A 144,179-nucleotide genomic window follows, 5' to 3' on the forward strand; every position below is an offset into this window, starting at 1 on the left:
ATTCCGTGCCCGTTTCACAGGGCTTCATGGAGCTGAGTGAGAAAATTTTAATTAAAATAAAAAGTAACCACATGGTCGTCCACGGGCCCTGGGCATGGACGGAGTTCTTCAACCTGGACACCACTAGTCCAAGACTAGATCGCGCTTGTGTCGTTAGTCTGAGCTAGACGGTAAGGCTGCCTGTAAGACGGGAAGGCTGGGTGTGGGCTCGGATGGTTGGCGCTCATGTGCTGACACGTCCGAGTGGCATGTTATAGCGGGGGCATCACAATCCAGGCATTGATATTGTCTTGGGGAGATGGAACGCTGTTAGCATTAAGTTACCGTAACTCATGCTTACGTTTGTGATTCTCTGTTCGTGGCTCCATTACATAACTATCTTTCATTGTTTTTCTTTGAAGAAGAGGGGCTGCTGGTATCACACAAAGATGGCATCAATTAAACGTAATATAATAAAGATTAACCAACTATTATTAAAACGCAAGGCTTCTTCAATACAGCACAGCTTCTGCCATAGTGCATGGTTTTAAGGGGAGTACAAGTGAGTCACGCTTGCAGCGCGCGCGAGAAGCCGTCCCGCGGCAATCGATGCCGTCCTAGACGGCGCTGCGAGCGCGAGACCCTATATGGGCGCGCTGGCTCGCCTTCGGGCTTGGCTTCGGTCCCGGCGACTTGTAAACTAGACCCGGGCGCTTCGCCCACCGCTCAAGGAAGTCCTCGAGCCGGCGTCGCGCGATCAGATTAGCTTCGATTCCGAGCCGTTCTCGGCTGCGTGCCCGAAACAAGCCGAAGAACACATTGCATCAGATTGGGGAGACTCCTCGATCGCAGCACCCGTCTTCACTTGAAAGACAGTTTCATTATCGATCCCTAAAAACTAGCCGGTGGATCCGAGCTCTGACTGTGAACATGGGCAACCGTGTTCGGAGAGAGAAGCGACCCGGTATTTTTCTTTAAGTTTCAGCGTTCTCGAAAGAGCCCCGAAGCGTTTTTATCTCGTTCGCTTTTCTATTAGGAGGTCGCGCCTGCGAAATGAGCGCCACAGTGTTACATTACGGAGCGAGTTTTTAGCCGAGAGCCGTTTTCGATCGCATTGAGAAGAAAGCGACGATTTATATATACGGTAATTCCATACGGCAATTCTGCTCTGTCTCTCCGGACCAGGATAGATTGCACCATGTGTCCCGAATTTCTGTTGTGCAAGGTGGCCGAAAAATATTCATGCAATGCGTCATGCTGATGTGATCATACCCGATTATTTACAGCGCGCACAAACACACACCTAAAAGAGATTTTTATTTGTATTTGTATATTTCAGTCGAGTTCAATTCGAGTCCCGCGCTCTGATGATGAAAGGTTTTCACACCATTGCGTAGGAGCCGCCTGCGTCAACCTAAGCGTTGATATTCACTACCTCAATGAAGTTTACCATACCATATCGTATCATACCATACCATAATGTTTGTTAGGGACGCGGTTAGCAAACTTCGCATGCTGCATTGCACAGCGCGCAGAGCAGCATGCATGGGTGACCGAGCCCATCCTATATACGAAACAAAAGCAACGAATTGCCCACACATCGCCCGTGGGACGCAAGAGGAACAAAGGTTAGAAACGGGAGGGGGGAGAAGCGAGGACGCTTGATTAGCATATAACTGCTAAATGATAACAAACTCTTCCAATCATGTCGGTAGTCGGTTGCTATAACTTAGCACACGGGCACACCAAACCTTCCTTCCTCGCTTTCCCCCTCCCCCAAAGCGCCTGACTAATGACTGCAGCCGGGGGAGCGTTCGCTAATTGCTAATGAGCTAAGCCTAACGGGTGCTCATTTGCATCGGCGGGACATTAACGACGTCGAGGCGGGCATCCCGTACCAGGGCGCGCGCGCTAATGCGTCGGCAGCGATGCGAAGTGCGCCTGTCGTATAAGCGAATGTGCGGAGTATAAGCGCACCTCTCGGAGACGCTCCCGGTGCGACGATTAGCCGGCTCGTTACAAGGCCCGCCGCCTGCCGGGCAGTGATCGCGTGGACGGCAGCGATCACTGCGGACCGCCCGTTGCCGAGCGATTCAATGTCCGATGAAGTTAAGCTGTCCATATGGGCACACATTCCATGTATAATATCGGTATATGCGTATGACTGGCTTAAAGAAAGAGAGAGAATACCAAAGAAAACGCAGGAAGGTTAACCAAGTGTAAGCCGGTTTGCTACCCCACAAAAGGGGAAAGGAAACTGATTTAAAAATAGCGTTAAGCCAATCTGCTCGATTCTGTCGGAAGCCTCCCCTTTGCACCATTTCTCTTGCCGAGTATGCTTTCTTTTTCGTTACGTACTGTCGGCTTCAACGTACTGTCGGCGTTTTGGGATCGATAGCTTTGGCAAAATTTTTAATTGTTTTTAGGAATTCGTGGCTGTCAAACGGCACAGTACGGGTTGTTGGGCAGTTTTAGAAGAGGCTGTAAATACAAGGTCATGGTCGCCTCCTGAACAAGTAAAAATAATCACCTTTTCTTGTGAGACTGACATTCCGTATTTCTTGTGTGTCCTTGTGTGTTTGTGCATCCACATAAAACGACAACGATAGCACCACACGTTTCTACACGTACTTAAAGATGCTCTGCCACAAACGTTATGTGTATTATGGTATCATGTGATAATGCTTATTCATTATTTATATATATATATATATATATATATATATATATATATATATATATATATATATATATATATATATATATATATATATATATATATATATATATATATATATATATATAGATATATATATATATATATATATATATATACCAGACTCTTTGAACGTCATTCACGCTGGACCCGAGGTATTGCATGCAAGAAAGAGACGACGAAACTTTCACAGAAGCGTCTTCAGTTAACGTTTTCAGCTGGTGGACCAGCCTTAATCTATATATATATATATATATATATATATATATATATATATATATATATATATATATATATATATAGTATGTGTGTGTGTGTGTTATGTGATAGACACAAACCGTTATGCTTGAGGTGGAATAGTGTTGTTGTATCTATAGGCATAATGCAAAACTTGGCAAAAATGGGAGAGCTACCATTTGATGAAGCGTAATAATACGCTCAACGTAAATCCACGTAAATCATGGAATCGGCCAAGAAAAACTAACGTGTATAGGCTCCGGGCGCAGGAGAGCCGAGTGGACTAGGAAACAAATGAAATAAAGTGAAAAAATAATAAACAAAAAACACATAAAGTGGAATAAATGGACATAAGCACTGCACGTAACTCGAGGCCAAAGTAATCGCTGGTCATTTACAGTAAACACTGGATTCTAAGAGCAAGCAAGCATGTGAGAGGGAGGCAGAAAGTTAGGTGGCTGAATGATATTAAGAATTTTTTGGGTAGAACGTGGCTGCAAGAGAAAGATGGGGGTCATTTTTCTTACCTGCTACTCGGCGTTCGGTAAGGGAAGGAGGTGGCAAAGAAAGCAGTGAAGCGCAGGATTGGGTTGATTAGCGAAACATGGGAGAGGCCTTACCTCTGCAGTGGGCGTGGTCAGGCTCATGATGACGATGATTATGACCGTGTTGACGATCATAACAATCTCTAAATTTAGGAGATCGAAATGCCAGCCTTTAACTATGTGCACTTCAAAAGTTCGACGAAACCTCGTCAGTTGCGCAACTTTGTGGAGCAACTTTGTGCTCCGGGTTAAATATATACTTTGTGGTCCTGGTTACATATATCCAGAGAACCAGTATGTCCCGTTTCCTGGCTATATCTAGGGTTCTAAGTGGGATTTGCATGAAGTATATAGTGGTCATTCTTACCCTGATATGTCTCTCGTGTTTTGGCTATGACTTGGGTTGTAAGCTCAAGTACTTCTTCATGTGTACTTAAATCATGAGTATTATAAAGAGTGCTTGCAGGTCAAAATAATTTTCGAGTGAACCCTACCGGCGTGGTGCATAATAATGCCGTGGTATTGTCACGTAAAACGCCAAGTTAGTATATTAATTATTATTTAAATTAAAAGCACATCTGGATAGCATAGCTGAAATACGCAGAATAGGGAAGCTCATGCAAAGCGCATCGGTTTTGTTTTTACTAACAATGGGAATAGAGATTCAATTATATATAGGAGGGGGAAATGAACAATCAGCAGCTAACAAAAACATGATGACACACTTTAAAAAAACTTAAAATAGCTCGGTAATGTTCGCTTTGCTTTCAGCAGTTGACACTTTAATAAAACGTTCCCACGCACACATTTCTATAGAAATGTGTGCTTGTGAACATTTCCATAGAAACCCACTGTATATGTACTGACACATCATTCCGTACATCACAACGCCTGGCTGTATATCACGAGTGCTTATCCAATCCGGTGTCCGACAAGAAGTCTTTCAGGAAGATTTTCGCCTTCTCCTTAAGATGGTGGTCTATAGTTGTTTACAAGCGTTCGCGAAATCCGGTCGACTTCTGGAAACAACGCATGTGACGGCATGTAGGTTAATCAGAAATAATTCCGGCTAGCTCTCATGCATGAACTGAGTATATATAGACGGAGGATAGCGGAAGGAGTGAAAGTAACAATGACAAACACAAACAACTTAGCCGCGTTCGCTGAAGTGGGTATTCAGAAGATATTAAATTACCTCGTCTAACAACAAAATTAATCAGTGAAAACGAAGAGCAGTCAATGGGCATGCAGTTTTCGACAATTTCTCCATGAAGTAAGCAGGTACAGTATGCAACTGATGACAGGCGGCACAAAAAAGTTGCTGTATAGAGAATCTTACTTCGAATTTATATTGAACGTAAATTTTGAGTCGTGCTTATCGAGTTTCGGTGCTGGTGTCATAACAATTTCATGAGTGTGGTTATAGGAAGCAAGCAGGTGTACCATCTCCAGAACCATTCAATCAGTGGACATTGCTACTTGCGGTGACACTTGGTTGGCGCGGGGTGACGATTCCTAAGATTGTGGTGTCGACGATTATGGAATAATTCAACCGAGAGCACATGCGCTTAATTGTTCACAATGTCGTGGAAATAGAACAAATGCGTTTTCTCGGCTGACAAGTGGGACGTGTATGTAAGGAGGAACTTAGACATTTAGCGTAGGTGGAATGGGTGGAATAACGGGGTGATGTCCTGAATATGTGTTAAGCATGCAGTGCTGGTGCTCGCCGAATTTTCGAAAAATTTGTTTTCGCGAGGAACACTTTTCTTATACCTCTGTTGATATTCCCCGCGGTATACAGTGCTCCTCGATTATTTGACCGCACAAATTTATTGTATATTTCTTATTCTATCTTGTTTTGCCTGCCTAAAGTGTCTCACTATAATGTGCTCCAAATTCGAAGACCGGCACTCTCTTTTTGCCACTTTCGTTTGCAATGTCATATGACCGCATTAGTTGAGTTAAATTTTTTTTATTTGTGTGTGTTTGTTTTAACAGAACAGACTGTCGGGCTAGTTGGCTGGCTATCCATGAAGACTGGAAGAAGGAGCGATATAACAGACGAGTACAAACGGAATATCGAGCGCAGGGCAGACGCTTGTCTTCGCTGTGCTCCTCTTTGTGTGTTAGTCAGTTTTAGAGCTCATTCTTTCAGTATGTTAGTGCCACGATCACAAAGTCGGCTGGATTATTACGCCTGTACTTCAAAACGTTGGCAGAATGTGCACGTTGGTGAAAGGTTGAATACTAAGCAACCCTTCTTTCCATTTCGCGTTCACGTGAACAATAAAAAAGAGCCTTGTATCTTGGCCATATTCCAATATATCAGAAACTTATATATCGAGTACTGTCTACTCGAAGCTTCATATGTTTGATGCTTATCAGGAACTTCGAATATTTCCACACTTCTATGCAGAATGCATCCCGAACCAAGGCCATCGCGTATACATGCTCCAGCAGCCCTCCAGGTGACGTCATTATCTATCCCACCCCGCAAGGAAAAACGACCTGATGACGTCACCTTCTTTTAATTGGCTTCCTTCCTTTTTTTTTGCCTTTTTATCACCGCGGACGATAACAGCATATATCTCTCTTCCCCTCCCGTCCCTTTCCTAATCGCGTCAGAAGGCTCGGAGATCTGTGTGTTCAAGAGTGCCAACCGCAACAATCAGTCGACGAGACCTGGTGGTAGTGATTAGAATGAAGAGGAAAAAGGCACCTAATTTCTGTCTGCCTTCAGGCGACACGGCGCAGTGCCTTACAGGGGGTGGGGGGAAGGAGGGATAAAAAGAATAGAAGGAAAGTAGAAGCAGAAGAAGACAGCCAACGAGAGGAAAAAGAAGGAGATAGGAAAGTGGGGATCCGGTCGAAGCAGTCCAAGGGCGGGGTGCCACAATGCGAGAGCTACACGGCGTCAGGAGACCGCGGAGGGCGAACCAGTCGGCGGGAGCTACGCTGAAGTCGGAGATCGCGAGGGCACAACCGTCCAGCTTGAAATCCTGCGAGCGAATCCTCGGCGCGCTGATGGTCGTTTGTTGCGCGTTGTCCCCTCCTCTCTCTCTTCTCCACTTGTTCGTTTTTTTTTTTCGTGTCCCTCTCCCCGCTATCCATCTCTCTCCTCCACAGCAGCCGTAACCGTTAATCGCCGCCATCTTGGAAACGAGGCGGGTATTGTCGTTCCGCCGCGACCGAAGACCTGTAGCTCCACCCTCCAGTGGAACCCCGCCCACATTAGGGTGACGTCACGCCGACGCCCCGCCTTACACTTTTTGTGCTCTGCTCCGGTGGAGAACGGATTCCGGTCGATGACGCCACGCAGGGCTGCTCGGCGTGCTCCGCTATCGCCTTCGCACCCACAAAAAAAAAAAAGAAAATAAAAACATACTTTGCACAAAACGATTTCACTCGCATTGCTCTTTGGAGCAGTCGACTCGCGGTGGCGGTCCTGAAGCCCTGGCTCGGCCTGGCGGAAAGCTCGCCGCCAAAGCAGCGCTTTTCTCCATCGTCATCATCACCGCCATTCCGACGTCGTTTTCCGGGGCTATTTATGTTGACGCGATGCAGCAACAAACAAAACGGATTCGCCGTAGCCGAGGTAAAGAGAAAGGAGGGGGGGGGGGGGTGCGACTTAAGTGCGATACATTTACCGTCTTCCCATCGGACTCCTCTCGTCTTTACCCTTCTCCTCCCAACCCTCGTGTCATCTTACGCTTATTGTTTCGGCGTGTCCGCTGTTTCGTAGAGGAGCGCGCTTTTAATGACGTTGACAGCAGTCGAAATGAATACACCCGCTTTCCCCCTCTCACTCGGAACTGGCTGAGTAGCGTTCTCTCTCCCATCTTGGCCATTTATCCGTGACTTACTTTCCTTAGATCCCGTTGATTTATGGGCGGCGGATGAGAAAGGGAAAGCCAACCGCTGGGAGAGATGGCAACGTCAACTAGAAGCGCTTGAAATCTTGTTGATCGCCTGCCGGGGTGCGTATACAATCTATCAGCATCTAAAAGGCCACAACGAGTAACAGTGGGAGGCTTTTTATCAGCGAAGATAGCTCAAATTGGCGTCTTTTTCCCGAGAATCGATTTTTTTTTTTTCGATTGCCATGGTTTTCACCTCTAATGCACGCAATGCGTTCGTCTTTCTTTTTTTATTTCACGTCTTATATGAGAGGTAAATGATCAATCCGACATGTCACCAAGCGGTACAAGACGGTATGAACAAAATAACGCAAGAGACGGAATGGGGACGTTCCTCCGTGATTTAATTTTCTAAGCCCTTCAGCGTAGCGAGAAGAGCAATGCAATCGTATTTTTGCAGTAGTATAGTAATATGTTGTTCACTTAACAAGTTTTCTGCGACCATGACCTGCCTTCAGCGTGAGGAATTTTAGGCTCATACAGCCAGTTACCATACCAAATGCTCACATCTTTTGTCTCATGTATTGGCGCCCTTTGGTCATCACATGACCCTTGCGCCCTTTGGTAATACATCATCATCATCATCAAGTTTTGAGCGATTGGTTTGTTACTGCGTTACATATATTAGTACTCTGCCATGTTTAACTAGTTCGCAGCTTTATTCTGAGTAACAAGAGAGTAACTTGGGCGTAATATGTTACCCAATTTTTCAGTTGCAATCAAGTCGGAACAGGACGCACATTACTAATCTGTATATTAGGCTCCCTCAAAGGGGGCATAATTACAATAATTCCTTCCCCTTACCTATTACCTAGCGAGATGTGAGACGGCTCTCCGTTCGGACTCTGCTGGAAACCATTAATGTTTCAGGCAGGTTTGGGTGGCTATAGTCACCCCCCCCCCCCCACTTTTTTTTTTCACGTTCCTTTCTACTACAAGACCAGCTGTGTCAACTTATTACCCCAGTACATGCAAAAAAAAAACATTGCTACAAGGAAATGAGTCACTCAATTGTTGGCTACTTGGCTCTCGTAAAAGGGTACTTTTCCTAAGCAAAGGAGGGCTTCGGCTCACCCCGCTACGGAAGCCAAGACCCGAGCAACAAAATGGCATTAACGTACGGCATTCAGACGTTGTCTGTAAAGTTGGCATGTGGCAGGATGTACAGGACAAACAGGGCAATGCTTTAATGACCGAGCAAGACAGTGTGCATACAACGTCAAGATTGGGAGATGATTTAGACTCCAACCAAAAGTTTTGAAGAAACCCGACGTTTCAAAACCGACTTGGTTCCTTCCTCAGGGGTGACTGCGGAGACTGGAGTTAGGCCTGTCCAGTACGTACTTCTTCTACAAAGAAACTATTTTCAGGCCGAACAGTGGAACCGCGATGGGAGCTTCCATCTCCGTCACGATGGCAAACCTGACCATGGAGTATATATAGAAGAGAAAACACTCAGCTCCTTATCGCCACGACCCAAGCTTTTTCTGCGTTATATGGGCGATTGCTTTTGCGGCATGAAGACGTCTGAAGTTGAAAACTTCGGACAACATCTAAATATCGTGCACCCAGTCATACAATTCACGGCCGAGTGTGAAAGCGGCCACTGCCTGCCCTTTCTCGACGTCCAGGTGGTAAGCAAGCGCAACGGCCTGGAGTTCTCCGTTCATAGGAAGCCAACGCACACTGGCCGCCACCTTCAATTCGATTCTTCCCCCCCAGTCTGCCACAAGGGCTCGGTTGTGACCACGCTACTCGAGGGAGCTAAGAACTTATGCTCCAATGACACGGAACGAAAGAAAGAAGAGGCCCTGGTAATTGCGGACCTCAGAAAAAAAAAACGGATACCCAAAAAACTTCATTCGAGCCGCCACCCACTGCGCAGGGCAACAGAGGATACGAAAACCCCAATCAACCTTGATTGGCAGCCCCCCGAAACGCGTGCCGATTCCATACGTTCAGAGAACCAGCGAGACGTTGGCATGGATCTTCAAGAAGGAAGGGGTTCGCATCGCGCACGTGCCTTCGTGTACGCTGGGCCGCCTCCTCCCCCGCCCGAAAGGCCGGCCGACAATGGACAGGAGCCCCGGTGTCGTTTACGAAATTCCATGCGCCGGGTGCCCCCTCTTCGCATATCGGCGAGACGAAAAACCTACCGGAACGAGTGAGACGTTGGATCACCGGATGAATTTCGAAGCGACGGCCATCCTTGAAAGCGAGCCGAACTGGAGGAGAAGGTTATTACTCGAGTCGTGGCACATACAGAGGGCAGCACATAACATCAACCGCTCTCTCGGAACCCTTCCCCCAGTGTATACACACGGACTGCGCTCCACGGCAAAACGAGAGAGAGGGGGGAGTCATTATCCGCCCCGCGAGTGCTTCGAAGACGCCGCTGCTACGTAGTCTCCGCAGTCACCCCAGAGGAAGGAACCAAGTCGGTTTCGAAACATTGGGTTTCTTCAAAACTTTTGGTTAGAGTCTAAAGCATCTCCCAGTTTCGTGCCCAACCAGACAGACTTTTGTCGAATGTTTACATTCAAGTCAACGTCAAGATTGGTTATGCTAGCCACATATACTGCGAAGATTGTAAGCGCAGTCTTCTTTTCCACGAAACACGTTCTTTGAAAAAAGCGAGAACGAAGAATGAAAAGATATTATGTAAGCATTTTTTTATCAGGAATGCCACTGATCGATGCATAAGTACGTCATCCATTCATCACATCACCTTCCCGAGAAAGAGTATTAATTTCTGAGTTACCAATGTCATGCATAGTCACACGTGCTGTCGCACATGCGCACTTATATTGCACTCCGTATAAAAGCGGCTGCAGCATTTTCAATAAACTCTGCTGAAAGTCAGCGCTCTTTCCTGACCATGTTGTTTCTTCCGCACTGTACCGACTTTAACTATACAAGCGAGCAAGCAAACGAACTTTATTCACTAAGAGCACTGACAGCTGTTGATGACAGGGCCCATTTCATTCGCAACATCGAGGCTGTACCACGTCCCCAAGGATGCTTTGAAGGGGCACATGAAAAAAAAAATTGAACCTCCAAGTCATCGAAGATACAGAAGTGAACAGACATACTTCAGCGTAGCATGCAGAAAGCCTCCTAACCCGTTCCCGAAGACGCCGGCATGGATGTAATGGACAGCGAGCTCCTGCACATGTGGGAGGCAAGATGCAGCTTGCAAGAGCGTTGTACCGGTCAAAAGCACAACCGGCGTCTCAGAAAGAGAATCGTCGCACTCCACAGAGACATGGAGGAACACGAAAACAGCTGGTTGTGCCAAGAGCAGTAGAAAGGCAAGCGAGTTTTAATAGAGCGACTATTCAGAATGTCCAAAACTCGATGCTTCCTCGTTGCAGAGGGCACAAAAACAACACAACGGCAAAATCTGCAGCACATGCTACACAGCTATACCTAGGCACAGATGCAGAGCTCCAGGACGAGCTACGCCAGACCTACCCGGGCGATGCCACTAAGACCCCATTCCCATATAGTACCAAGAGAAGGATAACATGGGCCTCGACGCATGCATAACAAGCAGAAATTCGATACCAAATCGGACAACTGAATCCCAAGTCCGCCCCGAGCCCCGCTGGTGTAATGAATAAAACACTTTGCAATTCGGTTGACGAATCCGTCACTGATCTCACAGAGTACATAAAAGAATGTTGGGGGAAAAGAAGCCATGCCCCCCCCCCCCCCCCCCCCCAATGGAAAACCACCAAAATTGTATTCATACCCAAAGCGGGTAAAAGACCACTCATGTGAAATCTCAGGCCTATCTCACTGACGTCGTGCATAAGAAGCTCATGAAAAAAAGTAGTTTCAGCGTGTCTTGTTAGACATATGGAAGACAACAAGCTCTACCCTCACACGATGCTAGGCTTTCGACCACGACTTCAGCCGCAGGACGCTATGTTGCAGCTAAAGCATCAAATCATAGACGCCGAAACGCACTCTTGATACAAAAGCCATTTCGGGTATGGACTTGCAGAAGGCATTCGATAAAGTCCTCCACAAGGTCATAGTGCACGCGCAACTTGCAACACCTGCACGTCATGCACGTCAGCCGACGAGTGTACAATTATATCAAAGATTTCCTTCCTAACCATAAAGCCATAATCGAGACCGGCGAAGCGCAATCCGAAAAAAAATTGGACTTGTCAACAAGGGAATGCCACAAGGTTCCGTGCCTTCCCTCTTCCTATATTCAATGTGGCGATGCTTGGTCTGCACTCGGAGCTGGAACGCGTCGAAGGACTTCAGCACAGTCTTTATGCGGATGACATCACCCTCTGATTTACGGGCTCACATCGAAGAAATTTTACAGCAATCGGTAAATATGGTTGAGCGACACGTGGATTCCGAGGGCCTAAATTTTTTTCCTAAAAAATTGGAGGTCGTATACTATAGACATTTTCACTCAAGGTTCTCTGGACGCTGCCATAGTCCTCTCTGGGCTGTTTTAGTGCACATGACCCCCCTCCCCCAAATTGACTGCCGAGGCTGTGACGTCGCCTTTTGTACTCTCATGCAACATCCCAGAAAGAAGGAAATCCTCCTCTCCGTAAAAAAGGTCTATATAGACCTAGAGGCAGAGGGCGCATGTACAGTCTAAAACGGCCGAACATAGCAATCTTAGCAGGGGTTACCCAATTCCTCAAGTCCAACAAATCGGAATCCTGGGCCTCCGCATATCCGAAAACGGACATAATGGGGAAGCAATAAACATACTGAATTGCAACACCTAGCAGACCATTAGACTGATCCGAAGAATAGCCAACAAGAATTACAGAATAAAAGAACACAACTCAATTGGTGCAGTTCGTACAAGCCTTCATCGTCAGCTGCATATACAGTGTGTGATCCCATAACTCGAGTTATAATCAGCGAAAAAATTAAAGATAAAATGCATAACCAAAAAGGTATATAAGCGAGCACTCGGCGTACCAATCACCACATCTATAACGAAAAGTTTGACGCACTAGGTATGCATAACAAGTTAGACGAACTTATTGAGGCTCATATGATTGCAAAATATAAACGACTCTCACAAAGCGTCTCAGGAATAACCATCATGCACAAACTGGACATCACGTACGCCGGCCAAAGTGGGGATCAACACGATATCCCAAAAGAAATCAGAGGACGCATCATAATACCACCGCTACCCAGACACATGCACCCCGAGTATCACCGGGAGTGGAGGAATGTTTGGGCGAAAAAACTAGACAAGAAGTTTCAAAACGATGTGATCTATGTGGATGTGGCGGAGTATCCGGATGGTCAACACATGACATTTGCGGTTTCAAATCTAGTGGGCCACCTGCTCGCCAGCAGTTTCATTAAACCAGTAAGGTCTGATATTTATTTATTTATTTATTTATTTATTTATTTATAACTACTGCAATCCCTGATAGGGATTTTAGCAGGTGGGTTACAGTGCATAAAAAGGATACATGGTTTACAACAACTGTACAATTCAACACAGATGAAATGGCTCTTCTTCTCGGGTATAAAAAGTTGTTACAAAAACAGAGGATTGGTATACAATGCTAATTAAGGTGGGACTCAAACAAACTTAGAGAAGGCTGTAGAACTTGTGAATTCTGAAGTTTATTTCAATCGGAAATAGTTCTGGGAAAGAAGGAATACTTATAACAGTTAGTACGTGTGCGATGGGGGGTGACTGTTAGTTGGTGTCTTTGTCTGGTCGCGTACCCAGCTGAAAATGAAATCACATTTGAAAAATCTATTTTATAATGCGCCTTGATTATTTGATAGAAACACTTCAGTCGCGATAAAAGATTCCTGTGTGCTAACGACGGTAAGTCGGCTCGTCGTAGAAGTTCGGTAACTGAAGTGCGCCCAAGTTTGTTAAATATGTAGCACGCAGCCTTCTTTTCGCTGACGAAGTGGCCATAGCGTTGGCGCTTGCATCTATGGACAGCAGCCAGTGTTGCAATCGGTGACTCTTAATACCGCAGCTCTTAATTTTGATCACGATAAGGACTCAAAAGAGTTAAAAAAATTCTGACCAACTTTCATAAAGAGAGAGCGACGTGTATGTCTCATGGACGCCCACTCAGCATTACCCTCCACTACATTCCTCATTAAATGAACAGCAGGCGACAGCATAATGCTTATTACAAACAAGCACCTTCTAAAACCCAATTGCTTACATTCATTGCTATCCTGATCTTTACTCCGACAAATGTAAGCTCTGCAATCAGCTTGAGGACCTTGCAATCAGCGTGCAGACCTCGCACATTATCTGGGCTTGTTCTAACCTCGTGAATGGGCCAAACACCAAATATTTCATCGCTTAGCGGCGGGAGACCACGCCGCTTAGCTCAAACATCCAGGACCAGCTGCAAGTGATCAGGCAAGCTGAGGATGCCGCTAGGGCCCAAGGACTCTTAGCTGACATCTAGGGGAGCGGATATAATTCTGAAAATTGCCACTCCTATTAAAGTCAAGCCTATTAATGTCTCTATTTCGATTAAAGTCATTAAAGTCTATTAAAGTCAAGCTCTCTCCAAGTCAAGCCGTTCACAAACACGTCTTGAAATAGAGCTTCAATTAGATTTTGTGACACCGAAATCCTGAATATAACATGCGATAGGAAATCCGAAATTAATCGCCTCACAAAGCCCGGCTGACTAAGTTTAAAGCTGTGAAATGCTCATAGAGCTCTGGTTCAAAACGGCAAAAAAAAAAAAAAACAGGCGAATAAGATGCGTCAGAACATATCGAGCCTCCAATCATTGAACAATATAATGAAGTGCAAGCGTACAAGACTGGGCGTGCTTGATCGTGTAGCAGGTTTGGAGAAACGCACCGCCGGGTTATGTCTGGCTTCATTGCGTCTAGAGTGCAAGGAGTGGGCTCATCATGACTGCGTGAAGGCTCACGGAGTGAATGCTGCAGGTGCTTCTACAGCGAAATTTGATTGAGTCAATTTTTTTCACTCTCTTGTTTTGCCCCGTACTGGTGCCGAAATGAGACAGCCAGTGCATTTCTATTTCTCTTCAAACCACTCCTTTGAGCTGTGGCAACATGGTCACATTTATAATACAGCGTACCTCGTACCCAAAGTAATGTTTTGGCACTGACATTCAATGGCAAGGAGAGCAATAAAAATACTATTGAATATTTATTTTAATTTTGTCGCATTTCACCCCACCCTAACCTAAAGCACAATCCGTTGGTCTACGTAGCACTATATAGGTAGGGCTACCACCATCGTGAGCACAAGCACTGCATTTATGCTTACTGGTTATCGCGTTGGTAATACTCATGTTGCTCCTGGCATCGTAGCGATACTAAACAACTGGTTATTTTTTTTAAATAATGTGAGAGTTACACATGTGTTTGCGTGTAATATTCGTACAGATGTTCAGCGTTATTTTGTAACGTTCACAATGTAGCCTTCACAAAATTCCCCATCCGCTCACCGATAAACAATTGCAGGCTAAGGCGCTGGAGTAAAGAATGGGACAAATCTGTTGACGGATTCTAAAAACTTTGCAACTGTCTTTTCGTCATGCAATAGGCTCTTTTATTGAAATCATTAGACCATTATGTAACGAGGTTCATTGATGAGGGTTCTGTCTTTGTCTTCCTTTCTTCAATATACTTAGTAAATTGTTGCACAAAGAAAGCAGTTTATTCCGGGTTCTTTTCTGAAGGAAATGGAAAGGGGGGGGGGGGGTGATTGCTGAAGGCCTTAACCGTTTTATAGGAAACACCACCCTTCACAATTTATTTTCGCTGAAACACCCACTTCCATCCGAAATATAGAGAACGCCCAGACTCATGCTCCTCCACACCCCCCAACTAGCTACGAGCCTGCCTCAAGCAATAATGTTTCACTTTCCATTCATTATGAGTAAATCTAGTCGCGCATACGTTTTCACGCCGTGCCATCACCAGATTTCGGAGGTTAGCACGCCGTCGCATCTCTTTCCGTCACGGCGTTCTGCCACACCGCATCACGCAATGACACCACTGCAAAGTAGAGAAAGGATTAGCTGAACCAGCCATCTGTCGACCACACAATTACCATGCTCCACGGCTCCATCCTGCACGTAATACGCGGGGCTCCAGAAAGCGGCAGCGGTACGGCGATGCGAGTTCAATTGGGAGAGCCCGTCGCGCCAAATCCTCCCAACAACATCAGCAGTCGCAGCGCCGGCCGCAATCGAATCGCCCGACAGAGCTGCGCCCGAGCGGGCAGCGGGAGAGCGAGAGAGGCTGGTGGAGATGGGAAAGCGCCGCACAAAAAATACTGAAGAAAAGAAAAGAGGGAGCGCGCAATTTCCCTTTCGCCTCTGTGCCCGGACCCCGCCTTCGGAAACGCCAGCGCCGCTCTCCAACAGCGCCATCCGCAACGCATTAGGCCTAGCGGTTAGGCCTAGCGCCGCCCCCTTCCGCCGATACACGCGCAGCAGCCCCGGCTTCTGCCGCGACCGGCGCTATCGCGGAATCGGCCCTTCTCCTCCCGAAGCTCGCTGCCTTTCCCCCATCCTCCGGCGCGGCAACGGACGAAACGCCGGGACAAGACCGGCGTCGAAATCTCGCAGCGCGCTAGTGAGCGTAGCTCCTGCCCCGTATCCAGTAGATGTCGTGTAACCCTACGGTAGATGGAGATTGAGGGATACACACGTTAAATTTAACAGAAGGCAGAAGATATCTTCCACAGTGTGTATTGAAACGCCACCTACGTGGCCCGTCTAGCGACGGGGCGTGTGCTCTGTGTTGAAGAGACCGACGAACCTGTGTGTATTGTAGAAAAACACGCTTTGCAACTGTGTTTCGGAGTGATTAGACCAAAAAACGGCAGCAGCATGGCGGACACGACCGTGGCTGCTGCAGCGGCCGCGGCGTCAACTGCCAAGTCCTTCTGCATTGAAGCCCTGCTCGCGCGGGACTCCGGTCGAGCGACTCCTGCGTCCAAGTCGCCCGGCAGCTGTTCCGAAGGCGACGCCGCCAGCCCGCCGCCGTCCAGCATTCCGGTCTCGGTGGCCGCCGTGGTCGCGTCTCAGGCTGCCGGAAGGCTCCTTGGGGCCATTCCGGGCTACCATCCCGTGCTCCAGGCCGGACACCCGTTGTACGGACTTCAGGCGGCCGGCGGTGGTCTGCCTGCCGGTGCGCTGCCCGGACTGTTGCCCGGAAGTGCGTTTCACCCGACGCTGACCGAGCATGGCATCAAGTCGCATGTGTCGTTAGACTGGTTGGCCAGGACTGCGGGCTTTTACCAGCGACCGGGTGATGTCATGTCAGGTTAGTTTGGGTGCTTCTTCCAATATCGAGAGAAAGACCTGTGGGTCCTCTTTGAAGTCGCCTTTCTTCAAATCGACCAGAGTGATGTAACACTATTTTGAAGCCTAGAAGCATTTTTTTTTTCATCGCGAAACACACTGGAAGTAAGGACAGGCACACAATAACATAGAGACGAGCGCTGACTTCCAGCAGTTTATTTGAGCATCCAAGACATTTATACACCTACACCTTCAAAAGATCACTGTAAAACATATCAGGCAAACAAACCTAGCTGAATTACTTTAAAAACTGGTTTAATATCATAAACCAACTAGCACCCAGAATCCTGTGAAGTACTTGTTTATATTGATTTATTGATTTATTTAGGAGTACCTTACATGCCCCTGGAGGCATTGTGTAAGGACGGTAATACATAAAAACATTTTGAACGGGTATAGTGTACAAGAAGATCAACACTTTAAGAGAACACAAATGGGAAGGCATTATGCAATGTGATTGCGTTATGCTTCCTGTTCAACAAAGAGGCAAAAAATACACACTTTCAACATGGCAGCTCATTTACACAATAAGTATTGAGTGTATTCGACAGCAGTTGTAAGCTTAAATCGCGCATAAGTAACAATAAAAGATCTGAAAAAACAAGAGTATAGTTGTGGAATGAAACAATATTTTAACAAATGTGAGTTTAGTAGACTCTTAGTTTTCTTGCTTATTCCCGGAAGCAATAGTGTTAGGAAGGTCGCTCTAAAGGCGAATGGCCTTTGGAAGAGCGGAATAGTTAAATGAGTTCGTTGTTCTGTAAATGCGCATGACGTTAAACTGATTATGTAAACGTTGTGACCTATATGGGGTAGTTTGAAGCTGTAAAAATGGTGATGGTGCGTTAGATATGTAACGAATATAACGAATACTTTCGCCGTAATTTAGCCAAGTGATATTTAGTGGGTGCATAGCTCGAGAAATGCGGGCAAGTTCACAAACATATACTCTCCTATAGAAGACGAAGTTATACGGCAAGCCTACCAAAACACTGAATATACGTTTCATGGCTGAAACGCGCAAGGAGATCATCAACTCTTGTAGGACGTCCAGCTCTACATAAAAACATGCACCTAACGCACTATAGTGTATATTTAGGGTGACTCGCTTTTTTTGTTCGTTTTTTTCCGGTACCTTGTTATGTGCCTTAGCGCAGACAAATCAGTATATGTTTAGTCCCATAGTATAGAAACTACACAAAATTCCCTTCAGGTGCGATGCGCAACTTGTTCTTAGTCGCTACGTGTTCTTCCTTTTGACTGTGTATATTTCGTGCGAATCAACTTGCTTGACAACGTACCGTAACAAGTTGTTACGCTGTGTAAGCTATGATTTGTGAATTGTACCAAGCAACGCTCACCAAATACTACAGATTCACATTGAAATCTACAATAGTAAGCAACACCTTGGCGCCATGGCATCCTGAAAAACAAATGCCTGCAGTCGTATTTCGCGCTTCATGTTGGACACACAAAATTAAATGAATCACAGCAGTCATGTTCTAACTATACATGCAACACATACTTCACTATATTACGTGGCCATGCTACGAAAATATAAAATATTTCGCTTCGATAGTCATCCTCAAGCCTATAATCTCGGTACATAACTTTGTGCAGGTTTGGTAAAGTATGCTCTTCGATATCCTAAATGTAAATTATCCTTTATTTAAAACAGGTGTCCATCTATGCCAAAAGGCAGGCCATTGGCTTCACCGTGTGCTTGCTGAATCATTTTCTTTCTATAGTTCAAAGAATCAAGACGCCAGGCATTCACTGGGGTAGGGACAAAAAAGAGCACGATATGTGGCACCAAAGTTATGAGCTGAAAAAAGTACGGAAATAGCTGATAAACCTGACATTTCACCCAACTTTATCTAGCCTATATTTTATCTCATTAAAGTGTGTATACGATTAATCGTAGTCAACGCAGAAACTCTACACTCATTTTGTAACACACACTGACAAGACTCTACTGTGGCGTTAGCAATTTGCAGTTGAATATTTGTTAAAACGTGGGTTCACGTTACTGCTGAAGACACTAATCTATCAAGAAGGCAATAAAAAAACGACAAAAATTTCATGTCACTAAGACGAAAGCTTATCACATTAAAAAAAAACACTTTCTTTGCAGGCGTGAAACGCGCTCAGTTCATATTTATACTACGAGGCGCAAATTCTCATTTTGAATTATCCGAACAGTACCTGCCCGTATATTTCGTATTGTAAATTGGTTTCATAGACACTACATTGCGTTTAATGCTACCAAATGTGACAAAAAACAAAACAAAAACATGGCGGCCACTGCGGAAGCCTCAATCAGTGCTTTATATAAGTTCATATAAGGCAGTTTATTATCGCAATTGACAATGAAGATGTGTCTGTATGGTATATAGGATTTTCCGTTCCCGAACGCTCTGTCAATGACGGCATCGATTCACTAAAAAAATCCTCTATAGTTTGACTGTTTCGCTTTTGGCTGTGTACATGGCGCTGACACGTGATGCTATGCTTTAATATTTAGGCTCGCCGTATATTTTCTATAAGCATTTCATATATTCTGTATGCAAATGGATAAGTGAAGAAATCTGGAATTAGAGAAGCATTTAAAAGCCTCATTGCACCGGAGAAATTTCCACACAAGAACTTTCCACTAACATCTCCACAATGGCATTAATTTGTATCGTTGTCGTAACACGCATCTCATGAATGAAAATTCGGCGGATCTCACGTAGCTGGGAATCGGCATTACGCGAAGCATGTGGAGGGAAGATGACCGTGTTGCATTTTTTTTATTGAGTGACACGTCATGAACTGGTGCTAAATGAATGTACAAATGTTGCACGCACGGACATCTGTTGAAGAGTTGCAGATGTTTATTATAGCGAGTTGTCTGCACTTGCACAATGATGCCAACTGGAACATGAGTATTAGTAACACCAGAAGCTGATATAAAGCGCTGATGCTCGCGAGGATGCTTGCACTGGACACTGCTACATAAATCAACTTCAGCGCATGGCAACTAACCACAATTGACGTTAACCCAACTTGGCGGCTGTACCAAATGAGCACATATGCAATGTTTATAAAATTGGGTAGGTAGCACTGCAACCACTATTGACGTTTCACGAAGATTAGCGTCTATTTGAAAAGTAGTTCCGAGACCTGGCGTAGCTTTGTGGTAGAATGCTTGATTGCCACGCAGAATGCTTGGGTTCGATACCAGCTAGGACCCTGACATTTATTCTTTGCATTTGTCGGGTCGACGCTATAGCGATGCCGGGTATTTCTTAACGCTCGCACGTTAAAATTGCCCATGTGTGTTCTCGCCATTCCTGGGTGGATACTGAGTGTCAATCACCTGTGGCACATACCCGCATACCAGCGCCACATTCCCGCCCGTGGGTATGTGCCACTGTCTGGCGGGAAGTGTTTGACGACGTACGCGAAAGGATCCTGACATTATTCATGTCTTGACCAGCGTGTCATATTCGTCAAGCCGTCTTAACCGCCCATGCTAATTTTGGTTCACGCCAAGTTAACCATGACCCTGAGAGCACCTAAACGTAAGCGGATAGATAGATAGATAGATAGATAGATAGATAGATAGATAGATAGATAGATAGATAGATAGATAGATAGATAGATAGATAGATAGATAGATAGATAGATAGATAGATAGATAGATAGATAGATAGATAGATAGATAGATAGATAGATAGATAGATAGATAGATAGATAGATAGATAGATAGATACGCTCAATGTCGCCGAAGTTCGCTAAGAAACGCTTCGCATTCAATAGTATCGACAACATTTGCGAATAGCCTGTACATTTTGATGCGGCACTTGACAGCGTGAATGGTGGAGTAATACAGGCTAACACTCTAAATCGGCTATATTGTCTGCACATATAGGAGTGCAAAGTGCTTGCGAGTATCTTTTTGGCCATTCATAAATACAGCACAACTTATTCATTATTCAGCCTCTCTGAAGTGGTAGTTTTTCTCTCTGTATGCCAAGGTGAGTAAATGAAACAACTTTATTAGGTCCGCAACAAACTGCCATGGCGGAAAAAACATTTGTAGTGGGGTGGGGGGGGGGGGGCACACGGGGTTTTGGTGCCACCCCCTACCTACTCCTCTAATTCTGTCTTTTTTATTGCCACGTAGATCGACTTTTCAGGAGCGCAGTACGCAAGTAACATAATTACTGGTGCTTAATTAGACATTACCTTCGTATAGCCATAAGAACGAGTGCAATATTTGTGAATTGGTGACTTGCTTATTAATGTTATTATTGATTACGTTTACGTAGCCTTCACATGCTGAACTATCAGTTTAGCAGCGGCTCGTTTACGCAAGTCCCGTTCCTAATTTGCGTTGATAGGAAGTTTCAAGTTATTAGAAAGAAGCGTTGGAATGGGGCGATAAATATATTACTGCTAATTATTCGTGCTGTTAGTAAAGCCTGCAAGGTGCAACAACGTATACCCTCTTAGATATAGTTTTCGCATTCAGCTACAAAATTTGGATAGTAAACAATGTTCCAGCACTTTGTAGCGTGGAGGTATCTGTGAACTCATAAACACAAACAGGACAGCTGATAATTTTGTGATAAGAACAATGTCGCATTTATAATCAAGATCAGTGATTCTTACCAACGTATATGACATCTCAAACAGAGAGGCATCTTATTTTAGAGCTACGTTTAGCCGCAGAAACTCTTCTTATTTTATTTTCCAATTGCCCGTGTAAAATACACTAGATAGACAGCCACTTGCTGCAACTTCATTTCCCCCCATTTTTGTTGCCTATTTCTAATCGTGAATAGTTGATAAGGATCAGGCAATCAGGCAATTGCGCACTGTATCTATTGAATTTGTGAGCGAAAATGTTGATCGCACTTTCTTTGATACAATTTTGATTCGGAATATCAAATTGCTCACTGAAATGACTATCGATGAGTGAGTCGCAGAAATTCATATAAGCATCTCATTTGAGGTACGTTATCTTTCCAAAACCAAGCATGCATGCTTTGTAAGGTACTTCTGTGGCAACCTGTCTACCAGATCAATGCGGTCTTCTAAATTAGATATTGCGTCAAGAAACGATGCTGTGATACGTTCGCACAAATAAAACTCCCTAAGCAGATGTATATTAGGAGCAGTGCTCTCTTAAGATTTTCGTTGCGCCGGTATAGTGCGAACAGGAATTATCATCATCATGACACGATGCGCGTTTGCTTCGTCTTTTTCGACTCCTGCTGTGCTCCAACAACGCGTGCGCCAAATTGTCCAACGTATAGAGGACAAAAAGTGTGATGGGCGAAATGTCACTAGAAATCGGGTAAAATCACGTAGCTAGTTCACACAACGCGTGTAAAATGTTGGTATAAGAAAAAAACGAAAGAGCAGATAACATCGCAAACACGGCAGCAAAAAGACCCATCAAAAACCTAGAAATATCTTCTACTAACTGTATAGCAGCATTTCGACGATCACACAACACACAATGGCAACGAAAGTGGCATAAAAACAAACTCTTTGTTATCAAACCAGTTATTGGAGAATGGAAGTCTTGCAGACACTGCAGGAACGTCTCATAGAAGTCGTTCTGCGCAGACTTCGAATCGGGCATACACACCTGACCCATAGTTACCCTCTGCGTAAGAGGCAACAACCAGCTCGGCAGTTATGGAGAATCCTGACAATAAACCATTTTCTGATCTCTGGTACAGAACAATAGATAAGGAATAAAAATGGTTTTTTTCAGCCCCTGTATATATTCACAAGTTTATTTTCCTCTTATACAGCAGTATCTGTTTCTGCATGGGGTTAAGCAGCTGAATGATAGAACAAAAAAGAAAGCGTGGCGGACACCGGCGCTGGGGGAAGGAACTTGGGCATCCCAAGGTCTCTTCGGTTGGGCTTGTCCAATGAGGGACGTCCCTGATGATTGGTCCGGACGTCCTTTTCGCTCAGCCAGCTGCTTCTCTATCCGTTTTCTTGAGAAGCTAAAAAAAAACTAAAAAATGAAAATCGAACGTAGACAGATGATGCATGCAAAAAAAAAGGGGGAAAAATAAAAATAAAGGAAAATAATCACAGGAACACGGCTTTCGTTCCGGAGTAGGCTGTCACGCACTTTGTTTGCTGGCATTCAATGCACATAACTTGCATCGTTTGCCCCAGTTGAGGCCTTTTACTGGCCTGGAGGATAATTGCTGCGGCGTTGTACTGTGGTGACACACAAAAAAAGAATTACGCAAAAATGCACATTTTAAAATGAGAAAAAAAGGCAATACGGAGATAATTACATGCCATAAAAACATTTCTAGACTCAATACTAAATAAGTACTGAACTCACTAATCGAATGAATGAACAAGTGAAGGCGTGATGTCGATGGCCGATGGTGACTGAATATGGAAACTTTGACGCAGGCAAGAAAGGGGGGCGGCAAGATACATCCAGTCAAAAGACTTTTTTTGAAAAGCAGTTCAGGCAGATCAAAGTCCGACTAATGTTCTTGCACCTAACAAGGCTAAATCCTTCTCTTTAAGGCCGATTTCCTTTGCCGCCCTTTTCGTGCTTGGACATATGAGACCCCGAGCCCCAAAAGCCAGGCCTAAAACCAAAACCTCACTCTGAGGCTTTCGCTCGTGGAGAACGGAGATAAGGGTGGTGTCCTTGTTTTGTTTCTATGTACACATCGCCTCCAAGGTCTCTGTCCTGGCATCCCAAGTGACCGCCACATCCAAAATGAATGTTTTGTCCTTGATCTCAACCACGATGTCAGGACGGAGCCTGACACCGTCATTGGTCACAAGGAGGCGGTCGGTTGAGATGCCAGCGTCAGGATGAAGTGAATGAATCTTTTTAGTAATGGCTTTGCAAATGATGTTATGCCGTGAGCAACGCACGTGGCTTGTGGATGACTTCACATCCCTGGAGAATGTGAAAAGTTGTTTCTAATGCCTTGTGGCATCGTCGGCAAAACCGGGCCGAATCATCCTTACTGTGCCGATTGGAGAGCGTCCTGGTCGGGAAGAGGTTGGTGCGCAGCCGCAAGCCCTTGCTGCGATCATCGTCGCTCATAAATATGGCATCATGCTAGAGCCACCTGTTCCCGACTGCGTGGTCTTCGAAAGCGAAAAGGCTTTTGTTAGAGTAATTTTGTTTAACATTCTCCAGATACGTTAAACGGGCCTCCTTTAGTGCCTTGTTGAGCGAAGACGCCTGTACTATTCCCGTAGGGACTCCCATCTTCTCCTCGAGTTCCCGTCAAAAACCATTCAAGGCACCCTCTAAAACAGCATCCACAATAGGTGACCTAGGCGCTGAAGTCGAGCGTAGCAATTCACTTGGACCTCGGCTGAAACGCGAGAAAGTTCCAAAACGCCTAGGCCACCTGCTTGATAAGGGGCATGAACCATGATATCTGAAAATCATAATGGAAGATGAAGTAACTTTTTAACACTTTGCCAGATACTCTTATCCAATGCAGAAGTTACAGGAAGAACTGTCAGGGAAGCAGAGGCAGCGTAGAGCAATTTGGGGACCATTACGGTGGAGATGTAACTGAGTTTTCAGAAATGGTTCAATTGGGCCGAAATAACTAGGTCTAATTGTGCTTGAATGAAATCCATCGAAGCCTTTGGAGGTTTGTTAATGCAAAGATCAAGACACAAATACCAAAAAGGTTCATTGCGGCTCTTTGGCGAGACCACGGTGTCTACCACGCGAAGCGGGGGCACAACATAGTCAAACTACTCTAGCCGGTGGGCGTCATACATCCCGCCGAAGTACTGTGTTTTGCGGGAATTCAATTGTAATCCAATCTTACTAAAATTACGCTGGGCTACCTCGAAGTTCCGGGACAGCTCCTCTGGAGTGGATGCGATCAGGATGAGATCATCAGCATAGGCCAGGGCCGATACAGTCGTTCCTTGAAGTTGATAAGCGTAGGCCGACGTGTTTAGGGTGCTCATGAGGGGATACTAAGTCAAGTTAAACAGTAATGGGAACAGTGGGTCATCACGTTTGATTCCACGCTGCATGTACCCCCGAACACCATCGGTACGGCCACGGTAGCTGTAAATCGTTGACTGGCAGTTACATAAATCTGATATTGATTAAATACAGTAGTCATGTGCCCTACCCTCTCTAAGAGAGGTGAGAAGGGCAACATGACTGACGCTATCAAAGGCTTTCCGCAAGTCAAATGAAGCATAAAAACACCGTTTTATCCCGCTTTTTATATGATAAAACCCTAAAATGGAACTGAGAAATCTCATCAGATTCCTAAAAGCTGTAAATATACTAAAATGCTTCGAGACTCTCTGGCAAAAATTTTTAGAACTTTTTTCTAGTATATTTTATGTATACATGTAAAACACCTTGGGTTCAGTGCAATATGTATTCACGGTTGCTTTTACGCCACAAAACCCGACACAACCAAGCAACATAATGTAACTCGTCACTAAAATTACATAACGTTATGCAACATCTGGTGATGTGACTAACGATCTCTTAATTTTAGCCATGAGACGGAAATAGCGCAACATCGCGTAATAGCTAGTCACGTCACGTGTTCTAGCCAAAACCACGTAACTTGTCGCGTGACTAAAAACGCTCACGTTACAGGTAGTTACGTTACGTGTCTATATAGGCAAGTGTAGCCGTACTTGTGCTGCTAGCCATATACTTGGCCTCTCTAGCAAATGCTTCGCATTATTATATAGCAAAGCTTGGCCGTCTTATCTACCCATACCAGTTCTGGTCTGCACCAAATTATGGAGGTGATCCCGTGTATGATTTTAGTAGTTTCCCGGAAACACATCGGTTTATTGGAATATATTTTTCTTGTATTTCCAAATTATGTTCGTAATAGTTTCTCGGAAACATGTCGGTCTATCGTCCGGCACGCTAAGATATATTTGATGGTGCCAGGTTTAGATCCTGCCGGTGGAAAATATTTTATCGTCCATGTTCCTTTCGTTTAATTTACATTACAATTATTCCAGATAACCGTTCCCTATACTTGGCAACGTTGTCTGTTAGTTGTGAGAAAACTTGCTACTATTGTTTTATCTGTCCAACTTGAATAATTTTTCAGAAATACGTCATTTAGAAATTAGCTATAGTCTGAGCCTTAACTTCTCTTTACGAAGCAAGGGTTATCAGTTTTCTTTTTTCCGAGGAAAAAAAACTCTGCAGATACAACTTTTAAGAATCTATTTCATGCGAAGCAGTCGGCTAGTGATTGTCCATGTGGGATTTTTTCTGGCTTTGAACGAAGTGCTACAGAATGAATCGACCTGTTTTTCTAAGTGCGGTAGCTGCGTGCGCATTGTGGGCTTACTGGGAATGCCCACTACACTGGCATTTAAATGGTAACTTATGAGCTGACTTGACGTCAGCACTCGCGTTAGATCACATGAAAGCACAGCATTCATGTTATCGAAATGGTCACTTTACGGAGCGATGATGTGAATTTCAAATTGAACTTTCGTTAGCGCTTTCCTCCGTCGAGCAACGCTTGAATATAGCTTGCTCAATTATATCAATACAAATGGAATAATAATGAGACTGCTATAAAACTGGAACCAAAGTTACATTCCCAATAGACTTGACCCGGATGTGATGCGTGTTTTATATGGAAGTGCATACGTAATGTTTATTCCTTTGTTTCAAAATTAGATAGCCAGCATTGCAACCACAACATGACGTTGAACTGACATTAAGCCAGCATAGGGGTCTTTTTCTTTCTTGTAAAGTAGTTCTAAGACCTAGCGTGGCTCTTTGATAAAATATCACTGCCACGCAGAATACTTGTGTTAGAGAAGTACTGGGACACCAATCTTCATTCTTTGAGCCCCACCGCGGTGGTCTAGTGGCTAAAGTATACTTGGCTGCTGACCCGCAGGTCGCGGGATCTAATCCCGGCTGCGGCCGCTGCATTTCCAATGGAGGCAGAAATCCCCGTCTTTTAATAATTTAGAATCGTGGCATAGCCACTTATTGGCGAGAGTCTGATCCTGGTGCGTTAATAGGTCCCTGTTTGTGTAATGCCCCTTCAAAGGCGCCCACCACTTGTGTGTTCCTCTTTGAAGCGCGGCGTTTACGTCGGCGGCAGCCGTAATACCCGCCAGAACCTCAAAAAGAGTAGATATGCGAAGGAAGTTCTTGTTTAAAACAGTTTCAAATAGATTGTCTACAAAAGGACTGCCTAAACGGGGTAGCCTAGCAAGACTCTTGAGGTGAAGTGCCTGTGAGACTCTCTGAAGTTGGAGAACACCCAGCCCCCCAGATTTAGCCGGTAACCAAATGTGCAGGTTGCGAAACCCCCCTGGCAGGCGTAAAGACTGTTTAACCCACTTTCATAGGATTCCATCAAGCCTAGTGGACTGGGAAGAAACATCGAGTGTTGGAGGAAGCATATAGGAATATGGGCACTACCAGTTGCCTAAGACAGTTTACTTTCTGGAAAGGTTTTAAGGAAGCTTTGGAGAGTAAGTCCAAGAGTCGAAAAGCCTTTTCAGAATCGACCCTTGGATTCTTATTGACATAAAGATTGATGCCCAGGTATCTGATTGGTTCATCTCTATCCTTAGGAGACAGGAGGTGACCAGCTATATTCAGAGGAGGAATGGCGTAAATGAAGCCTTTGTTTTGATGGCAAGGCCGCCATCCAAAATATTGTGACTTAGAGAGATTGATTTGAAGGTGAACATTGTTAAGAAAGGAAACGGTTTGATCAACTAGGAGTTGGAGGCCTTCGAGTGTGTCGGACATAAGTAGCATGTCATCGGCAAAAGCCATTGCCGCTAAGGACACTTCTCCCAGAGGAACCCCAACACCTAAGTCGTTAAGCTGAAAGAGCAGGGGATCGAGAATACAGTTGAACAAGAAAGAAGACAGAGGATCTCCTTGTTTAATACCTCGTCTGAGGGGGACCCGGATATGATCGGTTTCACCATTGATTGAATAAGTTGTAGTACAGTTAACATACAGCTGCTTAATGAGGTTTGGGTGCACGTTAAAGAACCCGAGATGGTGGAAATTCGCGGAGCACTCCACTACGGCGTCTGTGGTAATCATATGGTGGTTTTGGGACGTTAAACCCCGCATATCAGTCTAATCTTTATTCTTTGAATTAATCTGCTCAACGTTGTCAATTCGGTTTTTATTAACTATCTCGCATTTAAATTTATTACCATTGCATGTTCTCTAAGTTCCTGAGTCGACAGATATAAACTGTAAATCACCCGTGGCTTATAACCGCATGCCACGTCCTGTGCTTCACGGGAATGTGCCACACGTGTCTGGAGGAAAGGTTTTCACTATATACGTATGCGACAAAATTTTTACGCTATTCACGTCTTGGCCAGACAGCCAGATTCATCGAACCGTCTTACCCACCCGTACCGGTTTCGATATACACCCAGTTAAGGAGGTGATCAGGTTAATTTTGCTTACATGCTCCACTTACTTTCCTCATATTTATTGAACTCCCGGAAACACATGGGTCTACTGGAATAACATACAGAACGTTGCATTAGTGATATCGTCTATAAATGCTTTTTTTTCATTGGCAGGGCTGTCATCTAAGGTTTGCCCTTTGTATTGCTTCCACATACGTAGACACAATGTTTATAGCAAAGAAAAATGAAGGTCCCAAATGTTCACTAAAATGTGACCAACGTCGCCGAAATTTCATCTTGAGCTTGCCCCAATTGAAGTTGCCGAGCGACAAGCATTGGTGCTCGGCACGATGATATTGTGGGAACATTGTGTGTGAGCCTTTTCACTAATAACATCAACACTCGCTCTCTTCTCCTTTATTACTTCTGTGGTTCGTGAGGTTGAGCCAAGCACACACACGCACACTCTGCTGGGGAATGCTGTTGCCGCTTTCTAGAAGGCTCTTGTCGAAACATTTCCTCCAGCGACGTTTCCTGCTCAAAGATTTTATCATTAAGATAGCACTTTTGTGGACACTCTCGACAAATTTTGGCCGTCGCCGTCATATCCCAGATATGTACATGTACATATATATGTATATGTCATATATGTAGAAGAGAAAAAAAATAACACAGGGTACACTTGACGTCAGACAAAACCACCTGCCATGAGACAGAGGGGTCATTCCACGTGTCGTAGTTTTAAAAATGAAAAAAAAAAAACGTGGAATATCCACGGGGGAATTATGATGAGTGGGTGCCACTCCAGAGGTACGTCTTCCATGAATTTCGCCCAATAGATCATCAAAGACATGACAAACACTGTATAAATTTATGCTATATCCACGAAGTGGATGATGATGATGCTTGCTCTGTCCACCCGTCTATCTCACTCACACTAGCGCTCCTTGCTGAGTTAGTCATAGAACCAGGTGGTCACGTACCAAGATATGCAAGAGATGTGCTGACCCACGGCTTTAGAAGCTTCGCCTCTAAAATCAAACAGCATCGGCTTCGGTGTTGTGCCAATTTGCAGCGAGTTCCTCAAATACAAACATTCAACAACTACGACAGTTCTTAGTTTACACGCTCATTATCGAGCGTCATTCTTTTGTGCTGCAGCACCGTGCTGAAAGTATCGAACTGCTTGTCGTTTCTTGCTATCGCATTCATTGCTTCATACCTTATAGTGCCTTCAACAAGTTCCTCATAGAAGAGCTGGATATACGATGCAGCAATACACATGCAACATTGTCTGCTCTCGACAGCAAATGAAGGACGCGTCAGTAAAAAATTCGGCAGATACGAACTTGAGAATCGACGTTATGCGTAGAAAAGGTGGCCGTGTTGCAATTTTTTTATTTAGTGACATGTCATGAAAAGACGCTAAATGTATGTACAAATTTTCCACGTACAGACTTATTTTGAAGAGTTACAGATGTTTTTATAACCGGTTGTATGCACTTGCGCAACGACGCCAACAGGGACATGCGTATTAGCAACACCAGAGGCTGACATGAAGCGCTGATGCTCGCGAGGATGCTTGCCCTAGACACTGCTACACAAATCAACTTCAGCGCATGGTAACTAACCCCAACTGACGTTAGCCCGACGTGAAGGCTGTATCAAGGGAGTACATATGTAATATTTATAAAATTGGGTATAGCCAGCACTGCAACCACTATTGATATTTCTCAAAGATTAGCGTCAATTTCAAAATTAGTTCCGAGACCTGGCGTAGCCCTGTGGTAGAATGCTTGATTGCCACGCAGAATGCTTGGGTTCGATTCCTGCTGGGACCCTGACATTTATTCTTTGCATTCGTCGGGTCGACGCTATAGCGATGCCGGGTATTTCCTGAACGCTCGCACGTTAAAATTGCCCATGTATGTTCTCGTCGTTCCTGGGTGGATACTAAGTGTCGATCACCTGTGGCACATATCCGCATACCAGCGGCACATACCCGCCCGTGGGTATGTGCCACTGTCTGGTGGAAAGCGTTTGACGACGTTCGCGACGGGAGTGTGACATTATGAATGTCTTGACCAGCGCGTCATTATCGTCAAACAATCTTACCTTCCCATGCTAATTTTGGTTCACGCCAAGTTAACCATGACCATGAGTCGCCGAAGTTCGCTATGAATTGCTTCGCATTTAGAACAATCAAGACGGCTGTATACCTTATAGTGGTGCGTAAACTGATGAGTAAGTGTAAAGGTGGACTGTCGTTTCTTTTCATTGATGATATATAAGGACATGTTAGCGCACAAGTGCCGGCCATTCTTTACCCCTTGAGTGCATGCGAACACATTTCTTAAACAGAAAACAGAACACCCGAACACACAGAACAGCACAAACGCAAAGACAAGTAAATGCTCTAAAGTTAATGAATAATGTCTCATGATGTCCCTAGTTAACATCGTCATGGTTTCTCTTCCATTTTCATTTTCTTTTCTGCATTTATCGTTCTTTTTCCCGCTCTCTCTGTTTTCTCTCCATTTCTATAGAATTCTATTTTTTATCCTATTTATATTTTTATCTTTTTCTTATCTTTATCTCTTCTATATTTTTATCTTTTTGTTATCTTTTTCTTATCTTTACCTATTCTATATTTTTATCTTTTTGTTATCTTTTTCTTATCTTTACCTCTTCTATATTTTTATCTTTTTGTTATCTTTTTCTTATCTTTACCTCTTCTATATTTTTATCTTTTTGTTATCTTTTTCTTATCTTTACCTCTTCTATATTTTTATCTTTTTGTTATCTTTTTCTTATCTTTACCTCTTCTATATTTTTATCTTTTTGTTATCTTTTTGTTATCTTTTTGTTATCTTTTTGTTATCTTTTTGTTATCTTTTTGTTATCTTTTTGTTATCTTTTTCTTTGTTATCTTTATCTTTTTATCTTTATCTTTTTAATCTTTTTGTTATCTTTTTGTTATCTTTTTGTTATCTTTTTGTTATCTTTTTGTTATCTTTTTTGTTATCTTTTTTTGTTATCTTTTTTTGTTATCTTTTTTTGTTATCTTTTTTTGTTATCTTTTTGTTATCTTTTTTTGTTATCTGCTTTATCTTCATTAACCGCGCTCTGTTCTTTTTTCAAGTTTTAAACGTGGTTTGTGCTGCCACGTTTCTCTGGCCACAGAAGGGATCTATTCACTTAATATCCTTATCAAGGCGCCCGAGGAAGAAGACTTCTGTTTGGCGCGAGAGCACGAACATTATGACGTACACTTGGCAATGCTGTATGTGGTTCTGTCAGCGTTATACTGAACGGCGACGACAGCATACGACAGGCCGCCCCCCTCCTCCTAAAGTGTCCTGCACTTAAAACTTATTCAATCAGGCAATCATATCCATGAGATGAATTGTATTCGGTAGGCTCGTAAATTTATTAACCGCCTTCTGACTTATTTGCTGTCTGTATTACAGAAATACATAGCCACATCCACAGTAACATCCGCATTTCTGTTATAGCATAAACATTTTTACTATAAATAGACTTTTATTAAACTGAAGCCACGTTTTTTTGAATGTCATAAGCAAGTCAGCATGACTAGTGGTACTCGTGTTGGTGCCCTTGTACCTCGGTTCGATTTCATATTTTCTATTTTGCCCCGTTTCTCTGTGCAATGAACAACTCTCATCTCCGGGTATATGTGGTGCTCAATTTGGTGACCACGAAATTGCCATTTTTTTTTTTTTGCTTTAGGGGTTCGGGTTAAATGCAACGTTTGTCTAGCTGGCCTCGCTCTTTTGATGTGTTCTTTGATGTGTTCCGCCTGTACACGGTGACCGGGTTAGCTGTCATCGTTCAACTATTGAGCCGGTAAGAATGTTCGACAGGCCCTCGCGCACCCTCTGCGCCAATTCGTAATCGCGGTTTTGAATATCTCGTAATTATTTTCTTTGTCCGACCAATTCATCCTTAGCAGTTAAGTGAGACTCTCAATTCGCTGGAAAATATACAACGAAATCCGACTGCTTATATACGGAATGATATCGACTTAGACGAACGTACATTAACTATTCTTATTTAATTAAATAGCTGATTATCGGCTGAAGGTAGAATGTCCTTGTAGAATTTGTCTAGAATTATAGGTGCGTAAGGTTTTCTTTATGCTCAAAGCGGGTACATTTCGTCACGTTGAGGCAGGGCGTGAGATTCCTGCCTATAGATGTCATTCTAGCGTATTTATTTATTTATTTATTTATTTATTTATTTATTTATTTATTTATTTATTTATTTATTTATTTATTTATTTATTTATTTATTTATTTATTTATTTATTAGTATACCTCAAAGGCCCCAGTCGGGGTATTACATGAGAGATGGGCATAATTAGCAACATATTAACGATTCAAGCACGGTCTTGAATACATGTGGGTCGGAGTGGTGCATGGCGAAGGCAGGCAAGTTGTTTCAGTCCCGGGCGGTTGCAACAAAAAAGGAGTGAAGGTGGGCAGTAGTTTGTGCTGGCGGTGGATAAACGGCTCGGGGATGGTTTGTACGGCTGGATAATCGATGAGCAGGCAAGACGGCTGGAACGTTGAAAGGAGCGTGATAAAATTTATGAAAAAGACAAAGCCGAGATATATGACGACGTGATTCTAGGTTGTTGAGGTGGCCACGAGTTTTAAGTTCGGAAACGCTGGAATGATAAGAGTACACGGAGTAGATGAACCGGGCTGCGCGATTTTGTACAGATTCGAGAAGGTTAGATAGATTAGATTGATGAGGGTCCCAAACCGAGCATGCGCACTCCAATTTAGGGCGAACAAATGTGGTGTAAGCTAACAACTTCACTGATGAGGGAGCAAGTTTTAAATTCCTACGAAGAAAACCCAGCGCACGATTAGCGGAGGATGCTACGTTGTTAACGTGAGCATCCTAGCGTATTATAGATATTGACACACCTCGATGGGCGCATGAAGAGGAAGAGGTGGAAGCGGTCTGGCTCACGAGCAGCTCGGTCGCCGGTTTTCTGGCTCTGAGCTGTACCGATCTCAACCATTTTCCTGTAAATAAACGCGTTCCTTCGTCACAGTTGTGGTGGAGGTGCTGGGTAAGCCAGCTACTGTCAAGCGAGACCGGAGAGCAGCCGTCTACTAACGACGGAACCGCAAGAGCACGAGCTTCGCCGCAGCCGTCGACTAGCGGGCTTGCCACCACTACCTCAAGATATGAACTTGGACGGAGACATCCAGCAGCCGGTCGCGAGGGCGCCGTCTTTCCACTACCGAGAGCCACGCACATTTACAGGAAAACCTGGCGATGACGTTGAAGAATGGCTCAGCCACTATCAACGGGTGAGCCGAGCCAATGGCTGGAATGCGGCCAGCCAGTTGTCCCACGTGGGTCTATTTCTCGATGGCAGTGCTTTAGTGTGGTTCGAGAATCATGAAGACACCTTGACAACATGGGACCAGTTTATGGAGGAGATCAAGAAGTGCTTTGGCGACCCTGCGACGAAGAAGAAACGTGCAGAGCAAATGTTGTCGCAGAGAGCTCAAGCTTGTGGTGAGACATGCAGAACCTACATTGAGGAGGTACTGAAACTGTGCAAATGTGTGGACACCAACATGACGGAAGAGGACAAGGTGGGCCACATTCTCAAAGGAATTGCGGAAGACGTCTACCACTTCCTTATCGGCAAGGAGAGTCTTGAGTCTGTGGCCGATGTGATTGGGCACTGCCGAACGTTTGAGGCCCTGAAGACTCGCCGCATCACTACGAAGTTCGGACGCCTTGCCAATGTTACGACCGTCGCCACTGTCGATGTGTGCCAAGACTCCGTGCCTACCGACCTTTCGTCAACGATTCGCCTCATTGTACGTGAGGAACTTCGTCGTCACCTTTACGCGCCCTTGAACGCCCGAGAACCACCGTGCGATACACCGTCCACAAGTATCAATGCTACGAGTTTCGAGGAGCGCAGCTATTCCAACCGCGGCCCTCAGCTAAGGGCTCCACCACCGGCGTCTTCTTATGTAGAGCCGCCTTATGCTCCCCACAGTCGTTACGGCTACAACAGCCATCCACCTCCTTTTGCGTCTCAGTGGGAACAGAGCGCCGCGTACCCTCAACATCCAGCGACGTTCCCTATGCCCCGTGAACGGCCCGTCTGCTACCAGTGCGGTGTTCGTGGACATATCGCCCGATTTTGCCCAATGCGACGTAATCCACGTTCGACATTCCCTCAGAGATCCGCGACGTTTGCACAACGAAGCCAACGGCCTGACTACACCTACTGGCCCCCCAACCCAACTGACGAGCGGCACGCCTACCAGCCGATCAACCGGAGTGATTCGCCCGGATCTGTGCGCAGCTTAACGCCGCCCACCACCCGTCCACCTCGGTCACCATCTCCACGGCGCCGGTCACGAATGTCGTCTCCGCCACCGGGAAACTAGCCAGCGCGGCCGACGGAGGTGAGGTCGCTGGACGTACCGATTTTCATCAAAGAATGCCTCCACCAGTTTCTATGCTTCAGAATAAGGTTCAGGTACTTGTTGACGACGTTCCCACGATGGCATTGATAGACACTGGCGCAAGTGTTTCCGTGATGAGTTTAGTTTTTAAGCAACGACTAGGCCGTAAGGTTATGTTTCACTGGGACAAACCTGCCACATTTCGGGCAGTGAGCGGCGCATTCTTGCGTCCTGTCGGCGTCTGCACTGCGTCTGTTAGTGTTGCCGGTAAAACGTTCAAGGCGGAATTCACAGTACTGGCTCAATCAACGCATGACGTTATACTTGGCATAGACTTTTTGCGAGAGTGTCGTGCGACCGTGGATTGTGGAGCAGGTGAGGTTCTGTTGTCTACTCTCGCCCAGCAGCCTGATTGTGAGAAAGGTAACCTCACTGTAGCTAAAGATGTACTTCTGCCAGCGTGGTCCACGGCCAGCGTACAAGTGACCACTTCGGAAACCAACTCGAGTTTGAATTCACGTGACATAGTGATTGAGCCGTTGCCTGTAGCTTGTCTCAAGAAAAACATCTTTGTACCACGATGCATTGTATCTCTCGCAGACGAGACGGCTCAATTATGGGTGATAAACAGCTCACCCGAGTCGGTTGTACTACCGGCTGGTATGCGCCTTGCCCTGTTCGAAAAGCAGAGCAGCACCTGCATTGGAGCTTTAAGCGATCTTGAAAGGGCGGGTCCGGAAACTTCTGGTATGGAAGCTGAATTTTCAAAAATGGTTAGCAAGTCCATTTCCTCACAGAAGCGCAAAGACCTGGTTGCACTGCTGGCGAGACATGCTAAAGTATTTGATTTTGCACGGAAGGTGCCTAGGGCTCAGATACCGACCACGCGCGCTCGTCACAAGATCGATACTGGCTCTGCTCATCCTCTCCGACAAAAGCCCTATCGCGTGTCCGTGTCCGAACGCAAAGTTATTGCTGAACAAGTTGGCGAGATGCTAGCCACTGGTGTAATTCAAGAATCGTCAAGTCCGTGGGCTGCGCCTGTTATTTTGGTAAAGAAAAAAGACGGGTCCTGGAGGTTCTGTGTTGATTATCGGCGTCTCAATTCTATAACCAAGAAGGACGTGTACCCCCTCCCCCGCATTGATGACGTAATTGACTGCCTTCATTCAGCTTCCTACTTTTCTTCGGTAGACTTGCGATCCGGGTATTGGCAGATTCCCATGGATCCAGTTGATAAAGAGAAGACGGCTTTTGTAACGCCAGACGGTCTATTTGAATTTAATGTTATGCCGTTCGGCTTGTGTAATGCTCCGGCAACATTTGAACGCTATATGGATACCGTCTTGAGAGGCCTTAAATGGGAAATTTGTTTATGTTACCTGGACGATGTGGTTATTTTTGGACGAACTTTTGAAGAACATAATCATCGCCTTGACGTTGTTCTAACATGTTTGGAGAAAGCCGCCTTGACACTGAACTCAAAAAAATGTCGTTTCGGTGAACGGCAAACACTGGTTTTAGGACACCTTGTGGACAAAGCTGGTGTTAGACCGGACCCGCAGAAAGTGGACGCCGTCAGCAAGTTTAAGCAGCCACAGTCTATCCGCGAGCTACGAAGCTTTCTGGGCCTATGCTCTTATTTTCGCCGCTTTGTACCTAATTTTGCTGAAAAGGCCCAGCCACTGACTGACTTGCTGCGCAAGGACGTCCCTTTCCACTGGACACCAAATTGTGAGTCAGCGTTTAAGCAACTAAAGTTCGCTCTCACTTCCGGGCCAATACTATGCCACTTCGATCCCTCTGCTTCCACGGAAATCCACACCGATGCCAGTGGAGTTGGTCTCGGCGCGGTGCTTATTCAACGACACAACAATGCTGAACACGTCGTCGCCTATGCAAGCCGGTCCCTGAGCAAGGCAGAGCGTAATTATACGGTTACCGAATTGGAGTGCCTCGCCGTCGTTTTCGCCGTACACAAGTTTCGCCCCTACATCTACGGTCGTCGTTTCTCAGTTATCACAGATCATCACTCTCTTTGCTGGTTGGTGAGCCTACGTGATCCATCTGGTCGACTTGCGCGATGGGCCATACGGTTACAAGAATTTGACTTCACGGTCCGCTACAAGAGCGGTAATCGCCACGCAGACGCTGACTGCCTGTCACGGCTTCCTCTACCAACGACCGAGTGTGAAGCTGATAATTTTGACGATTTTATCACAGCTATTGACTCTCATTTTCCTGACATCGCGGCTTTCCGGACAGCACAGCACGAGGATCATTGCTTAGATCACCTGTTTGCCTCCGCGAATGACCCGGCCAGTTCAAGCTCTTTTGTAGTCCATGACGCCGTCCTTTACAAGAAGAATTATTCTGGCCAAGGCGCCCGTCTGCTTCTGGTAGTTCCACGCACTCTACGTCCCCAAATTCTTCGGTTCTGCCATGACAACGCAACCAGTGGGCACATGGGCTTCGCCAGAACGTTTCATCGCATCCAGCAAAGGTTTTACTGGCCCAAGATGCGACGCGACACAGAAAAATACGTAGCGGGTTGCGAACAATGTCAACGTCACAAGCGTCCCACGACTACATCACCCGGACTTCTCCATCCCGTACCACCTCCTAGCTCTCCCTTCGAGATTGTTGGTGTCGACCTTCTAGGTCCGTTTCCGCGTTCAGCCAGTGCCAATCGATGGGTCATCGTGTGCGTCGACCACCTGACGCGCTACGCAGAAACTGCGGCTATACCTACTGCAACAGCCTTTCACGTGTCGCAGTTTATGCTTCGGCATATCATTCTCCGTCATGGCCCTCCACGAGTCGTCATTAGCGACCGGGGACGTCAGTTCGTCGCTGACGTCGTTGAAGAGATCCTACGCCTGTCTGCCAGCCAATTCCGCCACGCAACCCCGTATCACCCCCAGACGAATGGCCTCGTAGAGCGGACCAACAGGACGCTAACGAACATGTTGTCAATTTATGTTGATGCCAAGCACAAAAACTGGGACGAAGTACTGCCCTATATCACATACGCCTACAACACCGCGAAACACGAGACAACAGGGTACGCGCCCTTTTTCCTGCTCTACGCCCGCTCCCCCCGCAGTTGCCTCGACACCATTCTGCCTTTTACGTTAGATGTGGAAACATCGGTTGCCGAGTCACTATGCCGCGCTGAAGAAGCCCGTCGCGTCGCACGCCTTCGAACCATTGCATCTCAACAGCGCTCCAAGACCCGGTACGACGCCCACCATCACTCCGTTGCCTACACAAAGGGTGACCTGGTGTGGTTGTGGACACCTGTCCGCAAACGTGGTTTATGCCAAAAGTTTCTGGCCCACTACTCCGGACCATTTGTAGTCATTGACCGTCTCAGTGACGTCACATACGTCATCTCCGGCGTCACAAGCAATGGTCGGCGCTCTAGCAAGACACAGCTGACACACGTCGCGCGCCTCAAGCCATATCACCACCAACCTTCCTATTGACTCGCCCAGTGGGCATCGTCTGCGAACGGGGGAAATGACACACCTCGATGGGCGCATGAAGAGGAAGAGGTGGAAGCGGTCTGGCTCACGAGCAGCTCGGTCGCCGGTTTTCTGGCTCTGAGCTGTACCGATCTCAACCATTTCCTGTAAATAAACGCGTTCCTTCGTCACAATATCATTCTAGCCTAATCGAACAGCCGAGAATCGCTCATGGGTGTTTCCTGCCCAGTTAGGTCCGCACGGAAATGTGCATGTCACGAGTGTTTCAGGTTGTTTACTGCGTAAATCAAACGTATTTAGAACACCTCGAGTGTCCATCTCAATTATCCCAGTGATGGCGCTAGGCTATAAAGCAAGAGCCCGCAGCAGATAGCGAATTCGGGTGAGGCCAAATGGCGTCGAGCTAAGTGACATATAAGCACTTCGGCAACGAAAACTTCCTTGCTTCCATACGGGGAGTGTTTATAAATCTCGCAGCGTAGACACGAGGTTCTGCTTTATACGTAAGGTCAAAAGCAAAGGTGCGTCTCCATTAGAGCATCTGCTATCAACTTCCAACATCCGCTCATCAAAGTGATAAGCGCCGTAAGTGCCTGCAAAGTGTCACCTAAGGAGAACAGGAGATTGACCTGGAAGGGGGCGAAAATAATCGGCTATAAGAGCGGGTATCAAGTGCATTCTTCTCTTGCCAGTGCTAAATGTCGCCTACTGTGGTCGATAGCGTAATCGCATTGGGGAAAATACAGCGACGAAGTGAATGATTCTCGGAGAGTACAGGAAACGGAGAGGTGTAAACACGCCATCTGGCCGAGATTCGTGGGCACGGTGTAGGCAATGAAAGCCGGCCTCTTACTCATATACAAGAGTGTTGTGGTTTCTTGATTCCAAATCCTCGCGGTTAATTGTAGATGCTTCGTGTTCCTGCATTGCTTTAATTGTTTGTTGCGCCAGTTAAGCGGACATTTTGAGACAATGTACATCGTTGCAGGAAAATAATTTAAATACTTCAAAATCCGAAGCGCTTCTTAGCGAACATCTGTGACTTTGACCGTATCTGTCTACCTATCTAGCCACCTACAACATTTAGCTCTCCCGGCCGCTTTGACAATCGAACCTATACCAAAAATGGTATGGCGTAGCACAACTGGCACAGCTGTCTAAAAGTTGCGTTAATGTGAATTTACCTCACTCGAGTGTACTGCCAAGATAAGAGTATATATATTGTTGCGATAATGACCTTAAATGCTGGGTCCTTCCGGGTAAAACTGCCCAATATTTATTTGTTCAACCTCGAACTGGTAGTCATTTGCGTTTTGTACGTAATTTCATTTATATCTACATTGATTTCTTTTCTACGTAACACAATGTACGGCAAGTGTAATTCAAGCAGCAAAGCCAAAAGTAAAATCACCGTTCACCTGTTTCGTTTTACAAAGCTATCGAAACAAACTAACTCGCACACAAATTGAGTGGTACACAAAGCAAACGTTTACAAGCGCCCACACAGGATTCTGATGAACTAGTTTGCCCGAATCGGAATAGTACCAGTTTGACGAAATAGTATGATTACCCGTAACGCTTGTACTAGTATCGTACCATACATACAATAGATTGTTCTGCCACATCTACAAGCACATACAAAGGTGTACGTAATGTTCTCAGTTAAGTTGCACCGCTGTGCCCCCCCCCCCCCCCTTTTCCATTGGTCAAGCCCTAAAGCAAACTTGCTTGTCAATATATTCATACATTACAATGAAGCGATAACGTGAAGAGGCCCGTGCTGCCCCCTCTTTGCACATGCTTACGCATGTGCGTTAGATTGGGTACGCCAACCTTCCCACGTTCACGCATGCATGCATGTGCTGTATTTTTTTTTTTTTCAGACCTCAGAGTGATGTCCTTAAGCACTCGTTCTCTAATAAATAGTCGCAAGGGTGTTACCTCTGGTCGTAAAGCGACCGTTCTCGGTCACTCACTTCATGCTTGATTTTTCAATTGTTGCCGCCAGTGTTCCTCTTCGTTAACGACATCTGCGTTGTACTGTGCATTATTGATTCGTCGGGGCAATATTGTAGCACTGAGCGATGGCAGCTTGAAAATTTTAGCAGTGAGCGAAAGACAGTTTGCAGATGTCAGCAGGATCGAAGGCTGTCTGCAAATTGTAGCACCAACTGCAAATTTTTCATTGAGCCAAGGAAAATTTAACCTCCTATCAAATACAGCTTGCAAGTTTTACAGTGAGCAAAGAGCTTAAAAATTTTAACAGTGAGCAAAGAGCTTAAAAATTTTAACAGTGAAGAAGAAGAGCTTCAAAATTATAACAGTGAGCAAAGACATCATGTCAATTATAGCAGTGTTCGCGGACAGCATGCCAATATTATCAGGAAGCAAACAGTTTCCAAATTTGAGTAGTAACTGCAAATATTTGCAATGAACCAAGACAGCCTGGAAACTTTTACAGTGAGCAATGACATCTTGCAAGTTTTAGCAGTGAGGGAATACAACTTGCACATTTCAGCAGTGGGTGAATACAGATTGCGAATTTAAGCAGTGAGTGAATACAGCTTGCAAATTTTAGCAGTGAGTGAATACAACTTGCAAATTTCAGCAGTGAGTGAATACAGCTTGCAAATTTCAGCAGTGAGTGAATACAGCTTGCAAATTTCAGCAGTGAGTGAATACAGCTTACAAATTTCAGCAGTGAGTGAATACAGCTTGCAAGTTTCATCAGTGAGTGAATACAGCTTGCAAATTTCATCAGTGAGTGAATACAGCTTGCGAATTTCATCAGTGAGTGAATACAGCTTGCACATTTCGGCAGTGAGTCAGGAAGTGACCATCTGAGACTGATCGATCTCAGTGTGCTAGAACACCTGTCGCCGCCCCGGCTTGCAAATTGCAGCAGTGAGTGAATACAGCTTGCAAATTTCATCACTGAGTGAATACAGCTTGCACATTTCAGCAGTGAGCCAGTGAGTGACCATTTGCGACTGATCAATCTCAGTGTCCTAGAACACCTGTCGCCGCCTGGTCGTGCGACTTGGACGGTCGCCGGTGAGAATGATCCCTAAGAGATTGTGCGTGTCGCTCCAAGCGCGGTTGTCAGATGTAATTCACTCTTCAGCAGGTCGGCTACCTCGAGCGCTGTTGATACCTGTGCGTACTCTGCCACGACCTCTCACAACGCCACTGAAAAAACACTCGGCTCTCTCTTATCGCTGCAATTACCGTACTCTTCACCGCACCGATCGGCTCTATTGTTTTTGCGCGTACGTACTTCCCGTAGACAAATGAGTTCACACCTTTGCCAAAAACGAGTCCGGCTGACATCGCACATACGCAGATAGGACGTAAGTGTCGGCTTGCATAAAACTCAATGGCGGATCGTGTATTGGTCAAAAGCATCGTTTGGTATCCGGGAACACAACTATAGATTTTAACTGGGCCGTAAATTCTATCTTTTTACTCGCCTTAGCGCGAGGAATTTTAAAGCCCTTATACAGCCGCTAATCACAATCATTGTCCACATCTCTTGTCCCATGAACTGGTGCTCTTTGGCCATCAAATGTCTCATGCGCCACAAAGCACCAAACTTCATCATCAAATCATTGAAGAGAAGCTGTATATGACTAGATTAAAGAGCACCACATTCATGGACAAACTACCCGTGGAACAACAATTTCAGGCCAACTGACTAACTCAACTAATCCAACGTTGCTGCGTCAAAAAAATTGACGTAGAAAATGGTATTATTTTGTGAAATATGATTTGGCTGAGAAGGCAGGAGGACATAGTAATTTTTCTTCAAAGACAAGACTTCCTGCTTGCATTTCAGGCCGTTGCAATGAAACAGTGGTTACAGGGCTCGGCTGCTTACCTTAAAGACGCACGTTCGATCCTCACCATGGTGGTCACATTTCGATGGTGTGCGACCACCGTAGCCGGGATCGAAAGTGACGGAAAGGATGGACAGGAAAATGTGACAGGAAGGATGGACGAAAACGTTTCAACGCAGACGTGGTTAATTTCGCTCCGTTAGAAATTGCTCGACACCAACGAAAATTTCGACCGTATCCAGATAGGAAGCTTCTCGAAAGCGCATGGAGACCTGAGGACTTCGGTGAGGACATTCCTTCGTCCTGTCCTGCTGATACTGCGTGACTAGTCGACTTTGAATCTACAAGGCTGTCGTTTAGGCCTAGTGTGGGCCAGCGGCCATACTCGCCTGAAGAAGACGTGCTGGTGGCAGATGTGTGCGTTTCATCTAAGCCATCTACTGAACTATCGCGTATGACTACTTCTGTGCCAACTATGCAGCAGAAACGTGCAGCTGAACTGACAGTTCGACGATTCATGGAGCAACGACCAAGGAATGTGAACTTCGTGATGAGAGTACGAACCAACAAGAGGTCGTGCTGGCGGACAGTGGGGACACCATGGACTTGCAGTCTTCTGACTGTCCCGTGATTCCAGCAAAGCGAGGTCCCCCTGTCATTGTGCATCAAGAAGATGCCATCGCATCGGGGGATTCACTGAAAAAGGTGATGCATCCACGCTCTCCGCTTCTCAGTCTTACCACATGCCCGCCCGTTCCCATAACTTCAGTGCCCACCAAACATGTTCAAAGGGTCATTGACCATACCCTTGAAACAAATGGATACAAAGGGTTTTCAGCATACAGATCGACCAACACGATTAATGTGCACTTGGCATCTCTCAACGATGTGCAGAAGGTATGCTCTTTAACACCTATACTGCTGTCAGATGATCGAGAGCTGCCTGTGCAGTGCTACTTTGCATCAGGCCCTAGTGTACAAAAGTGTGTTTTCTATGACATTGACCCTGAATACTCTCCTGAGATAATGTCATGAATTGTACTCCCCGATGCACAGGGTTCTTGCGGCCAGAATCATGGGCAAACGTCGCACTTGCTTAGTAACGATGCAGGGCCCCTAATGTATTTCGGACAAAGTTTACTACTATGGGTATTTGTTGCGCCCCAAACCCTACCTTCCTCGGGCAATTTTCTGTTACCGTTGCTTTCAACGGCGACACATGCCGGAATTTCGCCCACAGCGTACTATTGAGCCAGAAAGGCTCACACCTTAGGGCCAATCACTATATCGGTGTGGCTTATGTAAATCCAATAAGCACGACATGACAAGCATAAACTGGCCAACTAAATAGAAGGTCACAGCAAGAATACGAAAAACTGCACCAAACAACAATATAAGAACTAACATATATATAAGAACTAACAATCGCTTCGAAGTTCTTACTGAAGAACCGGAGGTACCCATGGCAGAAGACACACAAGGCTCTGAGACGCAACTGTACTCTTCTGTGGTTAACCAAGGCAGACAGACCCAGACAATGAAACCAAAGTTAGCTGAACCACTGCTGGAATCGAATGATAGCCATGATGATATTGACGCTCGGATAGAAGCGCTGGCCAAAGAAATTGAGAGGCCACGCAAACGCAAGGAATTCGTCATTCTGAGGCGCCATAAAACAGGACCTACACGCAACAAATCGCTTAGTGCGCATTTTCCAGTTACGCCTGCAGCCCACACGACACGACGGGTCAACCAACCTGTTTGGACAGCAGTTTTGGATCAGCTTGCTCAACTAATGGCACTCATACAGGATTGCTTGCATCATGGCTAACTCTTCGCAGCAGCTGCCATGTGACGGAATTCTTCAATGGAACTGTCGAGGCTTAAGCTCCAAGCTGGGATAAATTAAAACCAAGCTTGAATACAACAAGCTACGTGTACGGGCACTACTTATTCAAGAGCAGTTCCTCCCCCCTCACCTTACTAGGACGGATGAAATTGTGCTTAGGAGGCTTCGGGCAGGGGTGGCCCTTACAGCGGCCGTTATATTGTCATGTAACTGGTCACATTTGCGAGTTGGTGATACGCGTCCCTATTGTCCCACTCCAGCGATGCAAGCAGGTACATACCACCTTTTATGGACAAGTGAAGCGTTGCAGCCAGAACGCTCCCGTCACCTCCTTCAAGCCGACCTTCGCTACGGCGACACAGACAGTTACAACCACTGGATACATGAAAACAGATTGCACAAGACACTGCTTCACTTCATACACAACACCGGCCTAACAGCACACATTAAAAAAAATATTATGCCTTAAAGGCAAGTCTTTGTCGCCATAAAAAAAAAAGATGACAGGCGTGTGTACTGTGTCATGCCAGTGCACGTTAACGCACCCCAGGTGGTAAGAATTTGTGTAGCTTTCCCCTACTACATGCCTAGTCAGCATGTCATGGTTTTGCCACTACCAAACTACACATATTGTTAACTATATATAAATTTAAATAAAATAATTAAACGAGAATATCGTGCCCGGCACACAAACACTCAATTGGTTTGCTTTTGTATTGGCGTTCATCTGCGAAAACATGACACCTAAATACCTGCCTAAATTACACTGAGGTCGATTTACGGGGCAAAGAGTGGAAATGGTGGGGAGGTGGGAGTGTTTGAGTGTCTGGGGGGGGGGGGGTGACAGACGGCGGTGATATGAAGAGAGTGACCGTTGCGTACAGCGTGGGAAGCTCTCCTCCGGCACCTGAATGAGACTTCATAGTCGCGCCCACCTTATCGCCGTAATAGGCGCCCGGAACACGCGCATTATCGCCTTTTCCGGCATGCTCTCTCTCTCCAGTTTTCCCGGCCGCGCAGAATGAAACCAGCTGCGCTCTTGAAACCCGTGCACGGGCGGCGCACTTGCATTGCCGCCACCGGCGCGGGATCGACACATTAGAGAGTTTTAGTACTGCGGAATGGTGCTACGTACGCATCACGCAAGCGCCTTGCGTTGCGTTGCGTCCTTTGCCACTAATCGGCTTTTAGTACGCCGTAGTACCCACGTACGTAACGAGCGTGAAGCGTGTTGCGTCATCTGGTATATCAAAATAGAAGCACGTGTTGTTGACAGCCAATGTGAGCCAATCCAAGTGTTATAGCCAGATTATGGCCATATTTTAAGCCACAGAGCCGGTCGGTGCTTGCCTTCGATGCCGCCATTTTGCAAAACGAACTCTCGCGCTGTCGCGAACTTGTTCGAGAGCGGCGCGATCACCTCGTACGTACGCACGCACGCATCTCATGCGTGCGTACGTAGCGGCTGCGTACGTAATGCGATACGTGCGCGTTGCGGTCTGCGCATGCGCACTACGCAGAACGTGGCGTCCTTACGTACGCAACGCCGCCACGTACGCAGCGTACGCAGTACTAAAACTCTCTATTATACGCGGTCATCGTCACGGCATGCACCCCCTCTTCTCGGGAGCCCGTTTATCGCGAGCGGAGGCTTATCCGGCGACGGCCACTCGGCGCCGCCCGTCGTGCACAAAGTCGCGGACGTGCCGTTAAGCACGGCTGCGACCTCTTGGGCTAAATAATACACCTGATGGCTCGCCATCGAGCCCCCCTTCCCCCCCTGCCCAATGTCCGCATCGCCCGGTGGGAATAGCGTAGCCATGAAGGCTAGTGGAGCACGGTGAATGGGTGGTTTAAATTGTTTGCCCCCGAAATCTTTCAAGTTTGCATGTGTGCAAATTCGCGCGCGCGCGTCATCTCGTCGTCTTGTGTGCTGCAATTTTGTTCGTCCTGTTTTAACTAAGCGCATTTTGAAGATGAATGAGCACGACTTTACCACCTTATAGATCTCGACTTATGGTGCCAATCTTATAGCTCACCTTATAGCTCTCTAATGTGTACATGTACACATACAAACTCACGCACGATAATGCGTACAAAGGCTGCTGAACACCACGCACCTAAAGATTTCTGGCTACACCCTGCCGAGAGAGGTGGAAACTCACAGGCGCTTTATCTTCTATCTAGCAAATATCTGCATGCTTGATGCAGTGTACTGGAGTCGCTAACAAGTGCAAAGACTTGTTTCCTATAGTGGTAAATTGAAGCGCAAATAGACACAATGTACTAAGAAACGAATGACAGACGGGCGCTAGCTTGGAACTAGATCCTCTTGTATTCTGTTCTGTCCTCTTGTCTGTTTGGTCCCTGTGTCGTGCTGCACTGCAGTTCACGGTGTTTTACCTTCATGTACGAACTGCAACGTTATCCAAACATCAGGTTTATTTTGTTTGCTTCAGTAAATAAATAATAGCGTACAGACTAGGGTTTTATCCTCCAAAACTGTTAGCCTACACCCTGTCCACATTTCATAGTGAATTATGTGCTGTTTTCGCGTATACACAAAACAAATAAAAGACATATGTCTCAACTTGGCCGGAAGCTTTAGAGGGTCGCGTACCTACACATGGTTGTATCGCAAGCTGAAACGTGAGCACATGATAGACGCTTTCGATTACCCATTGCAGTTTGTGTGTGTGTGTGTGTGTGTGTGTGTGTGTGTGTGTGTGTGTGTGTGTGTGTGTGTGTGTGTGTGTGTGTGTGTGTGTGTGTGTGTGTGTGTGTGTGTGTGTGTGTGTGTGTGTGTGTGTGTGTGTGTGTGTGTGTGTGTGTGTGTGTGTGTTGCCTGTGCCTCCCCTGTAGGTAGATTAATGCCCTACGAACAATCCCATATTAGACATTTATCGCAAGGCTAGATTCGCCTTCAGACAACAACATTCTGATGCAAACATGATGCAAGCTTGCGGCATTTAGGCAACTGAGAGTGTGATACTGATAATGATTGACAATGGCACCGATTAAAAACGCTTGTGTGTCAAAGGCAACAGGTCACCATGTTCAGATCAAGCGAGCTGGAGTCACGGACGGCGACGGAATATTTCAACAGCAGTTCTCTTGACGCAATGTGTTGTGCAAAAAAGAAACGTGTAACATCGGCGGTTATCTCTGCGAAGGCGCGCACTTGAAAAGCAACAAGATTCAGGCAAGTGGATGTCGAGCGGATTTCTCAATTCTGTAGCAGCAGAAAACATAGCGTTCAACTCGGCCAAATCGCCGAAAATAACCGAGCAAAATGTTCTATTCTAATTGGTGGGGTGCAACATCTCAAAATTACTAAATATGATTATTGTGATTATGAGAGGCGCCGTACCGGACAGCTTCGAAAATTTTGACCACCTTCGTTTTTTGGCGTGCACCTAAATCTAAGCGCACGGACCTCAAGCATTTTCACCTCCATCGAAAGTGCGGCCGTTGCGACCGAGGGAATTCTTATGGGCCTGAAGAATATGAATATACTCCCGGTATACTTATGGATACGGTTGAGAAGCACGTAGTGTTGGCTTAGTTGAATTCGTCTTAACGGTGGTGCGCGAAAAACGGTGGTGGTGCGCTGTGACTATTTTTTTTTCTTTTTGTGCCATCGTTCTTTCGCGCACCACAATTAAGATTCAAATAGTTATTGTACAGCGAAGATCATAATCTGTTCTTTGTATCGTTTTGCGTCGAGAGAAAATGAACCGGCCCATTCTGCCTTTGTCTTCTTTTTAGGGACCTTCGCTCTCAGAACGCGTGCGCTGATTTCTTTATTTATTTATTTATTTTTGCTTGGGATCATACAGTTCTTATGCGTGTGTCTTGGGATCCAACGACTCTTTGTACTGGGATCCAACAGCTCTTTTGTGAGTGTCTTGAAATCCAAACAACTATGGCTCTGGATCCAAAACAACTCTGGCTCGGGACCCAAACAACTCTGACTTGGGACCCAAACAACTCTGCCTCTGGACGCAAACAACACTGGCTCTGGACGCAAACAACTCTGGCTCTGAATGCAAACAACTCTTCTTCGGGTTTCAAAGAACTCTGGCGATATGGCTTGGGTTTCAAACAACTCTGGCTCGGGATTCAAACAACTCAGGCTCGGAATTCAAACGACTCTGGCTCCGGACTCAAACAACTCTGGCTCCGTACTCAAACAACTCTGGCTCCGGACTCAAACAACTCTGGCTCTGGACTCAAACAACTCTGGCTCCGGACTCAAACAACTCTGGCTCCGGACTCAAATAACTCTGGCTCTGGATCCAAACATCTCTGGCTCGGGATCCAAACATCTCTGGCTCGGGATCCAAACATATCTGGCTCGGGATCTAAACATCTCTGGTTCGGGATCCAAACAACTCTTGCTCCGGACTCAAACAACTCTGGCTCCGGGATCCAAGCAACTCTGGCTCCGGGATCCAAACAACTCTGGCTCCGGGATCCAAACCACTCTGGCTCGGTATCCAATAAACTCTGGCTCGGGATCCAAACAACTCTGGCTCGGGATCCGAACAACTCTGGCTCGGGATCCAAACAACTCTGGCTCGGGATCCAAACAACTCTTTTGCGTGGGAGAACGAGTACAGAGAGGGAGAAAGGAAGAAAGGAAGAGATGGAAACAAATAGAAATATAGGAATACTAGAACATTTTCATCAGGCGGAATTTGAGCTCGCGTACCGACAATCTGAATGCGAGCGTCGTAACCACTCGGCTGTCCAGGTACGCTAGCAAGGAAGTGGGAAAAGAGAATGAAGGGGAGGAAGATATGTTTCAGGGTGAGTAATGACAAAGGGACTATAGAAGAGAATAAGGCATAGCGTGGAAAGAAAAAAGAGGCATAGAGAGAGAAAGTGAAAGAGTGGAAGGGTGAGTTATATCGACAAAAAAGAGAGAATTCAAAATAAAGAGGCAGTGAGAAATACATAGATGGTGTGAGAAATAAATGCAATGACAGATAAAGAAAAAATAAAAAAATAAAAAATAAGAAAAATAAAAAAATAAGAAAAATAAGAAAAATAAAAAAAGAGATGAAGAAAGTGAAAGTTAAAGGAACGAAGACCATCCACGCTGAACTTCCTGCAGTCTCGACACCACAAGTGCAAAGCTGCCTTCTGGGTTTCACACACTTTTGCAAAAACTAGCGCCGAAAGTTCACTACAGGCACACGCTAGAACCACTATAGCTCAGACTTATTATCTATTTTTTCACTCCTATGTAATCTTGCTACTCATACACAATTAATCAAATCAATCAAATAAATTCATAATTGTCCAGCAACCTAAAATTTCACATTGATATGGAAGGCATCATTTAATGAAGACCATATGTCGCGTTGAACACATTCGTTGGCAGTTAATATACATGTATTTCTCGCGCACACACGCCCACGCACACACACACACTCACATGCAAAAACGGGAGTGTGGTGTTGTCCGCGAGTCACCACATATTCAGCTATATTTAGTAAGAGTAATCGATAGCGTTATTTGTATACAAGTGTTAATGATTGGGCGATTTAGTTTATCGTATACCTGAACTTGTATAGCACATTACTGAAAAAGAACAAACATAACTGATCAAGCCAATAGGAGAGGACAGAACGTTTCCACTGGCTCTGTCCTCTTGTGTCGGCCTGCTCGACCATTTCTTTTTTACCGTAATGCGCTATACCAGTTCAGGTGCTCATTGTATACCCTTCTTTTTATCCTGTAATAACCTTTTTCTTCTGTTTTCACAACTACAAGAAGAACTCTTGTTTTTCTTTGTAGTTGCACAATAATGCGGATGTTTTAGCATGCTAATTTGTATGAAATCACGCTGATATACACACCAAATAATCTAAATCGTGCTTCTGAGACATAATTATATAAAACGCATCACGAACACGGGGGAAAATAAAAACCGACGGCAGGTGTCGGTGTCAGCGCTGCGTTTTATTCATTATACATGAAAACTAGCTCAACTTGAAGTCATTCTGTTTCCCCGGTATACATCGTTTTCTCAGTACAAATCTGCTTTTCTTACTAAAGAGATTATAATGGTTCCTCGGTTTAGTCGCTTCGTATCTTATGAAAGCCTGTGGCTTGGAGTGGCCTTTACGAGCGCATACTTTTATCTCATTGGAATGGCCAGCTCTTCTACATGCACTTACTTCAGCTGCGAAGAAACCATCGCGCACCTTCTGTGTGAGTGCACCCATTTCAACGCACCAAGACAAGAACTGACTGCTGCTCTGGATAGACTGGATGATCGGCCTTTGTCGGAACAAAGGATTCTGCAGTCTTTGGCCGAGCCCATTCTCATCCCAGAAGCCTTTGAAAGCTGTGCTACGCTTTTTGCGGACAATTGGCCTCAGAGACATACTTTAATGTCCTATTCTCTTTAATGTTGCCTTTCCCCTGCCACTATTTTCTTTTATTTCCTCTCTGTCTCTCTTCGCAACATTTCTTTTTAACATCTTTTATTCCCCTCACCCCTTTTGCCCAGCACAGGGTAGCCAGGCGGTCTACGAACTGGCTAACCTCCCTGTCTTTCCGCTTCAACTTTCTTCCTCCTCTTCCTTATGCATGAAGATATCTACGAAGCTGGTTGTTCGGGTGGCGATAATCGTTTGTCCTCCGGACGCTCGATGTCTGTCCCGCGGTGTGACGTATCGGTCGTGCGTCCGTGCTCGTTCGCATGGAGCCGTAGCGACCACTTAGCGCTTGTAATTGCTCAGGACGGCCAAGCACAGAGATTGCATCGTCTCTCGGAACAGTTTTTCGAGTGTATACACTCTACGCTGGCCACAGTTGTCGACAAGGTGCCAAAGATAGCACTGCTGCTTCGCGGCGTGTTTGCAGATAGTGCCCTTTTCTCCATCCCATGACCTCGGCGAGGAATTCGTACCGCATACGCTCTTTGTGGGCACGTTGCGGCAGTCCTTGTGCCGTTTATAAAACTTCTTTCATGGTGGGGAGGGAACACTTCCGATCATTACAGCCTATAGAAAACGTCAGTGCTGTATGATAATGAGAAATAGGCTGCTTTAACTACGATACGAGCACAAGGCAAGAAAAGCAGAAATGATGGCAGCTTTGCACTAGGGGTATAAATCTTGAGAATGAGTTAATCAGGGTGGCTTTCCTTGTTTCGATTTATTTTTTTCTCTCCTTCTATCTGTTTGGTATATGTTTATGCACCAGTTCTTTTCTACTTTTGTCTTTCCGTTTTTTTTCATGAATTTATTTCTTTCTCTTTCTCACTCTTTTTATCTTTATTCACTTTTCTCCTTTTTTTTCTCTCGAAACTTCTCTGGCTCTCTCTGCTTCTTTTTATTTCGCTCGTTTCTTTTTCTACATCTTTTTCATGTGTGTTTCTCTTTTTGTAGTTTTTACATCTTGATTCCAGTTATTTTATTCTAGTTTCTCTCTTTTTATATCTCTTTCTCGTGTTTCACGTGATCTACTTCGACCAATAGAGGAGGAAGAGGAGGAGGAGGAGGAAAGATTAAGCGGAAGGACAGTGAGGTTAGCAAATTCTTAGACCGGCTTGCTACCCTTTGCTGGGGAAAGGGGTGCGGGAAATAAAAGATGACAGAAAAACTTAAACAGAGAGAGAGAGAGAGAATACAAAAAATAGTGATAGAGGAAAGGCAACATCACAGAGAGTGAGACACTAAAGTCTATCTCTGAGGCCAGTCGTCCGCAAAAAGCGTAGCAAAGCTTTCAAAGCCTTCTGGACTGAGGATGGGCTTGGCCAATGACCCAGAATCCTTTTTCCGACAAAGGCAAGTCATCTAGTCTATCCAGAGCTGCAGTAAGTTCTTGTCTTGGCGCGTTCAAATGAGTGCGCTCACATAGAAGGTGCGCGATGGTTTTTTCGCAGCTGCAGTAAGCGCATGTAGAAGAGCTGGCCATTTCAATAAGATAGAAGTATGCGTTCGTGAAGGCCACTCCAAGCCACAGGCGGTATAGAAGTGTATCTTCAGCTCGAGATATTTCTGAGGGAATACAAAGCTGCAGATCTGGATCCAAGTTATGCAGGCGCGCATTTGTGAATTCTGTCGAGTTCCACTGTACCAGTGTGAGATCACGTGCAAGTGAACGAAGTCTTGTAGCTGCGTCGGTTATTGAGAACGGGACGGCTGTGTATTGGGTACTATCGTGTGCAGATCTAGCGGCCTTATCTGCACGCTCATTGCCATATATACCGCAATAACCTGGTATCCACTGATAGACTATGCTGTGTTGTTTCTCGATTGCTTGTTGACGAAGAAGCGTTATTTCAGCTACTAACTGTTCATTAGGTCCATGGCTAAATGATGACATGAAACATTGAAGAGCTGCCTTCGAGTCCGAGAAGGTATACCAAGTTCCCGAAGGTTCTTCAACTCTAAACTCCAAAGCTGCACGTATAGTGGCGAGTTCTGCAGCTGTCGACGACGTCAAATGCGATGTCATGAATTTGTGATGTCCCTCGCGGGAATAACCACCGCCCCTGCTGAGCTTACTGAAGACGCAGAACCAACCGTGTAAATGTGAAGGCGTCCATTGTGCTTCTCTCGCAGGAAGAGTAATGTGGCCTGTTTCAGGGCTAGATGCGACGACTTTTTCTTATTTTGGATGCCAGGAATGGTACGTGCTTTGAGTGGGTGTAGGCACCGCAATGTTAACGGCGGCCGTGCTGCATGCGTCGAGTGCCATGGAAGAACTGCAATGCTGATCTACAGTTGCGCTGAATGCTGAGTGGGGCCTAGAAGTTCGAAGTGAGGCGAGGTGATGTGAAGGAACCCGAGCAAAATGTCTTAGGTGCGTTCTCAGAGCGTCTACGTGAATGTACGTGTCGACTGGATAATCACGCGCAACGATGACTGTCGCTGCTGTACATGCACATCTCGGTAGACCAAGGCATATTCGCAGTGCTTAGGCTTGGATCAACTGGAGGACGCGCAAATTTGTTCTTCGGATCCCGCGAAGCACGGGTAAGCTGTAGCGCATATAAAGGAGGAACAGAACAGTGTAGAGTGGAAGCATTGCTCGTACCAATGCATCCCACGTTTTTCCATCAAGAAACCTGAGCACGTGGGTGATCATAGTGAGTTTCGTTTTTATGTGGTCTATGTGAGGGCTCCAGGAGAGGTCGCGATCAACTATGACTCCGAGAAATCGGTGGGTCTTCATGTAGTTGATCGTCTGTCCATTGATTTTAATAACATTAACCCATAGCCTTAAGCAAGAATGCAATAAGCGAGCACTTCTCTGATAACAGCTCTAGTCCCCTTTCTTCATGTTACTTCGTCGCTAGTGTAGCCGCTCTCTTAAGCCGGGCACGTAAATGAAGGCGTGTTACGCCTGACGCCCAGATGCAGATGTCATCTGCATATATTGATAGATGGACTGACTCTGTAAGTGCGTGCACCAGTCCGAGGAGCGCTAGATTGAAAATGTAGGGCTAAGAACACCACCTTGAGGCGCACCACGACGGATGCAGTGATGCGTTGTTGAGTCATTCTCCATCTGTACAAAAAAAACGTTCTGCCCTTCAAATAGCTGTTGATCTATTGGTAAATCCAACCCCTTAATCCAACATTTTCCATGACATCCAGAATGTCTTCATTGCATGCGCCTTTCACGTCCAAGGACAACACCACAGATAAACGTTTCAGTCTTTTCTGGTGCTGCACAGACGAGACTGGGTCAATAACGTTATGAATTGTGGACTGCCCACGCCGAAAGCCCGTCATAGCATCAGGGCACCTGATGGTATGACGGGGGCACCATCAGGGCACCTGATGGTTCCTGGAGCACCATGTGGTGCTCCAGGTACCACTTTAAGCGAATCAAAATCATCCTCTTCATCACTTTCCCGAAACAGCTGGTAAACACGATGGAGCGATAAGAGGTCAAATCCCGACGAGATTTACCTGGTTTAAGCACAGGGACGAGGCGGCTGGATTTCCAGGAAAGATGGACAATCCGCTGCTCCAAGAGTCGTTGTACACTGATAGAAGGGTCCATCGAGCTGCTTCACTGAGGTTGCGAAAAGCTATATACGTGATCCCATACGGACCAGGCGATGAAGATCGTTTGCATGCCGTGAAGGCCGCTTGAAGTTCTTTTAGAGAAAGAAAGGTGTTCATTCTTGTATCTCTGGAGACTGGTTTGTTTTCTAAGTGACGCGTGGTGCACGCGGACGCCTGACCGGCAACTTTCATGCAGAAATCTTCTGCTACTCCAATTTCGGTGCAGCCTTGGTGGAGACACTCACACTTGAAGGGGGCGATGTTGATGCGGCGATGTTCGTATGCCACGAATAATTCTCCATGTCTGTGTCACAGGTTAGCACCTGCTGCACTCAATGCTGAGGCTTGCCCAATGCCCGGTGCATACCCACCTGTGCTTTCCTGCAAACACCTAAGTTTTTTACAGGGCACTTGCACAGTTTCGCTGTTAAAATGAAAGGCTGAAACAAAAGCCTGTAATTTACACAACATTGAGTAGAGCTCGGGCTCTCGCGAAACTCACTCTGATACTCTTAGCAGATTGTGTTGTTCTTCACCCCAGCCGCCTCCCAACGTGGCCCGTTCTGCACCTCACGCGTGTCACGCTATGTTCGGAATCGGTGCACATTTGACGAAGCGATGACGTCATGAGGTGTCGTTATAGATGACGTCATCATAGCGTCACACAGTGAAGTCATGTGAAAACATCTTGGAACTGTTCGCGCTCTCAACATCAGACGCCAGATTTTTCTCGTCATGAGATGCGTCACAGATTATTATAGCAGATGAAGCTCTGTTCAGAACCAATGATCAGGACATGCATGGTGATTGGTTGAAGAGGAAACTAGATAACCAGCTCAATCATCAAGAGATATCTAAATACGCGTGACGTTCCAATGACAGCGGCATTCGATCCGTCGTCTAACGCAGGGCTTTAGCATTGGCGCAGTCGACAGAATCACTCTGCAAGAAAAGTCTCAATGCCATCTGACAGCTGCGAAAATGGAAAATAAATAGAATGCTTCAAAGCGCAAAAATATGAGGGTTATACCAACTCTATAATATTGGCGCGAAAAGGGTCTCAAATGTCGTCGACTGAAATATTCCGTTTTTGACGGTCGCACATATCATGCCAGTACAGCTACGTAGGAATGGCCGTTCCGGACCTTGTGTTGCCGTATTCCAGTAGATTTAAATTCGCCTCTCTCGAAAAAGAATGACCTTCCATTCATTCTTTTCTATCCCTCGGAAAAGAATGACCTTCCATTGCTGTCCCTTGTGCCATAGACTACATATGACATCATCACATTGCCAATGATCAACGAAGGTGAGCGGAGAAAATAATAAAAATGAGGCAGTGTTAATGGTAATGCAGTAAACAAGTACAGCCCCGCCGCAGTGGTCCACTGGCTAAGGTACTAGGCAGCTGTGGCGGCTGCATTTCCGATGGAGGCGGATATGTTGTAGACCCGTGTGCTCAGATTTGGGTGCATGCACGTTAAAGAACCCCAGGTGGTCCAAATTTCTGGAGCCCTTCACTACGGCGTCTCTCATAATCATAGCGTGGTTTTGGGACGTTAAACCTCACAAATGAATCAATAAGTAAACAAGTAAAGTCACATGATCCGAGTATAGTTTTACAAGTGTCTTAACATCACCCTCACTGGTGTAGTGATGTTAATGTAGTGTTGGTCATGTCTTGTACGTGATTGTGCTTGTTGGAACATTCCTTACCCTTCTACAGAATAAGAAGTACTTAATGACAAGGTGCATTTTGAAGCAAAGCGTGTATTCACGCAGAATATTCTCATAAGGTCTACCGCTTTACCCAGGTAAATTTTTCGACCGATGACTAGATGACGCCTCGCTTCTAAACATTCATGCATTGTGCTATGTCAGTGTTGTGGGGTCAAGCTTATATAATGTGGGAGGGGGGGGGAGACTCCGTATTTTTCATTTCTCCCTTGTCATACTAAGTGACGATACTTAGTAACGATACCTAGTATTACTTAGTAATAATAGTAACGACATTATTTGAGGTTTCACCTTAAAAAGTCGCGATATGATTATCAGGCACACCTTAATAGTGTGCTCCAGAATTATGGACCATCTTGTGTTCTTAATGCTCAATTAGATCGCGCATTGCACGCTCGCCTTGCATTTAGCGTCCATTTAAAGGCGACTGCCATGACCGAGGTCGAACCCGCGACCTTCAGGTCAGCAGCTTAGCACCATCACCACACTATAGCACCGCGGCAGACGAACACTTGTGCCCACTTCTTTGTACATTCGATACAATCAGCTGATAAAAAAAGATGGCTTTCTCCTTCAAGTCGCCTTAAGAGAATTCCACGTATAAAAACAGTAGCGCACAATAAAAGAACATGCTCAGTGATCATAGCTCACTTGAGCACACTATGCGAGAATAGCCGTTCGCAAAGTGAAATGCGGCGCCGATCTTCAGCTGCAGTAATCGTGTGTCGTCTTCACGTTTTCTCGCTTCACGATTTCGAGTCTTCAGGGAATCACTCTTTTTTGTTTGCGTTATCTTCAAGCTTTCGAGTTGCGTAACAACGATTCTTCGATCAGTATTCGAAATGTCGAACGTTCTAATTTACTCCGTAAGGAGCCCCATCTATGAGCTCGTGTAAGCTGAGAATGTTTGAGGCTGTGAGTGGGCGAGAAAGGAAACGCCGATGTGGAGAAAGGAACAAGGCTGACATAAAAGGGAGGAGAAAATTCCTCGACGCCGGGAGAATAAGCTTGCGAACAGCGACCCGCCCTGAAAGTGATCGGCCAACGGGAGGAAATTACCTCACACATCGGCAGGATAAAAACCTCCGAAGACCGAAAAGCGCACGAAAGCGAGCGAACGATGGACCCGTGTCCCTGAGGCGCCCGCCTTGCTCGCTCCATACATCTATCTATCTCTTCAACGAGCGCCAAAGAGGGGTGGAAAACAAAACAAAAGCCCCGTTGCCACCACCAGGAAAGTCGTTCATCCATTTCGCACTTTGTGCGCGCTTTGTTCCACACTCCCGGGCTCGTCGCTCGCGTCTGCGATCACGTTTTCTCTATCCAGGGAGCTAGAAAGGGGAAGAGTGCAAGGTGCGGAGGGGAAACGGGGAAAACGAGTTTTGGGGACGAAACGCGGGACACGGGGAAAAGCCGTGGAAGTAGGAGGAGGAGACGACGAAAGACTGGCGTTTCAACCTCCTCCCGTGAAGAAGGGAGGTAGCGGGAAAAGCGTCTCGTCTTGACGCCAAACGCGCTACACTGGCGTCAATACATGGATCGTACAGGATCGATGGGAGGTTTCCATCCCTTTTTTCTGTTTTGTTCACCGATGGAAAAACGTTATTTTCCCTTTTCCTCTTCTTTCCTCCTCGAGATACCCTCGGTCTTTGCCTGCCTGCTCTTGCGCGTCTTCTGAACTTCCTCGCCTCCGATGTCTCTTCCATGCTCCCGGTTTCCCTCGTCAACTTTTCCCCGCGCCTCTCCCCTCTCTGTACTCCCGTCGCCATGGAAACACCGCTCTTCCCAAGATGGTGACCGATCCCTCGTCGTTCGGTCGCTACCGCCCTTTCGCTGCTGCCGTTTCCCTCTTTCTCTCTAGTTTCCGGCGACTGCTATACCCTAGATTAACTCGGGAAGAGAAGGAACTGAAACGGCGAATCGCTAAGGGACGAAAGAATCAACTAATAGAGAAACTGCATTAGGGTCATGAAGGCGAGGCAGGCTGCATCAGCAAACGCTGGAAAACCTATCCGGAATGACTTTTTTCTGCATCGCCTTTTCCCATTCGAAGAAAGCGAGAGTGAAAGAAAGGGCACGGAAAGGGAACACAAAACGTGACTTTGGAAATCGGGAAAGATCGGGAAACGCGTATGTATAATAACAAGATAGATTACGCTCGTCTGGAGGCAGGCTTGGTAGCGTCCAAAAGTAGAAGAGGCGGAGGAGGAGGAATCGTGATGGCGAGAAGACAGCTCGAACCGGCGATTAGCAGATTGCCCGTTCCGTGCGCCAAGAGGAAACTGTCGCGGTCGACGTCTGAGGGGGGCGCTCACCGATCGAATCTATCGGGACAAGCGGTGAGGGAAGAGAGAGAGAGATAGTCGCACACTTTGTCGCTCTCGCTTTGGTCCGACAGATTTCGCGTACACGAGATACCAATTACTCAACCGGTACAACTCGATTACTAGCGGTCAGAACTGGCACGTAATGAAGCCACGCCAGATAGACCGTTATCAAGGCGATGACAGCAGAAGTGACGATCAATGCTTGATATTTGCGCGAAGGTCTTTCTTCTTTTTCGGCGATGCGGGGGGGGGGGGGCAGTTGTATCAATTCAATGCTTGTCGCTTAGGCAAGCTGTCGTTTTGTATCTGCTGTTGTTTGTACAATTTTGCGAATTTTTTAACGAACTTGTACGAAGAGACACCATAGTATATTTTTATATTAGCCGTAATACCCTGGGAGCCTGCTTCTCATCGTATCACTTTTTGTTTTGCGCAAAGCGTGACTCGTGCAAACTGCCAAGTTAGTAAATTTGTGTAACACACAAATTTGACTGTGACAATCTTGCAATCAGGAAGCGAATTTCGCAGCAGCTTTGTTCTTTTGTACAACCCCCTTCCCTCCATCTGTTCTTAGTGTGACAACCTGATCTCATTCATATCGACTTTATGCAGAGGTTATTGTTCCTCTGGTGTTAATATTAAGTACTAACAGACAATGATGCCTAGAGAACTATAGCGGATGTTATTTGTTGTGATTCTGATACGTAACTAAGGTTAAGCGGACGAAAAGATAAGTTGCCGCTGGCAGAGTCTGACCGAACCTTCAACCTTAGAATTACGCATCCGATGCTCTACCACCTGAGCTACAGCGGCAGTCATTCCCTCGCCGTTTTTTGTATAACGGCGCAAATAAACATGAAACTGTTAGCCCCAATCCCAGTCATGGCTGCAAGTGTGGAACACAGTTTGTGGCTGTTGGTGTCACGTAGCACATGAGCTTATTATGAGGTGGCGGTAGACCGATAATCTTTTGCTACTACCTCAAGTCATCAAGTCGGCCAGAACGAGACCTCCGCTGTGAATAAAGGAAAGAAATGTAAATTTAAGGGCTCATTTTTCAGACGCATGATCAATGAAAACTAACGCGCAGTAATTCCGAGGAAAGCTCAAAATTCCCGGAGCCCTCCACTACGGCGTCTCTCAAAATCATATTGTGGTTTTGGGACGTTAAACCCCACAAATCAATCAATCAATCAATAATTCTGAGCAAAGTACAGGTGAAGTCATTAGAAGTAATTGTGATATAAACGTGAATGACAATACAGAGGGTGAGAAAATAACTTGCAGCCGGCAGGGCGGAAATTGCAATCTTCGAATGGCACGTTGTGTCGTACAAAACCTCCCACCTATTTATTACATGTCTGAACTACGTTCCGACGCTGCGTTTTTCTCGCGCTTAGTAATTCTTGTCGGTATGCGCAAGCTTGGTTCTCAAAAAGTCATATTAAGAGGAAGTATTGGTTGACACACGTACGTGGGCTCCAGACCTAGTGCGAATGGCCTGGGCGGCGAAATATGTAGATTCCATGGAAGGTAGTTGATGAAGTGAGCTTCAAAACATTTGTGCTGTAGCTGTAGTCAAGCGTTCAAAGGTCGCATTGTAATTTTAGGGACGCAGTGTTCGCAGAGTATATATACAAGGAATGCGGCATATGTATACAAGGAATGCAGCTTCAAGCGCGGTTCTATGGCGGGGGCACTGCTACTCGGGTTGTCGTTGGCGGCTACTTCGCGCCGAATTGGCCACTTTACGACACCATCAGGCGGCAAAAGTTTCATGTTGGCACTATTGCTACTTTTAGATGCGGAAGCATCTTATACTCGCGCCTTGTAGTGCGCCGTCCGCGCCATCCGCGCCGTCCGCACCGCTTCTCGAACATTCGACAGCTGACGCGCGCGCATGCGCCGTCGCGCCGTCGCCCACTCTTCCACCATCTGTGCATCCCTTCCTCCTCTACACACCGCGCGCGCTTCACTCCTCCACCATCTGTGCACCCTTCCTCCTCTACACACCGCGTTCGACATCTACAATTCTCCTGATTCTCCAGTGGACGCGCATGTGGCGTCGCGCTTCGAGAACATTCAACAGCTGACAGTGCATGCGCCGTCGAGCTGTATATATACTCAAGGTCGGCGCTCGCTCGCTCAGTTGCCGCTCGTCGGTTGGTTTGTACGGCGCGTCGACGTCCAAGGTCGCGGTGAAATGAATTCCAACGAATCCACAAACACAATGATCGACGTCCCTTCGACCAGCGCCGCCCTTTCGCATACGTGTGTACGTGTTCACTCATTTAACACCCCCTCCTACAACCACGTTAACCAATTTAGCCATCGACCCAAGTAAGTCGCAATTTAACACCCCATTTCACAACCACGTTAACCAATTTAGCCATCGACCCAAGTAAGTCGCACTTTAACACCCCGTTAACCAATTATATGCTCCGCATCCTCCTCAGTGTTCCCCCGAGGGAAGCTGCGGGCAATTTTTTTGGCTACGTTTGAATTTCTGTTTTGGCGCAATAAAGAACTATTTTTTTTCCTTACTATTTATAGATAAAGTACACTGTTTCTAAGCATTTCGGTCGTGTCAGCCGATGAACGCAGCATCCTTCTCCCAAATGGCAGGTGCATTGAGACAGCTTAAGGCAACATGCAGCGCGTTTTCAAATACGGAGTGTTGAGGTTGTGTGCATGCTGGCAAGCGCATATATATATCGGCCATGGTGCCCGCTATGTATGCTTAGCCCACGCGCAAGTACATAATAACGCCCTAATAACGCCCAAAATACTCCCAAGTAAGAATCATAAAACTCCGAGTTCGTTTTCACTGAGCCACAAAAGGAGTAAAGTTTTCTCCCAATCTACGCCCTTTGTATGCCCTATCGCATGGGCGTTTTTCTTTACTCCCATTTTGAGGGCGTAAAAACATGTACAGATGGGAGTTATGTGGAGGACAAGCCAAAAACTCCCATCTGGGTTTTTTTTTTTCTGTTTAGAGTGCATGGGTCTAGTGTGAACTCTGCAAAATCAGAGGTCCGCAAGAAGATTGAGCCTGGCTGTATGTCCAACTACATTTCACCATTTGAAGCTGAAGTGGTATTATATGTAAACTGTCCTGATCGAATTCTGTGCAGCTTGAAAGAAAAACGCATTCGGTGTTTAATGTTGCAATAACACTCTCTATTCGGCATAAACTTTGTCTATTTGACATAACTGCGTGTAAACGTACAAAATTTGCAATGACCAATTCATTTACTGACAATTCATGCTTGGATTGAAGACCGAATGGAAAGGGGAAAGCTTTACATGTTCTTATTTCCATTGCCTCTCTTATCATATTTAATCCTTTGTAGTAAAAGAACTAAAATTGCGCTCCTGGTATCGCTTCTGTTCTTTTTGGCTTCAAATTTGTCGATAAACTTAGGTGTGGTCCTTCTGGCGACGTTTGGCTTGAATTGTGGCTCCTTTTCAAATCCACGCAATGGCAACCCGACTGCAAAATCATGATTTTACATACCTCTGCGCTCCCCTTGATCTCTTGCCTCTGTTATTTCTTCGCGCAACATAACCATATCGTTGTGGTTTGTACATGTTGACAATACTTACGTACCTTAAAGAATCTGCACATGGAAGAACCAAGTCGTAACTAGAATTTTTTGTGGGGGGAATGGACGTGGGGGGGGGGGGGGAAGGGGGCTCAACGAACCTTCGTGCGTGTGTTTGTATGAATGCGCGTGCATACAAAAATGCAAAATAGAACTTGACAGAGGATTTGAACCCTATCCGACTTTGCTGGCTACGCCAACAATATAGAACCTCAACTTTTCCCCCTACTCCTCTTAGTGTGGGGTCACGAACCCTACGCTGATATCTGGTTAACCTCAAGTGCGCAGCAAGTTTGGTGGCTTTTAAAATAGAATGCTGTCGCTTAGCCTTTACAATGATCCTACGAAGATTTTTCCCGGATGCTTACAGTTCCTAAGCGAAACCGCAGTGATATCTGTAGTCGAAAAAGTCGGAAAAACGACGTCTTTCATGCTTCTGAATCTGCTTATACAAGTTACACATTTATACTGGCTGCGTGGTTCAGTATACCTCCAGTAGAAAACAGCTAAGTTTTGTGAATATGGAATGCTGCGTTAGTACATATGCAGTGAGTTGAAATAGAAAGCTGGGCGTGTGAACGCTTTACAGCGGTCCGCTGCAAGCAAACTGTACATTGCCATATTACTTCAGCTTCTTTCAGCGCGCTATTGTCTTTTTTTGTTGATTGTTCATCTTGGGTACCATTAGTTATCTTTTTTTTTGCTGCAGAACTTTTGAGTATGGATTAGACGAAGTGATATGGACCTTAACCTCTCCACAGCACAATCAAATGTTAGAACAGAACAGAATAGGGCTAAAAGACGGGCAGCAGAACGGACACAGCAGACCTCGGCGCTGACTAACAACTAAATTCGTTTTGCTCTTCCAGTCCACCTGCATGTACCCCACCACAATCTCAAGAAAACATAAATGCAATATATTTATGATCATCCTGCGCTGAGACAGTAAAAATGCTCAATGGGAAAGAAATCTCTCGCCGTTGTAGATATGTGATACGCTTCAGAAATTATTCACATAAAGACAGCGCCAATAACGAGGGACAAGAAAAGGAGACAGACAGCAGCACTGACAACAAGATTGATTTGCTGGAACCGCGCAATATATACTTGAGCAGTATCTGATGAATAAGAGGAATGACAAGCCAAAGAAAACAGAAATCATCTAACAACCGAGTAATCATTGTGATAACGCGCCATGAACATCACGTGTGCCAACATTTTGAAGAAAATCTATTTGTTTTTGTGATAGAGCAATCGAAGGCCTGCTGACACATAGATTGCCCAGCCTTTCCATTTCTTCGGCCTCATAATTTTCGCGTATCATCTGATCCCGATGACGCCTAATGACCGTACAATTCTGTAAGTCGGGGACACAACCGCAGTCCCGGCAAGGAATGTCGAGGTGGCGCGATACCTTCGAAAAAGATACATATTATACACAACACCGCCGCGAAATTCAACAAAATTGTACCGGTGCTTCTTCTACAGATTTTTCATCGTACTCTGCTTGCTGACACAGTGTGACAAGCATATTTCGTCCTGTACTGGGGAATATTTGTTCTTTGTTTAATAGAATACAACTCTTCCGTTTACATACCTTATATCTTAACTGCAGCACCACGTAGCTTCTATGGCAAGCAACGCATTTTCGACGATCAAGCGGCCACAAAACAACGCGCCCCAAGCCGTGAGGCAGACGTGCGGCAAAAGATTGGGCACCGCAACGCCTAACTGGGCACAAATGGTCGCACGTGGCTTTCCAGATTGCTACACTGGACACGCGAGACAGCGAGCAAACCTGCCCGCGACAATTGTTCCTCGCCGTTAGTTAACCAGCGGCACGGGAGGGCCGTCATCGCGGCGAAAACCTCAATACGCGGGTCATCGTTGCGTCAATTGAATTGTGCGAGGATAGGAAGAGCAGGGCGTGTCGATCCGGAGCAGAGCAGTCGAATGATCCGGACCAGCGCGTCCCGCTTAATGCTACAAAACGAGATTAGGGCGAATCTGTTAACTGTGTGTCCCCCCCGCTGCGCCCGTGTGTATTTATACACACGTGCATCAACCCCTGCGGACGTGTGGGGAAGACCCCACTTAGTCGATGGGCGCCGTGTTGGCGAAGGCCTCCACACAGCCGGGGTCCACGGGATTAGCTCACGAGGACTGACGCGAGAGATCCGCGGGAGCGGGGTTTCCCCGGGAGCAATCCTCTCGTTGCTCAGATGTAAATAGAGTAAAGAAAAAAGCGTGGCCAATTAGTCGAATCGAAAAGCGTCAGCGGGGGTCGGCGTGTCGAGGGAGATGCCCGCTGCACGGCGCCAGCGGCAAAAGGCGAACGACAGCTCGCGGCAACTGCTGAAAGTTAAGCGAGCGCCGCGCCACCGTGCGGCTGGGTGAAACGCTGCAAGTCCACGACTCGCTCAATCCCCCCTCAGGAAGGGGATACCGAGGTGGCGGAGGGGTTGTGACGCGTGGTGTGGGTTACCGAGCAGGACGTGGGGTGCGCGCGCCTAATGAATTTGCGGCGGGGTTTTTGCTCCACCGCTTGGCTGCGCTTTTCCTGCGTCCCACCCCTCTCTCTCTCGGTCGCTTGTCCACTTGCCCTCCCCTGTCCAACGCTGTTGTTCCTCAGCCTTGCTTTAGTGATTGGAATTCATGAGCGAATAGTGGCGCCCAACGTAGGGGATGCGCTCCTAGGTGGTAAGGGGTGCCCCCCTCCCAACAGTGACGTGGTGGGGGAGGAGGGATAGTTAGGGTTCTCACTTCTCTGCCATGAGAGGGCACCCCGAGAAACGTAGCAGAGGAGACCCCCCCCCCCCTTCTCTACCACCACGAACGCATGCACCCTTCGCTGTTAGCCGCTGATTTAACTATTTAATAGGAATAGCAAGAGGCTGGGCGGGGCAGCCCGACCGCAGTTCGCGCGCTGTGCTGTATAACTTTGTACAGTGAAGGCCCGGTGGGTGACGGAGGAAATCCCCGCTTGGGGTTTACGGCACAGGTGGAGGGGAAGAGGACGACGGGGGGTATCTTTCCCCAGCCACCCCAAATTTCGTCGACCTGACAGATGGGCCATGTAAACGGGCCCGTTATGCCGAGCTTGATTGCCGACACGCGACTGGAGAGAGCTCGTTTATGCTTCTGTCATCGCTCGGCGTTTACGACCGCCAATGCTCGAGGTTGTGGTAGAGGCATGGAGAGATGAAGGGAAGCGGAGCGGAGAGGAAATTGGGTGCGAGAAGGTGGGCCCTGGGTGCGTAAGGACGTCTGTTCGTATACAGCATAAAGGCTGGCTTGGTTCGTGCTAGTAGAAGGGGGGAAAAGGAACGGAGGGCACCACGAACAGGCTGCTAATGACGAGCTTGGGTGCGCACCGTCAACGCGTGCACGTGCAATGCGGTAATAATATTAGCACCATCTACGTAACACACCCCGGATCTGTTCACAAAAGTATACAGCTGGTGGTATTAGTAATGCATAATTGATCATTTAGCGCCAAGACTTCAGACAGAACAAAAGAAGGGACGATTATGATCGCTTTAGCGATCGCTGCTCTTGTCTTGCGTCAGTTTTGCGCTATGCCATCTGTTGGCGAAAAACGGTGATAGTTGGTATATATAAAAATGTTACCTGTGTCATTCAAGTAGGGAAGGCCGTCTAACCTGCCGTCATAGAGCTCATGTACGTTTGAAAGTGCAAGTGCATCGGCATTGTTCCGAAGGGCCCGAATCAGGCCAACGCGATCAGTCGAAGCTACATTCTCGTGCCGTTGTGGCTAGCTACCGGATATGACAGCCAAGGCGACGCTTCCGACGTCGTCCCTTACCATCATCGTGGGGCGGCGGCGCAAAACGCGTTCCGCACGCTTGTGCGAATAAATCGCGGCGAAATCGCTTAATCAGCGGCGGATCTCGGGCACTGTTCCGGCTTCCGCATGGCGACACAAACGCGTGCAACCACAAGGCGCTCTGCACTGAACAGCGTTCACAAGCAGAAAAGAAACAACAGGCGCGTTGATCGCTGAGCAGTGCGCATCTCGCCCGTCACGGCCGTATTACGCATGCATGTATTCGCGCTTGGGTTTCTCGCGGTTTAGGGAAACAGGGAAAGGGAAACGGGAAAGGTGAGTGGGCACTTGCTCCATGTAAAGGAGGCTTCCCTAGGGAGAGGCCCGAGAGGCAAGGCTGGGTGGAAGGGTACGACAAGAGAAAAGGCGTTCATCTCCGCGGTGAGCTTTGTCCAAAGGCGTTACTTTTGTCTAGCAGGCTTTCGTCTTTCGATGTTTTTTGCTGCGTCATGGGTGTGTCTCTCGGTGGGGCCAGTGTGTTCCCTGCATCCCGAATAAATACGGAATTCCGGGCGCGTGTGCCTTCTTCCCGCGTCGGCGGTGGCATTCTTGTCTCTTCGGCCGCCGACGCTTGTTGATTTGTCCGTTGGGACGCGTCGCGGAAAGCTTTTCCCGTGATTCCCTTATACTCGATGCGCGCGCACAACGGGGAGGCTTAAATATATGGAACCTGTCCGTCTGTTGCGAGTCGAATGGGACACTGCAGGTGGTGTGACGCACGTAAGGTAAACTCGACGAACGAGACGGGCTCGGAATAGATTCTGTTCTGTGTCTGCGACGCTCTTCGTAGCTGTAAGAAGACAACAATGATGATAACAAAAAATGGCAGCATATCCACGGAGTGAATGATGGAGACTGGGGCGAAGAATTCGTCCGTCCATTCGTTCTTGCTTCCGTCCGTCCATGCGTCCGTCAGTGTGACCGTCCATGCGTCCATCAGCCCGTCCGTGCGTGCGTCTGTTCGTGCGTCCGTCCCTGCGTTCGTCCATGCAGCCGCCCCTGCGTCCGTTCATGCGTCCATCCATGCATCTGTCTATGTGTTCGTTCGTCCATCTATTCAACACTCCAAGTACCACCATCTCGCATCTTTTCATCATATATTCCCCATATAGAAGCACCGCCATCCAGCGGACATTCCAAGGACTAAACGAGGCGTGGCACACGCACACTTTCTTACGGCTTGCGCTTCGGGTCCACTTCCCACCTTTAACCACCTCGAGTTCATGGTATATACTAGTTCACTGTATTCATGGCACTGCGGCCGAACGCTCGCTAAACCTTTCGAAAACCAAGGAGGTTACGCCCAGCGAGTATAACGTAGCAACCCTTTCTTGTCAGATAGTGCTCAATGTACATGCCAATGGCTGCTAATGGAAAATGAGAGGCGGAGAATTCGGCTTTTACTTTCTTACGGCTTGCGCTTCGTATCTACTTCCCATTTTTAACCACCTCGAGTTCGTTCATGGTATATACAAGTTCATTGTATTCATGGCACTGCGGCTCAACGCTCGCTAAACCTTTCTAAAGCTAAGGAGGTTACACCCAGCGAGTATAACGTAGCAACCCTTTCTTGTCAGATAGTGCTCAATGTACATGCCAATGGCTGCTAATGGTGATCGCAGCCTGCGCGTTAACTAAAAGCCGAATGTTCCTGTCTCTCATTCCCCATTAGCAGCCATTGACATGTACATTGAGCACTATTTTTTATTGTTCAACAACGCACAGAAGAAGTCTCTCACCGGCACCACCTTGGAGGTCAAAATGTTATACTTGTTACATACTACAGGGGACGAACGGGTGCCGCTATAAGGAGTTTCGCGCCTAAAAAAGACCTGTGAAGAATGAAATGATAGGAGCCGAGGCAGAAGCGTAGGCAGATTTTTTTGTTGTAGTTTTTTTAGGGGGGGGGGCTCCTCTCCGAAATGCTTTTTTTTTTTTTGCTCTGTATGCCATTGCGAAAAGAATTTCCAGGGGCTGGGGTGCACCTCTTCGAAATGCTCTTTTTTTGCTCTGTATGCCATCGCGAAAATTTCCAGGGGAATGGGGAGTGGCATGTGCCCAGTGTGCCACTTCTCCACTGTGCTACCCCACTGAATCTACGTGCAGAACAATATTCAATGTATTAAAATGGTACTGATATCAGTTTTCAAAGCTTTCCTTACTGCGCCATATAAATAGTCTACACGGAGACGGCTCTAAGCGAGCGCTGATATTTTATTTCGACATTAGCCAGTTATCGCATGGCGCACCTACTGACGTCGACAAATTAGAATTTCTTAACAAGCAAGTTTCAATTTTTTCCTTCTGCACCCTGACGTACCTACGACTATTTCATTGTCGCTCTACACTATGGCTCCGTCGATGACGCACAAGGGACCATTTTCGATGTTGCGGTATCTGACATCATCACAAACAATCCTATCGGTGCGTGTCATCACAAACAACCATACAGGCTACACTACAAATATGCTTCTTGTGATGGCGTCCGATACCACAAACTGCAAAAATTACAAATAGCTGAAATTACATCAAAAAACTCCCAAGCATTTCCCCGATGGTGAACATGGTTAAGTGCGAATACACGGGGTGATGCTATGAGTGGTATTTATTAATTCGCACTATTATATTTATTAATAACACTATGGTGCCTTTATGGTGTAATGGTTCCTCGGAATCGCAATTTGATCACACGGGGGAGTTTACGTTAACTCACTGGCGAATGCCAGCGGATTTTAACTTTACTCCCCCTCACGACCCGCTCTCGACGGGAGACTGAGAGAGAAGGCGGGCACGCGAGAGAGAGGGGTGCGCGCGCAGCTGCAGCGAGCGAGGAGAGCGGAGGAGCGAGCGAAGGGGGAGGGGGTATAAGGCGCGTTACTGACACCGATATCAGCGTCGCGTCCGTGGCTTATTCGGTAGAGCGTCGCGCTGCGGCCCGCCAAGTCCTCTTTCTTTTAAAGATAGAGAGAAGACTGCGGACGCCGCCGACGGCGGTGGATGGTTTGGGGTCGCTTATAAAGTGTATTCACACTTAATATAACACGATCTAAAGACTGTGTAAACGAAAGCACGTGCAGTGCTTATCCCTAAGTTATCGAACCGCCATTGGGGACTAGTGGCACAGTGATCGACTTCTGACCCAAAGGTTGCGGGCTCGAATTCCGGCCGCGTGGCTGCATTTTTGATAGAGGCGAAAGTGCTGGAGGCCCGGTGTATTTAGATTCAGATACACGTAAAGAACCTCAGGTGGCCCAAGTTTTGGGCAGCCTGAGGTTTTGTTGGCGTCCACCTCCCTCATAATTGTGTCTTGGTTCTGGGACGTAAGATGCCAATTATTATTATCAGATTTAAGTTGTCTCATTCAACTCTGAGTACTGTACATACCGTGAAACTTCTTTTCAGCCAGTTCACATTGTACATGAAATTGAGTTTGTTATATATAAACGAATACTTGGGACACCATACCAATGACAAGATTAGCAAGGTGAGGGTTGAGCTATTTGATATTTTATGAACAACTACTTTTTGTGCGAAATTTTTAGACAATGGACAAACTTCCAACTACATTTATTATCGAAACTAGGCACATATAGGTAAAAATATGACAAACTGAAACATCAATTAAAGCACAAAACTAAACGACGCAGAAATTGTGGAGGTGGCCCAAACGCAACGGGAGGGCAAGGACTGCGTGAGCATGATGTCATGATTGACAGAAAAGGAAACCACCTTCTTGGAAAGGGCGCTACATCTGGGGTAGGAAGTAGATGATGAGCGCTGTCCCACTGTGCACCTGTGACATTGGTGTTTTAGTTTCTCATGCCTACATATACATGTCTCGTATCCGTAATAAATTCAGCACACTAGGCCATTTGACTTGCAGCAATGGATTCGCGATACCGAACCACAGGTCCCCGCCTCGACTTTATGGAGAAAACGAAGCGTCATAACTTTATTTAATATGTAATGATGCCCCGGGGAGATACGGTACTTAGACAGGACACTGGCAAGCTGTCCCAGGACACGAAGAACCTCATTACAAAGCGCCAAATCATGAAAGTCTCAAGTATAACAGAAAAAATAGAAGTGGCAGAGCTTTCTAAGTTGATTAATAAGCGTAAGATATCCGATGTAAGAAGGTAAAACATGGAGAGAATCGAACACGTTCTGAAAAACGGAGGAAGCGTCAAAGCAGTGAAGAACAAACATGGGATATGCAGAAATCGGATGTATGTACTAAGGGACAAAGATGGCAAAATAACTACCGATATGAATATGATAGTTTAAATAGCGGAGGAGTTTTACAGAGACCTGTACAGTAGCCGGAACAACCCCGACCTTAATACTATAAGAACTAGCAGTAATCCAGATGACACCCCACCAGTAACGATACACGAAATCAGAAAAGCCTTTGAGAGCATGCAAAGAGGTAAAGCTGCTGGTGAGGACCAGGTAACATCAGATCTGCTAAAAGATGGAGGACAGATTGTGTTAGAAAAACTAGCCGCCCTGTTTACGAGGTGTCTTCTGATGGGAAGAGTACCAGAGTCTTGGAAGAATGCTAACATAATCTTAATACGTAAGAAGGAAGATGACAAGGACCTGAAGAATTACAGGCCGATCAGCTTGCTCTCCGTAGTATGCAAGCTATTTGCAAAAGTAATAGCTAACAGGGTTAAGAAAACATAATTCAATCAACCAAAGGAACAAGCAGGATTTTGAACAGGCTATTCAACAATTGACCACATTCATACTATCAATCAGGTAATAGAGAAATGCGCAGAATATAGCCAACCACTATACATAGCCTTCATAGATTACGAGAAGGCGTTGGATTCAGTAGAAATATCAGCAGTCATGCAGGCACTGCGGAATCAGGGCGTCGGTGAAGTACATATAAATATTCTGGAAGAAATCTACAAGGGATCAACTTCTACCATAGTGCTTCATAAAGAAAGCAACAGAATACCAATAAAGAAGGGTGTAAAGGAGGGGGATAAAATCTCCCCAATGCTATTTACCACGTGCTTACATTAGGTTTTCAGAGGCCTAGAATGGGAACAGTTAGGGATAAGAGTTAATAGAGAGTACGTTGGTAACCTGCGCTTCGCCGATGACATTGCATTGCTGAGTAACTCAGGCGACGAATCGCAACTCATGATTACGGAGGTAGACAAGGAGAGCAGAAAGGTGGGTCTTAAAATTATTCTGCAGAAAACTAAAGTAATGTACAACAACCTCGGAAGATAGCAGCACTTCCAGAATGGTAATAGTGCACTTCAAGTTGTAAAAGACTATGTCTACTTAGGACAGGTAATAACCGCTGAGCCGAACCACGAGATTGAAGTAACTAGAAGAATAACAAATGGGTGGAGCACATTCGGCAAGCACTCTCAAATTATGACAGGTAGATTGCCACTATCCCTCAAGAGGAAGGTATATAACAGCTGTATCTTGCCGGTACTTAGCTACGGAGCAGAAACCTGGAGACTTACAAAGAGGGTTCAGCTTAAATTGAGGACGACGCAGCGAGCAATGGAAAGAAAAATGGTAGGTGTAACCTTAAGAGACAAGAAGGGAGCAGAGTGGATTAGAGAACAAACGGGGGTTAAGAATATCATAGTTGAAATCAAAAAGAGGAAATGGACATAAGCTGGGCATGTAGCGCGTGGACAGGATAACCACTGGTCATTAAGGGTAACTAACTGGATTCTCAGAGAAGGCAAGTGGGTTAGGGGGAGACAGAAGGTTAGGTGGACAGATGAGATTAAGAAGTTTGCGGATATAAATTGGCAGCAGCAAGCACAGGACCGAGTTGACATGAGAGAGATGCCCTGGGGCAAACTTCCGCAATGAAATAATAATAAATTCAATGGGGATTTTGTGCCCGCTCGTGTCTGTTTCGTCCATTGTCTAAAAAATTTTGCGCTAAAAGTATAGCTGAACAATGTCAAAAGTTTTTTATCAATTTATTTATGTGCGTAGTTACTGATAATTTGTTATCCACTCATTTGAATAATGGTTACGTGGTTTCTTTGTCTCGCCGGAAGCCACATTTGCTCAGGGTCTCCGTGCAACGAGCCACTTAAGGCTTTCGCCTAAGCGTAAATTGATTCTGTCTGACTTTATCTGCAGCACTTTCACTGATCATTAAGCCCACGTGGGAGTCTATTATCGTCATTATCGCCATTCTTAGCCTGTTTTACATTCATTGCAGGACGAATACCTCTCCCATTGATTTCAAGTTGAGCCCTTGTCCTCTGCTAGCTGATTCTTTTCTATCCCTGCGAATTCCGTTCTTCTACCAAATCCTCTGCCTTTGTAGGCTGTGTTTTCCATGTTTTCTGTTGTATTGCTCTTGTTCTGCACGGGTTGTCTGTTCTATGTGTTGAGGGTCCAGCGTCAATTTCTTTCGCTTGGTGTCAAGCAGAACATCCGCAACCAACCTTCTTTCATGGCCCGTTCCGTTGGAGCAAGATTCTTTAATGTTACTCCTATTGCCGCGACAGGTTGGCCACGTTCAAGTAGCCCGCCGCAATCATCATGGCAAGAGCACCAGCAAGACCCGGCTGGCATGCGCCACGCGTTCGTGCGCTCCAACAACGAGGAAGAGGAAGTTAGTTGAATCTGTGCCTCTCGGCTACTCGGACTCGACGACCATAGTCATTAGACTTGTGGGCACAAGTTCGCCCTAATAAAGTTGCTTGTTTTTTAGCCTGTCTGCCTCAGCATCGCTACACTATCATTTCCCGCTACACATTCCGTGCTGCGTGATCCTCGACTTTTTAGTAGTTGCTTCGTTATGCTCCATGTTTCTGCCTCGTATGTCTCAATGGCAAAATCCAACTGTTCGCTTGAGTGACAGTGTCAGATTGCGTTCCATTATTTCAGAGTGTCATCCGTACGCGCTTTAGCCCATTCGGATTGTTCAGTTAGTTGCTTTTCCGTCATTATAGGCACCACTGTCAGTTATTGTCGTAGGTATGCACACTCCTGTATACACTCTAATATATTGTTTCCAATCGTGAACTCTTTCACTTACGCCGTGCTATTGAGCACTATCTTTGTATTCATCGTAATAATTTTAAGCCCACCTTAATGATTCATCAGTCATATTTGGAAAATCGTAACGATTTCTTGTCTGGTCGTACCAAGAACAAAACGACCCGAACACTTAAAGCGACCGGCACGGAAGCGGTGTTTTCGTACACGTTTTCAAACAGCCGTGACCTTCGCCTCTGCCTGACTTGTCTCCACTGCCGTAAATCGCGCTAGCCCGGAACCTCGGCCAAGTCTTTGGCGCCTATGGAGCGAGCGTGGCAGTGTTTGTTCTCTCTTTGACAGTTTCGAGTACCTGTTCCTGGGATAAATGGCGGGCCCTTCCACCGCGAGACCGCGCAGCAAGTGCCACCCCCCCCCCCTTTCTTTTTTTTTTCTCATGCAGTTCCGGGAGCTGATTAGCTGCATGCCGGCCGCCGACGATTAGAACGAGTGCACTACTTCCGTCGACAAGTGCAACGCCGCCGGCCCGCTAATGGAATATTCACGTGATACCGAAAGTGTGTGACGCATTTATGAAGGAGAGGTCCATGTGTCCCATTTCGCAGCGCAAGGGGCTAAATGGCCTTAAGTGGCACTGATACAAAAATTAGCTAGTGCCTAATATATTTTCAGCATCTCGGGAACGACACTAGACAAGGAAGGGCTGAAAATGTACGAACACGGTCACCTGCTTGTCTCGTAGACCTGTGTGTGCGTTAGTCACTGTAATGTAATATCATCATGCCCAAACTTACATTATTTCATACCCAATACCTGCTGAATGAACATCTCGGTGACGGCGAGGGGTCACATATCACCTCCCCCATTTTCGGGGCTCAGCGTACCTCTCTCTTTCTCTCCGCTCAGCCTTTCTTTCCTTCGTGTTCTTTGCACATATTATTGATATATTAAAAGGGCTAAGATATTATAGACATTGATTGACTTGTGGCGTTTATTGTCCCAAAACCACCGTATGATTATGAGAGACGCCGTAGTGGACGGTCCGGAAATTTCGACCACTTGGAGTTTTTTAACGTGCACTCAAATCTGAGCACACAGGCCTACAACATTTCCGCCTCCATCGGAAATGAAGCCACCAAAGCCGGGATTCAATCCCGCGACGTGCGGGTCAGCAGCCGAGTACCTTATCCACTAGACCACCGCGGCGGGGCATGTTATAGACATTGAAATTGGTAAGATAACGTATGGCCGCAGGCTTTGTTTCTTTTTTTATTTTTTTTTTTGCCGGCGGCGTAATGATACCATTATAATATTTCTATATACTCTATTGGCTGAAGAGTAGCGCAACCTGTTACTGTGTCTGCCAACCTCTTATTGCATCGGCCATTATGAGCAGCTACTTTCTCCCATAGCATCCACTTAATTCCCGACCCGTCGATATATATACAGCCCCGTTATCTCGTACCAACATCGGCTCTGTCGGAACGGCCATATTGCTGCAAGTGCCGTTATGTCGCAAACGAGTCTGTCAACCGCGGACTACTCTATTTTCGCGGTGACACGCAGATAACACACGCACACAGGCTCGCATAAGCTGCTAAAGCCGATACCCGAAAGTTCGCTCTGTGGACGCCAGATGGGGCCTCGAGCAGAGGGCGACTTAAAAAGAGCACCGACCGGCTGTCGCAGCAGTGGGTGAACCGAGTCCGAGATAATCTCTGTGGGGTTAGGGTGTATGTATATATACATATACAAGTGTGAGCGTGGGTGTATATGGCTAGCTGGCGCACGAAGTGTGTTAACCTGTCAAAGACCGTATCGGCTTCGGGGAGATAACGTTCTTTCGCCAAAAACTCGCTCTCGTTATCCTAGGTTGACCTCCTGCTCCTTGGACTAGGTCCGTCGCGAGCAAAGCCAACTAACTGCCTTTTACGCAAAACAATACATTGTTGTTTTTCACTCTCTTATACGTTCAAAAATGGAAAACAAAGAAAATGGATCGATTACGGAGTCACTAATTCAACAAAAAAGTTTCTTTTATCCAAATGTACAAGAAAACAAAATCAACAAGCAGCGCACGAGCAAGATTTAGAAGCAAATCGGAGGTGCACGATCGCAACAGTCATGTTCTCTAAAATAAGCGCGCCGATAACATGGACTGTAATCGCGTATTTATTGAAGTTTTTAACAGTGACATCTTATATCTACGCAGCTTCTTCCAGTACTTATCGTATATGTCAGCACTGTCACAGCGCATACGCGATGTGCGTCTTTAGACAATAAAGCAGTACAGCGCTTGCGTCTGAGTCTTTTATGCGTGCGTGAATGTGTCTTTTGTGTACTGCTTCATCCGTATCCGAAACGACGCCAGATCCCAGTGTTTGAAAGCTTAGGAATGAGCTGTCTTCGACAAGTTGCCGCGTACAAAAATTAGGTTGTCACCAAACAACTTTGAGAATCCACCGACTGCGTTCGTTTCGTTGTATTTTATGCCTAAGTCAACCCAATTTTTCGTGTAACGTGGTTATCGACTATCAAAGTGAGATTCATTCAATTCTACTAGCTCTATAATATAGAACCAATTGTCTGGGTAAAACGTCGTGTGTCTGCGAATTTTTAGGCTGTTTATATCATGAGCCACTAACACTGCACAGCCTTAACATGGGCAACAGCGGGCAAGCTTTATCCTGAAAAATCTTGATGAGGGCTAAAAGAGTCGGTAAAAAGAAGCACGAGGACAACAAGAAAACACAGCGCTTACTTCTCCGTTAAAAGTGTTTTATTCTTGTCTTGTACATTGAGTGCTGTCTTTTCTTTAAGTCAGTTATATCCAGTTCTGCTTAAGTAGGTTCGTTCCTCAATTTACTGTCCCTAGCGGCTCCATATAGTAGAGTTTTTCATTAGCGGTAGCTAATTTATAAGCTAGCTTATTAATTTATTGAGGGTTACGGTATATTCCTTAGGTTTCGCTTTGACTTCTGAAACTACAAATATTTTATGTTGTAGATTTTAAATCCTAGTGTAAAATATGCACTTTGTGATAGTCCCGATTACATTGCAGTTTTTAAATCCTAGTTTAAAATATGCACGCTTTAGTGCTGCCGATGCAAATTCGAATTTAAGTAACGTAATGGGCTGAAGCGCGGCGGCGTTCGTAAAAAAACTGCGTGAAGTCACAGCCCTCTTATATTACTTCACTGAGTGGCCACCAGACGGCGCAACCACCGACGCGACCGTCGCGCCGCGGAGCGACATCTGTGTTTGCCGAGCGGCGCCCCTCGCTTCGTTAAGCGCCGCCTGCGCCCTCTGGGGCGAGAAATGTGCACGCGTCGCGCACGCTCGCGCATCGATGAAGCGTTTTATTCGCGTGGTCGGTGGCATGGGCAGACGGGCGCGATGAATGGCGCGGCAACCGGAGGGGAGCAGACGGCCACGAGGGGAACACGTCCGGGCTGCTTTAATTGGTGCCGAGTGGAGAGCTAATGGGATAAAATCGCCGGGACGCCCGGCCATCCTCACCTAACACCCTACTACGTCATGCCTCTCCCCCACCCACCCGCTCCTTACAGCAGCCCGCTCGCAAATCGTCGCGTATGCCCCGGTAAAGCTTTAGCTGACCCACTATATCGATGAGCTGCAAGCCCGTGGCACGTACAGACAAATTGCGTCGTAAAGCGCGCGATTGTACGGTTCGTTACGCCACTGTTTGACATTCGGATCGCGCTAGCGACGACACGTATAGTCATAGAAGAAACGTGAAGAAAATGGCGGAGGCAGTTGCGACCATTAGCAAGAGGAAGGTGTTTGTCCACGCGTTATGTGCGTGTATAAAGAGCAAACGCTATTTCTTTACTTACTTTTTTGCTTTAGATAAATCGACGTTATGCTGTAACTAAGTGAGATTGGCTAGTGAACTGTGTTTATGATTTTGTGCGCCATGCGCACTCTACATACATAGGTACAAGTCATGGTCGTTATCGTTGAGCACTTTTGGATCGATGTGAAAGTGGGTGAAGTACGCATAAGTTGTGTCCTTTGTCTCCGGTCGCTTTACGCGCTGATCCAGGTATGAATTCCTTCCAACTGTCCAATCTTTGTACCCTGGTGTAATTTTATTACGATTACAATTACTTAAGCCACCTTGTAATGGTAAATCTTAAATAGTTATATATATTTAATAGTTTAGTTGGTTTGTTTGTTTTTCCAGTATGCGTGACGTTAAGCGCCAGACCTGTGTGTTGGGGCATCCTTGAATGTCGTGAGTCAAATTGGTGAGCACCAGGATAGAATTCGTGCTCGCAAATTGTGAAGGGCTTAAGAAGTGTACGCCTATATAATGCAACAACGCGCATGCTCAATTATAGTGGGCTGACGCTTTATGACGCTGCAATCAAGCGTACCGTCAACGTATATTGAGCTTCAAAAATATAATTGTCCGCGAAACTTGCCATATGAATTCATTTAAATCATATAATATTCAACGTGCAAGACGTCATTTTATTTTGTAGCTTGTTTTTATGTGATGCAAGTTTATAGTTCTTGAAATTTAGCATTCTGAACTTCAGTTGGAGAGTTCGTGGCATTTGGTACCGAAGTACACCTAATGACACATTCCCCGACGTGTCATTGGTATTGGAAGATAAATGAAAAAAGTACTTAACAGCGTAAACAATAGGAGAAGATAGATGAGACGATAATGAAGCGCTGAACTAGAGACCAAAGTTTATTGCAAATGAACTGCAGTATATAGGAAAGGGAATCTGCGCATTACCATGCAACATAATCGGAATGGCACATACATGCACCATACGGCGTACATTGTCAATAACCTGTTATATCAGTGGACCCTAGATAAATAATCTCACAGCCGTGAAGAAAAATCGAGGGTAGGCTAACACAAGAAGCACCAAGTTGTTGAATGTGGAAAGCTTCACTAATCTCGCACTCGCGCTGATTTCTATATCGCCCCGAGATCACACACTTGTCGAGAATCGGCTGACGACCACACTTTTTTACATTGGTCCGCCAGGTGGCTGGGAACAGAGCCTTTTAGAAGGTAAGCGTGCTCCCTCAACCGATCATTTTGCATCAGCCTGTTTGGCCAATGTAACAGAGCCCGCAAGTGTTGGTGGTACGAGCCAGCTGTAATTTATAATATAATTTAAATACAATATTTGTTTCAAAAACATTTGTAAATATAGTTTAATTACTTTTAAGGGTCAATATTCTCATCTCTGTATTTAACGAATAACTTAACAAGAATAAAACCGTTTTTTGACCAGGTTGCCGGAGGACTTCACAGCAACAGGAAACAAATGAGGAAGAGAAATCCAAGCAAATTTCCAACGACCAATAAAACTACGTAATGTTTCCTGTACGAAAGAAAGTGAAATTTGAAGGGCTCGTTTTTGTTCGCTAGGCACAGCATTAATTAGAACTATCTGACAAGAAAGCTACACTCACCCTTTCGTCTACTAGCGCGCTGAAAAACACTCTCAGGTTTTAATGTCCATATATGTATACCGCCCCATAAAGTGCACACAGAGATGCTCCACCGCTTGAGCTGTAGCTCAAATGGTTGAGCATCGGATTCAAAGGTCGCAGGGTTCGGTTCCCGCCAGCAGCAAGTTCTCTTCTCGTCCACTTTATTCTCAGCTACACCATAGTTACATAAATAACATCCGTTATACTGTGCTTAGATTTTTTTTCTGATTAGCTCTAATAAGTGTTATATGTACGACATCTTGTTTTCGCAGCACCACAGCTTTAGTTGCTAGTGTGCCACAAAGCACAACACAAAACATTCATACTGTTTACGTTGACAAAAAAAAAAGGCACAAACTAATAAAATATGAGGGAGCTATACTGCACGTATAACAACAAGAGATACCCTATAGCTTCACGAAAGCGCTCACACTACGCGCAGAAAAAAAGGCGATCCGCGAACAGGCGCAAGAAATGTGGAGCTCGTGCTTGGCAGCAGAAATCCACGCGGAGCTCCCGAGCGACCCATAAGTTGGCTGCGAAATGGAGAGGAGGCGCTTGCGTCGACTCTCTTCGTCATCCTCGTTGCCGCTCTTGTTTTTATTTACTTACGTTTGTACCCCTCCGCGATACATCTGTATGTTTTCTGCGTTTCATTGCTGGCGCTTCACGCATGCGCACGCCATCCAATACGTCTTTTTCTTTATAGAACAAACAAAAAAAAGTGACCATGAATGACGGCTTCTTTGTGCTGCCGTACTTCAGCCTGACACTTTGCAGGTTCGCTCGTAGGAACACTCGATGTTTAGTACAGTATGAGAATGGAGTGTACGGGTACCCAACCTGGTGCTGTAGCATCACGCGTTTTCTCTCAGCCAAAATAGGAGAGCCGATCTTTACGCACCGAACATAACCTATTCGAATGTTCGCGAGCCACGCTTCGCCTGCTTTCATTTTTCTTGGCGCCACATACAATGTGCACCATACGCAATGTCAAAGCGCGCATACATTGTGCACGACGTCATTCGGCTTTTCGTTGCTTTAGAACGACACAACTCGAGGTATACGATCGCCTAGGTGGCGCCTGGGTTCCATACAGAGGTCTCGACTGGAAATAGTAAAACGTGGCTTTTTATTCTTTTTCTTTAAGGGAATGTGACTGTGAGAGGGAGAACGGGAAAGCAGTGCAAGGAATGGGTGGGGAAGGTGGGTAGCGATTTATGTGCAGAAAACTGCACGGACGAGAGCGGGGAACAAAAAAAAAATGCTCGGCGAGTTCTCCCCCCTGGCTTCCCTCGGGACTTCCAATCATCCGTTGTTTGCTCAAGCACCTTTGGTTGTGTTTACCGCGCTCACCAGGGGGCGCCTTTTTTTATTTCTTCGTTCGGCGCCCTTTTCGCCATCACTCGCTCCCTTCCCTACATCCCCATTCCCATCTCGCCATTCGACGTCCTTTTCCCTCTTCCGCTTCGTTGTGTTAAAGCCATCAATGTTATTCTCTCTGCGCATGCGCATCTATGGGTTGTCTTTTGTTCCGTCGTTGAGTCGCACTGCCAAGGGCCTTCTTCCACAGTTTCGTATATACACAAGTCTGCTCCGGTGGCGTTGTTCCTTGCATTTTCTCCCGTCCTTCCTTTTTTTCTTCTCCCTCAGCTTGTGCGCTCGACGCGTTAGTCGCGAGAGTTTACGATTTTCCAGGTCCCCTCTCCGGAGTCCCATATTACACTCAGAGAGAAACCGTCGCTACGACTGTGTTATTCCGCTGTTGTGCGGCTCTACACATTTGTCTATCTATCTGTCTATCCCGAGACGTCCTTCATACACTCGTTTCCCCGATGTCCCCTTCTTTCTGTCGTGGGCCTGGAAGGGGCCGTAATCATTACCTAATGCGATTTCCTCGGCCCGTTTCCCTTTCGGCATCGTTCGCGCCTCACCGGAAACCCAGTTTTTGTTCCGTTTTCTTTTTTTTTTTGTTTCTGTGCTTGCGTCACTTTGTCTTGTTATGCACCGGGACTCGCTCTAAACCAACTTTCTCCTCTCCTTTGAAAGCGTGCACATCCACGTGACTGCGTGCAGCCTGAAATAAAGAATGTGTATAGATAACAGACGAGCAGAACGAAATGTCCCGGTGAACAACATAACGGTGTTTCACACACGGACAGAGGAGGTGCACTATTGTTTGCACTTTCGCTTTGCATCCAATCACTCGTGGAACAGGTATACGACTTGGGAACGACGGTGACCCTCTGCGCCTCGGTTCCTCATTCTTATTCCCGGGAGAGAAAACTTAGCTCGGTGAGGCTGATTCGACTGCGGTACGGAAAAAGATTGGAAACACTGCGGCTCTTAGTTTTTAACGGTGTATTTCAGTAAGCTTCCTCGGGGCCGTTCCTTTTGGTGACTGGTCTATAGACACGTCGCCACATTTCGCATGCTCCGCTGGTCCGCATTCAATTCTTGCTAGAACTGCGACAACAGCGTGTTCGCGTGTCAGCCGACCGATAATGTCTCAACAATCCGCTTGGAAGGAGTGCAGAAAACTATGATGAAGGGACGCATCGTATGGCGTCGCAGGTTCTCGAACATCGTGGTGATGAGGCGATGTTTGTGCTTTCACTTTCATTCTCGGAAATCAGAAGAGTACCGATTTAAGCTAGTTGATTGATGTTCCCGCTAAGGACTGTATGCTATAGATGACAAGTTACCTTGCAATAGTATTTTTCTTTGCCACGTTGACCACAGGTATGTTACTCACACTTGTGCACTATCGTGCATGATTTCCCTTTCGCCTGTTGTCGTGTGTATATCACTGCAGGGACTATGAAAAGGAGACAAAGAAGGCATGTCACCCGCTTCTCAAATACAAAAAAATAGTTTAGTGTCGTGATAAAAACGCAGTGATAAGAAAACACGTGCGTATGTCGGCAACTGGTGGGTGCTAGCTGCTTGCAGACTGTAAACGAGTTCACGTGTCTTCCTTTTGACCAATGAGCTAATGCTGTTTTTTATGCTCAATATGTATATACATGTAGGCAAGGTAACCGCTAGTCATTAAGGGTAACTGACTGGATTCCCGGAGAAGGCAAGTGGGTTATGGGGAGACAGACAGTTAGGTGGACAGGTGAGATTCGGAAGTTTGCGGGTATAAAGTGTCAGCAGCCAAGCACGTAGGACCGAGTTGACTGGTGGATCATGGGAAAGGCCTTTGTCCTGCAGTAGACGTAGTCATGCTGATGGTGATGAGGACGTATACGCCAGCTTTCACTGTCTATGTGAACGTTGTATTATCGCAGTAAAACTATTTCATAAATCATCCTTTAATGAAATTACTCTGCCACGATGGTCTCGTGGCTCTCTTGTCTTCTTATACCAGCAAATTTACTCATCTTTCTGAGGTTTGTTCTGAAGACATCCCGGTTGCATCCGTTGCCGTCGCGTATCGATAGCGATTAATAATCATGATAGATCGAGCAAGATAAATCACGCCGCCGAACTGCACGACAACTGATGTTTATCCCGTCTCAGCTTAATGGTTCCCTCTTTTTTGGGTGTTATAAAAGACCGTCACCATTACACCTCTTTCTCATAGTGAAACTACTCGGAGTTGATTGATTGATGTGTGGGCTTCAACGTCCCGAAACCACCATGTGACTATGAGAAATGCCGTACTGGAAGGCTCCGGAAATTTCGACCACCTTAGAATATTTAAGGTGCCCTCAAATCTGAGCACACGGGCCTACAGCATTTTCGCCTGCATCGAAAATGCAGCCGCCCCAGCCGCAATTCGATCTCGCGACCTGCTGGTCAGCAGCCGAGTATACCTTAGCCACTAGACCAACCACCTTGGTGGGGCAAGCCACTTGAAGTGTCGTTGTCAGTAGTTCAGAATTAATATAGCTTTAAAACTAAACTTCAAGGGTGAACTTGTCAGCTAGTCTAAAACTGATCGGCTAGCCTTAAAGTTCGTCGTGCCAAGGCTAAGATGAACTTCAAGGCCTTTACTCACCTTCACCATGCAAGCAGATTTGTTTGCCTTAATGCTTGTTTTACCAGCTTCCACGCCCAGGTTGCTAGGCCCAAGTCAGCTGAATATCCTGCGCCAGTCTCGGTATCTGTGGCCGAAAATATCCGTAGAAAACGGAGGGATAAAGATGGCCAAATAAATGGTTCAACAAGGCGAGATAAAAGCAACCATGAAAAAAATAGCTGTTGTCCCTTACATGCATCAGGTCACCCACCGCCTCAAAAAGCTGGGGCAACGCATGGAAATGCGTGTGCTTTCCTCAGCACCAGACAAGCTTTCTCAGCTGGCTAAGCTGACATGTGCCGCTAGACACAAGAAACAGCTGTGCAAAACAAAGCACCGAAACCGTTTTGTCAATTGCATTAGCAACGTTGTTTACATGATCATGATTTTGGGCGGTCCCTGTAATATTGAACAAACTGGAAATGCCTTAACGACAGATTGCGTGAGCATGCCTGCAATGTTCGCAGCGGCAGCGTTGGTTTTCTGGTCCAGCACGTCACGAGATGTGGCTGTGAAGTTCAGTTTGACAACACAGTCGTACTTAACAAACACAAAAGTTAGCGCACAATGATTATAATTGAAGCTTGAAGCTGCATACACAGCGCGTAAACACTTAACTTGCGTGAGCAAACCATCAGTAGCTCTATCTGATAAGGAGCTAGCATTTTTGGACAGTCGCAGACGTCATAGGCGTTAGGTAATCGCTATAAGGCACAGTGGCCGTCGGTAAGGTGGGGCTGACATACATAAATATTTTATCGGTTTTGTTATTTTGGTTCGCGATTTGGGTCTTATCGTATGTGCCACGACACTGTTTCATCTGTCAGTATATATTTCACAGCTCTCCAAATAAACTTTCCCTTGGTAGTAAGCGCTTGTCCCTGTCTATGCTGTCTGTGTCTACGTATCTTGTTTCATACAATCATGCATCAACAACTCGCCCAATCAACCATATTGACAACTTAAAGAAGCGCCTAACAGCCATCTCCTAACTTTTCAACTTCCTCGAAGGCCAGAAAAGTGGGACACATCAGTAGACGCAATGTTTCAGCTATACAAGACGTTGTTTCTAGGGTGCCTGCGGTACGTCTCACCAGTTCTTGACGAGCACCTGCAAAAGTGATCGAAAACGCCTAGGGCCAAGCACCTGGAGTTTGCCTTGGACTGCCACGCTGCAAATACACAGCGGTGACCATTGCAATATTCAAATATCATCCGGCCACAATGCACATTACTCTAGAGGTACTTTGAGCGCATATTAGGCACCTTGCTCTCACCGCTGCCCACCACCTCGCTTCACTTCCAGAAGACCGACTGAGTACCTCCTTTTGTAAGAGAATGTGGAGCTACCATGAGTGCCTTCCAGCAGACCACACACCTTCGGAACGGAGCCTGACAACCCCTTGGTGTTTGGACTGTCCAAACCTACGCTTGACAGTGCCAGGAATTCGCAAGAAGACGGATCTCTCTACACCAGCTTTGAAACGTGACTCTACTGATGCCGCATGAAAAATACAAACACCACGCTGAACTTTATACGGATGGTTCGACAAATGCTAGGGCATCTGCAGGAGCAGTGATCTTCCCAGCACCAGCCGAAACCATCTAATTTCGAACGTCTCACAAAACAACATCGACAACCGCAGAGCTCGCTGCACTCCGCTGTGCACTCCGGAGGATTGATTGAGAAGCACCTTTAAAATTGTCCATTCTCAGCTATTCGAAACCAGCTCTGTATTTTATTCTATCTGCGCTACGTCGTGGACCTCATGACAATTGATGCCGAAAACAGGACAACTGTATCGACAAGTACTACAGAAAGGACATAATGTCACTTTTCGATGGGTACCAGGCCACTGCGGAATCATCAATAACGAGCATGCCAACGCTGCGGCGAAGAACGTTCACGAAAATGGCACGATGGATCCCACTCCACTGTCAAGAAGCGACGCAGCCGCAAGGATTAATACGCTCACGCACAATAGACACCTTTAGTTTGGCGTACGTAACGAGCCTAACAGTACGTAACAGTACGTAACGTATCTATTCCATGGATGCGTGCGTGCGCCCGAAAAAAAAAGAAGCGTTGCATGCGTAAACGTGACGAGGCGGAGCGTGCGCGGCGTGACGCTCTCGCGATATCTCGATTGAAATAGGAACCAGATAGCGAAATAGCAGCGATGGCGGCGAATTCAGAGAGCAACAAGGCGGGACCAATTCGAGTATATTTTGCTTTGAGGGACGATGTTGCGCTGCTAGCGGAAGTACAAACCACCGATCCGTTTAGGCATCCGGAACAAACTGGCGTAACCCATGGATCCGAAATGATTCGCTTTGGCTTGGATGGTAGTGGCCATTATGACAGCCGCTACCGCACGAGTGCGCTAAGAAGCACCCAAAAGCTGTTCTATTTCTAATAACATATGTCTAGTTGAACCAAACGTATCTCGGTACGCTCAATACGGTGAACTAAAAGTGCCGTTGAGCGATTCGGATGCAGCGTACGCAACCTGTCGTGCCGTGTATACACGTACGCTCGTTACGTACGTCCAACTAAAAGTGTCTAATGTCGCCAGGTCTCCGTGGAACACGTCCGGGTTTCTTCACACCCGTCTTCACCGTCTGGATCCAAACCTACGACTTGCCGTTCCATCTGGTTTATCCAGATCTGAGACAACCGTTCTCTGTCGCATGTGGCTTGGGGTGTCTTTTACGAACGCCTTTGCTTGCCGTATCGGAAGGGCAGATTGTGCTGCGTGGGACCATTGCGGTGCTGACCAAACCGTCGAACATATTTCGTGTCAGTGCCTTCAATGTAACTGTCAGAGACAGTCCCTGTCAGCACAATTTACACGCCTCAACTGCCAGCCGCTTTCCGAAAAATTAATTTTGGAATGCCGGAAAGATCGAGCTTCACGCCGAAAAGCGATGAAGGCACTCCTGAAGTTTCTGCGATCGACCCGCCTCGTCAAACGTTTGTGAAATTCCACTGTGTGTGTGTGTGTGTGTGTGTGTGTGTGTGTGTGTGTGTGTGTGTGTGTGTGTGTGTGTGTGTGTGTGTGTGTGTGTGTGTGTGTGTGTGTGTGTGTGTGTGTGTGTGTGTGTGTGTGTGTGTGTGTGTGTGTGTGTGTGTTCCACTTTTCTCCCCCTCTCTCTTTCTCTCTTTCATTCTGTTTTCCTTACTTTTCTGTCTCCCCTTCTCCAGTGCAGGGTAGCACACCAGATACTTCTTTTCCGGTTAACCTCCGTGCCTCAAGTGCCTATCTTGCGTATGAGAACAAAAAATAAACTTCAGGTGGCGTCTTTTACTCGTCCTCTACATCGGTTATAGGTGTTTGTTCATAAAGAATGTCCTCGCAGTGTCGCTGCACACTTTATAGCATCAGGCAGGCTGCCCACGTCGCCGTATTTGCGTGGACGGTTCTCCGAACCTCGCAATCGCAGCGTCCACTCATACGCTGCTGTCTTCAAGAGTGCGTGGTGATCCAATTTTCCGGCTACGAAACAACGTCAAGCGAAAAAACTGACGACGCAGCATTAAATTTTCTTGACGCTTCAAGTTGGGCGATTCGTTCTGGATACAGGACCATTTGTTGCTGACCACGGCGATACGTGACAATAATACGGTGCCTCTATTGCGGCGCTCGACGATTCTGACCGCGTCAAAGCAAAGCACACAAAAACAGGGCAGCAAACGGTACTGCAAAGTGCAGGCGACGACTTTAGAACGTACAGCAACTTCGAACTAGAACAGGATTTCCCACCGCCGAAAAATTGTCTCGTATGCTTTTAGTTTGCCTTCGAGCTTCAGAGGTCGGGATGGAATTCGAAATAGGCGAGCAGTTATTTTGTGGACTCTTCCCCAAGTTATCCCGAGTTCGCTTACACCGAGTTGAAGATTTCGCCACCGGAAGACAGCGTTATGGCCTGTTATTTCGCTGAATAAGTAAACAAGCTGTTGAATTGTGTAGCAGGAAAAACCGACGTGTCCCTGTCCGCTAACTTTGTTGTGGTAGTACCGCTTACTTCCTCTTCTGCAATGCATATAGATCGACTTGTCGAACCTCTCCCCGTGACAATTATAAGCAGCACAGTTTTTTCAATCGATGTTTTTGCTGATGAGGTTCAACATGATTTCAATGACGTCACTTCTTTCATGCAAAAGGCGTTCGTAAAAATGCATGTTAACAGGTCATAAAAATTTACAGTTGTTTCCCGACCAACTCGTTCGGGTATTGTACCTGCAACTATGTTGACCTTGATTGCCAGCAGCTATAACTACTGCTACAGCAACACAAGTCTGTTACTCATCAATCCATCAAAGACTAATTTCATGGTATTCCATTGCCCGCAGTTGTTTCCAAACATCGCTTCATTAGCAGTGACGCTTGATGGACACTTCATTCATGCATGTTCATCTACTAAATTTCTTGGTGTGATGTTAGATAAACATGTGAAATTCAGTGAGCATTCGCAGGCCTTAATTCAAAAGGTGTCTTTCGGTATTCACGTGATCATCAAAACACGACCTTACTTCTCCACTGAAATCCTTTTATCTTTATATTACGTATTCATTCATAGTCACCTGTCATACTGCGTATCATCATGGGGAAATACATATTGGTCACATGTAAATCATCTAGAACGATTACAGAAGCAAGCTTTGAGACTCATTACTTTCAAACCATTTTGACCACCATCAGCCCCCCTTTTTAGCACCATGAACATTTTACCTCTGCATGAACTCTTTAGCTACGAAATTCTAATGATCATGTTTCGTATCCTTAATAATGAATTACACATTTCCAGTTTCTCGGGAGCTACTCTTGTAAATACTAACAACACGAGGTTTTCAGCTAACCGTAATCTACTTCTACCTGAAGTACGTACCAACTATGGTCAAATGACGGCAAGATTTTCATGCATAACACTATGGAACATGCTGCCTGTCGATCTCAAATCATGCTCAATGTACTCCTTTAGTAAGCGCTTAAAGGTCTTATTGTTAAATGACTTATGACTTGAATGTTTTCTTTTGGGTTTCTTTGTTTCAAGCACATTGTCACTATTGCTCATATGGCCCTACATTTTTACACCATTTTCTTTTCAATATTGCTGTGATTTCGTCACTGTTTGCTGACTAAAAAGCTAATCCTGCTTTTACTTTTTGTTAGGAGGTCCCCCTGACAGTTATTACTTTGGGACCTCTCATTGTTCGTTCGACATGCAAAAAATGTATTCATAAAAAATGTATCTATTTTTAATAAACAACAAACAAACAAAACAAACAAACAAAAGATAAGAAAACAAAAAAAGTACCATCTACCAAAAGCGTGATGAACGCGCGTTTTCACCATTCTTATCGCCTCGTCACTCTTAGTCAGCACTTCATATGGGTCGTGCCGCCATCTAGGAGCAGTGCAGCCGAGTAGTGCATCATGACACCAACAAGAAGTGACAGTAAGTGCTTCAGTACAGCGTGGGGGCTCCCTCTGCAACTTGGTGTATGCCTTCTGCTTTGATGACAACACAGTTTTCACACGTGCTTTGTCTCTCCCGTCGGATTGATTTGTGATGCCTCATCGTGTGCCTAGCGGCGCTTTGACAGGGTTCAACAGTGTTCACGCGCATACTGTTTCTCTTGGGCGTCGACGACCGGATATCGCGAAAGCGAACGCTTTGTTCTAAAAAAGGGACACGCCAGCGTTGAGCAGAACGAATTTTTGCGTTCACTGCATTTGTGCCTATTCCAATCCTGGAGCCCTTCACAACTCAACTGCCTCCTACCAAGTACACGAGTAGTCGGGCCGAAATCACAGTACGTTTGCAGAAGCGAACCTCCAGGAGCACGACAACGTACGTTGCACGTCCCTAACTGTACGTCGCGCGCCAAGCCGTCCCGCAAATCACGTCCCTGGCTCAGCAGCGCACCATGAGCCCGGTGTTCTACGAACTACTTTAGCTACCACATAGGGTTGGTCGTGGTCTTCAAGGATACTTGTGGGGTTAGAGATGTACCATCATAGGCATCAACGTAGATGCATCAACGTCAAGCATGCAGTGTCATGCCGGCCAAACAGCGATAGTCGTAGTGCGAACTCGAGCTGCTACAATTCTTAGTTCTCAATGACGTGCTATCAACGTGGAACTGCTTCTTTAAGAGTCATTTCTTTTTCGCTTTATACAGATGCCTAGCACCAGACAACACATTTCGGATAACGGAAGCGGCCGGTCGGAAAACGCGTTGCTGTAATGAGCTTACTGTGATTATTGTTCCATGAGTGACACGACCAGTACCCTGAATTGTGGATTCATGCGACTTATACTTGTTCGATTCCAACCTACCGACATAAGTGGCCTGAAAATATGGTGGCGTTTTTGTGTACTGTGCTGTGTCACGCTAATTTTTTTATTTCACAGCCTTCTAGGCAAATCAATGTCCTATTGCGTACAAAACGAATGCAACAAATGACAGATTCAACATGGTCGAGTAAAGCTTTTTCGTAGTTCAATAGCGCGAGCAAAGATACTTCAATTATACACACCAGCTTTATGATGAGACACATTCGGTTCATGATGTTGTCTGGTGCATGTTGATTTAGTGGGTGTGACGTAAATTTGGGTGATCGAATGAATCAGACTTTAGACTTCAAAAGTCCAACGTCACGACGAAAGCAGAGACCAGTAAGCTAAAAGCTAAGAAGCTTGTAGTACATACTTTACTATTGAAGCTGAAAACTGTGATGCGAAACGCGCCTGACTCTAATGATGTGCACTCTACTGACGCTCAGGCCAGCCGCAGGCGGCGCTGTTGGGCAAGACGCGGCGTCCGCGGACGGCGTTCACTAGCCAGCAGCTCCTGGAGCTGGAGAACCAGTTTCGCATGAACAAGTACCTTTCCAGGCCCAAGAGGTTCGAGGTGGCCACCAACCTCATGCTCACCGAGACGCAGGTAAGCGTAGCGAATAAGTACGCCACGAATTCTGAACTGCCCGTTTCGTTTTATCGTTTTTTATATTTAAGGCGGCTATCTTTGCTATGTATTGTCTGTCTAGGATGGAATAAGTATCCCTTATTATGTCAGCCTGCTATTTCTATGTCCAGCCATATTGCATTGCTTTCACTCCAAAGTCACTAGCAGGTACAAGCACTGTGGGAAAATCCCGATGCCTTCCATGTGGTATGAGCCTTCCAACTGAACATTTGTCCCCTCCCTCTTACAACGCGAGAGAATTGGCTTACAATTGATAGTGCCAACACACGCCCCGCCCCCTTCAAAGAAAAGAAGTGACACACACTAGCCCTGACTATCAACGGCATAAATCAGTTAATAGTCAACGCTCGTGTGTGTCGTCGTTAGTTTTTTTTGTGGAGCGTGTTCTGTGTTGGCGCTGTTAATTTCGATTCATAGATATTTACCAACTAGGCCCAAATAAACTTTTATCGACACTGATTTCATTTAACCACCACCTCTCGTGCACACATTCTGTCGATTGAATTATTTCATTGTTTCTCTTGGCAGTAAGCAGACCGCTGCACTGAGCACCGCAGATAGGCAATGGCGTTAACGGTCGGTTGTGGTGCTAGCCAATGATTTAGAGTGCATGCACGCCGGGCGCATAGCACATATTCGCAACTCTAAAATTGACAGTAGTTATGGCATTATGTCTAATAAAGATAACGCTGCCTACAGCGCGCGACTTCGCAACCAGACGCGCATGCAGTAAGCACGTGAGTGGTGGTGCCCTATCATGCAAGTAGTCTGCGGTGGTTAGAAGGTGGCAGGTCGCTTCGTGCGCACCACCTTGTATCCACACGCATCATGTGGCGTCATCACAAAGTGAGAGGCAGCGCGATGTGTGTTCGGTCACTTCTGCTTGCGCTCTTCACCACGTCAACATGGCGAAAGTAAGCGCTGACCGTCATCGATTGTGGCATCAGTAGACAGTTATAGTTTGCGATTGACGTGATAGCGGAGGTTAAGGGAATGACGTTACCGTGCAGCAAACGTTCGTTGTGGACAGCGTCTTATAGTTTAGCGGGATAGCGTTTACGTGGTTTACGTGCCCCAGCTGGGACGGTGGCGTCACCTATCGGATGGTTAATAAGTTAGACAGTGAAAAGGAAAAGAAAACGAGAATGTTTGCCTATGCCACCACGTGAAGCATTGTTACAAGTTTATTTTATTAATAATAAAAGCAAATAAATGTGAACCACGCACCAAACGCGAAAAAAATTATGTTGCCGATTTGTTTACATCGATCTTGTAGTTATGCCTAGACGCGTTCGAAATGGGAAGCTATCTAAAAAATTACGCGAATTCGCTCGTAATACTCGGTCATCGAAGCTAACTGAAGGCAAGCAAAGCCACTTTGAACAGTCGTTTGCTGCGAACAAGGTGAAGCTTTCAGCAACTATGCCAAAATCACTTCGAAGCGGGCGTCCGAGAGTGCCGCCATGTTTACGTACGTATACTTACGCTTCCACGGCAACCTTAAATCTGAAAGATACCGTGCGTACGGCAGGCGGTACGGGTACCGTACGTATCTGCGCATGCGCACTTTGATTCCGGGATCACGGTACGCCCGGTAAGCCCGGTATACTATAACTGTCTAGTATTCGCGCGCGTGCGTGGGGTACGCAGTGGTAAACTGCTGAGGAGATCGTCAGAGTGCCTAGCATCCTCTTGGTGCCGCCGCCCGCTTGTAGCTGCAATGATCTTCACGCAGGTGACGTGGATGGTGTTGTCTTGTTATTCACCACCACCTGCTACCGCTCTTCGCACCGTCACGAAACAAGCCGTCCACTCGACGAAACAGCGAGGCATTCGCTGGGCCTGCGCAACAATCGTGTAGGCCACCAGCACGCAGATCACGGCACCGAGCAGACGACCCGAACATTCAGACCCGTCAATGGGCCTCATATCAACGACACCGAGTTCAAAAGCGAGATGGTTGTTTCTTGCTCGCCTGTTCCTTCAAGTGTCGTCTCCTCCTCCTCGCTTATTTATTCATAAAACACGTGCAGTGTCAGCAATATGCAGCGAGTCAGTCAGGATTCCATGCTTTTCCTCCACGCTGCAGCTATCTCCGCTTGCGCAGTCGCAAACGCGGTATGCGAAGTGAAATCAGTTTATCGCGCACGAAATAGTCGTGCCAGACATGGCAGGACGGGCATGCGGTGGTACGGCAAAGCGAGGCACGAGACAGTTTACGACAGATGTCTCTCGTATATCAACGTATGGAGAGCTTACTTCATGCTGACTTCACTAGAACGAACCAAACTGCTCACGTCACGAATCGTGCCGCAAAGACGGGAAATGTGGAAGTGAATGGAATGGAACACTTTCTTCGTTTTTTCAAATGTTCTTTAGGAGCCTGTTAATTGCATCGGTAGGTGGTGTAGTGATGCGCCTATGGTAAGGTAACACGCACAACAAATGGGGTTTAACGTCGCAAAATCACCATATTATGATGAGAGACGCCGTAGTGGAGGGGTTCGGTAATTTAGACCACCTGGGGTTCCTTAAGGGGCACCCCAATCTGAGCACACGGGCCTACAGCATTTTCGCCTCCGTCGAAAATGCAGCCACCGCAGCCGTGATTTGACCCCGTGACCTGCGGGTGAGCAGCCGAGTACCTTAGCCACGAGACCACCGCGGTGGGACACACCGCTAAATCGGAACCGACAAGCCGCATTAATCGTATCTCTGTATCAGTAGACCAACTTTTACTGCAACGTAGAAGACGAAAATAACTACGAAACTTACTTTCCAAAGCTCTTTGATGCGCTGCTATCCATCCCTTGCGTTTTATATGAAATCGCGGCTTTTTCTTCTCGGGGTGAGGGTAAGTTTTCATTGCGTTGCCCATTTGGCAGAGCCCACATTTAATGCTGTCCTGCTTAACGAAACTCTGATAGGTGTATATGAAGCAATTCAACAAACGCAATGATTAAATGATCGCGCAACCTTCAAGACACCGTTTTCTCTATTTCAGGTGAAAATCTGGTTCCAGAACCGGCGCATGAAGTGGAAACGGAGCAAAAAGGCCCAGCAGGAGGCCAAGGCACGAGCGGCCGAGAAAGGCGCCGACCAGTGCCGACAGAGTCCGGCACCGTCAACGGGCAGTGCGGCTTCTCAGCCGCCCAACCCGCCCCAGTCGTCGCAGCAGCCGCACCGCCACACACAACACGCGCCCTCGCAGCACCGGCTACCTCTGAACAACGGCGGTGACTACCCGGACTCACCCGTGGCGCGAGACCTTCACCTGCGACTCCAGCAGCCACATCAGCATCACCATCAGCAGGACAGTGAGAGCATGTCGTCGCGTGGCGCCAACAGTGACGTCGAGCCAGACGTTGATTTGTCGCCGGGACTGGCGGACTCCAACATGGCGCTTTCGCTGTGTTCCCAGCCCACGGGACGTAGCACGGACCTCATATACCGCCCGTACGTGGTGTGACGCTAGGCCTTTGGCGGCGAGAAACGTAATAGTGCGTCGCCGTTAAGCCCGACGCGCTAAAGTATAAGTGCAAGCCCTTGGGGCACCGAGATCTCACACGGGCGCCGCCATGTTTGGAAATGCTGGTGGCGCCACCTTTCACAAATGTTGGGGAAGCTTTCCCTGGAGGACAATGACGCCAAGGCCGTTCGTAAAACTATATTTCTGAGCATGGTAAAGTTAGCGGACGTCCATCCAGACTGAATAGACGAGGAACGCGCCGCATTTTTTTATTATGCGTAGCTGATCGAAATGTTTCCAGTGCTTAAGAAAAGTGAAGTCGATCGTAGCGCCAAATGTGGCACAGTCTTCATCCTGTCAGTGCACCGAATTGACCTGCCATTCGGTAAGTCGGGCGCAGAGTTTCGTCTGTTCCGCGGCCGGCGGAACTTTCGACCAAATTTGCGTGTTTTTTTTTTTCTGCACCATGCTGCTGCCTCGTTTCTAGTCGTTCCTATATTTTCCCTGAGTCTTCGGTTGTGACACCGACATAGAGTGTATTTAGACTACATGGTATCATTGGTGCTGTAGGTGCTTTATGACACCAAGCCCCAACTGTTGTGAGGCGTACGAGTGCGGGATTGTTTTTTTTTTGTTTTTTTTTCAACGAGTACGTGAGGTTTCCAGAAACTCTCGCGTTACACCTACAAGCGCGTTTAGAGTACTTCATTTAGGGAGTCGGAAGTTTCACCGAAGCGCCGATTCGGCCCCCCCCCCCTTTTTTTTTTCGAGTCCGAAAAAAAATCAAGTTCTACAATTCACGTGAAAATACATATTAAGAAATATGCTGTTCACAAAGACCAGCCTTCGGTTCCCGGCGTTATGGAGATTAAGGGAAGAATTCCTGGTATGAAAGATGGTGAAAATAACAGCGCAAAAGTAGACGGACTAACACACATCAATAAACGAGCGCCGACTTCCAAGTGGTTTATTTCTGAAGACAGACATAATTTAGTGCAGGTACGCATTGCAAGGCACATGATCACTTCTTGCGCAGGAAGTCTTTTGCTTTGTGACGAAGATCTATCAAGGGAGTGCTAACGTACTGATCACCCAGCTTATCAATCAAACCCGCTTCTATATTGTCACGCATGATCTGTTCCCTCGATAGCTCTTCTTTCTGAAAAAAAAAAAGAGTTTCGGGGCATTGTTGTTATGTGTCTTGTGTTGTGCCAGCGCTCTAAATTCTGTGTCTCTTCAAAAATAAACCAGCTGGAAGTCGGTGCTCGTTAGTCTTTGTGTGTGAGCTGGTGATCTTTTGCGCCGTAATTTTCACAATCACGAATAACCAACTAGCCCGAGTTCACGCCATTGTGAAGTTGTTATCACAAGCCTTCGGTTGACGGTATCTTCAAAAACTGGCATGGCCATAGCTTTGCCATAACTCGGCACTGTGAGCAAATAAGGTACCGGGTTGATTGATCGATTGATATGTGGAGTTTAACGTCCCAAAACCACCATGAGGGCTCTAGAAATTTCGGCCACCTAGGGTTCTTTAGCGTGCACCGAAATCTGGGCACACGTGCTTACAACATTTCCGCCTCCATCGGAAACGCAGCCGCCGCAGCCAGGATTTGACCCCGCCACCTGAGGGTCAGTTAAGATACCGGTCTGTCCAATTAAAGTGCGGCGCACACTTGACGCCATTTCCTTCGATTATTAGCGGGACTTTTCCAACACCCGCCCCTCTTGACCTGAACTCCGCGCACACGTCTACAATTTTATTTTTACAACTAGAAGTGCTGAACTACCCCTAAATCGCGTGGTAACTGCACAGTCACAGATACTGGTTTCAACCCGTCATTTTTTTTTTTTCGAGAAAACTGTCCGGCATGAAACGACTAGCTAATAAAGTACCAGAGAAGGAACGCATGTGCATGGCTTGCGCGTGCGTAGAACTTCATTTGTCAGAACTTCATCTCGGAAAGAGGGGAGAGCCGCGAATTTCAAACAGGGCTTGATAATTTCATAAGAAATCGCAGGTATACAGAGCCCCAGCGTCCCAGAATGACGACATGCTGGGTCATCGACATTCAACTCGTGAAAATGACCTTTGACCTGACGTGCAGGCCGTCTCAAGTGTCGGTGAAATCACGTCCTGTTGCTCACGTCAAGGAGTGAACACCCATTCTGATGAGAATAAAACGAAGATCGAACGTATTGTAGGGAATAAACAATTTGTTCGGGTAGCATTTCAATGCATTGGCGTGGATATCGTAAGATCGTTTTGCATTCCGTCGGTGCTGTTGCAGAGTTCTTGTCGTGAATTGACGCGAGGTGAAACAGATTTAGATTACTTTCGCACTGGAAACCGAGATGCTTGACTGCAAGTGTTATTATCAGGTAACCACTTATTTTAGATGCACGAGCACCGCAGCTGAATATGACAGAGCAATAATAAGTATGAAGCGTGCTTTAATTTTGTGTCCCTGAATGAATGTGAGCGTCGCAATACCGTTTGTTGGGAAAACAACTGACAAATATTGGTGAATAAGCTGCCTTCTTTTCGTTACGCAGGTTAGATTAGAAAATAGAGGGCAGGAGTTTCGAGACAACTGTCACTGCTGCGTGGAGTACAGTTCAGCTTGTAGAACTCTCAATGCACGCGTACCAATTTGTGCGCGAAACTTTCTATTATTATCTACGTAACAACCATTGGAACCTAGTGGGAGCGGTATCTTCATATTGATTAAATGCAATGTCCCTTATTTGCCATCGGCTTTCTGTCCTTTTTTGCCAAAATTTTTGCTCCTTTCTCGCACATAATCCTCAGGCGCTAAAGAATACGAAATATATTTCTAACGAAACAACCTACAGTTAAGTACAATGTAAGAATCAGTGCAAGCTCCACTCCCTACACTGCGTCCTGCCCGTCAATCATCTGTCTAAAAGAGTCGGACTGAGTTGTATTGCTTGTAACTGAGTACGTTTTCGCTACTACCGTGAATACTACGCCTGCACTCTGACCAGACAAAAATGTTTCGTTTCACTCGTCCTTGCTACGCATTGGACTCTGTTAGGGCGCGTTCACACTGAGCATTCCGGCCGCCGAAAGTGCTCCGAATCCGGTTCGGCGGCGGTGAGATCCGCCGGAAGGGCCCTCTCCGTGCCGATCGCTCTCGGACCGATTTTTGCAGCTCCTGCCGCCGAATCGGTCACCGCCGACCAATAGGAGTGCTAGTAAAGGAATTTTGAAAAATGGCGGCAAAGATCTACTCACTTGTCATGTCGCAGTGCACATAACTCAATGTTGTTACCAAACGGAGTTTAACCGATTCTGTGCCTATTTGACGTACCTATTTCGTGGAAAAGGAGACAGAGCTTGTCGTTTGCGTGACCGAGCTTGTCGTGGTCTTGCAGAGCAGGATGAACCCACCAACGCCGCTGGCGTCGGCAGCTTTTCCTGCTCTTCATGCATTACAAGACAGTGACTTGCCAGCAAAGTAAGCACTACTGCTTGTTCTTGCTTCCTGCATACGAGAATCATCGAAGTCTAGAGAACTGGATAGTCTAGTGGCGTTTGCGAGCCGCGACAACCGGGCGACAGAGCATCCATCTCGCGTTCGCCCCGTGGTACATAGCATATTCGGCGGCGCGGGGTGTGTCCAGTAGAGCCCTGATGTGTGTGACTCTCTTCAGTAGAGTCCTAATGTGCAGGACTCTCTTTAATGAGAGACAGTAATTACATTTTGGAAAGGCGTGTATTCCACGATTCTCCTATAGAGAGTTAGTGTGGCTCTCTAATGAGAGTTACGTATGTGGGAGCCACATGTGTCCCACAGAAGAGTCAAGCGACACCTTTTTTTTTTTTTCTAAGTCAGTACTGGTCATGAAAAGTTACGGTGGCGCCACAAAATTGCCTGAGGCCTAGCTTTTTGTGCATTCTTTGCTACAAGGCCAAGAAGAAGATACACGCAGCGAAAATCGGTAAACGAGGCCGGTAAAGCTTTCGATTTGATAGTACGTTTGCCTTGAAGTTCACGTTTTCGACCGGAAGCTACCGAAATGAGTATGTAGCTGCCTGTGTGCGAAAAAAATCACCTGCCTGAAATTCACCAATGCTGCGTCATGTCACGTAACATAACAGGTTCAATTGTGTTAAGTATGTACGCAAACTTTTCTAACCGGAACAGCGCCTCCCACAGGCGGCGCTTCCATTTATTCTTAGGTTTAACAGTGTTTAGCTGCAATCTGCCTTTTTTTGCCGTGATCCAGCGCGTGTGCCCTTCCCTTAACGACACATTCGCGGAACATCTTTTCATCTCGGAGGCTTTGCTTCTTGCTATACCAGTTGCCACGGCCTTTACCAAAATGGCAGACAGCAGCGCAGGAAAATAAAATAGGCGGCTGGTTTTGCATACTGATAGGCGCGGAAACATATTAAACGGTGATCTCTCAAACAAAGAGAGAAGCAAGCTATGTCGGCCTGCAATGATCGATAAGAAGCTGGCGTTTCGCTGTGGGGCGATTTTCGCCACGTAGTGCTAATGATGTCAGCTGCCAGAGTTTGTTTTGTTTTTATGACTGAATTTTCACAAATATGTCTAGAAAAAGTGATTAACGATTTCGAATACTCCGTACTCAACTATGGGTGAAGGAATCGGCGACCTGCAAACCCCCTCTCGAAGGACGGTTGTGTATGTAATTTGGTCAAAATATACATTGAGGTGGAAAAAAATCGCTGAGCAGAATGTCTGATCTCTGATGGCGCCGTGCAGGTTCTGGTTTCCCTAATGTGCTCATAGTCGATATTTCTGAAAAAAAAAAACTGTCTGAAACGAACAATCTCAATTTTCTTTAATGTACCTCATACTGTACATAAACCTGTTCATTAAAAACTCATCTATAAGAATGTTCGCGTTTGTGTTTCCTTCACTCGTAGGGCGCAAGTGTTTTGCCAATGTTGTCCAAACTCGCTGCCTCGCGAAACTTTCTTCCAAGAGCCCCTTATTTCAAAAGCTATGCTTTGGAGTGCTGCAAGCGGAGCACGCCAGACCTTCATAGAGCAACCACTTCCCGTAAGGTATGTGAACCTTTGGCAAACCTTTGACGCTGGCTACATCTGCTGGGGGTTTAATTGTTGAAATTTTGTTCATTTCTAAAACCGTTGAGCGAAGACAAAAAATTCACATATTTACACAATTTATAAATTACGTAATTCCACATTTCGTTTTACCTGGTAACACAACCTAGTAAAGATTGTAATGAGAAAATCTTGAACGCAGACGTTCCACTTCGGCGTAATGAGACCGTCTTGCTTCCGTAGACGTTTCCTGCCGACGTTGATGTTTACATTCGGCTTCCTGGTCCTTCCTCTGCTCCGCGGTGGCGCAGCCGCAACTAGCGTCTACGTTGACGTTGTTCGTGGCGTTTCGCACACCGTTGCACAGCGAATAACGAAAACACAGTGAACGCGCTCATTATACTGCACCAACGCGCCACTTGCGCCACCTACTGGCTTACCCATACGGATAGGGGAGAGATGAGAGAGTAGTATGCAACGATTTGCTGCGCCGCACCAGTGGAAAAGAGAAAGGGGAGTAGAGCACGTAGATGAGAACGAGGGAGTTGGGTACGCGCAGTCTGGGAGCGGACATTGCAGGACAGTCACAGCCCCGCGCATGAAATGCTCTCGAACCTAAAACAGGATCGGTGGCCGAGTGAATTTAGCGTCAGACTTTAATGCGGCTTTCGGCAGTGTCGTCGGGTATCCACGATATTTTGTATCCATGACTAGCTGGATACAGCTTTAGAAGTCGGCGGAATTCGCTCCTCAACGGCCGATGTACGCGATTCTCCACCGACCATCGCGCACTCCAGGCTGACGTCATGAGCTGCGTGGTCGATGATTCCGCCTTGTGGCAACATGCTGTCAATGCATGTGCATAACCAATACTTCAGCGATCGCTGGCTTGCGCTTCGGTCACCTGGGCTCTCTGTGTGTGAAGAGTAAGTGATATACCTTTGACCTGTGGTCAAGGCTACGTCGGACAAAAAGGCAAATCTTTCAATGTGCCATTACTTGAACACAAGTAAAAAAAAATGGCCCTGATGGCGTTTCCCCGTGACACATTGCCCAGAATGCCAATGCACGCTAGTATTCGATAAAACAACTGTGTTGTCTGCTCACCCTAACGATAGTGCAAGACTTATCCCTAAGGCGGCGGCGATATAAAATCGAAGCTGCATGAGCAAGTCATCCGTCGCACAAACAAAAAACTAACTAGATTACTTAAATACACTGGCACGTGCTTTTGCTATATGCGTAAAATTGCCCGCCGCTTAGATTTATTTTGTCTTAACCCTATTGCATTGACTTATGATTGTGATGTCGTGTGAAAGGTATATAATATTGGTGCTTTGGAATAAAATTTTAGTTGGAAGTTAGCGCTCGTTCTTTCCTTGGTCCGTTGTCTACCATTTTTAAGCTGTAATAAATATGGAAGACCAACAATCCTACTCTCACATCTTGCTTGAGAGAGGTTCTCCAGCCTGGAGCTCAATGCTGCAGGGATTCATTTTCCAAAAGGTGGTATTTCTTTTTCCTATTTCTTTTCTTTCATCCTACACCCATCCTACGTTGTGCTCAAGCTGAAGTCGCTGGATTTTTGTCATTGGACTTTCAAGGGCCCTTGCTCAAACTTCTGCTCTGCAAGCGGTGCACCGCGATTTTTACGTAGACAGTCAAATGGGCGTTTCAGCAGCGGCCGTAATATGACATAAGGGCAGAATTTACGGCACTGTCCTGGTTGGCTTTCTTAGCATGTAGTATGTTACCGAAAAGCGGCAAATCTTTTCAGGCTCAACGGTGAGGGCTGGCAATGTCCAGATGCACAATGAGAAATAGGTGGCCAGGAAAGGATAGCACCAGCAGGAACAGAATAGTGAAAAGAAACTTCTCTTTCATCTCTGCCCTCGAAGTAATTTAAGGACCCTTCAAACACCATCTTTTAAGAATGAGGTGCGATAGCATCATCGGTCTCGTTCGCATCACTTTTAGGAGCGGGGCCTCCGCGATTATCTCGGGCAATGACGCGTTGCCGGAGGAAATCGTGGAGGTCATGGCAACAGACTGGAGAGAGTGCTCTCACACTATAGAGAGCACTCTCACTGTACAAAGGAACGCTGGCGTCAATGGTCAAGGTGCCCTAAGGCCTTTTTAGGGGCGAAGCTCCTTAGGGCGTGGGCTGTGCGTCCCCTGTAGCCTGTATGTAGCCACCTCTAGTTTAGTTCTTGCAGTGTTCACTAGATGGCGGTACCGTCCCCTGTATGTAGCCACCTCTAGTTTAGTTCTTGCAGTGTTCACTAGATGGCGGTACCGTCTCCTGTATGTAGCCACCTCTCGTTTAGTTCTTGTAGTGTTTACTAGATGGTGGTACTTGTAGCTGATGATGAAAAGATGCAAGAAGTTATAAACTAGAAAGCGGTACTTGTAGTTGATGAAAGACGCGAGATCTTATAAAATAGGAATGATGTCACATATGGCGCGTGTCATTGGTTGAAGGCAATCGTTCGATTTAGTGCGGCGACGTACGCTAGGGGGAGCGATGTAATAAAATCGAGTGGGCAAAATGTACAGAGGATTCATGATTTACCAGGTTTACCTCCGGAGCTTCGCCCACTCATCATCATTCACTTCGTGGATATGGCGGAATTTTTTTTAACACTTTTTAGGTAACTATATCACGCACACTGGCAGGGCGTCCATTATCCATTGTGTAGTACGCAAGCAATCACGGTGCTATCCTTTGTCATTCTTCGGAGAAGCGTGGCACCTGCTGTTCACTTGCAAGAAACTTTATACATATTTTGTGCTGTGCTTGACAATGACGTAGCATTATATGGCAGAAACATTTGTAATCCCCACGATTCCCCACAGTGTGTCTGCGCCACAGTTAATATGTGGACAAGATCGAGCATTTGTAAACGGTTAGAGAATTGTACGACCCACTGTTTACGCAATTCCCATTATGTGACGCCATCAAGCCTGCCTAAGGCGTGTTTGCAAAGAAATTCCAAGCACCGGCGTGACGCAGTGGTAGAGTACTGAGTTGGCACGCAACGGACTCGAGTTCCAATTCCATTGTGTCCTTGGTGTGTTTTGTTTTTAAGGTTTTTCTTGTGCGATTGTGGCTACGGACACCGGCGGCGGCGGACAACTACGGCGCGCCGAGTTGTAATATAAGAGCTTTCGCTGTTATATAGCAGAAGTCCCGACCCTATTTTGATGACCTCCTTACAAAGAGACTGAATTGGTGTGTCCACAAAATCTGCGACTAACAGACCAAAAGGGCCAAAGAAGAAATGAAGCAGACGACAGCGAGCGGGCGAAAAAAAAGGGGTGGGGGGCCGCATGTGGCGCCACACTTGGGCAAAACGTACATACGTCTCCAGCCACACTGACAGCAACCTCGTTACAGCAACGCACAGCCGGCGTACATCGGCCATTAGGCTGATTGCCCGTCCGCACTCCCTTAGGGACCCGAAACAAATCGCCGCTGAGCGTAAAATTACGCGACCCATTTGCTTCGTCGCAGCGCAAGAAGGATAGGGGCCCGTTTCGCAAGCATCCATCCGGTACGTATATATTATCCCACATGCGCACACTTTCAGCAAACGCTGCAGTAATCTTATACGCACTTCACTTTGCGATCGCTAACCTGGCTTGGAGTCCTGGTGATGTGGATGTGGAATCCTGGTGATATGGTGATATGTCCTGGTGATATGACCCTGCTGCAAGAAAAGGAATGCATCCGTGTTTAAAGGAACACTAAAGAGTAAAAATATTGAATAACCACACTTTGAGAAGTCTTTAAAAAAACTCCTAATTTTAAAATTCTGGAGGGTATGTTGTATTCGAAGGAAACCAACTCCTAGGGGTTTTACAATTAGAAAAGTTAGGTCAAGTTAGGTTAGGTAAGGTTCCGTTCGGTTAGGTTAGGTTAGGTTAGGTTAGGTTAGGTTAGGTTAGGTTAGGTTAGCTTACAAATACGAATACGAGAAAACCTCTTGAAATCACTTTTCAGTTTCAAAAACCACTTTTCAGTTTCAAGAGTCGATTTCAAGACAATTTTAGGCAAAACGGCAAGCGTATAGCTTTTGCAAGATTGCATATTTATAGATTTTGCGAGGTTGAGAATGGCCTATTCTTCTATGCATGGTATTTAGAATATATGAACATTGGCACCAAATTTTGTGAGAAAATGCATATAACCTTCATTGCGATTGGGGCCAACAATTTTGGTACGTGGTTCGAAAATACTAAATATAATGCAGACAACACTATTGCTACATTTTCCTGAATAAGCTCTGTACTAATGCACAGACTATAGCTTATAAGCAGTGCATGATGTGCCATTCCAGCGGTCGAGTGGCCAAGATGTCGAGCTTGCAACCGAGAAAGTGATGGTTCGAATCCCGCTGTGGGAATAGCAATACAAAAACTCGGTCTCGGGAAGTCTCAATAAATGCCATTCCGTGTTCTTTTTAACTGTTTTAAGATTTCTTGAGACGGATATGTAGCACTTTAGCAGCTAGAGCCTTCACCGTAGCTGTGGCATTGCACGTACGCGTCCGCTTCAGCTACGGGAGGTGCGGGGTTCGATCCCCAGTGCCGGCCGGCCACCCACCGGTAGCTAAACAGGGTACAGGCGGGCTTCGAGGGGCTGTGACGCGTCGCCCCAGTGGTGAAGCTTACTCTGCCTGGATACCCCCAACACGCTGCGCGGGGACTCTGGTACCATGTCACGCGCAGCGAACCGGGGGTATTTTTGATATTTTTTTTTATTCGAAAGATCAATAAAAAAAATAAAACCCATGATAGCGCCTTTGATCTCCGGTCGGAGTTTTTTAGTTCGATTGACGGCTATTGACGGCTGATCTCTGTGGTCAGAAGTTCGGCTCGAAACCGACTCTTCGGTTTCGAGCCGAACGCCTTACCATCTGAGCTACCACAGCAGCACGGGAGGAAGAATTTGGAAGTTGCACAGCACAGTGTTCAAGCCAATTGTCCTTTTTTCGAGGTTGCGTGGCCAATTGTGTAATTCGATTTCAAGACAATTTTTGGCTAAATGGCAAGCCTATACCCTTCGGAAAATGGCCTAATTATCGATTTTTTGAGGTTGCGTGGCATATCGAGTAATTCATTTTTAAGATAATTTTTTATAAAATGGCAGGCCTATACCCTTTGGAAAGTGGCCTAATTATCGATTTTTCGAGGATGCGTGGCATATCGAGTAATTCATTTTCAGGATCATTTTTCATAAAATAGCAAGCCTATATACCTTTTGGAAAATGGCCTAATTATCGATTTTTCGAAGATGCGTGGCATATCGAGTAATTCCTTTTTAAGATCATTTTTGATAAAATGGCAAGCCTATAGCTTTAGGAAAATTGCATATTTATAGATTTTGCGAGGTTGAGAATGGCCTATTCTTCGATGCATGGTATTTAGAATATTTGAACATTGGCACGAAATTTTGTGAGAAGATGCATATAACCTTCATTACGATTAGGGCCAACAATTTTGGTACCTGGTTCGTATATACTAAATATAATGCAGACAACACTATTGCTACATTTTCATGAATAAGCTCTGTACTAATGCACAGACTATAGCTTATAAGCAGCGCATGCTGTGCCATTCCAGCGGTCGATTGGCTAAGATGTCGAGCTTGCAACCGAGAAAGTGATGGTTCGAATCTCGCTGTGGGAACAGCATTGAAAAAAATCGGTCTCGGGAAGTCTCAATAAATGCCATTCCGTTTTCTTTTTACCTGTTTTAAGATTTCTTGAGACGGATATGTAGCCCTTTAGCAGCTAGAGCCTTCACCGTAGCTGTGGCATTGCACGTACGCGTCCGCTTCAGCTACGGGAGGTGCGGGGTTCGATCCCCAGTGCCGGCCGGCCACCCACCGGTAGCTAAACAGGGTACAGGCGGGCTTCGAGGGGCTGTGACGCGTCGCCCCAGTGGTGAAGCTTACTCTGCCTGGATACCCCCAACACGCTGCGTGGGGACTCTGGTACCATGTCACGCGCAGCGAACCGGGGGTATTTTTGATATTTTTTTATTCGAAAGATCAATAAAAAAAATAAAACCCATGATAGCGCCTTTGATCTCCGGTCGGAGTTTTTTAGTTCGATTGACGGCTAATCTCTGTGGTCAGAAGTGCTTGAATGGCCCTGCCATTGCAGGCCTCGAGACTGGGCTCAGCATTCACCTTCTATGATGGCCGGTCCCAGCCATGGAATCCACCATTTCACTTTTCCCAGCCAAGTGCCGGCAGGATTCGAACCATGGACTCTTCGATTTCGAGCCGAACGCCTTACCATCTGAGCTACCACAGCAGCACGGGAGGAATAATTTGGAAGTTGCACAGCACAGTGTTCAAGCCAATTGTCCTTTTTTCGAGGTTGCGTGGCCCATTGTGTAATTCGATTTCAAGACAATTTTTGGCAAAATGGCAAGCCTATACCCTTCGGAAAATGGCCTAATTATCGATTTTTTGAGGTTGCGTGGCATATCGAGAAATTCATTTTTAAGATAATTTTTTATAAAATGGCAGGCCTATACCCTTTGGAAAATGGCCTAATTATTGATTTTTCGAGGTTGCGTGGCATATCGGGTAATTCATTTTTAAGATAAGTTTTTATAAAATGGCAGGCCTATACCTTTTCGAAAATGGCCTAATTATTGATTTTTCGAGGATGCGTGGCATATCGAGTAATTCATTTTTAAGATCATTTTTGATAAAATGGCAAGCCTATAGCTTTTGGAAAATTGCATATTTATCGATTTTGCGAGGTTGAGAATGGCCTATCCTTCGATGCATGGTATTTAGAATATTTGAACATTAGCACCAAATTTTGTGAGAAAATGCATATAACCTTCATTACGATTAGGGCCAACAATTTTGGTACCTGGTTCGTATAAACTAAATATAATGCAGACAACACTATTACTACATTTTCATGAATAAGCTCTGTTCTAATGCACAGACTATAGCTTATAAGCAGCGCATGCTGTGCCATTCAAGCGGTCGAGTGGCTAAGATGTCAAGCTTGCAACCGAGAAAGTGATGGTTCGAATCCCGCTGTGGGAATAGCAATACAAAAAGTCGGTCTCGGAAAGTCTCAACAAATGCCATTCCGTTTTCTTTTTACCTGTTTTAAGATTTCTTGAGACGGATATGTAGCACTTTAGCAGCTAGAGCCTTCACCGTAGCTGTGGCATTGCACGTACGCGTCCGCTTCAGCTACGGGAGGTGCGGGGTTCGATCCCCAGTGCCGGCCGGCCACCCACCGGTAGCTAAACAGGGTACAGGCGGGCTTCGAGGGGCTGTGACGCGTCGCCCCAGTGGTGAAGCTTACTCTGCCTGGATACCCCCAACACGCTGCGTGGGGACTCTGGTACCATGTCACGCGCAGCGAACCGGGGGTATTTTTGATATTTTTTTATTCGAAAGATCAATAAAAAAAATAAAACCCATGATAGCGCCTTTGATCTCCGGTCGGAGTTTTTTAGTTCGATTGACGGCTATTGACGGCTGATCTCTGTGGTCAGAAGTGCTTGAATGGCCCTGCCATTGCAGGCCTCGAGACTGGGCTCAGCATTCACCTTCTATGATGGCCGGTCCCAGCCATGGAATCCACCATTTCACTTTTCCCAGCCAAGTGCCGGCAGGATTCGAACCATGGACTCTTCGATTTCGAGCCGAACGCCTTACCATCTGAGCTACCACAGCAGCACGGGAGGAATAATTTGGAAGTTGCACAGCACAGTGTTCAAGCCAATTGTCCTTTTTTCGAGGTTGCGTGGCCCATTGTGTAATTCGATTTCAAGACAATTTTTGGCAAAATGGCAAGCCTATACCCTTCGGAAAATGGCCTAATTATCGATTTTTTGAGGTTGCGTGGCATATCGAGAAATTCATTTTTAAGATAATTTTTTATAAAATGGCAGGCCTATACCCTTTGGAAAGTGGCCTAATTATCGATTTTTCGAGGATGCGTGGCATATCGAGTAATTCATTTTCAGGATCATTTTTCATAAAATAGCAAGCCTATATACCTTTTGGAAAATGGCCTAATTATCGATTTTTCGAAGATGCGTGGCATATCGAGTAATTCCTTTTTAAGATCATTTTTGATAAAATGGCAAGCCTATAGCTTTAGGAAAATTGCATATTTATAGATTTTGCGAGGTTGAGAATGGCCTATTCTTCGATGCATGGTATTTAGAATATTTGAACATTGGCACGAAATTTTGTGAGAAGATGCATATAACCTTCATTACGATTAGGGCCAACAATTTTGGTACCTGGTTCGTATATACTAAATATAATGCAGACAACACTATTGCTACATTTTCATGAATAAGCTCTGTACTAATGCACAGACTATAGCTTATAAGCAGCGCATGCTGTGCCATTCCAGCGGTCGATTGGCTAAGATGTCGAGCTTGCAACCGAGAAAGTGATGGTTCGAATCTCGCTGTGGGAACAGCATTGAAAAAAATCGGTCTCGGGAAGTCTCAATAAATGCCATTCCGTTTTCTTTTTACCTGTTTTAAGATTTCTTGAGACGGATATGTAGCCCTTTAGCAGCTAGAGCCTTCACCGTAGCTGTGGCATTGCACGTACGCGTCCGCTTCAGCTACGGGAGGTGCGGGGTTCGATCCCCAGTGCCGGCCGGCCACCCACCGGTAGCTAAACAGGGTACAGGCGGGCTTCGAGGGGCTGTGACGCGTCGTTCCAGTGGTGAAGCTTACTCTGCCTGGATACCCCCAACACGCTGCGTGGGGACTCTGGTACCATGTCACGCGCAGCGAACCGGGGGTATTTTTGATATTTTTTTATTCGAAAGATCAATAAAAAAAATAAAACCCATGATAGCGCCTTTGATCTCCGGTCGGAGTTTTTTAGTTCGATTGACGGCTAATCTCTGTGGTCAGAAGTGCTTGAATGGCCCTGCCATTGCAGGCCTCGAGACTGGGCTCAGCATTCACCTTCTATGATGGCCGGTCCCAGCCATGGAATCCACCATTTCACTTTTCCCAGCCAAGTGCCGGCAGGATTCGAACCATGGACTCTTCGATTTCGAGCCGAACGCCTTACCATCTGAGCTACCACAGCAGCACGGGAGGAATAATTTGGAAGTTGCACAGCACAGTGTTCAAGCCAATTGTCCTTTTTTCGAGGTTGCGTGGCCCATTGTGTAATTCGATTTCAAGACAATTTTTGGCAAAATGGCAAGCCTATACCCTTCGGAAAATGGCCTAATTATCGATTTTTTGAGGTTGCGTGGCATATCGAGAAATTCATTTTTAAGATAATTTTTTATAAAATGGCAGGCCTATACCCTTTGGAAAATGGCCTAATTATTGATTTTTCGAGGTTGCGTGGCATATCGGGTAATTCATTTTTAAGATAAGTTTTTATAAAATGGCAGGCCTATACCTTTTCGAAAATGGCCTAATTATTGATTTTTCGAGGATGCGTGGCATATCGAGTAATTCATTTTTAAGATCATTTTTGATAAAATGGCAAGCCTATAGCTTTTGGAAAATTGCATATTTATCGATTTTGCGAGGTTGAGAATGGCCTATCCTTCGATGCATGGTATTTAGAATATTTGAACATTAGCACCAAATTTTGTGAGAAAATGCATATAACCTTCATTACGATTAGGGCCAACAATTTTGGTACCTGGTTCGTATAAACTAAATATAATGCAGACAACACTATTACTACATTTTCATGAATAAGCTCTGTTCTAATGCACAGACTATAGCTTATAAGCAGCGCATGCTGTGCCATTCAAGCGGTCGAGTGGCTAAGATGTCAAGCTTGCAACCGAGAAAGTGATGGTTCGAATCCCGCTGTGGGAATAGCAATACAAAAAGTCGGTCTCGGAAAGTCTCAACAAATGCCATTCCGTTTTCTTTTTACCTGTTTTAAGATTTCTTGAGACGGATATGTAGCACTTTAGCAGCTAGAGCCTTCACCGTAGCTGTGGCATTGCACGTACGCGTCCGCTTCAGCTACGGGAGGTGCGGGGTTCGATCCCCAGTGCCGGCCGGCCACCCACCGGTAGCTAAACAGGGTACAGGCGGGCTTCGAGGGGCTGTGACGCGTCGCCCCAGTGGTGAAGCTTACTCTGCCTGGATACCCCCAACACGCTGCGTGGGGACTCTGGTACCATGTCACGCGCAGCGAACCGGGGGTATTTTTGATATTTTTTTATTCGAAAGATCAATAAAAAAAATAAAACCCATGATAGCGCCTTTGATCTCCGGTCGGAGTTTTTTAGTTCGATTGACGGCTATTGACGGCTGATCTCTGTGGTCAGAAGTGCTTGAATGGCCCTGCCATTGCAGGCCTCGAGACTGGGCTCAGCATTCACCTTCTATGATGGCCGGTCCCAGCCATGGAATCCACCATTTCACTTTTCCCAGCCAAGTGCCGGCAGGATTCGAACCATGGACTCTTCGATTTCGAGCCGAACGCCTTACCATCTGAGCTACCACAGCAGCACGGGAGGAATAATTTGGAAGTTGCACAGCACAGTGTTCAAGCCAATTGTCCTTTTTTCGAGGTTGCGTGGCCCATTGTGTAATTCGATTTCAAGACAATTTTTGGCAAAATGGCAAGCCTATACCCTTCGGAAAATGGCCTAATTATCGATTTTTTGAGGTTGCGTGGCATATCGAGAAATTCATTTTTAAGATAATTTTTTATAAAATGGCAGGCCTATACCCTTTGGAAAATGGCCTAATTATTGATTTTTCGAGGTTGCGTGGCATATCGGGTAATTCATTTTTAAGATAAGTTTTTATAAAATGGCAGGCCTATACCTTTTGGAAAATGGCCTAATTATTGATTTTTCGAGGATGCGTGGCATATCGAGTAATTCATTTTTAAGATCATTTTTGATAAAATGGCAAGCCTATAGCTTTTGGAAAATTGCATATTTATCGATTTTGCGAGGTTGAGAATGGCCTATCCTTCGATGCATGGTATTCAGAATATTTGACCATTAGCACCAAATTTTGTGAGAAAATGCATATAACCTTCATTACGATTAGGGCCAACAATTTTGGTACCTGGTTCGTATAAACTAAATATAATGCAGACAACACTATTACTACATTTTCATGAATAAGCTCTGTTCTAATGCACAGACTATAGCTTATAAGCAGCGCATGCTGTGCCATTCAAGCGGTCGAGTGGCTAAGATGTCAAGCTTGCAACCGAGAAAGTGATGGTTCGAATCCCGCTGTGGGAATAGCAATACAAAAAGTCGGTCTCGGAAAGTCTCAACAAATGCCATTCCGTTTTCTTTTTACCTGTTTTAAGATTTCTTGAGACGGATATGTAGCACTTTAGCAGCTAGAGCCTTCACCGTAGCTGTGGCATTGCACGTACGCGTCCGCTTCAGCTACGGGAGGTGCGGGGTTCGATCCCCAGTGCCGGCCGGCCACCCACCGGTAGCTAAACAGGGTACAGGCGGGCTTCGAGGGGCTGTGACGCGTCGCCCCAGTGGTGAAGCTTACTCTGCCTGGATACCCCCAACACGCTGCGTGGGGACTCTGGTACCATGTCACGCGCAGCGAACCGGGGGTATTTTTGATATTTTTTTATTCGAAAGATCAATAAAAAAATAAAACTTATGATAGCGCCTTTGATCTCCGGTCGGAGTTTTTTAGTTTGATTGACGGCTATTGACGGCTGATCTCTGTGGTCAGAAGTGCTTGAATGGCCCTGCCATTGCAGGCCTCGAGACTGGGCTCAGCATTCACCTTCTATGATGGCCGGTCCCAGCCATGGAATCCGCCTTTTCACTTTTCCCAGCCAAGTGCCGGCAGGATTCGAAACATCGACTCTTCGGTTTCGAGCCGAACGCCTTACCATCTGAGCTACCACAGCAGCACGGGAGGAATAATTTGGAAGTTGCACAGCACAGTGTTCAAGCCAATTGTCCTTTTTTCGAGGTTGCGTGGCCAATTGTGTAATTCGATTTCAAGACAATTTTTGGCAAAATGGCAAGCCTATACCCTTCGGAAAATGGCCTAATTATCGATTTTTTGAGGTTGCGTGGCATATCGAGAAATTCATTTTTAAGATAATTTTTTATAAAATGGCAGGCCTATACCCTTTGGAAAATGGCCTAATTATTGATTTTTCGAGGTTGCGTGGCATATCGGGTAATTCATTTTTAAGATAAGTTTTTATAAAATGGCAGGCCTATACCTTTTGGAAAATGGCCTAATTATTGATTTTTCGAGGATGCGTGGCATATCGAGTAATTCATTTTTAAGATCATTTTTGATAAAATGGCAAGCCTATAGCTTTAGGAAAATTGCATATTTATAGATTTTGCGAGGTTGAGAATGGCCTATCCTTCGATGCATGGTATTTAGAATATTTGAAGATTAGCACCAAATCTTGTGAGAAAATGCATATAACCTTCATTACGATTAGGGCCAACAATTTTGGTACCTGGTTCGTATAAACTAAATATAATGCAGACAACACTATTGTTACATTTGAATGAATAAGCTCTGATATTTTGCGCAGACTATAGCTTATAAGCAGTGGTTACTGTGCAATTCCAGTAGTCGAGTGGCTAAGATGCCGAGCTTGTAACCGCAAAAGTGATGGTTCGAATCCCGCTGTGGGAATAGCAATACAAAAAGTCGGTCTCGGAAAGTCTCAACAAATGCCATTCCGTTTTCTTTTTACCTGTTTTAAGATTTCTTGAGACGGATATGTAGCACTTTAGCAGCTAGAGCCTTCACCGTAGCTGTGGCATTGCACGTACGCGTCCGCTTCAGCTACGGGAGGTGCGGGGTTCGATCCCCAGTGCCGGCCGGCCACCCACCGGTAGCTAAACAGGGTACAGGCGGGCTTCGAGGGGCTGTGACGCGTCGCCCCAGTGGTGAAGCTTACTCTGCCTGGATACCCCCAACACGCTGCGTGGGGACTCTGGTACCATGTCACGCGCAGCGAACCGGGGGTATTTTTGATATTTTTTTATTCGAAAGATCAATAAAAAAATAAAACTTATGATAGCGCCTTTGATCTCCGGTCGGAGTTTTTTAGTTTGATTGACGGCTATTGACGGCTGATCTCTGTGGTCAGAAGTGCTTGAATGGCCCTGCCATTGCAGGCCTCGAGACTGGGCTCAGCATTCACCTTCTATGATGGCCGGTCCCAGCCATGGAATCCGCCTTTTCACTTTTCCCAGCCAAGTGCCGGCAGGATTCGAACCATCGACTCTTCGGTTTCGAGCCGAACGCCTTACCATCTGAGCTACCACAGCAGCACGGGAGGAATAATTTGGAAGTTGCACAGCACAGTGTTCAAGCCAATTGTCCTTTTTTCGAGGTTGCGTGGCCAATTGTGTAATTCGATTTCAAGACAATTTTTGGCTAAATGGCAAGCCTATACCCTTCGGAAAATGGCCTAATTATCGATTTTTTGAGGTTGCGTGGCATATCGAGTAATTCATTTTTAAGATAATTTTTTATAAAATGGCAGGCCTATACCCTTTGGAAAGTGGCCTAATTATCGATTTCGGCTCATTTTTGATAAAATAGCAAGCCTATATACCTTTTGGAAAATGGCCTAATTATCGATTTTTCGAAGATGCGTGGCATATCGAGTAATTCATTTTTAAGATCATTTTTGATAAAATGGCAAGCCTATAGCTTTAGGAAAATTGCATATTTATAGATTTTGCGAGGTTGAGAATGGCCTATTCTTCGATGCATGGTATTTAGAATATTTGAACATTGGCACGAAATTTTGTGAGAAGATGCATATAACCTTCATTACGATTAGGGCCAACAATTTTGGTACCTGGTTCGTATATACTAAATATAATGCAGACAACACTATTGCTACATTTTCATGAATAAGCTCTGTACTAATGCACAGACTATAGCTTATAAGCAGCGCATGCTGTGCCATTCCAGCGGTCGATTGGCTAAGATGTCGAGCTTGCAACCGAGAAAGTGATGGTTCGAATCTCGCTGTGGGAACAGCATTGAAAAAAATCGGTCTCGGGAAGTCTCAATAAATGCCATTCCGTTTTCTTTTTACCTGTTTTAAGATTTCTTGAGACGGATATGTAGCCCTTTAGCAGCTAGAGCCTTCACCGTAGCTGTGGCATTGCACGTACGCGTCCGCTTCAGCTACGGGAGGTGCGGGGTTCGATCCCCAGTGCCGGCCGGCCACCCACCGGTAGCTAAACAGGGTACAGGCGGGCTTCGAGGGGCTGTGACGCGTCGCCCCAGTGGTGAAGCTTACTCTGCCTGGATACCCCCAACACGCTGCGTGGGGACTCTGGTACCATGTCACGCGCAGCGAACCGGGGGTATTTTTGATATTTTTTTATTCGAAAGATCAATAAAAAAAATAAAACTCATGATAGCGCCTTTGATCTCCGGTCGGAGTTTTTTAGTTCGATTGACGGCTATTGACGGCTGATCTCTGTGGTCAGAAGTGCTTGAATGGCCCTGCCATTGCAGGCCTCGAGACTGGGCTCAGCATTCACCTTCTATGATGGCCGGTCCCAGCCATGGAATCCACCATTTCACTTTTCCCAGCCAAGTGCCGGCAGGATTCGAACCATGGACTCTTCGATTTCGAGCCGAACGCCTTACCATCTGAGCTACCACAGCAGCACGGGAGGAATAATTTGGAAGTTGCACAGCACAGTGTTCAAGCCAATTGTCCTTTTTTCGAGGTTGCGTGGCCCATTGTGTAATTCGATTTCAAGACAATTTTTGGCAAAATGGCAAGCCTATACCCTTCGGAAAATGGCCTAATTATCGATTTTTTGAGGTTGCGTGGCATATCGAGAAATTCATTTTTAAGATAATTTTTTATAAAATGGCAGGCCTATACCCTTTGGAAAATGGCCTAATTATTGATTTTTCGAGGTTGCGTGGCATATCGGGTAATTCATTTTTAAGATAAGTTTTTATAAAATGGCAGGCCTATACCTTTTGGAAAATGGCCTAATTATTGATTTTTCGAGGATGCGTGGCATATCGAGTAATTCATTTTTAAGATCATTTTTGATAAAATGGCAAGCCTATAGCTTTTGGAAAATTGCATATTTATCGATTTTGCGAGGTTGAGAATGGCCTATCCTTCGATGCATGGTATTTAGAATATTTGAACATTAGCACCAAATTTTGTGAGAAAATGCATATAACCTTCATTACGATTAGGGCCAACAATTTTGGTACCTGGTTCGTATAAACTAAATATAATGCAGACAACACTATTACTACATTTTCATGAATAAGCTCTGTTCTAATGCACAGACTATAGCTTATAAGCAGCGCATGCTGTGCCATTCAAGCGGTCGAGTGGCTAAGATGTCAAGCTTGCAACCGAGAAAGTGATGGTTCGAATCCCGCTGTGGGAATAGCAATACAAAAAGTCGGTCTCGGAAAGTCTCAACAAATGCCATTCCGTTTTCTTTTTACCTGTTTTAAGATTTCTTGAGACGGATATGTAGCACTTTAGCAGCTAGAGCCTTCACCGTAGCTGTGGCATTGCACGTACGCGTCCGCTTCAGCTACGGGAGGTGCGGGGTTCGATCCCCAGTGCCGGCCGGCCACCCACCGGTAGCTAAACAGGGTACAGGCGGGCTTCGAGGGGCTGTGACGCGTCGCCCCAGTGGTGAAGCTTACTCTGCCTGGATACCCCCAACACGCTGCGTGGGGACTCTGGTACCATGTCACGCGCAGCGAACCGGGGGTATTTTTGATATTTTTTTATTCGAAAGATCAATAAAAAAATAAAACTTATGATAGCGCCTTTGATCTCCGGTCGGAGTTTTTTAGTTTGATTGACGGCTATTGACGGCTGATCTCTGTGGTCAGAAGTGCTTGAATGGCCCTGCCATTGCAGGCCTCGAGACTGGGCTCAGCATTCACCTTCTATGATGGCCGGTCCCAGCCATGGAATCCGCCTTTTCACTTTTCCCAGCCAAGTGCCGGCAGGATTCGAACCATCGACTCTTCGGTTTCGAGCCGAACGCCTTACCATCTGAGCTACCACAGCAGCACGGGAGGAATAATTTGGAAGTTGCACAGCACAGTGTTCAAGCCAATTGTCCTTTTTTCGAGGTTGCGTGGCCAATTGTGTAATTCGATTTCAAGACAATTTTTGGCAAAATGGCAAGCCTATACCCTTCGGAAAATGGCCTAATTATCGATTTTTTGAGGTTGCGTGGCATATCGAGAAATTCATTTTTAAGATAATTTTTTATAAAATGGCAGGCCTATACCCTTTGGAAAATGGCCTAATTATTGATTTTTCGAGGTTGCGTGGCATATCGGGTAATTCATTTTTAAGATAAGTTTTTATAAAATGGCAGGCCTATACCTTTTGGAAAATGGCCTAATTATTGATTTTTCGAGGATGCGTGGCATATCGAGTAATTCATTTTTAAGATCATTTTTGATAAAATGGCAAGCCTATAGCTTTAGGAAAATTGCATATTTATAGATTTTGCGAGGTTGAGAATGGCCTATCCTTCGATGCATGGTATTTAGAATATTTGAAGATTAGCACCAAATCTTGTGAGAAAATGCATATAACCTTCATTACGATTAGGGCCAACAATTTTGGTACCTGGTTCGTATAAACTAAATATAATGCAGACAACACTATTGTTACATTTGAATGAATAAGCTCTGATATTTTGCGCAGACTATAGCTTATAAGCAGTGGTTACTGTGCAATTCCAGTAGTCGAGTGGCTAAGATGCCGAGCTTGTAACCGCAAAAGTGATGGTTCGAATCCCGCTGTGGGAATAGCAATACAAAAAGTCGGTCTCGGAAAGTCTCAACAAATGCCATTCCGTTTTCTTTTTACCTGTTTTAAGATTTCTTGAGACGGATATGTAGCACTTTAGCAGCTAGAGCCTTCACCGTAGCTGTGGCATTGCACGTACGCGTCCGCTTCAGCTACGGGAGGTGCGGGGTTCGATCCCCAGTGCCGGCCGGCCACCCACCGGTAGCTAAACAGGGTACAGGCGGGCTTCGAGGGGCTGTGACGCGTCGCCCCAGTGGTGAAGCTTACTCTGCCTGGATACCCCCAACACGCTGCGTGGGGACTCTGGTACCATGTCACGCGCAGCGAACCGGGGGTATTTTTGATATTTTTTTATTCGAAAGATCAATAAAAAAATAAAACTTATGATAGCGCCTTTGATCTCCGGTCGGAGTTTTTTAGTTTGATTGACGGCTATTGACGGCTGATCTCTGTGGTCAGAAGTGCTTGAATGGCCCTGCCATTGCAGGCCTCCAGACTGGGCTCAGCATTCACCTTCTATGATGGCCGGTCCCAGCCATGGAATCCGCCTTTTCACTTTTCCCAGCCAAGTGCCGGCAGGATTCGAACCATCGACTCTTCGGTTTCGAGCCGAACGCCTTACCATCTGAGCTACCACAGCAGCACGGGAGGAATAATTTGGAAGTTGCACAGCACAGTGTTCAAGCCAATTGTCCTTTTTTCGAGGTTGCGTGGCCAATTGTGTAATTCAATTTCAAGACAATTTTTGGCAAAATGGCAAGCCTATACCCTTCGGAAAATGGCCTAATTATCGATTTTTTGAGGTTGCGTGGCATATCGAGAAATTCATTTTTAAGATAATTTTTTATAAAATGGCAGGCCTATACCCTTTGGAAAGTGGCCTAATTATCGATTTCGGCTCATTTTTGATAAAATAGCAAGCCTATATACCTTTTGGAAAATGGCCTAATTATCGATTTTTCGAAGATGCGTGGCATATCGAGTAATTTATTTTTAAGATCATTTTTGATAAAATGGCAAGCCTATAGCTTTAGGAAAATTGCATATTTATAGATTTTGCGAGGTTGAGAATGGCCTATTCTTCGATGCATGGTATTTAGAATATTTGAACATTGGCACGAAATTTTGTGAGAAGATGCATATAACCTTCATTACGATTAGGGCCAACAATTTTGGTACCTGGTTCGTATATACTAAATATAATGCAGACAACACTATTGCTACATTTTCATGAATAAGCTCTGTACTAATGCACAGACTATAGCTTATAAGCAGCGCATGCTGTGCCATTCCAGCGGTCGATTGGCTAAGATGTCGAGCTTGCAACCGAGAAAGTGATGGTTCGAATCTCGCTGTGGGAACAGCATTGAAAAAAATCGGTCTCGGGAAGTCTCAATAAATGCCATTCCGTTTTCTTTTTACCTGTTTTAAGATTTCTTGAGACGGATATGTAGCCCTTTAGCAGCTAGAGCCTTCACCGTAGCTGTGGCATTGCACGTACGCGTCCGCTTCAGCTACGGGAGGTGCGGGGTTCGATCCCCAGTGCCGGCCGGCCACCCACCGGTAGCTAAACAGGGTACAGGCGGGCTTCGAGGGGCTGTGACGCGTCGCCCCAGTGGTGAAGCTTACTCTGCCTGGATACCCCCAACACGCTGCGTGGGGACTCTGGTACCATGTCACGCGCAGCGAACCGGGGGTATTTTTGATATTTTTTTATTCGAAAGATCAATAAAAAAAATAAAACCCATGATAGCGCCTTTGATCTCCGGTCGGAGTTTTTTAGTTCGATTGACGGCTATTGACGGCTGATCTCTGTGGTCAGAAGTGCTTGAATGGCCCTGCCATTGCAGGCCTCGAGACTGGGCTCAGCATTCACCTTCTATGATGGCCGGTCCCAGCCATGGAATCCACCATTTCACTTTTCCCAGCCAAGTGCCGGCAGGATTCGAACCATGGACTCTTCGATTTCGAGCCGAACGCCTTACCATCTGAGCTACCACAGCAGCACGGGAGGAATAATTTGGAAGTTGCACAGCACAGTGTTCAAGCCAATTGTCCTTTTTTCGAGGTTGCGTGGCCCATTGTGTAATTCGATTTCAAGACAATTTTTGGCAAAATGGCAAGCCTATACCCTTCGGAAAATGGCCTAATTATCGATTTTTTGAGGTTGCGTGGCATATCGAGAAATTCATTTTTAAGATAATTTTTTATAAAATGGCAGGCCTATACCCTTTGGAAAATGGCCTAATTATTGATTTTTCGAGGTTGCGTGGCATATCGGGTAATTCATTTTTAAGATAAGTTTTTATAAAATGGCAGGCCTATACCTTTTGGAAAATGGCCTAATTATTGATTTTTCGAGGATGCGTGGCATATCGAGTAATTCATTTTTAAGATCATTTTTGATAAAATGGCAAGCCTATAGCTTTTGGAAAATTGCATATTTATCGATTTTGCGAGGTTGAGAATGGCCTATCCTTCGATGCATGGTATTTAGAATATTTGAACATTAGCACCAAATTTTGTGAGAAAATGCATATAACCTTCATTACGATTAGGGCCAACAATTTTGGTACCTGGTTCGTATAAACTAAATATAATGCAGACAACACTATTACTACATTTTCATGAATAAGCTCTGTTCTAATGCACAGACTATAGCTTATAAGCAGCGCATGCTGTGCCATTCAAGCGGTCGAGTGGCTAAGATGTCAAGCTTGCAACCGAGAAAGTGATGGTTCGAATCCCGCTGTGGGAATAGCAATACAAAAAGTCGGTCTCGGAAAGTCTCAACAAATGCCATTCCGTTTTCTTTTTACCTGTTTTAAGATTTCTTGAGACGGATATGTAGCACTTTAGCAGCTAGAGCCTTCACCGTAGCTGTGGCATTGCACGTACGCGTCCGCTTCAGCTACGGGAGGTGCGGGGTTCGATCCCCAGTGCCGGCCGGCCACCCACCGGTAGCTAAACAGGGTACAGGCGGGCTTCGAGGGGCTGTGACGCGTCGCCCCAGTGGTGAAGCTTACTCTGCCTGGATACCCCCAACACGCTGCGTGGGGACTCTGGTACCATGTCACGCGCAGCGAACCGGGGGTATTTTTGATATTTTTTATTCGAAATATCAATAAAAAAAAATAAAACCCATGATAGCGCCTTTGATCTCCGGTCGGAGTTTTCTAGTTCGATTGACGGCTGATCTCTGTGGTCAGAAGTGCTTGAATGGCCCTGTCATTGCAGGCCTCGAGACTGGGCTCAGCATTCACCTTCTATGATGGCCGGTCCCAGCCATGGAATCCGCCTTTTCATTTTTGCCAGCCAAGTACCGGCAGGATTCGAACCATCGACTCTTCGGTTTCGAGCCGAACGCCTTACCATCTGAGCTACCACAGCAGCACGGGAGGAATAATTTGGAAGTTGCACAGCACAATGTTCAAGCCAATTGTCCATTTTTCGAGGTGTCGTGGATAATTGTGTAATTGGATTCCAAGACAATTTTTGGCAAAACGGCAAGCCCATAACCTTTGCAAAAAGGTCTATTGATTGTCCGGTCCTGAAGGCCACCGGTTTCAAACAAAGTGTGATTGGGAAGTTGTACCCGGACCTGGCTTAAGTGGTACACCGCTCAAATGGTACACCCCTCGCCCCTTAAGTGGTACACCCCAATCCTTAAGTGGTGCACCCCTGGCCCCGGCGATTTCTCGGGAAGAAGAGCACTCTTCACGGTTGTGCTACGGCACGGTGAGGCTTACGTCGCTCGCGCGGGGGGGGGGGGGGACGCTTGAGCTACATGGTGGCTATGGGGTACCCTGGGCATTCGGAAAGTCTAGAGCCGCTGTAAATCGCGCCCCCTTTTTTTTGAAAAAAAAAACACACGTTGTCGAACGAGAAAAAAAGCATTATTTTATTTACCGTGGAAATATACGTCTGTAAGTCCCAACAGCAGTGTGATCCATAGAGTTACGGTTTCAGAACTTCACAGTACGTGCATTTCAATTTTGGCACTAATGCACCTGATGGCATCCTGGTGTTTCGGCCATCACCATTCGAACCATCAAACTTTTGGTTGTGAACTGAACACCAGACGCACTGGGCTACTGCAACGACACAGCATACAGAATTTAGAACTTGCTCTGCTCAATACCATGCAGGTTATATTATGAAAATTAACAACGGACTTATGTGTATTTGCCCCCTTAACTACATCTCCTTTTTCATTTCTTTTTCAACACTACTTGCACAGGATTTGAGCCAGCGACCTTTCTGTTTAGAGCTGACCTCCTTAACGACTAGTCTATACTGCCGCGGCTTGCTGAGATGGCAGAAACTTTGGTGTGTGCATTATGCAGCATCGCAAGCCTGTAGCCTTGGGAAAATTTTTTTAGAGTATGCATCGGATGCTGATAATTCTTTTTAAGGCCATTTTCAGAAAAAATGGGTAACCTCTAACCTTCAGAAAGTTTCTCTTTTTCGTTGTTTTGGCGTTCAGTTGAGTTTCGAATAATTCCATTTCGGCATTACTTTGAGAAAAAATTGCAAGCCTATAGCCTGGGGAAAATTTCAATTTTTTGAGGTTGCGTTTAGTGCTAATAATTCTTGTTTCTCCTTAAATGTCTTTACTGATAGCGTCACTGTGTGTAGCTTAAAGAAAAATGTTTTCATCCCTGTAGGTACCTGCACGTCTTTCACTCGCTTCTGTAGGTTTTTTTCCCGGTCTTCCACTGTATTGACCCTGCACAATTGTATTGGAAAAACTACTTCGCATACATCTTTATGCAATTCTTTTTTTACACTTCATAAGTAATCAATAGAAAAACGAACAAGCAGGAAATGTACACTATCTACCACTTTCTTGAGATAGCCCCGCAAAGTCCCCGCCATGCCTTTATCTGTAGTGACAAAGAGATCTGCTAAGGCGATTGCTAACCTGAGTTGGTATACCGTACGCACAAGTATATCACTGACGTCTCGCAAGAACAGGACCCCATTTACCAACTGTCTTACAAAAAGGTTCGCTAAACCTTGGAACCCGTCTTTTACGCGCCTGAACAAATCGATCTGGCTGCACCTTTCTCACTACGAGCCCACTATACATACCGCGAACACTTTGTGCAACCTTTGCACGTTCATCCTGGAACAATGTAGCACCTTCATCACGTACCACAGCTTAGTGATGAAGAACATGGTGCATACTGTAAACCTACCAAAAATAGACAACTTTGTGCTTTTCAACCTTTCTGCTTTTTTTTCTTTTGTTTCTTTGGGTTTGACTCGACCAATACTTGTCGCTGTCTCAATAACATTCTAGGGGAGCACCAAGCTATCTTGTCAGCACTTTCGTCCAGCGCACATTTGCAAACTTTTCCGGTGTTGTAGGACATCTTTCGTGCCACAGCCCGAGAGATTTTCCACCAGTTTACCCGTCTCCCTGTGGCATTAAAAAAAAAAAGCTTCACTACAATTATTGCTTCCTGAACACTTTCCTTGTTTGTGCAACACACTGCAATATCATCAGCATACGCGAGCAGTTCCACTGCCGCCAAGCTGAAACCACGTGTTTTATCATTTTGAGTGATTGCTAAACACATCGCTTCAATGTAAATACAAAACAAACGAGGTCTGAGGGGGCAACCTTGCCGCACTGAACGCATTACGTGAATGGGGGGCCTCCAAGTACTCAATGACATGTTAACCTTGTTGTGCAGTTCTGGCACGCCAAGGCCATTCCCTGCCTCATGGTGGAACCAACATTAACATTGTCTAAATTGACAAACAGGATATCATTCGCAACACAATCGAATGCTTTCTTCAGGTCGAGCTGCAGCCCAGCGAGACCAATTAACGCTTCGTCACAACACTCCAGCACACATCGCACTTTGCGAATGTTGGAGCCAATTGTTCTGCCTTCTATTCCACAGTTTTGGTGGTCTGCAACGATTTATTTAAATACACCTTTGAGTCTCGCCACTAGAACTTTCATAAATATCTTGTAGTTAACGTTGGTTAGAGTTATAGTACTATATGATGTCACCAGTCTGAGCTTTTCAGCTTTGTCAGTTTTAGGAATCAATACTGTATGCGCCTAGCTAAAAGAAGGCGGCGTAGTTTTCCGTTCGTTTATCTCATTGAACAAGTCTGTCAACAAAGGGTCCAGTTCAGTACGCGCAGTTCAATTTTGGCACTAGTGCATCTGGATTACATCTTGGTATTGCGGTACTCGCCGCTCTGTAATTCGAACCATCAACATTTGGTTCATGGTTCGCTCTTGGTTACGGCCACTTTTTTTAAAATTTATTGCTGGTCTCAGACAACTTACACAAACACATATTTCAAAATATAAAAACACTTTTTCTCGATTACACACACAAAGAAAAAATGCGATGAGTTCCCTTTGGACTGGTACTGTCTACTTCAAATTCCTTCAAGGCTGCCAGAGGTTCTAACCCTGTCAGCCATTCTGGCACGCATTCCTGTATTTTCGCCATCTCAATGAAAGCAGACCTGTTTTGCCTGAAATATATTCTTGCTGGCTTAGCATCCGGGTCGTAGTGGTACCCAGCCAATCGCACCGCACACCGTTCCTGCGCAACACGTGGCGCCATCTCTTGATCGCCAATGTGCGTGCCCCCCACCCCCCTCCTCAAGAAGGAGGGCTGGAAACCGAAAGTCTGCAGGTAATGTTTGGCTGGAGGAACCTCGTGGCGGGGCATTAAAACCAATAAATATTCCTTCTCGCCACCAACCAAAAAAATGCGGCTCGCGCCAAAAAAAAAGTGGCGAACATAAGTCCAAGAAAAGAAAAAACAGGCACCAAGAAAAAAAAACACCATTTTACCAACCCCCGTTTCTACGTCACCGAGGACGCAATGTGTACAACTCGCTGGGTGGTGACTGGTGGCCAAGTTCCCGTGAGAACCCCAGCACCTCAATCTTCTGTAAAAAAAGGGTGCAAGGAAAGCGGCACACGCTAGGGAGAATGACGAGGCAGAATAAGAACAGCCTCATCAACTAGTAAAAGACTTCTAGTTGTTCTTTTCTCCACAGTATACGTTTAAATTTAACTGCACACAATGTTCTCAGTTTCGCCATTCCGGCTTGGGACATTGCCACAGAAACGTATTTTATGTGTGTAATTTTATTCAAGAATCAAAACTCTTGTCAATATCATCATCTACATCATCACCAGCCTGACTACGTCCACTGCAGGACAAAGGCCTCTCCTATGTTCTGCCAGTTAACTTGGTCCTGTGCTTGCTGCTGTCAATTTATACCCGCAGACTTCTTAACCTCAACTGCCCACCTTACCTTCTGCCTCCCCCTAACCCGCTTGCCTTCTCTGGGAATCCAATCAGTTACCCTTAATGACCAGCGGTTATCCTGTCTACGCGCTACATGCCCGGGGCCCATGTCCATTTCCTCTTCTTGATTACAACTGATATCCTTAACACCGGTTTGTTCCCTAATCCACTCTGCTCTCTTCTTGTCTCTTAAGGTTACACCTACCATTTTTCTTTCCATTGCTCGCTGCGTCGTCCTCAATTTAAGCTGAACCCTCTTTGTAAGTCTCCAAGTTTCTGCTCCGTAGCTAAGTACCGGCAAGATACAGCTGTTATATACCTTCCTCTTGAGAGATAGTGGCAATTTACCTGTCATAATTTGAGAGTGATTGCCAAATGTGCTCTACCCCATTCTTATTCTTCTAGTTACTTCAATCACGTGGTTCGACTCCGCGGTTATTACCTTCCCTAAGGTTATTACATTCCACTTCATAAATCAGGTAAAAGGTTCTCCGTTTAATTACCGACCCATTTCACTCACCAGCATTCCATGTAACCTTCTCGAGCATGTATTATTTTCTAATCTTGCCAATTATCACGAATTGAACTCCTTTTTCGCGCACTCTCAGCACGGATTTTGCAAATCGTATTCCTGCGAAACACAACAATTTACACACCATCTGCATTGCAGACTGCATATTTTCAGATTTCTCAAAAGAATTTGATAAAGTCCCTCATAATCTACTCACGCACAAACTACGCCATCTTAACACAGATCTTCAACTTCTCATTTGGCTTCAATCCTTCCTGTCCCGTTGTTCTCACTACGTTTCAGCTAACAGCTCTGATTCACCCTCAAGACCCGTTTACTCGGGCATTCCACAAGGCTCTGTTCTGGGGCCGCTGCTATTCCTAATTTATAAATGAGTTACTTTCCTGTGTTTCATCTAATATCCATCTTTTCGCTGACGACTGCCCCGCCGCGGTGGTCTAGTGGCTAAGGTACTCGGCTGCTGACCCGCAGGTCGCGGGTTCGAATCCCGGCTGCGGCGGCTGCATTTCCGATGGAGGCGGAAATGTTGTAGGCCCGTGTGCTCAGATTTGGGTGCACGTTAAAGAACCCCAGGTGGTCAAAATTTCCGGAGCCCTCCACTACAGCGTCTCTCATAATCATATGTTGGTTTTGGTACGTTAAACCCCACAAATCAATCAATCAATCAGAGGTATTTTCTTGTGGTGATGAGCTCCGATAGTGTGCTCAATTAGTAACAAACGTCAATGAAAAGCCAACCATTTACGCTCCAATGAGTCGTGTTTCTTACATTTATCAAGGTATATAGTTTGTGCAGCGAACCAAAATGACAACAGCTTCGATTTCGGCATTACCGCTAGCGCAAACCATATCGGCGCATTCCACTCCCCTAGAAGAACCGATGAAAAATGCATGCTCAACTTGTGTCACAGAAGCCCTATAAAGGGTTAGCCCACTTGTGCTCCGCCCGTATAGCGGGCCCCCGACGCTATACGTGTTGTGCATACTTGAGGTGCTTGAACCGCTTGACATTCGCACACCAGTCTTCAACAAGCCGGCGAGCCTAACCAAGCCACGTGTCACGGCCCACTAAAAAAAAAAACCACATTTTACCAGGAAATACTGGCATAAAATAATGGCAGTGGGGCTCTACGGGCATTTATGGTCACCACATGCAACAATCCCGAGGACACAAAAAGCTGCCTGCTTTACCTGCCTAACTACGAGCTGAGCCTACCCGGCCGTACCCCGGAAATACGGACCTAAAGTATAGCGGCATGTTCAAGGAACCCGCCCGCTAAACTTACACGCAACCTATAGGCGTAAACTTCCCTTGTGAATATATAGCGAGTGATGTTCGGTGAACGCCGTCGCCCCACCCCGCGCCGGCTTGTCACATTGAGGGGCTCACCGATTTGATGCCGACGACAAAGCTCGCAATGGTCCTCGATTAATTCCAGGCGACGTGGGTTTCTTGTGCGTAGTTTCACAAGTCCAAGTAAATTCCACGCGTACAAAAAGAAGGGTTGAAACGTGACTGCTACTAGCGCGCGCCCCGCGCCCGAACATTGTAGCAGACGCCATTTTCACGGCGCCGAAGAACTGCCGTCTGCAAAATGCACAGCACGACGAGCAGCGAATGATAACTGGAGATGAGCCAACCGCGTGTATCTGTTTGGAGGCGATGCTTGGGTATACTCGCGCATGCGTTGTTGCAGCCAGATCTGATCGCGCCGCTACGTCCCGATATCGTTCGTCGCCGTCTTATCAGCATCTGCGCCCACCGTCCTGCGAAGAAATCGAAGAAAAGATGTGCACAAACAAAACAGAATTATGGCGCATGATAGTCGGGCTTTCCCACGGTGGCAGAAATGCTGTAGGTCCATGAGCTTGGATTTGGGTGCACGTTAAGGAACCCCAGGTGATGAATATATCCGGAGCCCTCCACTACGGCGTCTCTCATAATCAAATTGTGGTTTTGGGACGTTAAACCCCACATATCAATGAATCGCTGACGACTGCGTAATGTTTAGAGAAATAACTTCTAACAATGATGTAACCATTCTTTAATCTGATGCTAACGCTATCAGTGCATGGTGTAACACTTGGCAGATGGAACTAAACATAACCAAATGCAAGGCAATGCGTGTTACCCGGCGTACTAACCCTTCACCAGCCTATATCATATCGCTAACACCCCTCTAGATTGTGTTTAATCCTAAAAATATCTTGGCGTCCACATTTTATCTGACCTTACCTGAAACACGCACATTGCATACTCGACAAGCAAAGCTAACAAATCACTCGGCTATCTCCGACGAAAATTTTCACGTGCACCACATTCCCTCAAAGTGATTCTCTACAAAACACTTATCCAGCCTAAACTAGAACATGCAGCCTGTGCATGGGACCCCAGTCAGCATAAATTAATTCATTTAGTAGAAAAAGTTCAGAACGATTCCACACGATTCATTTCATTTAACTTTAACAAGACGGCTAGCATCTGTGTAATGGAAAATAATCTAGGGTTACCACCCCTACCTTTACGACGTAAAATCGCGTACCTCTCTTTCATAGGATATACCACCACCCCTTTTTACGACGCCAGCTCCTTTCAGCCCCGCCTTACATATCATCTCGCATCGATCACCAACACAAAGTAGGCATTCTATCTCGTAGGTCTTCCTCTTTCTTTCACTTATTTGTGCCACACACAAGTGATGAGTGGAATCTCCTTCCTTCAGATGTTGTCACCATCAAGGATACTAACCAATTTAAAGTAGCTCTACGTGATATATCTTTCCAAGTTTTCATTTTCTTTAACTAGGCACCGCCATTTACAGTTATATCTTGCGTCTATCTTCATTGATACACCAAATTTTGACTCGTTTATAGTTACCGTATTCTTGTATTGTTTTTTTTTGTGCCACTATGATTTGTGTAACAACTTTTAATCTTTTAGAAATGTACTTGAAAATTGTTGCGAGTTCTTCTCTACATTTCTTTCTTTTGTCTTGCGACTTTTTTTAGAACTTTACCTCCAATGTTCGGTATTTTTGCCCCACCTCCTCTGTAATGCCATTGACCATGAGGGTATTCTAAATAAATAAATAAACTGTCTGGTCTACTCAAAATTTCACTCTTGTGATGTAATATTAGCTCTTTTTCTCTTATTCATTCATCGTTATTTTATTATTTAATTTTTTATATATAATTTCCTATTATTTTGTTTATTTGTTCCTTTAATGATAGGCTTTCAATCAGTGTATCACACACAGTGTATCACACATACACAATCAGTGTATCACACAGCCGGCCCACAGCAAGGGTGCTGTATCTTGTTTCTCTGTTACAATGGCGCACTCGTCGAAAGGCTTTGACTAATCTCTACTGCCAGCTTGAGGTGACGTCTTCAAGAGGAATTCCGCCACGCTTCTTCGCTGATGGAACCAGCAAGGCGATTGTCGCGGCAAGTACCGATCCAGCGGATGGCGTCCAGGCCTCCATTGTGGTTCCGGGAAACTTGTCCAACGCGATACGTCACGGTAACCATGCGCAAGGGCCTCTCGCCTAGCGATGGCGTACATGCCTCCTCGATACCTGGAAACCTGTCGGCACTTCAATCACCCGCCGTGTACGGTGTCGAGGCTTACTCGGCGGTGCAACACCGCTTCATGTACACCACAGCACCAGGTCACGACACATCACGCCGGTTCCACTTGAATGGGAACATCGTTGGCGCTTCCAGTGGCCAAGATCCTATGTCCACGATTCCTAACAAAGCTGGGTTTCCGAGGGACACCGTCCACGCGTCCTTGGCCATGATTTGTGCCACTTCGAATACCGAAGTAATTGTACCCTCTGAAGATGCCAGCTTTGGCTCTTCGTGTGGATCACCCCACAGCGCCGCGGAGCTGCAGCATACGATGGCGCAACACCGCGTCACGACCAACGCCTTGTTCGCGTCAAGCCCCCAGCTGTCTTCTGCAGCCTTGTCATCTGTGCGCAGTCAATGCTCTGTTGGCGGCGGCCGTCTCCCAAAACCTTGAGGTCAGCCCACCCGAGAACCACCATGCACTGCGGCGCTCCTTCACGAAGATCACCGAGCAACTGGACTGCTTGGTGCGGGTAAACTACTTTCACCCACCATCCTGGCATCACCTGCTCCTTGGGACCTACCAGTGTTTCGCAGCTTCGAGGACAACGTCTTCGGGTGGATTGACAACTCTCTCCATGCCTGGCCGGAAGATCACAAATGGGTAATCGCCATTGACTGGCTTCGTGATGCAGCCAAGGCCTGGCACAGCTACGAAAGAGTCGCGCAACGATCCTGGACAGAGTGGTGTGCGAGATTGACAACTCTCTTTCGATGACCTTTTGATGCCTGTGACCATTGGACGTCCGCGAACTTGCCCTCCCTACGAGATCGAGACCACGAGGCACCACGCCCGGATGGTGTAGCTGTATCCTGCGAAAACCAGTCCCCTTTAGCAAACAGAGCTCGTGAAGGGCATGACATGGCTACCGGCCGTGACAAGGATCCCACGCCACTTCGTCCTTCGCGATGCCCGCACCAGAACCCATCTCATCAGACAAGAACGCTGCCCAGAAGTCATCCTACGGTGATGCGGCCTCCAAGCTCGGCAGCGCGTGAGCACGAGCTCATTCGAGATCTAGAGCCAAACATGCGGCAAGTCGAGGAACTGGGCCAGCCTAAGGCAGCCTTCAATGCACTCTCAGACCCTTTAGTGCAGTGTTCGCATATGCGAAAGTAGGCACTGCCCCAATGCGCCGATAGTCACTGTGCACTCTTCGGATCCAAGGAAACCAACATGATCACGACGACTAAAAACACAAGCGAGCGAGAAGTACTGCGGCATATATTCCCTTCACCAGTGCCGATTGCTGCCACAATAGAAACACCCGCTTCGGCAGCGCCGTACAATGTGCCTAGCTCGTGTGATCGGAGTTTGCCGACGCGAAGGGCATTCACTCCTTCGAAGCTTCGGGTGCACGCCATTGTCCTGGCGACACGGTCTGTCTGCAGATACCACGCATCAATTTCGTCTTACACCGTTTCTTGCAAATCACATGCAGTGCATTCGGAACGGTGACAAGTAAAGCGACAGCCGCAGCAACCTTCCCGGAACAGCCTATGCAGTCCGCCTGAAATACCTGCAATACTGTTGTTTCCCAATACTGTTGGCCGTTATGGCCGTAACAGAGGGGGTACAGTAAACGTTATCATAAAACGAAAATAAGTGCAACGTATTGTAATGAAGCCGGAACTTAAAAAATACACAAAGGGAACACATTTTTAAAAACTGTTAATAAAAACGTACATACATATATCGTGATGGTGGTATAGTACGCAATATCAAGCAACTACACGATGTATTTTCGAACAGCATGGCAATATATGTACAATACTCTAGCAAAACTCGATGTTCATGACATATTTTTAATGCACTTTTTAAAGCTGTCTATGCTCTTCGAATTCAGTACGGGTACTGGCAACTCATTCCACTCTGTTATCGTTCGTGGAGAAAGGAATACGCGTACACATAAAGACTGCATTTTGGAACCGAAAACACAAATTTATTGCATGATCTCACATCGGTGGAGGGCCTGGGAACAAGATAAGGTTTAGTTTCAATATTGAGGTGTCCTTCTGATAACAAAAAAGAAATTTAAGTCGACCAACTTTCTGGCGTTGAGCCAGCGTAGGCAATTCAAGCAACCGAAGCATTTCAGAAATTGAGTCATTTTGTCAATAACGCGATAAAATTAGCCTTGCTGCTTTTCTCCGAATTTTTTAAATTTTGATTTATTAATCCCGACTAGAAGGGATCCCACGCTGCACTGGCGTATTCTAACGTTTACCTTACGTAGGTCAAATATGCAAGTAGCCTAACGGATGGTGTTGCTAGCTTTAGTTTGTGATAAAGAAACCATAACTTTTTTTCTGCAGCTGCACAAATGCTGTTCACGTGTCAGCTTCTTTCAGAGTTGTGGAATAAATCTCACAACGACATTTAATTACATGTTTTTTTGTTCGTAACTCCGAGCATAACCGATTTGTATTCATCTATTTTCATGTGCCATTTCGTGGACCATCCTTCTACAGCTCCAAGAGCTTGCTTAAGTGACGCCTCATCATTCTGGTTATTGATTTCACGGTATATTAGGCAATCATCTGGGAACAACCTGACGGTTATGTCGTCACATATCTCATTAGAAATATAATTTATGTAAATAAAAAATAGCAGGGGTCTAAAAACGGATCCCTGTCATACGCCAGAAGTTGTGTTTAGCAGATCTGATTTGTTGCCGTTTATTTCGACGTATTGTGTCCGACCTGTGAGGTATGAGCGGATGCACGCTACAACTTCATAATGTATATTAATTTCCATTAGCTCATTTATTAAGTTGGTGGGCTCAACCCGGTCAAAAGCCTTCGATAAATCTAAACATATAGCGTCGATCTGTTTTCTGTTATTCAGTGCAGTCGAAAAGTCATTGTTTTTACCAGTTGTGTAACAGTGAATAGGTTCCGTGGAAAGCCATATTGGTTAGAAAAAACGCCCTTTTTGTTTTCAAAATAACGGTAGAGTGATTTTGATATTAAATGCTTCAGAAGCTTGCAGCACACGCACGTCAATGAAAGCACAACATAGTCACGCTCAGCACAGTCACGCGATGACCAAGACCTGAAAATACCGGCAAAAAACAGTCAGTTCCGGCCACCAGAGACATTTCTGCAGTTCAGCTATGCACCGCCGCAGCGTGGCCGAGTGTAAGGAAAGCAGCGCCGTTCACGCCAGGGCGCGATCGGGACTGCGAAGACGAGGAGAGCAAGGCAGAAAATGAACGGCCGGCCCACAGCAAGGGTTCTGTCTCTTGTTTCTCTCTTACAAGGGCTACACACTTGATTAGTCTTGCAATCTATCGATATGTACGAAAACTTGGATTTCCGAGTTATTCTATAAGGTCCATCCCACAAGTTTTCTATGGAAGCAGAAAAACCTTTACAAGCGTCACTAACGGGCTGTGTACGTTTTAACACCAAGTCACCAAGCTCAAAATAATGTTCTTCCGACGCGAAGATGCCGCTAGGGCCCAAGGACTCCTAGCTGCCATCTAAGGGAGGGGAGTCAACTCCTCTAACACTTGCCGTTTCAATAAAAGTTGTTTCTCTCTCTCTCTCTCTCTTCCGACGCTTATTACATTGACCGGCTTGTCTCACGCGGGACATATCGAGGTGCTGTCTGGCTTGCCGAGCTGCGTCGGTCAGCCGCTGCCTCAGGTCATCTGCAAACTTTACGTAATGTCTTCCAGTAATGTTTGTACGTGTCAGAGCGTTGTCCTGCGGAAAACTCGATTCTTCGCCCAGGTTAAATTGTGCAGGAGTGAAACATGTTGACCGTTTCACTGTCGTTCTAGTCGCAAACGCTATCTCTGCCAGTTGTAGATCACAGTGCTTTGGAAGCTCTGCATGCGCGACAAGCGTAGATTTAAGATTTCGGTTTACCCTTTCTGTGATGATGGCTTGCGGGTGATACATAGGCGTGCGCTTGTGACGAATTCCCAGGGTGACACATGAATCCATGATCACCTTGCCGGTGAAGTACGTTGCATTGTTCATGATCAGCTGGGCATGGAATCCTAACCTCGTGAAGGTTTCGAGAAGACGGTCCCATACTTCCTGTGAAGTCAGCTTGCGCAAAGAAAACAATTCGACCCTTTTGTGAAATGGTCAGTCACAACGAGCAGGTACTGGTTTCACCGCGGACTCATGGAAAACGGAGCCATTACGTCACACGCTACAATTTTCCAAGGTGCCCCATACTCTCTCAACTGATTGAGTTGGTCCTATAGCGATAAACCACCTCGTGGTTTTGCCCTTTGACAAACTTAACAAGACCACGGGTAGCGTAACATCCTGTTTCATGCCTGGCCAAGTTGCTATGCGACACAGGTTCTCGCAATTTTCCTGCCCTGACGAGTGCCCCGTTAAAGCACTGTCGTGGTAGTACGTGAACTTGCGAAGCTTGTGAGGCATAACAACTCGAGATGGTGATGCTGCGTTACCATCGTCAACCTGGGAAAAATACCGAAACAGGAGGTCTCCTTCACCAAGCAGTCAGTCTCCTCGCCGCTGCCGCTTCGGCTGGCTCACGATTCGTAAACCTTTCTGACGCTTTACGACAGAAGCCATCACTTTGCTGCACTGAAAGAAGCTCCTGTTAAGTCACCCCAAAGTGAATGCATTATTTCTGGTGGCATCGTCACCACACACACACACACACACACACACACACACACACACACACACACACACTCACACACACACACACTTTCCGGTTCCGGCTCACCGGACAACGGCGCGGGTGAAAGTGCGTCAGCAACTGTGTTAGTGCTACCCTTCTTATACTCAATGACATAATCGTAGCGCAGCAAAGTAAGTGCCCATCAGGCCAATCGTCTTGAGGGGTTAGGTAATTAGGTTAACCATTTCAGCCAGGACAGTGCTTGCTGATTAGTCTGAATAACAGACTGCGTCCCCTCCAAAAACATGTCAAACTTCTTTAACGCAAAAATGATGGCCAGTCATTCCTTCTCGGTTACCGAGCAGTTGCGCTCAGCACTGGTCTAAGTGTGTCCAGCGAAAGCAACAGGCCTCAGTGCACCGGCCCACTCCTGTAAAAGTACTGCGCCAAGGCCATAATCACTTGCATCTGTCTGCAAAAATACAGGTTTGTTTATATCTGGCAGCTGAAGGGAGGCGTTGCTGGTAATCGCTCTCAAAAGTGCGTCAAAAGCTGCTTGTTGTTCGCGGCTACAGAGTCATTCAGCGCCTTTCCTCAGCAGCTGTGTTAGAAGTCGAGCGATGTCAGCGCACTGTGCAACGAAATCACAATAAAAGGCAATCATTCCCCAAAACGTTTGCAAACTCTTGATGTTTCGGAGCAGCGGGAAATCTGTGCGAAGCTTATCTGGGTTTGGCTTTAGTACACACCACTGTCAACAACAAACCCAAGCAGGTTGATCTTGTTTGTAGCAAGCTGCACTGCAATTTACCGGGATGAACTGTTAGACCAGCCGCTGATACGTGCTGTAAAGACGTATGCAAAAGTTCAAGATGCTCTTCAAACGTGCGCGAAAACAACGTCACATCATCAAGGTACCAAAGTGCATAATTAAATTTTGCATCGCCTAAAGCCATGTCCATCATGCGCTGATATGAACTCGGTCTCTTAGAAAGACCAAAATACATACGCACGGAACTCGAACAAGGCTATACGGCACGTGAATGCCGTTTTCGGCACATCGTCAGGGTGGACTTAGATTTGGAGGTACCCACGAGGGGAACCTGTAGTGATCAAGAACGTCTCGTTTCTAAGCGCATAGGTTACGCTCGATATTGCTGGCATATTGTCACGATGAGTCGCAAGTACTGGGGGATTTATTAAACCACCGGGTAGCAATCTCTAGGACGATGCGTCAGTCGTGGCTGGCTCTCGAGCAGAGAAGAAACACGCGATCTTCTTTTTCCTCCAGATTGAGAGCCGCTCTTGCTGTCGACCCACTACGTGCTGGTGGCATTATTCTTCCTTCCGAAAAGAAAAAAACTAGTCCCAAAAAGAAGAGAGAGAAGTACATGGCATCACCGCAATGCTGCTACATAGGCACGTGAAAAAGAAATTGGAAATTCGGATAAAGTGAAAGTAAAAATTGAAGAGCGTGCCAATATAAGAAACGTCAATGAACGAGAAAGCAAGTTCACACAAATAAACAAAAAACACACAGAATGGTGTACGGTAAACGAAAAGTTACGAGCAACGCGCGATAAATGGTTTCATGCGCAACACATGAACGACATCCGGCCTCAGTCGTGTCCTGCTCCGTGCGTGGTGTGTTGAGTCCGGAACCACTTCGTAGTTCACGTCACTGACGCGGCGTAACACTTTATATAGGCCAAAGTACCGGCTCAGTAACTTTTCACTAAGGCCACGGCGGCGGACGGGCGTCCACACCCAAACTTGATCTCCGGGGTTGTAAAACACTTTTCTGTGGCGGGTGTTATAGCGTCGTGCGTCTGCCTGCTGTTGCTGGCCGATGTGCAGTCGCGCGAGTTGCAGGGCTTCCTCAGCACGCTCTGCGAATTCTTCGACGTCAGTTGCCAACTCGTCTTCGTCTTGACACGGTAGCATAGAGTCTAGCATGGTCTGCAAAAGTCTACAAGAGACTTCGGGCCACGTCGTCAGCTGCTCCTCTCGGTTTTGATACCACGTACGTGCCCCGTCTTCGAGATAGAAATAGACACGACCCAGTTTCGCCGCGTCGTCCCACTGATTCAAGGTAACTACACGCTCGAAGTCCGCCAACCAGTCCTCAACGTCCTCGTGCTCCGTGCCATGGAACGTCGCCGGTGCCCGTGGACTTTCCAACGTATAGCGGTTCGACATCGTGCTTCCCGTGCCTGTTGACGAGGTTTGCACCGCAGCGCTGGTCATGTTTGTCGACGTGGTTGGAGCAGTATCGTCGATTTCCGGAGGCAATCTCCTGATTCGGTGGCTGGTCCGATGCACGGGAGTATTGATTGGCACTGCACTCGTATCACGGCTTCCTGGGGGCTCTGCAGCATCCGTGAGACTACCCGGCACCTCCACCAGTTTGTCACGATGAGTCGCAAGTACTGGGGGATTTATTAAACCACCGGGTAGCTATCTCTAGGACGATGCGTCAGTCGTGGCTGGCTCTCGAGCAGAGAAGAAACACGCGATCTTCTTTTTCCTCCAGATTGAGAGCCGCTCTTGCTGTCGACCCACGACGTGCTGGTGGCAATATGTTACGAATCTATCACCATGACCGCGTTGAGCTTGTAATAATCAGCACAAAAGCGTGCCATGCCATCTTTCTTTTGTGCCAGAAGAACTTCCCCACGGACTTTTCGAGGGTCGCATGGCTCCGGTGTCGAGCATCCTGTCCAGCGCTTTATTGAGAAAGGCTCGCTTGTGCAGGCTCAACGGTCTCAGGTTACATTCCCAAGGCCGGGCGTCACCAGTGTTGATGCGATGCACCAGGAGGTATGTTCTCACGGGACGTTCTGCAAACACTCCCGAGAACGGTGTCAGCACGGCCTCCCACAGCTTCCGCTGTGCCCGTCCTCAGGGGCTACACCACGGCTGACGGCTGGGTGGCTTACATGACCCCCACGTCTTCCGCGCGTCCTGGTTTTGGCATGGCGCTCCTATTCTCCACCGTTGTCTCCGACTGTCCCGTGAAGGCGGTAGCCGCTTGCCGGGAAGTCGAGCGCGAACCCCTCACCTGCAAGAAAGTCTCGGCCGAGAAGCATTGGCACTGATAGGCAAACAAATCACTGGTGCTTTGTTTTTAAATTAAAACTTATCCGTCAAGCGAACACAAAGCGTTTGATGCGTGCTTTGATGCTATTCGCACATGAACATTTACGTCACAAAGCTTTTTTGCTTGCACTGTTCCAGCAACGCGTCACCGACGTAAAATGCAAGTAAGATTACAGCAAGACATTGGCACAGATATCGGCGAACTGAGCGTTGGCCGTCTATCAACTGACAAGCGGCGAAGCGTGTCGGCATTTATACACTTGCCATCGAACATTCTGACGTTACCGCTAGCAGTGACGTAGGTTCCAGAATAATCTAATGTTCACAAAGTGGGTGTAATCTTAACAAAATGATCTACGGCTGGCTGAAAGCTTCTGGAACAGTGTAAGCGTGGTTTGCGCTGAGAATTACTGACAGTGGCAGTATACTTCGGCAACTCGACCTGCGGTTAGTGCTGTGGCTCACTCAGCCTCTGCGGCTCCACGGCCAGACTGCTCACGTGGTCTACGACCATGTTGCACAACTCAGTGACACGCTAAAATGTGTCAAACTGCTGTCCCAGCAGCTGTTTCGCCGGCTGAAGAGATGAATCCTCCTTGTCGCCGGTGGACAAGATAGTCCCGGAACGGAGCTGCTTTCCGCCTGCCTGCGCCATAGGGAGAAAAAAAAATACCACGCAACAAAAAACCAACGCACTTGACAACCAAAATCGAAGTCCGTCCCTACGCCTGCCGTGCCATTCCTGTGGGCATGCAGGAGCAAAAACCACGTTAAGTGCCAACTGTGGGTATACTTGCTGCGTCCCGTCAGTAGGCAAAGCAACGACGACAGGGGCTTCACTTAAAAAAAAAAGAACAACTTACCGTAGGGTTAAGTAGCGCAGTTTTTAACATGGACAAGAGGGATAATAAGAACACGACACTCGTTACAAATAGCAAGTAGCGAGTGTCATGTGCCTTTTATCCCTCTTTTCCATGTTTAAAACTGCGGTACTTAACGTTACGGTAAAATGATCAGTAACCAACTAGCCCAGTTATCAACCTTATTGGACAAAGAATAACATTTATTTAACTAAACAAGGAATATGGCAGGGTCGCCCCAGGGCGAGACAGATACGCAGCGACCATCATTTCGGGCAGCCGCAATCAGCCAGCGCGGGTGACAAGTCTCCGTCCTTCGTGGCAACAAGGCGTCTTTCCCCCGGGCAGCATGCAGGCTGACCATAGAGTAACATACATAAAGAACGGACGCTCCCGTAGGGCCCTGCGGCCGAGCTACTGCGCTGCTTTCAGCGCTACGATCGGCTGGTCAGACCCGATAACGTCTTCAGCGTAAATGAAACCACGAAAATTTCTGTTTCTGGTGATTGGATTGGAACCCACACTCTTTTGCTCGAAAGGCGAGTGTCTTTGCCACTAGGCTACACACCCATGCTTTCACGAAGGGAATACATGTACAGTATATCTAAACCACACGAGTGTGTGGTTTAGATATACTGTTAAGCAAAACAAATACAGAAAGGCACCACTTTCTACTCAGACTTAACCCTTTTTGGTAAAAGAACGTTAAAGTTCCTCAACGGGACATGACGCAGAGCCAATATGGAGAATTACGCAAATCAATACACCTTTTGCTTTGAAAAAAATTTGATGCCAAACATGAGTCTCCGTGGTCCCCCTGAGGCGGCTATTACATGTGTTGACTAACAAGTAACAGCGAGCATTGGTACGCCATCTAGCTGTCGATCAGACCCTTCCTTGCTCGGTCGTGAAAACGCTCGAGTGGTCACTCTTTACATATTATGTTTCTCTGGTGGCTGGCGCTTTTGAAGAGTGCAAATGGGCCACGTGCACAGCTACTGCGCAACACGTGGCGCCATCTCTTGATAGCCTGTTCGCGTGCTTCCCACACATTCTAGGGGAGGTACCGCGTCGGCACTTTCGTCCAGCGCACATTTGCAAAACGGTCCGGTGTTGCAGGCCACCTTCTGTGCCACAGTCCAAGAGATTTCCCCCCAGTTTACTCGGCTTCATGTGGCATCACAAAAAAGTTTCACTACACTTATTGCTTCCTGAACACTTCCTTTGTTTGTGCAACACACTTCAATGTCATCAGCATACGCGAGCTGTTTGACTTCCACTGCCGTCAAGCTTCAAGCACGTATTCTATCATTTTGAGAGATTGATAAACACATCGCTTCAATATAAATACATAAAACAAAAGTGGGCTGAACGGCAGCTTTGCCGCACGGAACGCATTACGTGAATGGGGGGGGGGGGCAAAGACTTATTCACAATTAAACAAGTTGTGTAGTTCTGGTACGCCAGAGCCACTCCCTGCCCGATGGTGGAACCAACATGGTCAAAAATTACAAACAAGATATCATGTGCAACACAATCAAATGCTTTCTCCAGGTTGAGTTGGAGCACAGCGAGACCAAGTGACGCTTCGCATTTTGCGATTGTTGGAGCCTATTGTTCTGCATTTGATCCCACAACGTCGGTGGTGTGCAACAATTTCTTTGATGACACCTTGCAGTTTCACCGCTAAAACCTTCATGAAAATATTGCAGTCAACGTTGGTTAGTGATATGGGCCTATACGATGTCACTAGTCTCGCAGTGGTTGAGCAGGCGTCAGGACAAGTTCACATTGAGGATAGTGTTCACCTACCAGACTACGTTAGTATAACCATCTCGTTTGGCCCAAAATTTACTGTGGAAAAAAGGAGATCGCCAGCAGAGCTATTTTTGTTGGTGCATGATGTTTTCAAACGTTCACCGGAGAGTGAAGGTGACCACTGCATGTTTGAAGGTGTGGGTGTACTTCGCAGGTGATCTCGTCAAGTAAGAAAAGCTCCAGTTGGACGAGTAGCGTGTTACCTCAATAATAATGTCATTTGTGTTTTGAATTCTGACAAAGAAGGTGGGTTCTGCGTTGTACGTCACGGGACATTCATGGGTAATGTACAATATGCTACTGACTTAGTGTACAACCGATGCCCCGACGTAAAATTGAAGGATATTAATCGTAAAGCCAAGGACTTGTCAAGAAGGCTGAACCTCAGTAAACTTCCCCAATCTTTTGATAAGACAGAAGAGATTGCCATCGAAGTGTTTTTCTCCGTTAAGACCCCTTTTCGTGTGATCATTTCTGAAAAAGTCACATGGCAAACGTCGATTGCCTTATGATGCTGCAAAGCCGCTTGAAGTTGCTACGTGTCAATGGCCCCTTTTTGGTAAAACATTTTTCAGAGATTATCAAGTACTTCAATGCCCATTCCGGCCTTCCTAACAAAGGAGTGTCCATTGATATAAAAAAAATATGTTACTCCATCCTTCATAAGGCTTTTTTTGGTGTCTTAGAAGAAGCGATTCTTGAATTTGGCGCGGTAGCGTTCCAGAATGAGTGTGACAATGCTGTTTCCCATTTCCTCGATTTGCTAGGACTATACCTTACGTCTACATATGCCTAATGGAATGGTAGTCTTCCTGCAAAAAATGGGCGTGTCTATTTGATCTTGTATAGCCCCATTGCTCAGTGACCTGTTCTTAGCCCACATGGATAGGAAGGTTCAGGAACGCTTGCACGATACAAATGTTAGAAAATGCTTCCAGCTTGTTGATTATTTTGTTTTATTTACCAGTGATGATTTACCTTACGAATCTTCCCTCCAAGAGGTTTTGACGCTGTTCAAAGATTGCCGAAAGTCACTCACTCTGACCCACGAAATCCCTGAAAATAGATACCTAAGGTTCCTGGACCTCAAGCTTTTGTTTTCAAGTAACCACATATGTTGGAGTTTCGAGCCCCGTTCAAAAAAAAAAAAAACTTTGTGGCGTTTCGCCTCGGCACACAGCAAGCTGGTCAAGCACGGTATTGTTCGTGCTTGTTTGCACAACGTTCTCACGAAGTCATGCCGCCATTCAATGCAGGAGAGTTTCAGAGGGCAGATAGCCCGATCGGTGGCAGCTGGATGTGCTAGACACTTGCTGGTATCCGTATCGCGAAAGCTACGAAAAGACTCGGAAGTCAGTGCCACACGCACTGAATCGCAGGCAGCCGTGAGTAAGAAGGTGGCTGTGGTCCCACACCTGCGTGAAATTTCACACAATTTAAAGAAGATTGGTCAGATGGCAGATGTTTCAGTGGAATTTTTTTACGCCAAACAAGTTGTCGCAATTACTTACAAGAACTAATCCTGTAAGAAGTCCTCCTGACGAGTGTGACAATAAGCCCCGGAATTAGTTTGTTTAACGTGTAAAGAATGCTGTATATGACACACCTTTGAGCTGCGATCTAAGTTACGTCGGACAGTCAGGCAGATGCCTGCATGTGAGATTACTTGAACACAACCAGAAATTGAAAAAGGGATCTGATGGTATCTTGGTGACTCATTGCTCAGAAGGCAAGTGCGAACCAATGCTTGATAAAACAACTGCGTTGGCTACTCACTCTAACAGTAGGGTAAGGCTCATCATTGAAATGGCGGCGATAGACAATCGAAGCTGCGTCAGCAAGCCATCCATAGCTCTGACAAAAAAAAAAGAACTATATTACTTGAATTCACCTACACGTGTTTTTTATGTTAATTCACTGCTGTTTGGTTTTTGGTTTTCTTTATATTCTTGTACATTCATCGATTTGATTGTGATGTCATGTGACAGGTATATATTCTTGGTGGTTTGCAATAAAATTTTAGTTGGAAGTTAACGCTTGTCCTTGTTGTTCTCTTCGTCTGTTACCTTTTTTGCGCTTCGGCTACTTAAGGCGTGTACACAAAATTTTCCTTTGAGATAACAAAATTTTGGCGATTTTAACGTTAAACTAAGCTCCCGTTGGTTCCTTTTGAAATGGTCGTTAGCTGCATATGGTTGGTGTAAACGGTCTGTCATGCACGCAGGAACAGCTTGTTACGCGAGGCAACAAATGACGCGAGAATCACCTATCGCGTAATGACAACTTATGCACAATCACAAAAAAATAAGAGAATGAACTGTTTTCTATGCAGCATATTGTTTGCCATTGGTTTTTAGGCATTTAGAACTTTCTGTATGCCACAATATTGCCTGTTTGTTACAAGACGTCACAAGCTTAGTATAGCTGCTATACGGCGACATATAGCAGTTTATTAAAACATTTCTTCTTGCGGGGTAATGGTGTTTAGTAGTTTGTGCGCGTATACATCTCTGTGAGCTCATGCTCGCTGAGAGAAAGAGGAATAGGGAGAAATAAGCAGCACTGCACGTGTGAACTTCCTTGCTGTCCGAGACGCATTTTGAGCTGTAAAAGACAATTTAAGTTGAGTGAAAACAAAACTAGCCCGACTCTTAACTAAGCTTACATAGTGCTAAAGACCACGGTATTTCGCCTTATCCCTGTTCCGGTGGGTCAAGTTGTGGGGCAAGCTTAAAAGCTCAGGTTCACTGCTTTATTCGTGGCCACTTTGCAAGCTGCCGCTATGGCTCCAAGTTACCATAAGCGAGGCTGATCAAGTTTATCATAGACTAAAGTGGGAACAATTTTTGGGGTTTCAGTACGGAAAAACTTAATCAAAAACGATTCATCACACTCAGCTCGCAACAGCTTCGATAGAGCAGGGGTGATTATATATCTTTTTCGAAGAAAATTATCTTCAGGAAGCTGCCAATGCTTCGACCGGTCCATGAAAAACTTACTCGTTCCGATCCGAAACTGCATCAACAAGTCACAGCAGATTAAAGGCATGAACAAGTGATGGAACAATAGAGGACCCCTATTCAGCGCTTGCCTGCTCTGCAATACTACACCAATACTTCAGCGGACATGTTGGCGAAATTCCACCATGTTGTAACACTGCCTCGTCACATTTTCATTCTCCCGTAACGACATAATTGAGGGATTACTGTTGTGACGCGAAACTTCGTCTTGTTGGTTTCCCCAGCGTGTGGCCAAGAGTGACCACTGTCGAAAGGGGGGGGGGGGGGAGGCTCAGCCTCCCCGAACATTCCTCAGTGGGGGGCACGCCCTCTTCGCGCCCCCCCCCCCCACTACTAGGACGAGAGTGAGTATATATTTCTTGGAAGTGAGGGCAACAGCGGGAATCGAACCAATGCCCTTCGGATTGCGAAACAAACACTTCATCCTTCGGCTACTACCACTTTTTTTTCTTTTCCTTCATTACCTGTCTTTGGTACATAACACATATCGCAAACACTGATGTTAGAACCATACCATATAAAACGTAGATACGGTGACGTTATAGTCAACCGGCATGATGCTGGTATCGTCAAATTAAAATTCGGGTAATGTGACCAGTGGCTCTACTATCGAGAGCCAGTCGGGTTGTTCCGGTTCCGTTTGTGAATGTCAACAAACCAATGAACGCTCTCTCTGAAACAGGCTAGAGCATACCACGCCTCTTTATCAAAATGATAGCTTCTCATTCTTTAACGCTAAAACGAGTGGAGGCCCATGAGCATAATTGTGTTGAATGGCAGCCCATCTTCAATCTCTACACCCAAGAACCAAATCCCGTACGGGTCCCAACGGAAATTCCTTCTTAACAGCCCTCTGCAGCACATCTCAAAAATAAACCCCTTCCAAAAAATGTAAAAACACATAATCTATGGTTTCTCGGAGCTTACAAATAAAGCACTGCGTTCCCCAAGACAAATAACATTCCTTTCCATCAAAAAAATTTTCATACTGGAAATGTACCAGAATGCAACTTAAAGAAAATAGTTTTTGTTCCAGGCTGCACAACCGTTGCTGCCTGGGCACTGTACAATGATCTGTGCACAGGGAAGACAATTTCACATAAAGCGAAACACAGTTCTTTTCGTTTAAACTTTCGAAAGGTGTTTTCTTGAAAACCGTACACATAGAAACCTTATACCAGACCCTATTTCTTTATAATAGCCTCCTGTCCCTCCTACACAATCTTCATTGATTGATTGATATGTGGGGTTTAACGTCCCAAAACCACTATATGATTATGAGAGACGCTCCTACACAACTTCAGTTGATACAACATACTCCGGCAGAAGTCTGTCTAGTCGCAATCGACATAGGGTGATTCTTCCGCCCCCTATATATGAAAATAACTAAAAAGAAAAAGGGAAGAGCCCGTACCACCTGAATGTATAACGGGCTCAAGCCAATCTAACATGCACGAAGAGGGGAAATTCCCGAAGTTAATTGCTTTTTAAAGCCAAATAGTTCAGAAAAATAGTTACAAGGGTAAAACTTAATGAGTGCGGCATGGAAGTGCAAACAATAAACCGATTAGCTTCTCAGGAAGGAGCAGGTCGACATGCAGCAGCAGTGTATTTCCCTAAGCTCAGTGTTTGAAGTTCGTGCTTGCGTGCGTGTATGCGTGTGCGTGTGTGCATGTGTGCGTGTGTTTTTAAAATGCGTTGCCGCTTAATGCTGGAAAGTCCAAACAAAATTACAAGGTGGGATGCGAGCCAGTGGCCTTGAGGATGGGCTAAGCGTTGATGAGAATGCTAACAGTTACCACCTCAAAAGTCGGAGTTCATTTCTTCACCGGAAGCAGTGTAGCCAGGCATGACGGGCGGTCGTTTCAACGAACGACGCAACAGGAAACCTTGAGAAAGAGTGGAAGGAAGGAAGGCAAGGCCGACTTTTTTCCAAAGCCAGTCAAGGCCCTCACGATAGACAACATGTGGAGTATCTTCCTCACGTCCGGTGTGGGAAAGGTGATGGAGTGCATGGTCCTCCGCCGGCTGCTGAAGCACCTCGAATCAGATGCCGGAGACGACGTATGGCTTCAGGCAACATCTCAGCACCCAAGACGTGATGATCCAACTCCACAAGCTGGTCGTCAAGCAAGCAACGAGGCACGCACTGTGTGGGATACTCACCCTCGACCTGAAAGGAGCCTCTGACACAACGTCTCGCACGCGAGCGCGTTTCAAAATCTGAACAAACCCAGGTGTGGTCGCAAGACATTCGGCTACATAAAAGACTTTCTTTCATACCGAACGGCGACCATCCGGATAGAGGAGGAGAAATCAGATGCTGTCAAGCTCGGCAATCGGGCACCCCTCAGGGATCGGTCCTGTCGCCCCTGCTCTTCAATCTGACCCTACTGCCCCTGCACGATCTGCTCAGGCAAACCGAAGGTTGTACCACGTGTTCTACGCCAACGACATCACGTTGTAAACGGCCCGAGCCGCCGATGCCTGGGCGGAGGAAGCCTTGCAGCGGGTGGCGACGACCATGTACGAGTATGCCAAGTCGTGGGGACCAATCTGCGCCCCCCCCCCAAAAAAAAATAGGAGCTGCTCATGGCCCGACCGGGAAAACCCAACAAGGAGCCGCCACCTAAAGTGACTATCCCCATTGACGGAATGGCCATCAAACCACTCTGCTGTGTCTTCCACTCCTGTAATAGCCCTAAACAGGGTTGACAGTATTATTAAATGAAATGAAACCAACACAGCAAAGTAGGATTCTCGGTCTACTACTTCAGAGCGATGGGAAGGCACAAGCCGCCGTCACAAAGATCAAGACTACAACCGAGCAGATTCACGGCATGATTCGGATAGAAACCAAGGCATTAAAGAAGACGATGTCATGCACTTGGTACGCGCGTTCATCGTGTCGCGGGTTGTCTATTCCGCCCCGTTTCTCCAGCTGACGAAGGCGAATAGAGACACCCTCAACACTATACTTCGCAAGGCAACGAAGCAAGCACTGGGCGTGCCAATATACCCGTCTATGCTAAGATTGCTAACCACGGACGCCCACAACACGGTTGAGGAGATCATCGAAGCTCGCCTCTCTAATCAGAAAATACGGCTCTGTCACACGAACCACGGATGAGCCGTCCTACGCAAGATAGGACGGCAGATCGAGCCAGTACCCATCAAGGTGGCCCTTCCGGAGGACTGGAAAACGACAATTCAAACCAAACCTCTTTCCTGGATGCGTTCCACTGTCATGCGGCTGTGTATACGTGGGCCAACCCAGCCGTTATTTAAATATTCGTTTACAGGAGCATTACAAGGCGGTGACCTTGAAGGACGGTGCCCACTTGGCGCAACATTGCATTATGTGCGGCTGCTCACCCTTTTTTGTAGACACGAGTGTCCTATCAAGGCGCACAGATAAGACCCTCCATGAAATATTGGAATCATTTCGCATTAAGATGTGTTAGCCACATTGCCATTTCAGAGAAAGATTACCTATATTTTGTAAAATCGCTTATATTTCTCGTATATTTCATTCGCCTATGTATATTTTTGTTTATCTTTTTTGTTCAGGCGCATGCGCCTTGATATTTTGATGACGTCTTGAGGAATGGCGATGGTTTCAGTTTCAGAGGAATGGCGATGGTTTCAGGCAAGAAAACATGTATCATAGGACCATTTTTGTAAGCTATATATATATCGCACCTTTAATAAAATTTTAGTTGCGAGTGTGCGCTTGTGTTGTTCTCTCCTTAAGTCCATGTCACGTACAGTGCCCCACTTCGATCTTCCACAATGAACCGCTACCAACTAGCTCATATGGCTGTTTTGCTACCCTTACCTGGAACATGGCGCCAGGCAATGACGACGAGACGCGCACCGCGCGGGCCAGAGCCATGGTCCGGAAGTTGGAAGAGAACCCCCAGGGTCATGTGCGTGGATGCCTCGCTCCTAAAACACAGTGACCGTGCGGCGGTGGTGGTGGTGGTTACGTCCATTGACAGATTGATCGTCAGCGCGTCCTTGAGGACAACAGACCCCGCAATCTCCGAGGAAGCGGCCGTGACCCTCGCACTCGTACAGCCGAGCGTGCACCGACTCAAAAAACAGCCTACGAAAGCTTCCGCAGAGGGTAACCTCATCCGTGGCAAGAACCATTCTATCCAAGTGCAAGCCTCCGGGAGAGCCATAGAGCTCGTGTGGGTCTCTACTCATTCGCAGGTAGCAGGCAACACCATTGCAGACTATCATGCCCGAGAAATGTCGACCCGGGCCGAGCATGAGCCGGAAGAGCTACCACACACGGTTACCAGCTTTCGGGACAGCTCGTTATCGGTCGCAGGGGTTTCCCCCACCTTTGTTGGCATAACTGCGACTATAATCGAGAGCATTCACGCAAAAATTACTATGGTAGACTACCACAGCAAGGGAAATGTCTCAGAGAGGGAGGTGACCCCCTGCACTCCCCCCCAACACCCCTAATTCCAAACCCCTTGAGTGACGGGAGACCTTCGTATCCAGTCCCGCCCTACCGACCCACATGTACCGAGAGGAAAGGTGCAGGCTACCAGAATCGCACCCCGACCTGACCAGGAAACAACAGACGATATTGCGTCGAACGCAGGCGGGATCGTTTGCGCATCCCGTACTGCTGAACCGCATGTACCCTGCGGAACCCGAGAGGCTCTGTCCGTTTTGCGAAGTAGAAAATGGCACCCTGCCGCACATCTTGGCAGAATGCACAGAACTTAAGAACCCCCCCACCTTCCCTTCCCCCCGACAACCTGAATCACCAACCCCTTGAGCGATGGCAGTCCTTCTTATCCTGCCCCTACTTACCAACTCTGCTTGCACTGACGGACAGGGGCCAGGAACTGCAGGATACATACGGGTCCTACAACTAGGGAACCACCCGTCTGGTGTCTGCGCGCACTACAAACAATGTTGGACCCATAAATGTTGATTCATTATCAGCAACGGCCTGTTTGCAACTCCGAACTTAAACAAGGTACCAGTTGAAATAGTGGCATGCTTTTCAAAGGAAAATGAGCAAGGGGTCAAATCACTCGCGCAAGTGTTGCGGATGTCATGGTTCATGCCCGT

At 46.2% G+C, this 144,179-nt stretch overlaps 1 protein-coding gene across 1 annotated transcript; it reads left to right on the plus strand.

The window, feature by feature from the left end:
* The first annotated feature begins 15,703 nt into the window (after window positions 1-15,703).
* On the plus strand, window positions 15,704-98,757 carry LOC142768792 (uncharacterized). Its single transcript, XM_075870920.1, has 3 exons — window positions 15,704-16,697; window positions 88,660-88,820; window positions 91,867-98,757. Exons 1-3 carry the CDS (start codon window positions 16,262-16,264, stop codon window positions 92,329-92,331), a joined length of 1,062 nt encoding a protein of 353 aa, XP_075727035.1. The 5' UTR covers window positions 15,704-16,261; the 3' UTR covers window positions 92,332-98,757.
* The last annotated feature ends 45,422 nt before the right edge of the window (window positions 98,758-144,179 follow it).

The sequence above is a fragment of the Rhipicephalus microplus genome, chromosome 8 (genome assembly GCF_043290135.1).
Source record: "Rhipicephalus microplus isolate Deutch F79 chromosome 8, USDA_Rmic, whole genome shotgun sequence".
NCBI classification, from domain to species: domain Eukaryota; kingdom Metazoa; phylum Arthropoda; class Arachnida; order Ixodida; family Ixodidae; genus Rhipicephalus; species Rhipicephalus microplus.

What these genes read in the sequence shown, in the direction of transcription:
- LOC142768792 (XM_075870920.1), top strand. Translation starts at nt 16,262, where the DNA reads ATGGCGGACACGACCGTGGCTGCTGCAGCGGCCGCGGCGTCAACTGCC. An exon ending in ACCGGGTGATGTCATGTCAG is followed by an intron (nt 16,698 to 88,659) that starts GTTAGTTTGGGT and finishes ACTGACGCTCAG; the next exon opens with GCCAGCCGCAGGCGGCGCTG. An exon ending in TCATGCTCACCGAGACGCAG is followed by an intron (nt 88,821 to 91,866) that starts GTAAGCGTAGCG and finishes TCTCTATTTCAG; the next exon opens with GTGAAAATCTGGTTCCAGAA.